General features: G+C 45.1%; 1 protein-coding gene across 1 annotated transcript; it reads left to right on the top strand.

Annotated features, from left to right (window-relative positions):
* The first annotated feature begins 27862 nt into the window (after nucleotides 1-27862).
* Nucleotides 27863-99458, top strand: FUOM (fucose mutarotase). Its single transcript, XM_086922010.1, has 6 exons — nucleotides 27863-28065; nucleotides 61590-61658; nucleotides 62490-62560; nucleotides 84436-84534; nucleotides 87242-87315; nucleotides 98773-99458. The coding sequence occupies exons 1-6, from the start codon at nucleotides 27981-27983 to the stop codon at nucleotides 98837-98839; spliced, it is 465 nt and encodes a 154-aa protein (XP_086778136.1). The 5' UTR covers nucleotides 27863-27980; the 3' UTR covers nucleotides 98840-99458.
* The last annotated feature ends 44721 nt before the right edge of the window (nucleotides 99459-144179 follow it).

The raw sequence follows: 144179 nt of genomic DNA, 5'->3' as shown, positions 1-144179 counted from the left end.
GTGCCAGCTAAAAAAATATTCTGTGACACATGAATCAGCCCCAAATTAATTCAGGTCACTTGAGGCAGGGAAGGTGTGCTTTGCCGAAAATAATGTACACTGGACAACCAGAGGGTGTGGTGATGAAACAGAGGGTGGCATGGGTGGGCCAGAGGGTGGCATGAGTAGTCAGAGAGTGGCAGTGGTGACAGAGAGTGGCAGTGATGAAGAAGAGTGTCCCAAACAGGCTGGACACGTAGAAACAACAAGTTCGCGAAACTTGCGACCCGACAGGTAAGTTCGCAATTTGCGAAAGTGTACAAAACCCTCGCGAACTGGCAGAAACACGGGCGAACACAAAAAAAAAAAATCCGCAAATTCGCGGGAATTCGCGGATTTTGCGGATTGCGAATCCGCAAATCCGCAAAATTCGCGAACGCGAGATCCGCAAAATTCGCTCATGCTTAATGTGTACACTTATATAGTATTGTTGTCTTTTAAATGAATTTCCTATGATGTATAGTCCTCGTTAAATAGGCCTCAAAATGGATGTTTCCTTTGTCTTTTCCCCTGCACATTTCACTGTTTGTTATTTCTACAGCACACAGTCATGGAAAGTCATATTTATTTACTTTCATTGTCATTGTTGTGAGAAGTTGGCCTGATATGTGATGTCCACTATTCTAGTGGGCACCCTGTATCAGTCCAAACAACCCTTTTGGTGATGGTTGTAAATTCAACCTTATAGACCAGCTATCCTAGTGGTAGCATGGACAAAGCAGTCTTAGGTTAATACTTCAGTGAGCATGTGAAGCCAATTGTTTTACCAATAATAGCCCCTTGAATACCAAATGAAAGGACACCACACAAGGTATATATCAAATATATATGTATTTATTACTAACACAACCCCTCTGCACTCTTTATGAGGTCAGAGTTCGAGATACAGCACAAGTTACTCAATAAGCATACTATAAGTTGAACAAATACAATTTTGCCCTAGGGGCCTCACGAACCATATACTAAGTAAGTGGTATAAGAACCACTTCAGAACAGGTAAATAGGCCTAGGGCCTAGGGAATCGCTGGGACTACACTGAACAACCACAGGTTAGGAAGTAGGAGTCTCACGCATCCGCAGTGTCTAAACACACACGCGAGTTCTCATAGACTTGCAATGGGAACGTAAAAGTTAAAAAATAGTTGATTTCGGACAGTCCGGGTGGACTTACGGGGAAACCCAGTTAAAACAGGACACTTGGATAGTTATTACCCACGGGAGCACCGGAGTAGTCGAGTTACCTCACCCAGGGAAGCCGGGTGCATAGGTGTGAAATCGTGTGGGGTTTCGTCGTCGATTCCTATCGAGACCTGCAAAAAGATGCTGCAGGCGACCAGGAGGAAGATGTCCAGATGGATCTAAGGGTGGATCGAAGAAGTGAAGAACCTGAAAGCAGAGGGGACAGAGTCTGGGTCACTAGCCAGTGACCAGGAAGGAACCAGGCCATGTCGAGCTGCAAACAGGTGAAGAAGTGAAGCTTGTCTCACAGCCACGTGGACCAGGAGGCGTCGACGATGACCAGGATCTGGATTCGGACTGTCCCACGAAGGCTCTTGCTGTTGGCGGTGTCGGCTTCTGAATTGGATTCAACAAGCCTTGGCAAAGGCAACCCACGCAGGAAGTGAAGATCGGCTTCTTGTACAGACCAGCAAGGTCTGTGGAGCTTCCCCTATACAGAAAAGCAATGGCAAGCCCAGAGCAACCAGGCAAACAGGATTATTTAAAAATGGAGTCTTCAAGATGGCCACTAGCCAGCGGGCTAGCAACCGCAAAGACGCATAAAGAGGAAATGCAAGAGCAGGCCCCACGCGGCACTCGTGGAGTGTAGAGGGCTGAGCTTCGGTGCACTTACGACTCGGGGTCGGGGCTTCTCAAGTCCCAATGCACAACTTCGAGGATGCCTCAGAAGCTGCACAATTTAGTAAAGAACAAAATGGCCAGGTGTCCGGTCCCACGTCTCTCGTGTCCGCCACGGGACTCAGCTTTGCTGGAGGTGTGGGTCGGGGTCAGAGAAGTCTGGAAGTCCAGTCCTGTGAAGCAGAGTCGTCAGGATGCTTTGAAGGACCAGGTTTTAGAACCTAGCGGCGTCAGGGAAAACGCCCGATGCCTTCGAGTTCCCCTGCCTTGTCAAACAGAGACACGGGACGCTTCTTGATGACGTCAAAGACCAAAGTTTATTGGCTGCAACCAGGAACAGAGATCTACGAAGCACAACACGGGTGGTTCGCTAGAGACTGCACAAATTCAATGAGCGGAGCATGGTCTTTTATGCCAAAAATCAGGCCTCAGGCAACATTCCAGACTAGCATTAGTTAAAAACAAACTGGCCAATCACGGAGTGACATTTCAAATGACGACAATCCCATTTTCCGTTGTCCAGCCCACCAGAAATGACAAAGCACATTCCAATTTCTTGTTCGATCAGGCCGGACAAACCCATCATAAAACCCTCAACCCAAATCAGTAATTATGTTGTAAAGGAAGGAGCAGAAACAGATTGGAAGCAAGATAAAAAGGTGGGTGCAGTGTACTGTAAACTCCGGCATGTCCTGCTCGTTGATCTTTATCTGGCCAGCTGCTTAACAAGGAACTGGCTCAACGAGGTCAGCCTCGGGCAAGGAGTCAGTTCAGCCAGGTCATTCAGAAGTCAGCTAAGGTGTACGTGGCTCAAGGACTTGCTCGTCCGTAATCATCGGCCTATGTGAGGGCAACCACACAAAATGGCTGCCGCACACAAAATTGAACCCGAGGGTTCAAACGAAATCCATGAATACATAGTGTTCTCATTGATCGATTAATGCGAAAACACTCGTACACACCGCACTCGTGATTTGCGGTCCGCTGACACCAGAATCGTCTATTTCCGACGATCTTTCATGAACAGGTTCGGAACCACCAAACCAGACCCTCGAACTACGGAACTACACCTTTGGGAGCGTCGACAAGCAAACCGGCAATTCGCTAGGTGGTGCCTGTTTGCACAGGGTGGTCACTCCTGGACCACAAGGGAGATTCTTCAGTCTTCTAGTTGCAGTAAAATGTCGAAGGTCCAGAGTTTAATTTCAGAGTTTCAGATCAGGATAATCTAAAGTCTCTAGACTCAGCTCCTAGCTTTATACGAATTAAAGGGGCTGGATTACCTGCTAGGTCCCTCCTGTGGGTGGAACCTGGGATGGGGGTGGTTACACCCCTTTCGCTTTGTTCAGTTTCGCACCAGAGCTGGGGCTGGAGTGCCCCAGCAACTGTTTTGAACCGGGCTATGCATGGAGTACCTTGTGTGCCCCAGGCAGTGTCTCTATTCATTTAACCCTCCCTCCCCCAATACACTATAGCCTGTCTGGGGAGGTGCTAGCACCTCCTAAGGAAGGAAACCTATTATCAGACTTGTGTCTGTGGCAGCAGCATCCATTTTGTGATGCTGAGGCTCTATTTAACTTTAATCTGGTAAAGCTACAACTACATGTCATCTCCCTCTAGAAGGGTCGAATGCTACCCCTGCTGCCTGGACTGGCGGGGGAGGGTAGTATTCCAAAGCGTATGACACCTTACACGACATGTTTTGATAAAGCCAAACCAAAGTTAGCATTAACCGTGAGGATTATAATGCACTTAAGAGTATATGGAATGGCTATATCATAGAACAGCTATAAGGACATGGTTCCGAAAGCTGCAGACAGGCTCAGCTCATGCTAGAGCACCATCTCACATAAAACCAAGCACTCTGCCTTCAGGATTGCCAAGGCATGCCATAGGAGAGACTTATAGGTATATATGTGTCTATATGTAATGGTAGGTATAGGGATACTATAACTAAGCAAGGGGTGATTACACGACCTCGCCCCAGCTGAGTGATCAGCCAGTTGTGTCAGTTTGGATGGCCAGCCAGGGGTGGCATAATACATGCTGCAGCCCCTTGTAGGCCTTGTATGCACCTATGCCCTGGGTACCTATGGTACACTATACAGGGGCTCACAAAGGTGACCCAATACCCAATTAGATATGTACCTAAAGTACATGGTATGAATTTAGAGAGAGAACAGCTGGGCTGTGGGTCTGATTAGCAGGCGCACAACCACACTAAAGTCGAGAAACAAGTATATCAGAGCAAAGAGTGGGGGTGACCATAGGAAGCAGACCCTACTCTCCTACAATTGTTTATACTGTTCTCCATTAATCTTCCCTGGACCATTCACAAAAATATTATTGTTCCAAGGTCTTCTGCTACCTCACTGTCTCATATTCATTCATAATACATTGGGATTATTCATGTACCTAGTTTATTCTACCATTTCCTGATGGCATTAGCATGTAGTGTGCAGAATCAGTATTCATGTAGTGGGATAGTGTTTAGGTGATTAGGCAATATGATACTTAAAAAAACAATGCTCTGGTTTGCTGAGTATGTACAGCATTTGATCATACCCCGCTGATTCTGTAGTTTTGGTGATTTTATATGTGAAAATAATGTATAAAATCCTATCATTTTGAGGTTGAGCCTGAAGACTTCCTGAAGATGTACATGTTACTAGGAATACTGCCCGTTTCTCTCTTGATTTTGCTGCCTACTTGGGATTTTAAATATTTTTGATTATGAACTTCTCTGAAGTGTCCTATTTGCTGAAAGCTTTCATAGCATAGAGTCTGTTCTGCCTTACGGAATGATTCTGGTGATTGAGAATGTTTTGGTGTGTTATTGAGGTGTTGATTCTTGTGCTGCATGATGGAGTGTTAAGCTTCATGTGAGGGTTTTGTAACACTTTTCTGATTCTGGGTTCAATTGGTAATTTGATCACTGTTATTTTGTTGCACAAGTCTTATTTGTGATTTGCAGCAAATTAATTTTTGGTTTAATTATCAGTTGTGTTGGTTCTCAGATTCTTTGAAATCTAAGATTTTGAGATATTGTTGTTGAACTTTTCTGCATAAAGGTAATGTGTTTTGCGAGGCACCATATACACACAAATACCTAAGTAAATAATATTTTTATTTGTGTGATTAATTACAATTATTGCAATACACACAAATAAGGATTCTGAACTAAAACCTATTCTCTGTAAGGGGTTTGCATGTTTTATCTAATTGGTGTTATTCTGTTCCTCAGTGCCCTGGAGTAAATAAACTAGCCAGAAGTGGATTGCGGCTGGACGGGAGTCTGAATTGAGGTTGACTAGTGTAATGTTTGCATTGAGCTGTGGCACTAGGACCTCCTCGGCAGAGGAGGGGGGATGAGGGAGGGTCAAGGGAAGAGGAGGGGCATGCCCAGAAATGGGCAGTGAAAATCAGGGACCAGAGGAAGGAAGACGTAACATAAAAAGAAGATAGTAACTCACTCACCTGAGTCTGTGTCCTCTGTAGCCAGGACACTACAACTGGGGACGAGGGTGGCCGTGACTCATGCGGTGTGGATATCTGACCCTGTGAGCGCTGGAAGCACTGCGCAAATGCATGGAGCGCTTAGCATGGATCTGCTTGCCGCGGTTCGGGAGCCTACCCTGCCTGCGCTCCCTGTGGTGCATCGCGATCCAGGGGCCCACCCCGGTCGCATCTGGTCCGCCGTGGTGTGAGGGGTATTGTGTGCCCCCCCCGGCGTTGATGCGGCGAGAAATGAGTGTGGGGCGCTTGTAAAACCCTACCCCCGACGTCGAGGCATCGTGGTGGTCCCGCGTTGCTGCATGCGCGAGAGCAATCTGGGAGCCCACCCCAGTCACGCGCTACTGAGCCCAATGCCTGTGGGTGAGTGTCCTCTTCTCATTCTTCGGCTGCTGGGGAGGTCCGGTGGCTGGAGGAGCTGCTGCCGGTGTGTATAAGGCCAAATCTCGTGCGGCGTGAGCGTTCGTGGTGGCCATCTTTAAGTCAGGCGCCTGCCCCATCCCCTACGAGGAAGTCCCGGCGGCCATTTTTAAGTCAGGCGGAGTGCCTAACAGCATCAAACATTGGTAAGTGTAACGGAAAAGTCTGTGTTACATCAAGCATTGGCAAATTCAATTGAAACTTCAGAAAATCATCCAGCATTGGCAAATTCAATTGTAACATCAGAAAATCATCAAGCATTAGCAAATTCAGCTGGAAAATTGGAAAATCATCAAGCATTGGCAAAGTCAACTGAAAAACCTGAAATCCATCAAGCATTGATAAATTCAACCAAAATCTGGAAAAGCATCAAGCACTGGTAAAAACAAACCGAGGGGTTTTCAAATACAGCTGGGGTGTGTTCTCTTGTACATTGGTTGAATCAAGCTCTCACAAGTTCAAGTCAGGTACGTCCAGTGGAGGTTTGGAGTGTGTTTCATCCGAAGCAACAGAAGGAGCTGTCGTCTCAGTCGGTGGACAGTCTTGATAGAAGGCCGCCTCATCACCATGTCTAACACACCATCTCCTCAAGCGGGCCCGGCGCAAGCCCATGCTGGACAGATGGGGATGCTTGGAGTGTTGTTTCTGCGTCCACCTGAACCCTTAGTCCTTGAAACAGGAGGAGGTATGGGTCTTCGTTGGAAGGTGTGGCTTGAAGATTTCGAAGATTTCATGAAGGGTTCACACGTGACCGAAGCCGGTCAACAGTGATAGCACTACAGAATCCAATAGGAAAAGATGTTCACCAAATTTTAAAGGAATTACCTGCAGCCGATGCAGCATCCTACACTGATGTGTGTGAAGCGTTGAATCGGAAATTTTTGCACAAAAGAAACATTGATTACGAGAGATACACGTTTAACCTAGCTGCTCAAGAAAAAGAAGAGCCCATGTGCACCTACATCACACATCTCAGACGATTGGCACGGTACTGCGAGTTTGATTCTTTTTCAACTGAGGATGCCCTTCGTCTGAGAGTCATCGAAGGCTGTCAGTCTGAATCACTGCGGCGGAAGTTGCTGAAGAAAAGCTACTCACTGGATAAAATTGAGGAGATGGCACGGGTGCATGATCAGGCTGAAGAACATGCCAAGAAGATGGAAGCCGGGAGAAGTGAAAAGCGTGAACAAGCTTTTAGGCCTTAATCTCGCAACACACGCAGATATTCTCTGGCGAAACTGAGGTCACCCGGGTCCAAAATGCAACAGCAACCTGGGAACCGATGACGTCGCAACTCCAGTCGAAACAACAGACGGCGTGAGCCCCATCTCAAATGCTAGCGCTGTGGCTATGACTTTCCCCACACAGATGGATGCCCCGCCATGGGTCAAAAATGCAGGAAGTGTGGAGCGGAGAACCACTTCGAGAACGTATGTGGAACTTACAGGAAGGACAAACAGAGAGATCAGGAAAGGTCCTCTCGACCATTGAGCACACGTCACCATGTTAAAGCAGTACGTGATCACAGAGACTCGTCAACGGGATCATCCCGCTCCAGCTGCCAGTCTCGCCGGAATTACCGATCCCAACGCACCTCCTCTCAAGAATCAAGGTCACTGTCTCCCATCTCACAGGACAGTGACCAAATTTGTGATGGACTGTGGAGCCTCCCTCAACTACATACCAGTGGCGGAATATCAGAGGATGAAGTCACCACCGCAACTAAGCCCTGCTCATGTGAGGGTTTACACCTTGATGTTCCAATTAGCCAATCCCCTGCTTGGGAAAATTTTCAACGCATCTCACGTATCAAGATCGCACCATTCCTGCCTACATCTATGTCATTAAAGGGCCAGAGGCTGACTGTCTTCTGAGTCTTCCGACTGCTGAGTGGCTGAGACTGGTGGACATTTTGTACAAAGTGGACGACGAACTTGATGTGGTTCAGAAATTTCCAAAGCTATTTGCTGGCCTGGGAAAGATGGCTCACTGTCAGATTCGATTACACATTAATGAACAAATAGGTCCAGTAGCCCAACACCATAGACGGATCCCTTTTCATTTCCAACAAGCAGTCGAACAGGAACTACAGGATCTACTCCAAGCTGACATCATTGAAAGGGCGGATGGACCTACACCCTGGATCTCCCCTGTAGTAGTCGTGCCAAAGAAGGGTGAACCTGACAAAGTCCGTCTGTGTGTTGATATGAGGGCGCCCAACACCGCCATTGAAAGGGAAAGACACCCTGGGCCACATATCAGTGATATGATTGCATCACTTAACGGAGCAAAGATATTCTCCAAACTGGATCTTAATAAAGGTTACCACCAACTAGAGTTACAGAGCAGTCGCGTTACATTACAACCTTCTCAATGCATATTGGTCTCTTCAGGTACAAGAGACTCAGCTTTGGCGTGTCTTCTGCTGCTGAAATTTTTCAAGAAGCCATTCGAAAAACGATTCATCACATACCTAATGCCCTAAATTACAGGGATGATATCCTGGTTTACGGGTCCACAACACAAGAACACGACACCACCCTGGAACGAGTCTGTCATGCATTAATGGAAGCCAACCTCACGTTAAATAAAGCCAAGTGTGAATTCCATAAGTCCATGTTGAAGTTCTTCGGCCATATCTTCTCACAGGCAGGGATGAGACCGGATCCAGACAAAGTGGCTGCTTTGAACGATACTCCCAGTCCTCGTGATGCTGGAGGTGTTCGCTCATTTCTAGGGACGGCCAGCTACTGTGCCCGGTACATCCAGTTTTATGCAACCATCAGTTATCCCCTGAGACAACTCACCAAACAAGGTCACCCGTTCAAATGGTCTGCAGGCTGTGAACAAGCATTCAACGAAATTAAAGCGGCTGTGGAGTCAGCTGACAACATGGCCTACTTCGATCCAAAGAAGATGACAGAGATCACTGTTGACGCCAGTCCCGTGGGGCTGGGAGCTACTCTAGCTCAATATGACTCCGAAAGTGATCAACAATACATAATTGCCTATGCCAGCAGAAGCCTGACTGAGACGGAGAAAGCATATTCACAGCCCGAGAAAGAAAGCCTGGCTGGTGTGTGGGCCTGTGAGCATTTCCACATCTTTACATATGGAAAACACTTCACATTAATAACCGATCATCAGGCCCTCATTAGTATCTTTGGCAACTCTAGAGCTAAGATGCCACCGAGAATAGAACACTGGGGTCTTCGCCTTCAAGAATACACTTATACGATTGTGCACAAGTCGGGAAAAGCGGAAAACCCTGCTGAATACATGTCAAGGCACCCCAAAGAGACAGCCAAGTCTAGACCGTCTGTGGCCGAAGAATATGTATGTTTTGTGGTAGATCGGGCCCGGCCACCAGCCGTCCCACTAGAAGCCATCCTGGAGGCCACTCTTGAAGGTGTCACTCTACAAGACGTAAAGCGTCGCCTACACAACAATGACTGGAGGCACCTAGATGCCAACCCTCCCAACAGTTCAATTGACAGACAGGAGCTAGCCGCTTTCAAGCACGTGAAGGAGGAACTGTTGGTGGCCACCAATGGCCTGCTCTTATGAGACAATCGAATAGTTATTAAAAGACACTTACGGCAAGGCATTATTAATCTGGCACATGAAGGCCACAGAGGCATCGTGGCCACCAAGAGAGCACTGAGGGAACGGGTCTGGTTCCCAGTAGTAGATCAAATGGTGGAGCTCACATTAAAGGACTGTCCCCAATGTCAACTGGTCAGTCGACCTGATCCTTCCGCACCATTGCAAATGTCCCGATTGCCAAAGGGTGTGTGGCAGCATGTTGCTGTAGACTTTTTTGGGCCATTTAAATCTGGACAATATATCCTGGTCATCATGGATGAGTATTCACGTTTTCCTATTGCCCAACTCGTTGCATCTACAAAAGCGTCCAGCACCATACCTGTCTTGGAAGAAGTGTTCGTCGCCTGGGGCATTCCCAAAATAGTGAAAAAGGACAATGGGCCTTCATTCAACAGTCAAGATTTCACGGACTTTGCCAAACATCTCAATTTCAAGCATCGCAAAATTACACCTTTGTGTTCCAGGCGAATGGGATGGTAGAAAGATTTATGTCTACATTAAAGAAAGCCATTCAACAGGCTGAACTGTTACAGAAAGACACCCAAATGGTTTTAAATGAAGTTTTGCGAGCCTACAGGAACACGCCCCATTCCACTACCGGTAAGTGCCCCGTGACCTTAATGCTGTGCCTGCCGGTGCGCACCAACATACCCATGATTGACTGGAATGATGGAGCAGTGTCACAAGACTCTGATCCAGATGACATAGCTGTCACTGACTGACTCAAGAAGGGAAAAATGAAGACTTATGCGGATCGCCGTCGGCGAGCGACATCCTCCCTGATTCAAGAAGGTGACTGGGTACTAGTAAAACAAGAACAGCAAAAGAAAACAGACTGTCGTCATCATGAAACTCCACTAGTAGTCACGAAACAAAAAGGTACTATGATCACTGCTGAATCGGAGGAGAGAAGAATCACCCGGAATGTGGCGCACTTTCAGAAATGCAGCCCTCAAGTTAAAGAACTGCTTACTGGTCCTGTCAATAGAGAAACGAGACCTAGTTAGACTGAAATCAGTGACCAGATGTCGAGAGTGATCTCTGATGGAAGTGAATCTGACGATCCGGATGTCCATACCCGTCCCCGCCAAATCATTAGGAGACCGAGTCGTCTGATTGAAGAACTGTAACTATGTGACATTATTTTTAGTTATTTATTGAAAGAAGTCTGGACTACTTCATTTTGTTAATAACGGTGGAGATGTAATGCTTGCATTGAGCTGTGGCAGTAGGACCTCCTCGGCTGAGGAGGCGGGATGAGGGAGGGTCAAGGGAAGAGGAGGGGCATACCCGGAAAGGGGCAGTGAGAATCGGGGACCAGAGGAAGGAAGACGTAAAAGAAAGAGAAGATAGTAACTCACTCACCTGAGTCTGTGTCCTCTGTAGCCAGGACACTACAACTAGTGCTATTGAAGCCTAACACCTTCAGTAGTGTTGTTGTTGTTGTTTTGTGAGATTTGTTTTATTTAGTGTTGTTTTGCGCAGTTTGTTTTATTCTAACTTGCTGACTTTTAGATTGAGCAGAAAAGATTTATTTTGCTTTATTCAGTGTATGTATATTGAGAAAGTCTATGCAATTGTTTTCACATTTATGGAGATGTCATGTTTTGATTGGTTAGTCAGAGAAGTCTCTCTAAGATTGATGAGACAGCACTGCAGAGTTGCGCTGTCATTGGGTGGTTGCTCTCAAACAGATGCTGTGATTGGTTGCCCTTTGACATAGCCATGCTGGGATTGGCTGTTGTTTGCCAGCTTGTTGTGTGCATTGTATTCATTATTTTGAGTGAAAATAATGGGTGTTGTGTGGAAAAAGTCTAAAGCTTCCAGATTACTTGCTATGGAGATACAAAAAATTCCTACAGATGGTCCATCTGCATAATAAAATTCGACAAACATTGTGTTTTATAAGTGTACTTGCATTCGCGATTGACATGAATACTCCTTTCTGACAAGAACTTTCAGTTTCCTTTAGAAAGCACCTTTAACATTAGAAAGTCAGAGTTCTTTGGGAAAATAATGAATGATAGGAAGTCTTGGCCTAGACCTACACAGGTTGAGGTAGTAAAGAGTTGGGATTGGATAGCTACAGAGAAGAGAGAAAGAAAATGACAAAGCAGGTGAAAGTTTTTACTCAATTAGTCAAAAAAACGATAGACAAAAAGAAAGGATATGAGGAAGACAGAAAGAAGCCGACCCGAGAAAGGGAATCGATGATGAGGATAACTTTTTTAATGATCTTTTGAATTCCAGACCTCTTCTATACAGTGAGGGGATCCAGGGACAGGTACAGAGTCCTGCAGTACCTGATATGGGTGCAGCTAGAATGATACAATTGTACAGGCACTGGGAGTGACTGCATTTGCGGGTGCTTCACTGAATACCCCACCTGAGAGTGTATTGAAAGTGTTGCTAAATAGAAGCAGAGATATTACTGCTGTCTCTCCCGTTTTAAATAACAAGCCTGCTGCTGTTAATTAATGAAAGAGAGATAAATATTGTGCCTTTAAAGATTGAATTTGGAGACGTTTTACAGGGAACTATTAATAAATATTGCTGACATACAATGTGGAGGAAATTAGGAACTTGATCAGAGAAGCAGTGATATGTTTGAATAAAGCACATGATTGGCTTGAGGAACAGCCTGATGAGTGTGAGGTTGACAAAAGTAAAACAAGAAATGTAGAGAGATATTACAAATTGAATTTGACCAATAACGAAATAAATGAGCTTGGGTTAATAACTTCACGAGCCCACATTAAGGTTCAACTTTGAAAGATAAAGAACTGGAGTAACTTGAGGAAATACAGAAAAGGTAGAATAAGAAAGGTGCTACTTTAAAACAAAACTCTAGAGACAAGAAAGAAAACAAAGGGGTCTGTTAGTGATTTTGAGTTAGAGGCAGTTTCAGAATTTCCCCTGAGAGAAGTACATAGAGGAAGCGGTGTGTATATGCCTTGGACAAGGGGTGATCTTTATGCTTTAGTGATAAATGTTCCCAAATTGCAAGAAGAACCTGAGAAATAGTGCAGGGAGGTTCATTGAAGACAATTTAAAAAATACTTTGAATTGATTTCAATGCTCTGTTTGATATTGTTGCTCCTAGTGATTTGTGGTCTGAATGTAAAGTTGCTGTTGCTTGTGCGACTGAGGAACCAGGTAGAGTTGTGCCTATTCATGCTCCATCTGAGGTGAGTGTTGACAAGTCAAAAGCAGTAATAGAGCATTTGAAAAAGAAGGTGCCAGCAAAGGAAAACAATTGAACAAAGATGTTGAGATTGACACAAGAGCAAAAGGGGTCGGTGCATGCCTATTATGGGAGACTTGTGCCGTTTTTTTTTTAAAGAATTTTTATTTCGTTTTTCAAGATAAACTCAACAATCTCCACTAGTAATTGGTTTACAATATTCTGCAAAACATCATCATGATTTTCCACACAGTGCAATACAGTGTATATTTTGCCCCCTTCCACCCCACACTGACCAACTTCTTTGCTGTGCCCCCGTCTCCCCTGGGTAGGTTGTCAGGTAATCATACATAGATCAGTCCTTGTTAGTGTGACCATTATGGGCTGATTTCCGGGCTTGATTCTATATGTGGGGGCTCGCATATGTGTCCTCTGAATTCGTTCCACTGTCCCCAAATCCCTGACCACTTTTTGGGGCAACCTCTGTGTGTATACACCGCCCTTTCGGCCACCATCGCTGCGTCTATATCGTTTCTCCATTGTTGGTATGTGGGTACTATCCCCTAGCTATGATTGTCTATGCGAATGTCATTCCCAATGTTGCCCAGTTCTGCATCCGCAAATTCAAATCTCTGGGTTCCCAAATGTTGAGGAGGCATTGCTTGGGGTCAGGCGAGACGTCTCCCCCCCCCCTCACCCCCCCCACCTGAGAATTGACACTCGTGACTTTTTCCCAGTTTGGTTGGAGTCGCGGGCATTCCCATAATATGTGAAAGAATGTTCCTGGGAGTCTACAGTGTTGCATACACAGTTGGTCAGGCGCGCGCCCTAGCTTAAGCAGTGAAATGCGTGAGTAATACATGCGATGAAGACCCTTGAGCTGTATTAGTTTAAGCTTAGATGAGATCGCTCCTTCACGGGGCGATGACGACGCGTCCTGTCAGTCTGAGTCTTCTATTTCCCCCAAATCTGTCTGCCATCTCTCTCTTAGGGACATCGTTGGATCTGGTAAGTTGTTTATGATCTTACGGAATGTTTGGGAGATGATCTTCTTTTGCATATGTTCAGTGAGGAGTCTATCTTCTAAGGGTGGCGTCTCCGCTAATTGCATCTCTGGGGGAATGGCACTTCAAAGTGCATGCCTGATTTGTGTGTATCTGTAGAGTTCGGTCTCTGCCATGCCGTACATCTCTTGCAGTTTTGCGAAGGGCATGACTTCCACCTTTACCCACAGATCTCCTATTTTGGTGATACCAATGAGGTCCCAGTTATTGAACCCCTTTGTGTTGTATAAGTTGCCTAATTGCTGGGTCTCCCAGAGAGGAGTGGCCTGCGTCAGCACCCTCTCCCATCCCAGTGCCCTCTGAGCCATGTGCCATATTTTGATTGTATGTGCTGTTGGCCTGTGAGTGTAGTTTTCCGCTTGTTAGTGTATAGTACTTTCATTAGTTTGTCAGAGGGTAAGACACATCTATCCATTCTATAAGCCGGTTCTTCCTGCGGGGCATGTATCCATTGATTTATTTCCAAAAGCTGCGAAGCCCAGTCATACAATGTTATGTTGGGCAACGCGATTCCCCCATCATACCAACTGCAAACCAGTTTGTGTTGTGCTATACGTGCCGGCTTCCCATCCCATAGTAGCGTGGATACTTCAGCATCAATGGCTTTGAAATATGTAAGGGGGACCGCAAACTGGATATTGTGGAGGGAATATAAATGCTTGGGCAGAACCATCATCTTAAAGAGAGACACCCTACCCAGTAATGTCAGGGGGAGCGACCTCCAGTGTTTTACATTGTTTCAGAATTTTGTCAGTGACTTCATAAGGTTTTCTTCGATAAAAAGTGCTGTCTGCGGTGTGGCATAGATTCCTAAGTATTTGAACCCCCTAGTCGTGATTTGTAGCTTACAGCCCGGTGGGAGCTTTGGTGGGGGACCATGTAATATGTAAAGAAGCGATTTTAACTAGTTTATAGTATATCCCGACACCTTCCCGTATGCTGTGCAAATGTCCAGTAAGCAACGCAATGATTGTGCCGGGGACGTCAGGTATATCAACACATCATCTACATAAAGCGAGATGCGATCCTCCCATCCCGCCTCCCACCTCATTCCACGGATCATCACGTCCTGTCTGATCCATGCCACAAGTGGCTCTGATATCAGTGCAAAAAGGAGCGGTGACAATGGGCAGCCCTGCCTTGTGCCCCGACCCAATGCAAATTCTCTCGAGATATGCCCATTCGCGACCACCTGTGCTAAGGGTGCTGTGTAGAGTAATTTAATCCATGCGCAGAATTTGGGGCCCATACCCATCTTCTGGAGGACTGCAAACAGAAACGGCCACTCCACGAGGTCAAATGACATTGTTGCATCCAATGAAAGGATAGCTGCGTCCTCTTGTATTGTTGTTATACGAGCTACTACCCCGTGCAAGCGCCGCAGATTGAGGGAGGTATTGCGTCCCGGCATAAAGCCCGACTGGTCTGGATGGATTAGCATCATAAGGTGTGGTAGTAGGCAGAATGCAAGTGTTTTTGTCAATATCTTGGCTTCTGCATTTATTAAGGATATCAGGCAATAGGACAAGCATTTTAATGGTGGTTTGCCAGGTTTGTATATTGCCACTATGGTGGCCAGATGTTGATCTTTGGGCAGAGTCCCCTTCTCTAGACTTTCATTGTACATATTAAGTAAGTGAGGCAAGAGAGATGCACCTGCCCTTTCATATAATTCAACAGGCAAGCCATTAGGCCCCATTACCTTCCCTGTGTGGAGTGCGGACAGTGCCAGTCCCAGTTTATCGGAAGTCAGTGCTGTTTCTAATTCCAGCATTACTTCCTGCGATAGTGTAGGCATTCTAATGTCACGGAGAAAGTCTAGATTCTCGTCTACGGTGGCTGTGGCCTTGGGTGTAAAACCTCCTCTTAGGGAGTTGCTAGCCTTTCCACTATGTGTAGTAGGTCTGTTGTGGTGGCCTTTTCCTCTAGTGTCAGTTGATCAATCAAGCGTCTCGCCCTCTCTCATCTTTCTAACCATGCCAGTAGTCTCCCTGTCTTGTCCCCTAGTTCTTACAGCATGTGTTGTGTGGTAGTGTGTTTGACTTTTATTTCTTCCCATGCAAACGTTCTATATTCCTGGCACGCTAGTGTTAAGGCATGTGTCGTGTCATCGTCAGGGTTTGAAGTGTGGGCCAATTCTGCCTGTTGGACTTCCTCTTCCAGGTTATCTAGTTGCTGTCGGTGTTCTTGTTTGTGACTTGTGATTACTGACATAGCTTGTCCTCGGATCACTGATTTGTATGATTCCCATAAAATGCTCGGTGATTCCACTGATTGCTCATTTTCTCTGAAGTATTGCTTAGTGGTCTTTAGGAGTGTTTTACTAATTTTAGGGATCTTTAGATATCTGGGGTAAAGCGGGAAGACTTGTCTTCTACCTGGGACCTGTGATGCATATGTCAATTGTACCGGTGAGTGGTCAGAAATGCCCCTAGGTAAGTGTGATATTTCTATATTCTTCCCTGGGGTTATGGCTAGTGTAAAGATGTAGTCGATCCTTGAGAGACTATTGTGCACTCCGGAGCGGAAAGTGTACTGTCGCTCAGTGGGGTTTCTAGTGCGCCAAATGTCAAGTAATCGCAGCGCCTCTATGAATTCCTTCATCAGCTCCCCATCAGGGAGGTCAAGCAGAAATTTCCCATGGTCTTGAAATGCTGTCTGGTGGAGTGCGGAGGGGATGTAGACAGAAACCAAATTATATATTCTCCCCTCCCACTGACATGATATTGCTGCAAAGCGGCCTTGGTCGTCTGTCCATGTTCCCTTTATGATCAGGGGCGAGCTTTTAAGGACCAATATTCCCACTCCCCTGGAGCCTGAGGTGAATGCTGAGTGAGCCATTATTTTAAATTCCCAGCGGTCTACAGCCTTGCAGGCCGAACCCACAAGGTGTGTCTCCTGGATCAGCGCCACCGTCGGGGTCCTGTGCTTCAGGTATTGCAGAACCAGCCCCCTCTTAATCTTATTACCCAACCCGTTGACATTCCAGGATATGACAGTCAGGGGGGCCCAGCAACCTCGGTGTCAGTGCTTGGGCGTTCGGGTCGTAAAGTTGCGTTAATGTATGTGTCATGTGTGGGTATTACTATCAATGTGCCTAACGGATAGTGAGTCAAGTATTGTGTCAATACATAGTGGTCATCATTTGCAAACCTTTCGTGGAGGAAAAACCAATACTAATAAACAACAACAAGAACCAAAATCTCTAGTTCTAACCCCTATCTTCTCCCCCCACCTTGCCTCCTTGCCTGGCGGTTCTAGAACTGCCCGACACCCCAACTGAGCAGAGTGCTTTATATCCCTAACTGTCCTCATATCATACGGGGGTGAGTCTACCTGTGACCTGATTGAGTCCATCCCTTCGAATAAGTCACTTGATACAGCACTTAATATATTTCGCCTGCTCATACCTGTAACCCGTCGAATGGTATTGGGTTCGAAACGCGTCGACGTTCTCACCTCCAAGATACCAAATTGCTAGGGCACGCTAGGATTCAACTAAAACACACTCTGGAATTGTTTAACTGTTCCCATGTTTTTCCTAGCCTAAGCACCTGATGTGGTATTTACTGTGTATCTTGTGATGGTTGTAACAAGGAGGTTTCTTTCAAACACAATAGTCCCCTTGTCTATTTCATATCCAGGATTGGAGCCTCTGTAAAGTGATTAACTTGAGGCCTTTCTATAGTTGTCCATGTTATTTATGTATGACAATTTCTTTGTTTACATACTGTGTTTTGATAATTTTCTCTCAGTTCACTGAATTTGTATTTGTATTTTGTTTCGAATGTTGTGTTATATCTTTTGATGCCAAAGAATTTTTTGCACGAAATATTTTATAAAAAAATAAGTCAATCAACACAAATGGTTGTCCAACCCAGTGATTTATTACACTAGGTCTGTGTACTTTGACGCTAATTCAAAACTGCCCGGCCATTGCGTTGTTTTTCTATGTAATAGTGGTCCAGGCCGGTCAGTGACAGGACCCAAGCCTTCCCCAGTTTCCCCTTGCTTTAGAACGGGTCGTTACCCGTACGGCTTTAAGTCACAAGCAAATCACAGTTCACTTTGCATTCATTGCATCCAGGTTTCCTGGTATATAACATGGCAGATAAAGACACACTGTCATTTAGTGAGGAACACATTGACAGGCTCCTCGCAGACTCAACACTTTTTACAACGGTCACGTTGAGCGGCACGGCTAAGCAGCAAAACGTAGCAGACAAACTCTTAAGATTGCAAAAAAAGCACATCAGGACAGAACTACACGGCCAATTTTTACTGGCAAACCTAAGAGCTGGAACCATTCCCTGGGGATTACAAATCAAAAACGTTCCAGTTATTTTCACTGACGACCCTGTCTACAAGAAGGGATTTAGCTGCATCAGCACGAAGTGCAGCAGAGATCTCATGGTACACACAGTGGAAACGGCACACAGAATCTGCCAAAAGGAAATTCAAGAGATAGAAGAACAACTCCAAATTATCAAGGATAGCCATACGGAATCAGAGGCCAAACTTCTCTTAGAGAAAATTGAAAAAGAACTAACAACATTCAAGGACAACACCATAAATTTCAAAACTTCGAAATTTGAAAAAGACAAAAAATCATTTAACCTAGAGACAGTGTATCCGTATCTAAAAGAAGACTTCTATACTCGCTCTGAATCCACTAGATATCTAAACACCTACCAGGGTAGATCCAAGAGAAGATTCCTCACATTCTCTGAAACTTCTTCAGACGCTTCAGCTGAATCAGACCCAGGCGAAGGATCATCCAACAAAAACCAACAAAAGAGGCCTTTTTTAGGACAGGGCCAACAACAACAGAGGACCAAATTCAAACCACCGCAATGGGAAATGAGCACGCGCAAGCGGAACTACAAGTCGTAAAGGATTCCTCCATTATTAACATCTCCAACAAGATTCTGACCAAAGCAGAGGAAGAACTGCTGCAATTGGGCCTTTCGTTCGTACCTGACACCTGCATAGACTTCACCAAAGTGAAACTAGAAGTCATTGAATTCTTCAGAAAAATCCGCCTGAAATGGTTCTTTAGAGAATCGACAAATCAACCACAACCAGAAGTTTCGGGCCTCAGAAACAAGTCCTCCTTCTGTCCCCCAAGTAACAACATGGCAAAAAACATCATTACTTTCGAGCAAAAAGTCCTGTCCTCACTGAATGTGTTGGAGAAGAAGAAACGATTTACACCAGCCAATCTCTCGAAAGATCAAAGACAAGCCATCATGACCCTAAAAAACCAACAGGATGTGGTCATTAGACCAGCAGACAAGGGCGGGGCGGTGGTCCTATGGTCGAAGGAACTTTACAAAGCAGAAGGCAGAAGCCACGTGTATAACCTCAACTGGTACCGCCGCATCACACAGGATCCAACGGCGGAAATAACCTTTGAAATAGCACGACTGGTGAAAGAAGCAAAAGAACAAGGAATCCTGGGTCCAAAGGAAGCAGAATTTTTGGTGAAACGCTATCCCAGAACTCCACACCTATACTTTCTCCCCAAAGTACATAAAGACCCCAAGATGCCACCGGGTCGACCGATAGTATCGGGATGCGATTCAGTGCTGGAGCCCATTTCCAAATTTGTGGACGTGTTCCTGAAAGAATTTGTCACAAAGGTACCATCGTATCTTCGCGACACTATGGACTTCATTAATAAGGTGGAAGGTTTGGATTTCGACCCAAATACTCAACTTCTGGTCACAATGGACGTTTTGTCCTTATACACTCAAATCCCGCAACAAGATGGAGTGGATGTAATCGAAATGTACTTGGACACCAGACCACGTCCTCACAGAGTACCAACTGAGCTGATTGTCAACTTCGCGGCCCTTGCTCTAAAGAAGAACTTCTTCATGTTCGAAGAAGAAATGTTCCTACAAATTAAAGGATCAGCAATGGGGTGTCCGTTTGCACCCGAGATGGCAATACTGTACATGGCCCAGTACGAAGAGAGGTTCGTTTACAACAACAACCCGTACAAAGCCCACATCGGGCAGTGGATGAGGTATATAGACGATGTGTGGTGTATCTGGAATGGTACACCACAATCTCTGGAAGAGTTCCATGACTGGCTGAATAACAGAAGTCTAGATATAAAGTTCAGCCTGGCGTATGACTGCCGAGTGATGCCATTTCTGGATGTGGAGATCAAAGCAACACCTGATGGTCTCAAGTCGACCCTATACCAGAAGAAAACCGATAAGAACAATTCGCTTCACTACAAAAGCTACCATCCCAAGACCCTGAAGAACAACCTCCCCTATGGACAGTTCCTTAGGGTGAGAAGGAATTGTTCAAGAACTGAAGATTTCAACATCCATGGTGAAGCCCTCACGAACAAACTAAGAGAGAGAGGATACCCGGAGAAGCTTGTAAAACACTCCATGAAGAGGGCGAGATGGACACCCCGAGAACATCTGCTTCAGAAAAGGGTCAAACCACAAACAGATCGGATGGTATGCGTGTCTACATTTGGACCCCACACGAATCCGGTACAAAAAATCATCCGGAACAATTGGCACCTCGTGGAGGAAATCATCCCTGAGATTGGCAAGCCCTTGTTCGCATTGAAAAAAAATCGAAGTATAGGACAGCAAATCTCATCCACCAGGGGTGCAATCAAAAAAGAGACACAAAGTACCCTCTTCAATATGGGCCCAGTGAAAGGTCACCACAAATGTGGAACTTGTTCAGTCTGCGGTTTGACGATGGAAGGCACTCATTTCACCAATGGAACAAAACACTGGCGCCATGAGGACTTCACAAACTGTAAAACGAAATACGCAGTGTACGCCATAACCTGTCCCTGCGGCAAAATTTACATAGGGAAGACAACACAAGAAGCGCGCCAGCGGATAATTCAACATAAATCTCGAATCAACAACAAAGTACTCACTGCGCCCCTGGTATCGCACTTTCTGAAAAAGGATCATGCCGCAAACGACCTGAAGTGGACCATCTCGGCGAGCATAAAAAATGTCCCGGGGGCCGGAGGGGACCCTGATGCAAGATTGGCACAGAAAGAGGCGTACCTCATCCTGAAATTCAATACTGCAGTGTCAGGTTTGAATGATCTGAATGAACTCAGCAATCTATAAATGAACTGTCTGTTCGTATTGTTAGTCTGCTTATGCCGTTGCTACCCTCGTGACCGCACTGTACCAAACCTCGGGAATAGTAGATTCACTAATCTACAAATTTCATGTAGACGATAAACCAGTCCCGTGCTGCGCACCCCTTGCTGGAGCTCAAAAAACTAAAAATCCCACAATGCATCGAGACCACAGGCCGTTTAAATATAGGGAGACACGCCCCCTTTTTCAAGAAGCTGTCTCTCAGAAGTCACTGTGTGCCGGACCGTTGCAGCTCGTATTCTCTGCCGAGAAGTAAGTCACCCGGTTGGGATATGTATCCCCTTTTTAAACCACGACCATCCTAATGTCAGTCTAAATGTGTGCCCCCCTCTCTTTAACAGCACGCCAGCCAGTGCGGCGGCCGCCGCCTCCCACGCGCTCAATTTGAATAAATCGCCACGTCAAAAAAGGTAGGATTTCCTTCACTCAATCCGTGTCTTACCAGTGCATCATCTTGGCAATGAGAGTTACACTAAGTCCCAACCCTCTCTCCAGATTTTAGATCTACACACCGAACAACTGATCACGGCCGGCACCGCGTCCTTGTTCAGCGGCAACTTCGCCCTCTGTCAAGGTACGCCTTGATTTTACGTAACAACCTGTGTGCAGCACATCTACAACATAGGTAGACTGTATCTAATGTAAATCTCGCATTTCATTCTTCACGCAGGGAGTGACCCTTCCACCTCACAAATAAGGTACTTTTTTAATTTCGAAGTGGGTGAGTCCATGCGATGAGCCTATTGAAATGCCCCCTCACTTACACCGTGTCTTAATTGTTTCACAGTGACAACAACCCCCCAGTCCATGTCCTGGGGAGAACCCGTCGAATGGTATTGGGTTCGAAACGCGTCGACGTTCTCACCTCCAAGATACCAAATTGCTAGGGCACGCTAGGATTCAACTAAAACACACTCTGGAATTGTTTAACTGTTCCCATGTTTTTCCTAGCCTAAGCACCTGATGTGGTATTTACTGTGTATCTTGTGATGGTTGTAACAAGGAGGTTTCTTTCAAACACAATAGTCCCCTTGTCTATTTCATATCCAGGATTGGAGCCTCTGTAAAGTGATTAACTTGAGGCCTTTCTATAGTTGTCCATGTTATTTATGTATGACAATTTCTTTGTTTACATACTGTGTTTTGATAATTTTCTCTCAGTTCACTGAATTTGTATTTGTATTTTGTTTCGAATGTTGTGTTATATCTTTTGATGCCAAAAGAATTTTTTGCACGAAATATTTTATAAAAAAATAAGTCAATCAACACAAATGGTTGTCCAACCCAGTGATTTATTACACTAGGTCTGTGTACTTTGACGCTAATTCAAAACTGCCCGGCCATTGCGTTGTTTTTCTATGTAATAGTGGTCCAGGCCGGTCAGTGACAGGACCCAAGCCTTCCCCAGTTTCCCCATACCTGTAAAGGGCACGTGCCCACCCCTCAGCGTTCAGCATAGTTCAGTGCTTAGTCTTAACATTCGTGTTGCAAATCATATTGCTGCTTTGTGACTCAAGTCCTCGTCTACAGTCTCTTATTGCCATCCGGCTACCATGTGAGGGTCTCCAGTTTCAGAGCACCATGTTGTTCTTCTGCTGTGTTCAGGTTTTAGATGCATTTTGCCTTCTTGTCTTGAATCCATGGTCTCTCGTTATTTAGTGTGATGGGAATTTTCCCGTGCCTTGGATCCCTTAGCCGGGCGCCATCCCTCCAGCCAGTCCTGTACTTCCGTCGGTGTTTCAAAGAACCATGTCTTCCCCTCGGCCTCTACGGGCAATTTTGCCGGGAAAATCATTGAGTACTTTAGTTCTCTAGCGCGCATTTCTTTTTTGCATCTCAGTCGCAAAAGTTGAAGATGTGTGCCAAAATTGGTCTCGGAGGTGCCCCCGGAAGGGGTTTGCCTCCCAGGACCCCATGTGCTCTTTCCACCGAGAAATAATTGGACAGCCCTCAAGGTTGTAGCTGGTTTTGGATTAGGTCTTCCACAAAGAGATCTATGGCTGGTCCACCTGCTTTCTCTGGTACACCAACTATGCGCACATTGTTGCGCCGAGAGCGGCCTTCCTGACCATCCAGCTTAGCCTCGATGAGCTTGTTGTCGGCTTCCAGGCACATCACTTGCTCCTGCAGGGCCGCTGTATCAGTAGAGAGCCCCGTCGTCATTTTCTCAACTTCCGCCAGCCTGTCTGACATTTTCGCGAAGTCTGCTCGCATTAGGGAAATGTCTGTGGCGATCGAGCCAATTGAGGACTGTACTGTTCGTAGAGCAGCCATCACGTCTGTAAGGGTTACTTCTTCTACCTTGTCAGTTTTTCCAGCTGTTCTGGCGGTTGCCTGCGCTTCATCCCTGTGCGGGGGCTCCAATAAGTCCTTAGTATATGCAAATGTATCCAGTCTGGGAGCAGTCTGCACCCTGGGGCCTCTCCCCCTCATTGTGCTCCCTTATTAAGGGCGTATCTGGTGCAGGCAGTAGCCTCCGTTGTCTGCAGTGTAGTTTGCCTGCACACGAGGCCTCCCGATTTTCCTGCCCACTCTCAGCTTCTGTAGGTGGGAATTTATGCCCGTGCCCCACGGTGATCTGGGCTTATATCTTCTGTGCTAGGTGAATGTCCGGTGGACCGTGTCTGCCCGACTCACTCTGCCCAGCACTGATAGATGATCGGAGGAGGGGGGTCCCGCTGTGCTACGTGGGACCGTATAAGGGCCGGGGGGAGGAGACGTCCCAGGCAGGAAATCTCCTTTAGCCCCGTCTCAAGCACCGTAGCTGTTTTTTTGTGTTAATCTCAATACTCTTGGTTTTAACCTGCAGCCCTCCACAGCAGTTGTTCCCATGCCATTTGGGGCCCTCTGTTCTTTTGGATCCCGCTCCTGCCATTTCCACCAGGCTCACATCTGCACCTACCACCACCGGGCGCCTTTCAAACTCCAGCTATTGCCTTGTCCTGCTCTTACTTGCGTGTTAAGGGGGCTTGGTGCAGCCGCCTTTCCTATTGCCCCGGTGCTCAGTCCTCTGGGTGTTAATGCGCCCCACAGTGCGAGTCAAGGGCTGATACTACTGCAGTGTCAATGGGGAGAGATATGCTACTGGAGCCATTCATCCTTGTTTATCTGTCCTCAACAAGTCTTTTATTGACACCTTGCAAGTCGTTTCAAGCTAGAGGTAGACCCCAAGGGCACAAGAAGCAGATAAAAAACAAAGCCTCCTCTACCTTTGAATGTCCTGTGAAGTGCTAGAGTCCAGCACAGGAGGGGGTGGGGCAGAGAATCTGAAGCCCTTTGAGTGAAATGGGCGCTGCCTGCTTGGATTCGCGAAACGTGGCATGCTCAATTTGTCAGCAGCCCATTTAAATGCCATTCGTTTTTCAGTCCCTGACTCCCATGCTTTTTGGGTTGAGCCTGAGCCAGTGCGCATGCGCTGCTATGCGAGACTTGTTATGGTGGAGTAGCGAATAGAAGCCCGCCCACTCTCCACCCATATTGGTGACTGGCCATTTTACTTCAGTTGTTACATGGTATGTGTTATTCAGATTGTGAGCACTATTTTCTATATTTGGTTTCTCTTACTGCAGCATGACGTGCTTTTGTGCCTTCTCCCCCCCCCCGTTGTCCTGCCTTGTTTACCCTAGCCCTCCCTCCCATTGTCCGTGCCTTCTCCCTCCTGTCCCCCGCTATCCGTGTTGTCTCCCGCCCGCCCGTTGTCAGTGATGCCTTGCATTTGCAATGCAATAGGTCTTGCATTTAAGCGAGTTTGAGCTATTGGCAGTGCTTTAAATGGGCCGTTACTCACCGGTACTGAGTACCGGCACTTCTTAAATTTATCACTCTGAGAATCAGCACTCCCCAACTGCCGAGGAGAGTACTGGTACTCATGAAAAGGTAGGCTCATTGGCTGAGAGTGCTAATGAGCAGGAGTGGAACTTGTCTGGCAGCCAAGGCGCCAGCTTCTGGAGCCCCGATTTGAGCCCCAGCTGAGCTATTCAGCAGGGCTTGTTTGCATAATGTCCGGTGCTCACCATCACGCTGTTTGACAGAGCAGGGTCCGATCAGGCCCTGTGCTGTCAATCACATTCACACTATCCTGTGCATTTGTGCAAACACAGGAATCTTGGCAGTCCCCTGGCAGTGGCAATTCCAAAAGCCATGGTGAGGAGTATAAAATGGCTTTTAACTACCAGAGTCTTTTGTGTGTCTGCTTAAGTGTGTGTGTTTGCCTGCATTTGTATGCCTGTTTTTTGTAAGAAAAAAGAGAGAGAGAGAATTAGGGCTAGGGCGGTCGACCTCAAATCTGGGTCCGAGTCTCGGCAATGACGCTGTGTGAGAAAATGCAGGAGGAGCTCACCGGTGTGCCGCCATGGGAGGACTTTTCCCTTAGAGCACGTACTCCTTTCAACGCTCAGGATGTGCAGGACTACGAAGGACTACAAAATCCATTCCCCTATCCTGTCTCTCCACAGCGAGACGTCGACCCGGAAATGGGCGGGTATAACCCCGGAAGTTCTTGCCAAAGCCCATTGGAAGGAGGAGGAAACGAACATGAGGCGTCTCAGACCGGTGGCGCGAAGGCAGCAGGAACAGTGTCGGGAGAACAGAAGGAAGAAGACAGACCCTGCAAACGGACGACCGAAGGAGATCCAAGGAACAAGGACGTCCTGGGAAAAGGAGACGCGGAATCGGACGAGCGGTGGTGCGAAGAGTGGTGGTGTCCGCCGGAGGATGCTGGAGAGAGGCCGCAACTCAGGAGAGTTGCGGCGGAGCCGGTGAGTGATAGCGTCTCAAGGGACCAAGGGGTAGGTGCGAGGGAAGCGGGTGGCGAACACTGGGAAGGATACGGGTAGGGAACTGGGGGTCTCGCCTTGAAAGTACTCGTGTGTTGTAAGCCCACATATTTTTGGTTCCCTAAACAGGTGGCACTTTATTTAAACTAGCGTAATAGATAATGCCTCACTTCTCATTTTCAATTCTTTTTCATAGCACACTAATAGGTCCCATACGCACTATATAAATACTCTTCCCCCCCAAACCAGCACATAAGGAGAAGCCCTGTGAGCACTTCCAGGTGTGGTGACGGGTATATAATACAAAATGACCTTAAAATCTGTGTCTGACGGCTCCCTCTTTACCTCTCTTATGAGCCACCCGGGAGACGACCTTGACAACGAGAGGAGGAGCCGGGAACATTGACCTCTGAATCCCCAACCAGCTCAGCCAAGATCACATCGGAAGAGGAATAAGAAGAAAAATATCTTGAACAACATACCACTTCTACTATTGATAATAAAAATCGTCCTTTTGGCAAATACATATAGCCTCCTCGCCTGTTTATTAAACCTGCCCTTCCACACGCTGAACATCCTGTGATTCTGGGCAAATCAATTAACCTCCCCGTGCCTAACAAAAATGAATGTGTCCTCATGTAATGCAACTGATGCTATGTAAAGCGCTCTGATACCCAATTCGAGTCAAGTTTGCGCTATATAAAAACCCCGTAAAATTAAAATAAATAAATAAATAAGACACTCTCAGGAGATATTTTAAAGAAAATGGGTGGCAATTTGTGTGTACATGTCTGCTCGGTGACAAAGGTTCATAAATAACGTTGTAGGGAGGGTTGGTGGGTGAGTGAGTGAGTGGATGGATGAGCAAGCAAGAGTGGATGTAAGGATGGATGAATGGATGAGTGAATGGATGGATGGATGAGTGAATGGGTGGATGGATAGATGAGTGAATGGATGCATGGGTGAAAGAGGGTGGATGATTGGATAAAAGGTTGGATGATGGATGGATAAGTGAAAGATTGGATGATGATTGAAAGGCAGGGAGGATGTATGAAAGGGTGGATGATGGATGAGTGAAAGGAGGGATTGAGAGAAAGGGTGGTTGGAATGAAAGGGTGGATGGTATAAAGGAATGAAAAGATTGATGGGTGAGTGAAAAGGTGAATAAAGAGATGGATGAGTGAAAGGATGAATATATAGGTTTATCGATGGATGGATGGATGGATGGGTGGATGATTAGGTTTGGATATGAAGGGTGGGCAGACAAAATGGTGAAAAACTGAATGATGGATGAAAAACTGAATAGACAACAGAATGTAAAGGGTAAATGGTGGACATCAGCAGGTAAATGGTAGGATGAAAGGATGAATGGATAGATCGATGGAAAAGACAAAAGATATCTTCTGGGGAGGGTCATGATGATCTGCTTCATTTAATTGGTGCCATAAGAGCTTTGGTCCGAAGTGTAGGCATTTTTCGTTTTCTTCCTACTCGTGTGCTCAAAAATATATAGTATTGTGCCAAACAACAGCAATTAACAGTATGGCATTAAGAAGGTGCAACAACTATTGCAACAAAAGAAAATGTTGCCATATTATCGCATTTCTCTTTGATTTTGTGTAATGAGTTAACCTGCTTTGTTTATATAAACACATTTATCATGTATTTTGCTGTGTGCTGCAACTATTATAGAAGTCATTCAGTTTCATCATGTCTTGCCCTTAGCCCCGCCCACTCACTACACCTCTAGCTCATTTTAATGAGTACCTGCACTTATTTCTTTCCCATTTAAAGCACTGGCTATTGGCATTGTAAATGACAAGGCCTTTTATTTATGTTATGGTTTTTAAAACATAAATAAAACGCATTGTCATTTATAATGCCAATAGCTTAAACTCGCGTAAATGCGAGACCTATTGCGTTGCAAATACTTCTTTTAGAGTGAAGTTTAAACAGGAACGGTGTATCTTTAAACTTCAGGATTATTCGTTCCCCTCGTCCCCCACCCTTGTCCTCTGTGTTCCACACCTCCAAAATATGGGGAGGGGGGTATAAATCCCCCGCGCCCCCACAGTTCCTACGTCCATGCTTGCGTTAGCAAGAACATGTCGCCGCTTGTATAGCTGATGCGAAGTTTCTCTACCCTTAAATTGTGTCTGGATGCATGCATGTATCCGTCATGCGTGCTCTGCTGGCCGGAAGGACACGCAGCCTGCTCAGCTCCTCCCTGGGGGCGCGGTACTTACAAGGAGGCGTGATAGGACGCGGAAAAGCACGGCGCGATGCCGTGTTAGTTCCGTGCTGAATGTTGTTGTAATCTAAGTGACTGGTTTGTGTGATCCTGGGTTTGCGGTGTTTTGCCATGGTTGTGCTGAAGGGGATACCGGCCGTGCTGTCCCCGGAGCTGCTCTTCGCCTTGGCCGGGATGGGGCACGGCGATGAGATCGGTAAGAGACGGTTTACAGGTGTAAACAGAAGTGCTCGTGGCTGCTCTCGGGATTGCTCTGAGCGAGTCCTTTGTATCGGAAACAGCGAAAAGTGCCTGGTACCGTATGCGACACAGCAGGCCACAAATACATGCAGGCTGCAGCACCACCCAGCGAACAGCCTCGAAAGACGTTACAATCTTGTCATTTCTCTTTCGCTCCATTTAATCATGTAGTTAGAAGTTGCTAGCACTCGAAAGTTGTCTTTTTGCCTGTATTACAGGTTTTTTTCGTTTAATTTTATTGTCATGTCAGTACCCAAATATTTTTAAGAACACACCTTGGCATCGACTTAATTAAAACTGGGCCTAATGCAGGAGAGGGGCTTTCAGCTAAAGGTGACTTTTTAGCCACATTCACTTTGAATGTTGGCAGTTTAGGCCCATGCTTCTCGTACCAGCGAAAATACTGCTACCCTTATTCAAAGTGTGGTTGGCAAAAGGAATTCAAGTTGGGCATTACATGACACTCGTAATAACATGGGCAAGTTTGGAGCTATGCACGAGGTGCCACTGGGGCCCCATCTGAGATGCATTGATCAGGACGATGTCCATCTTGGATTGGGACCCAGACGGGCAGCAAGGAGTGTGTCCTGTACCTACTACTGTTGCTCTGCATGAGTTAAGTGTCAGGAGCTTCCACAAGCTGGCATAGCTCAGGTGCCATCCCTAGATAAGGATATTGAGGGCCTTGTCAATCTCATGGCTTGGGTCCTTTGCTCACCATGAATGAGCATTACATATCACTGCATTCTGGGAGTTGTAGTAGTCTTGGTTCCTTTTAATTGAGCCAGTAGGACCGGCACACCTAATAACAATGATGTGTAAAAGCAAAGTCCAGGAATGGAAAAGAGGCGTGTACGTAACGTCAGCCATCTGGTCACTAATCTTACCATATAGTCACTGTGCTAGATACCACACTGCTATGTGTACAGACTTAGAACTACTAGAGGAACTGGAAATACCCAATCTTTACAACTCTGAGCATCTTCTAACAAATGAAGCGCATGGGTGTCACCTAAACCTTAAAATCAAAGTATTGTTCAATCAGCAAACACCAGAATCAGTAACAGTTCAGAGAGGGGCACAGCTTCCTCCTTTATATGGCAAGTCGCCAGAAATATTGCTACTGATTCCTCCATCTGGAGGTACTTGGTGAGCTGGCTGACATGAAACGCAGTGTGGAGACTCGGACGTGCTTGAAGTCAACTAAGTGTATGACCTGACAGACCTTTCTAAAGACAGTGTTCCACCCACTGGTAACCCTTAGTACAAACTAGGTTCGGGAACTTCCACTAACCTGATAAAAAGCATAGGTTGCCTTCTGGTTTTTCTATTATTTCTAGAGTTAGTTCTTGACAGTACCTGAAATTGTTTGTCTTGTGCATCAATTAGGCCATCTACCTCTTAAGGCACAGCACCCAGTTCAGTATATCACGAGTAGTGTACGTCAAGTTATTGTCTCAATCCTCCTTTACCATATTAAGATGGCCATAGATAAGCTTACCGTACAGACGTTCAAATTGGTTAAAAATCCACTACCTTCTGTGGCACTGTTCAATGAGTGAACTTCAAACATGGCATGAGAATCCCCTTCTCCCATTATTTTTTGCAACCGTAGTTCCTGAACTTTTTAGAACCATAGCCAACTTTTTTAGAACAGCAAACATTTGTGACCCACCTACCTGTAATGGACATGAGGAGAGGCGAGTTTTGAATGTGATAAAGGTTTGCGTGGTAGCATACTGTCATTTACAGAAAGCACATTCTCAATTAAAATGGCTACCAACTTCGCAAAGACACACAATTATATTTTTTAAACTATGTAGTATACAACACTGTGGAAATGAGGTTTCTGTGAATATTTATAAGTTGGGCATCATTAATTAAAGTGGCTTTATTTGTTTCAATCCTGTTAAAATCTGTTTCCAGCGCACCTTAGAAATAGAAAAATGGTCCTTCCTTTTTGCTTTCCTAACTTCTGAATGCATGCAGTTAATTTACAGGCATTTACAGTATGTTGCAAAAAACCGACATCCTAAGATTGATACATAACTCACTTTAAAAACTCATCTCGCTTTGCAGAGAAAGAAAAGTAAACACTAAACCTATGTTAAATTAATAAGCCTCAACTTTTCAGAAGACATAGCCTGTCATTTGACTATGTTGTTGTTGAAGCACTTTAAATGTGACTAGGTAAAACAGTTTAAAGGTATTTTTGTTTATTGGTCAAACTTTCCCTTCTCACCAAAAATTGTCTCGTGATCCAAAGTTTGGTAAACACTGCTTTGCAATGATAAACCAATTCAGCGGCCTTGTGGTGGGATGAGATGGAGAAATGGGAATTTACTCACACAACCTACATAGCTGTCGTGCAGCGTGACTTGAAGATATTTCCCAACCTACGGTACTTAAAAGAGAAGAATCCATGTAGAGCGATTCAGAGAAATGGCCAGGTAAATATTAGAATGCACATTTGAGTCATAAGTGAGTCCAAAGGACAATCAGTTGAGAAACACAATCCCCCACCCTTTCAGAGGAAACTCCAACCTCTGGAAACAGTATTCAGTGACTTTTTAGCCCTCCTGTTTTCACCCCACTCATTCAGCAGGTTGGGTAGGCCCTGAAAACATATCTGTATGTATGTTCATACCCGACATATATTACAAGAGATACAACCTTCCCCTTGTTTGCCTGGCTTCATGGTACAGCAGCATCCTAAGTACCGTTAGAGCACCTGGGTTCCAGTGAGGAACCCGACTTTAGGATCAGAGGACTCCTTCAACAGAAGTCAATCTTCTATAAAACCTTGTAGCACTGAACAGCTTAGTATTTGGGCTGCACATCTGCTATCAGTTGCAGTCCCACCAGCGTAGTCAGTAAAAAGTGTAAAACAAAATTGGAAAAAACTAACCACCCACAAAATATTACGTTTTAATGAAAAATAAGAATATCAAATATTAAAAATGTTAGCTGTTTTTAGTTGTAACATGCTAGGTTTATGGTAAAAGAACTGAGTGTTTCCAAGATTCAGGTTAGATGGAGATGTGTAAGGGCCGAACGGCTCAACCTTACGGCAGTATCCAGCAGGAAACAACTCTTGTAGCTCTGGTAGGCTCCTGCACTTAAGTGCCTGCTATCCTGCAGGGAGCTTATTCTCCATTCAAGCAGGAACAGGTAGTCACTATCACTGCCAAAAGGAAAGTACTCTGGACCGCTTTCTCATGGCACATGTTGTCAATACCGGGAATTAGATTGGAGATCCACTCGCGTCATTCCTTTCTTATGTGGTGGCCCTTTTTGACACGCCCAAAGCAATAGTCACTGTTCATGAACTTGGCATCTTGGCACGCATTGATTAGCTGGCCCTGATGGGAAGTCGTATTCTCCCTAGCTTTCTTTCCCTACTGGGAGGTCAAAGAATTTTAGTGGACTTCTCTTCTGACTTCTATATAAGAATGTGGGATGCATTGGTCCTCTTTAGAATAAATCCACTGTGCTGTTGATACGAGAGACTATTATGAATGCTAATCTCGAGTATAGCTCTGTCTCTCTAGCCTCCTTGCTCTGCAATCCTGTTGACTTGCACTTCACCCAATTGCTCCACCTTTTTGACATGTCATCCCTTCACCTACAAGCGTGTATCATGCTTCACCACTTAGAAGCAGTTTTGCTGCAGAAGTAATCATTTTTATTAGAATGTAGGAAATGGCAAGGGTCACTCCAGCTACATGGAGCATTCCTTATGGAAGAACAGTCAAAGAAGGGGGTATTATGGCAGAATAGAGCCTAAAAGGCCACAAGAGGAACCTAAAACTGGGGTGGACATTAGTTAAGCAGCTGCAGGGCATAACATGTGGAGAAGAGTGTAATGGAAGATAAGGAAATGAATATGATGCGGTTGCATCAGGGGAGGGTTTGTCTTGCAGATCCGTGTAGGTGGTCTGTTGTGCTTTGATGAAAAGTCTAGTTAAGAGATTGATTGATTGGTGACTTTAAATGTGAGAAGGAAGTTAAGTATTTTAGCAGCAATATGGTGAACATAATTCAGAGGGGCTAATGAAATACTTAAAAAGTGAGGATTAAGTATGTGTCAGTGAAAGTTGTGGCCAGGTTTGGGAAATTTTGCTGTGGTTGGCAGAAGAAATACTTTGATTCTGGGGCAAGGAAGGAAGTGCTTTGATGTAAGGTACAAGGTAAGTGGAACTGAGTATTTGAGACTTATCCAAATTTAATATTCTTGAGACTGATGGTTTGATGCTCTTCTGGTACTATTTTTGATGACCGTAGCTTGGTTAGCTAGTTTTGTTTGACATGTTTCGGTTCACAAGGTACATTGAAGAGGCAACTGACTCCGGAATATGGGGATCACGGTTCGACAACCGGCGGCAGGTCAGTCCAGCACCATGTGACTCTGGGCAATAGCTTGCTTAATCTTCCCGACGGCCCCCAGCGCCTAGAGACCCTAACGGGTGATTGTGCGCTTTACAAATGAGGCTATTATTATATTATTATTATTCTCCAAATCGGTCTTGTGTGACTAGAGGGGGAGATGCCATTTGCACTGGCCTTGAACGAAAACAAGCACTAGAAAATCTAATAGGTCATAGCTGATTTAGGTTTATGTTTTGTAACAGCTGTAATTGGTAATACATTAGTAGCAGGGGAACTGTGGTGTGTTTTGCAGTGGGGTGCACAGACTATTAGATAGGTATGGGATTGAGCGGAAGTTGGGCAGACAGCTAAAACAGACGGACTGCATTTGACTGGGATGTTGGGAACAGAGGTGTACTGTAACGAACACATCCAGTGATGGGAACTGGTGTTCCGTGACTATCCCCTGCCCTCCAGCTACTGTGCTAGTGATTGGTAGGGAGAAACGTCTCTCCCCGGCTGTAGGGAGAAACCTCTCTCCCCGGCTGCTGTCTATCCCCACACGGACATGAAGCGTATAATAGGCCTGGGAAAATTCAGGATGGCACTCCAACTGCTGGTTTGAACTGCATAGCATGAATTCACAAACATGCATACATACACATGTGAAGGGGGTCATCCAAAAACACATGTATTGTGCATTATTTTATTCATTGCATGAGCTTGGAGAGACAGCTAAAGCTGTCTTTTGCACAGACTTCTTAAAAAGCCATGATTCTTGAATCACCAAATAACAAATAATAATCGGGAGACTTGTGCCAAATAAGCACGTTTTATAACCAGTTATGAGATCACCCAGATCAAAAAAGACTTAAAAAATGAAAGCAAAGAGACCTCTAGCTCACTTCAAACGAGTAAGAGGGAAGCTGCAGCCCCACACAATGAGTTATAGAGTTAGTCAGAGCCGTCCACAAGAAAGGAGATCCATCTGCCTTCAGCAAGGAATGGCACCCAGACTCTAACAAGAGCTAGCAGCTTACACAGAACATGGGAGACCCACTTGTAAAGAAAAGTAAAAACAACATGCCGCAGACAGTAGTATACAGCTTTCCTATGTCCCAGAGCAACAAATGTCTCATGCCGCCCAAAAACGATTCACACACAAAACAGGACAGATCAGTCAAACTACTGCAGTGCCTGTGTCTTGATTTTTCAGATAAAACGTCACATAAATGTGATATCATGAAAGGGCCCAAATATACTTAGGAGCCCTTTGCTGCCATATGCCAGGGTGGCCACATACCAAGGATGCCTCATCCTGATTAACCTCACACCTCTAAATTCCAACACCCCACACTTCCCGTGTCTTTGTCTCTTGCAGTTTTATTTATTTTCATAACTTTCACCCTCCTCTGGGTCAAATTCAGATAATGAAAATAAGTCCCGGTCTCCAAAAATCAGTGCAAGAAACCACCACCTGCAACCACCGGCACAAATTAAGGCCTCGTGCTTTTGTGTACGATACCTTGCTATCATAAATATGGCAGTAAATGTTCTAAGAAGCCTACCAACATCATCCATGCAATGAGTTTACAACATTCGAAGTACACGCTGCTCAAGTCAAATTACAGTGTAGTACACTTGAAGAGTATCAAAACACAATGACAAAACTCTGTATCTTCTTTCATGCTTTTTATTCCATCCACTTCTTGTAGCTGTAGCCAATGGGTTTCGTTGCTTGGGCGTGTCAGCCCTACGTCTTCCTCAGGGCTTTAAGTCTCAAATACGTTCGGATATTGAAACCTCCTAAAATCGCAAATTGATTAGGAGGTCATTCATCCAACTTTCTTTCTAAGTAGCCGTATGCCGTAGATATATCAACATCCAATGATTGAAATTTGAATAATACTCTCCACCCGTAAGCAGTAAGCTTTGTCCAATAGAATAGAAATGAAGAGAATTATCTCTTCGGAAGTCCGTTAGGCTCCCGTTTTTTAAACAGGTCCCAGAAATTGGGGAAACCTGGCGTCATGTTTTTCATTGCCCAGGTGCAGAGGATCGGGCCCGGAGCGGTGAAAGGTAAGTGCACATTACCTCCTCGTCCGTCTTCCTCGCCACAGGAATTACTAATGAGCATTCTTCTCACCCAGAAACTCCAAGAAAAAGTTATCATACTAGTCTCCCTATCCCCCCAATATGGCCCCCAGTGGCAACCACCAATCACATAAAAGGATACAAGATCCACATCACAACCTGTTTTTTTTGTTTCTGCACTACTCCAAGTGCTGTTCATGTTCCTGTTTGTTCAGGTGAGTTGGGGGCAGCGGTCCTGCTTTAGTGGACTCTTGGGCCCCGTTACATAAGGGGGGATGGTTGTAGTGGCAACCACCAATCACATAAAAGGATACAAGATCCACACCACAACCTGTTTTTTTGTTTCTGCACTACTCCGAGTGCTGTTCATGTTCCTGTTTGTTCAGGTGAGTTGGGGGCGGCGGTCCTGCTTTAGTAGACTCTTGGACCCCGTCACATAAGGGGGGGATGGTTGTTTCCACATGTGTGTGCTCCATGTTTTTCCCCCCCTTATTGACCACTTGGGGCATTCTCCTTTGTCCTGCTATAGCAGACTTCCTGAGTTGCCGTGCCTTTCAGTTATGCATTTCCCTTCCTTTTGAGGGGTGATGTATCCAAGGTTACTGTGGTAGGGGTCCCGCTGAGTCCTGCTTGGTGGACTCCGCGTGTCTGCCTTCTTTTTGCCTCCCGCGAGTCCTGCCATAGCGGACCTTGCCCGGTTGGTGGTTCCCTCGTTGGGTTTTGCCGAGTCTTACCTTGGTGGACTCGGTGTTGCTTATTTTGGGGTTGACTCTGGGGCTGATGCGGCGCTGGTGAGCTCCCTCCTCCTTCATAGGGTCCGCTTGCGCGTTCCTTCAGCTGGGCTGATGGGGTCCGCATTCATCGGTTGAAAAAGGGGGGGGGTGTGGCCTATTCCGTATGCTTACATTTCGGCTCATGGTTCACTACGCTGTTTATAGGGGACTCCTGGCAGTGACATCGTGTTTGTGGGCTTGCCGATGGCCATCCTATGGACTTTATTTTGATTTCCATGGAGATCAAACCCTGCTAAAGCTGTTAAAGTGTCCCGAGGAGGAAAATGTTTGGACCCTTCTTTATTTGTCGCTTTTTGGGTGCTCCTTATTACATGCTGGGGTTCCTCTGGCTCTCTGGTCACTGTTCCTTCCTTCGCTTTGTTTCTGCAGACGCTTGTTACGGAGGTGGCTGCTGCTTTACGTGTTGCAGTCTCTGTTCCTCCTTCTAGGAGACCCTGATGTGTGCCTGGTCCTTCCTGTGAGTCAGGTGGGGTCGGAGATGTGGTACTTGCAGGTCTTTTTCTGCATGGTTCTGCTCTTTTGAAGGTTCTGCAGCACATTCATTCATTCTGGTATGATCCCGTGTCTGAAGTGACTGTGTAGGATGCTGTTTGCTTTCTCAGTTTCGTCGGATAGACCCTGAGCCGTTGCCCGTCCGCTCCTCTGTCTTCATGGTTTTGGATGGGGAATAGGAGGGTGTGGATGGCTTCCCCGGTTTCTGACCTGTTGTTGTCCTTTGCAAGACTTTGCGGTTTGGTTTTTCGACCACTGTGTAGGGGGGTTCTTTTGTTGGCTGGCATCTCCTCTCAGGGTACTGTGAATTTGGGGGGTGCCTCTCCGGCTGGTCTGGTTGGTGGGAAGGTAGATGTGGCGGTGATGCGCTCTTTTTACGCTGCTGTTGTTTTTGTTGGGGCTGCTGCCTTTTCCTCCTATGCCATTCTTGCCTTGCTGATCGATTTTTAGTCCTTGGCGGAGTTGTTGGTCGAGGGCGATGACGTTTCACCCTAGGTCGCTCAGATGGTGCAGCAGTTACGTCTGCTTTCTGACATCTCCTTTGTTTTTTTGGGGTCAGCGGCTTCTACTGCGGGGTCTTCTGTGGCTGCTCGTCGCTGGTTGTGGCTCCGCTCTTTGAAAGGCTGCTGATGCGCATTGCTCGTGATGGTCCCATTTTCAGGATTTGCATATAGTTGTACTCTCTGCGAAAGGTCATACACTGCTGGCGCCATGAAGTGCTGGGCGTTCATGCCTTTTCATGGTTCGTAGGGCCTTTGGTCCTGCCCGTCGGTGCTGGGCTCATTAGCCCTTTCGAGGCCCGGGTGATCCTTCATTTGAGTCCCGGTTCCCTGCCTCCTCTTCCTCCTCTTCTGCACCCTCCGTGTCTTGACTGGATGGCTCCTTTTGGGGGTACTGTGGGTACTCGCCTGTCTTTCTTTGTGGTCGACTGATTGCGGACTGTGTCAGCTGCTTATTTTCTTCCTGTGGATCGGTCGGTTTGTGCGTGGGGTCGTCCAGCCTCCCCCGGAAGATTTTCGGGTCACTCCTTCCCCTTTGGACGCGCTGCTGTATGTGGCTCTGTTGGTTGGCGTCTGTTGCCTTTGGGTATGGGGCACTGTTGTGCCATTGCCCGGGGTTTTGTGGGGCCTGGATGTGTTCTGTATTCTCTGCTGGGTGTAGAGGCGTGCAACCGAGGAGCTGTGGCTCAGTGGTTAGTCTTGTGCCTCTGTTGGCACAGTCTCACGGGATCCTCTGGCCGTTATTGGTCCTGATATAGTTGGATTGGTTAGTTCCCCCTGTCTCATTCAGGGTGGGGTCTTTGCAGGTATTCCTGCCTCCGATCTTTCGGAGATTTTCTGGTTTCACTCGGCTGTCAGGTGGATTTTATCCTTGTTCCTGTACGTCTGGTCTCTCGCTTGTTATCCGCTTCTGTGTTCTGGGCGGTCTTTTGCACTATTGGGTGTTACCCTTTGACCTGTGTTCCTCCCCTATTGTCTTTGCTAAGGTTCTAGCCCCTCCGCTTGGGCGTTTCCATGTGATGGGGGCTGTGTTCTTCCTTACCTGGATGTTTTGTTGATTTCTGCTTATTCTTTCTCTTAAGCAGGGTTCCAAGTCGGGGAGGTTTGCACGGTCCTGGTGGGTCACTGTGTTCTAGTGTTTGGTTGTAGCCCTGCCTGGTTCCTTCTCGGGATCTCACGTGCATTGTGGCTCCCTTCCAGACTCTGTTGAAGTTTGTGCTCTTGCCTCCTGCCTGGATATTGACTCTGGTGTCGGTGCTTCGGTCTCTGTTATCGGGGACTTGCCCTCCTGTGTTCCCTGGGTGTTACCTGGTTGACTTGGGGGTCATGTGACTGCTGTCCTTTTCTTTGGTGGTTCTTTGGTCTCGTCTCCATATGTCTTTCAGTCAGGGTGTTCCAGTGTCGGCCGGGGTGAGGGTGTCTCTGTTTTGGTGCTTGGACGACGATCCTCTGTCCAGGGTTATCCATTTCTGTTTGTTCCCTCTCTGGTGGTCACTTTGTGTGCCCGTCTGCGGGACTAGGGGTGCTACTATGGACACCGCTTTTGTGCAGGGCTAGTGGTTGCTGGCTCTGTTGTCCTGCTCCTCCTTTGCAGGGAGCTATGGCCCGTTCAACTGGGTCTCTTGGTGTTTGCTGCATTGCTGGTGTGTCACCTTGTTTGTGTCTGGACGGTCAGCGGAGTTGTCATGTCCTTCATCTGTCATCAGGGGGGATGTCGTGTTCGTTCCCTCAGTTGTCTAAGTCGCCTCCTTTGTTATTGAGTGGGGTCGACGTTGGCCTCCCTGACTGCAGTTTCCCTCCCGGGCTGGGAGCTTGTTGTGGCTGTCTGTCTGGGCTCGGTCTTCCCTCCCTGGGTTCTTGTCTCTGACCAGCTTGATGTTCCGGTCATTGCTGAGGTGTTTTGGTTGTCCGGTGGTGGTATTGTTTGAGTCTCCGTACGTTACTGTGGTCCGTTGTTTCTGCACATTTGTGCCTTATCAGATAGCTTGGAGGGTGGATGCGCTGTCCTTCCTATGGCCCATGGACCTGTTGTCTGTCTTCCCTCCGGTTCCCCTGCTTCCGGCGGTCTTGCAGGCACCGCCGCCTGTAGTTTACTCTGTTGTTGGAGTTAGCGGTACATTCGGGTTGGACGTTGCTATGCCCCTTGTTGGGCGCTCTGGTTCCTCTTCTGGTCCATGGGTCTTTGGCCTTGGCTCTTGGACCGTGTTCCCTGGTCCACTGTGGTTGTTGTTCCTTGACGATTGCGGTTCATCTCCTGCTGTCCTGCCGCCACTCTCCTTTGTAGTCTTACGCTACGTATTGGGTCACCTTTGCTTGTGGTGTTCTGCGACCTGTTTGGTCTGTTGGGGGTTTGGATCCTGCTCGTGTCCTGGATTTTTTAGTAGGCGTTTTTGTTTTGGGCTTAGCCTTTTCTCCCCTCCGTGTTCGGTGGGCGGCCGTTCCAATTTTTCTTGTTCTCCCTTGTGTGTCTGTGGAGCCCTTGGTAGTTCATCTTTTTGAGTCTCTGGCCTTTCATCGTCCGCGTCCTGTCTCGTCTCATCATCCGTGGGGCCTTCCTTTGGTATTGTGGTCATTGCGGGGTGTTCCCTTTGGACCATTTGGATTCGGTGGCCTTGTTGTTTTTGATGTTGACGTTGGTGTTTTTTGGTGACTGTTGCCTCTGCCTGTCGTGTTGAAGTGTTTTCTGCAAGCTTCCCCCTTCTTGAGGATTTTGGAGGATGGAGCGCTCTTGCGGGCTCTTCCTACTTTGGTGCCTAAGGTGGATTCTTTCATCAGTCGGCTGTGATGGTCCTCCCTATCTTCTTCCTGTTCCTTCGTAGGTGGGAGACTCTCCTTTGCTCCTTTTTGGATGTGATGAGTGCTTTGTTGCCTTGCTTGTCCCACATGGCTTCTTTTGAGTGTTCCCCTGCTGGGCCAGCGGCCGTCTCTTTCCACGCTTATGTCGGTGGCTTCGGGAGACTGTCCTATTGGCATAGGTTGTCCGGTCTGTGGTTCCCTCTCGTCCTCTTCTGGGGAATTCTACTCGTTCTGTTGCTGTTTCGTGGGCCACCTTTTGGATGTTTCCAAGGGGGGTTTTGCAGGGCGGCCGCTTGGTCTTCCCCCTCATTCCTTCATGTTTCCTTCCCGGATTGAGGTTGGAGTTGGTGCTTCTGTTGCCTTTGTCTCTTCGATTCTGGGCTCAATGGTTTCTTGAGATGTGTGTGTCTCTCCGTTGTTGTCACTGGTATTCTTGTTGTTGTGCCTTCCGTGTGTGGGCTGTGATTCTTATCCATGAAGCTGATATTGCCTAGTCTTCCTCGCCACAGTATAGTTTCCCTTCCCTCCCGGCCCTCTGTTGTGGCTTCATGTATCTGCTTTGGTTTACAGGTCGTGGTGTGGATGTTGTATCATTTTATGTGATTGGTGGTTGCCACTGGGGGCCATATTGGAGAGATAGTGAGACTAGTATGATAACTTTTGCTTGGAGTTTCTGTAGGAGCAGAATGCTCACTAGTAATTACTGTGGCGAGGAAGACTAGGACTCGGAGTAATGAAGATTACTGGTAAGTAACCGGGGCATTACTGTGAATTATTTTTCCAACGCGCTGATCCTCCCACCGCGCCATGTCAGATTGGAAGCAGCCTCTGCTGCTGTCATTATGTAATGTACAAAGCCACGTGAATATCTGCACACAGTTCATATACAATGTGCTACAGTGTTTCTGCAGTGCAGGCAGCATGTATGTTACAGCATGACTTAACTAGTACTTGATTCAGAACACATATTATCCCTATAATGAACCATGTATGAAGCAGCACATAAACACTCCTGGCAGAACAGAGCCTGTGCTTGAAACAGCACACACAGGACCCATTCAGAATAGAGGGTCTAAACAAAATACAACACCGATCCCCTGAACGGTGAAGTTCAAAGAGCTCTTCTCACGCCAGAGTCCAGCCCGTCTGCGCCAGTCCGTGCTGAGGACGGGCTGGACAGCTGGACGCTTGGTATTGATACCTCTGACTCCCCACATTTTAGATATACCCTTCAGACTCTGCTCGAGTTTAAACCCACGAGGCGCACATGTTCACATACCTGCTCTCCTGACGATCTTTTACGCCCTCTATTATGTGGTTGCTGGACATCAAACACGGTAAGCTCCACCTCCCTACCATCCAGGCATAGGCCTAAACAACTCACCTTTCCTGGAGTTAGGGCAGGGAAGGAAGACTGTATTCTCCTTAATGCCCGCTCGCTCATTAAAAATAACATTTTGTTTAGGGAATTTATATCAGATAGGAAGCCTTCCCTGGTCTTTGTTACGGAAACCTGGGCAAAGGACTCTTCCGGTCCAGATCTCGTTGAAGCAATCCCGGAAGGATATTGCTTGGCTCTGCAAGATAGCCTGGCCGGGTGGGAGGAGGGCTAGCAATTCTTTATAGGGATCATTTCCACTGCCACACTGTTGCTATTTCTGACCCAAAGGACAGCTTTCAAGCACTTTCCTTTTCCATAAAAAGTGGCCATAGAGCCCTCCTTAATGGAATCCTGGCATACCGCCCTCCTGGCCCACGAACTGATTTTGGGCAACGGCTGCTCCACGTCCTAGAGAGATTTCAATTTCCATTTAGAGAGGCACGACATCAAGGATACCATCTCCTTGTTGGATGTCATGTCAGCTTGTGGCTTTGACCAGCTGGTTAAAGGGGCTACTCATCGAGCTGGGCACACGCTCGATGGAATTTTTTCCAATGACGAGAGGTTGACGATCAAGGACTCTATTCCTCTGTCATGGTCTGATCATCTGGCCGTTCCATTTGAGCTAATCTGTCCGCTCATCTATGCGCCCATAAATACACCCAGCAAACAAGAACTTCGTAGGAACTTCAAGGATATCTCAAACAGCTCCTTCTCCCCGTGGGCACCCAATTTGTGTTTACCTCAAGAAGAAAGTGTTTCTACAGCTGTCATGCAGTTTGAAAGAACCATGACTGACGCACTAGATGAATTAGCCCCGTTCCAACCCGGCCGCCGTGCCAGAAAAAGGCCCTCAGCCCCCTGGCTTTCGGAACACCTTAGACTCCTGAGACAGGAGGTAAGGAGGCGGGAGCGCCTCTGGCACTCTGGATGGGACCTAAAAGATAAGGAAGCTCATAAGACTTTGTTGAGGAAGTATAAGGCTGAAATCATAAAGGCCAAACCAGAGCTTTTTACGGCCTTGACAACTTCATTGTCCTCCCCAAGAGAGCTCTTTAGGGTTGTAGATTCACCTATAACCCTCCAAACCCCAGATCCTGCAGTAGCATCCCAAGAGCTTTGTAACAGCATTGCCTCTTTCTTCCAGGCAAAAATATTAGATATCTACTCTGCCTTGAAGCTGCAAAAATCTCTTATGAGTGGGCCCCCTGCTTTAGGGGCTATGGACCACGCCCCGGCTGAAAAACTTCCTTTGGAAATTTTAGATTCCTTCCCCCCACTTTCTTTAGGGGATCTGGATAGCCTCCTTAATAAAACTAAATCGGGCTCTCCTCTGGATGTGTGCCCCCTCAGGATCCTTAAACAGTGCAGGGAAACTCTCCTGCCTCCTCTGGTTGATATCATGAACAGAGCCATGAGAGAGGGCCTCTTCCCCACCCAATGGAAAAGTGCGGTGGTAAAACCTCTTTTAATAAATGCCTACCTGGATCCGTCGGTTTAAAAAAACTTCCGGCCCATTTCACTACTTCCAGCTCCAGCAAAGATGTTAGAAGCGCATCTTAACACGCATCTTGCTGCTTTTGTAGAGAGCTCGGCCTGTCTTGACTCCTCTCAACATGGTTTCAGGAGGGAACACAGCTCTGAGTCGGCCCTCACCATAGCGTTGGATAATATCCGCACACGCGTTGATGAGGGCCAGACCACCCTTCTGATCCTTCTGGATCTGACGGCGGCCTTTGATACCCTTTCTCCCTCGGTATTAACATCTCGGCTGAGGGAGATTGGGGCGCAAGGTGCAGCTCTAGATCTACTCACTTCTTTCCTCAATCATCGAGTGCAAAGAGTGAAGTTGGGGGAGTACCTATCTCCATCCCTTCCGGTGCAATGTGGGGTCCCCCAGGGGTCGGCTCTTAGTCCGACCCTATTTAACATCTATGTGACCGCACTTGCCAGGCTTATTAGATTCTTTGGTATGGAGATAGTTTCCTATGCGGAAGACACCCAGATCCTTGTCTCTCTCTCCCAGTCTAGCGTCCCGACTGCCTCCAATTTTAGATCTTGTATGGAGGCAGTCGGTCAATGGATGATCCTTAATTCGCTGAAACTAAATGGAGAGAAGACTGAGGTAATGGTGTTTGGAGGGAAAGATGACGTATGGTCATCCTGCTGGTGGCCAGACTCATTAGGAGCCTGTCCCACCCCTACCTCCTCTGCAAAAAATCTCGGGGTTATGATTGATCCTGCCCTTAACATGGGTAAACAGATCAGCAGAACCATCTCCACCTGCTGGGGCATTATTCATGTCTTGAGGAGGATCAGGCATTACCTATCCCTACAGGCAAGGAAACAGCTTGCTGTTGCCCTCATTGGCTCCCGGCTGGACTACTGCAATGCGCTGTATGCAGGAATGAATAAGCGTCTACTGCAGCACTTGCAGGTAGTCCAGAATGCCGCTGCCAGGTTTGTCCTGGATCTTCCTAAACGCACCTCAGCCACAGCGGCCAGAAAGCTGTTGCATTGGCTTCCTGTTGAGGACTGCATTCACTTTAAGACCCTATGTATGACATACAGGGCTTTAGCTAAAAACAGTCCCACTGGTGTTGGATCCATCCTGTCCCGCTACACTCCCTCTAGGGATCTGCGTTCCTCTGGCAGACTTCTCCTATCTACCCCCCGTTTCAGGAGAGCGAAATGGGGTGGCAGGGCCTTCTCCACCTTGGCGCCCAAGTGGTGGAATGCCCTCCCGCTGGAAATAAGATCCCTACCCACTCTTCAGGCATTCAGAAGTGCTCTGAAAACACATCTCTTTGTGCAGGCGTATCTGTAGTGGTGTAGTGCTTACATTTATGATTTGTTTTGTTAGGCGCCTTGATGCCTTCGGGTTATTGTTTGCGCGGTATAAATTTTATTCAATCAATCAATTATTCAATCAATTCCCTCAAAATCCACATTATACTTAATGCACAATCCAGCACTTCACAGAGCCTCCCAAGAGTACAGAGCCCATGTACGAACGTTCACACAAAAGCTTCCTGCTTTTTAGATAGCTCATGTATGCATGAGGCAACACTCAATCTTGCTGAGGCACCCGGACCTCATGTATGAACCACCATGTATGTCCTGGCTGCAGTACAGAGACCTCATGCATTATGCCGACCCATCGCTTCCTCTCCTCCCTAGTCACCTCCACAGGTATAACCCTTGGAAGTCAGTATCTCAGTGTCAGCCAGGATAAAGCAAAATTAATTTCTCAGGCCTGATTGGCCACGGGGCTTATGCCTCGTAAAGTTATAAGTGTGGAGTTTCCGCACTTGTGGCGGAATCTCCACACTGCAGTGCTCCGTGTGGAGATTCCGCACTCGTATCTTAGCGAGTCGTAAGTCCCTTTGTGAATCGGGGTTAAACTCCTATAGGTCAGAAGTAAAGAGTTTCCCTCCTCAACAAGGTGGCAAGGGCTCCTGAAGCAGCAATGGGCAGAGGTTCAGGAACAGAAGCATGTAGGGATGCCACGGCTGCTGGACTCTTCTCCTTGAGTTGTAGGGGGCGGGGCAGCTAAAGCTGATTTGAGTAGGGGTCCTGAGGCCTCATTCGGCATCATTCGTGTGGTAGCTGCACTCTGGGTCCCAGGTGCTGCAGTGGCGATGCATATTATGCCTTTAGTGGGCTGAGCTTTGGAGTTGAGAAGTCGTCCCAAGGCATCAGGAATTCTGGATCTGCGTTCTCTATTGTGGTCATAGGTCGGATAGAAGGGCCAGCTTTTTTTCAGTATTGCAGTCCCTGGTTTTCAAGTTTCAGAGATGTGTCTGCAGACAGTTGAGTCTTAGGAAAATGACCTGGGTCTGCTTTAGGGTGTTAGAAGGAGGAGCTGACCTCAAGATGGGAGGCATGAGGTGGAAAAGTAGGAAACCCAATGAAAAGAGAAAGACCTGCTCTATAATGCATCATATACTATTCATGCCTGATTCCAAAATGGCTGCCACTACTCCTGGACCAGTGCATGGAAGGCAGTTGTTTGTTGATTGCTCTTTCTATAACTGTATTGGCATCGGTTAGTTTCGTCTCTAGTCGGGTGCACTGGCTGTCTCTGGTGCTCAATCTTTCATTGTACTGCCTCTAATGAAATGGGGCCCTAAACATTTTATGGACATTGAGCAGACGATTGGCTTGGGCAACTTCATTGTGGCACTTAATGTACTTTCCTCATCAGCAAAACATAAGACGTGCCTGCATGCCACAGCTAAGCCCTGCCCCTTGGCTGGTACCCATTACAGGTACATGGGTATACATACCACTGACTCTGCTGATTCACAGTCAACCCTGTAGTGCGGTCTCTTCCAAAATGTGAAAGACATTTCCGAACAGGCTATGGCTGAAGAGTACTGAACCTGTCTTTTTTTGTTGTTGTTGTTTTTTTTTTGTTGTGCATTGTTTATTTTGTTGGGTTTGGAAAAGCTCTGGGAACTGCTTCTAGTCTAGACATTTAAACAATTTTTATAATAGCTGTAAATGTGCCAGGGAGCTCCGCTTCCAGAATCCAGCTGACCTTTCGAGCACTGGTGTTGTGTAGGCACATTAATTCTCCCAACCCTCCTCGAATTGCTCAGATATCAGCACGTTTTACGAATAACAAATGATGTGGGATTATACCACAGACCTGTCGGCGGGAAACAGCCATTTTACATACTCATTCTCAATGAGCCGATGGCAGGTTCTCTCTTCTCGCGATTTCTGATCCACTGTCCTCAGTACGACTGCAAGGGGCAGCTTTTCCGAGTGGCGTCTGAGGTAACACGATGCTGTAGAATCCGCCGTGGAGAGACAGTGTCTATTCTTCCTCTTCCTTGTTTTCGTCAGTGTAGTGTTTCTCTTTCATTTCGTGCTGGTACGATAGTGGGCCTCTCGGGAGACCTCATCCAAGTGGTCGGAAACGTCCCCAACAGTCATGCTGCCTGCAGCCAACAGCTTTCGAGGCCTCCCGTGTCTCCGCTGTGAACAGTGACACCAAATGAGGGGACTCCTTAACAAGTGTTTGCGATGCTCTCGAAAACGTTACTTAGGTCGGCAGTATCATAACCAGCCCTGGGTGTGGACCTTAGTGAAGAACAACAACGCAAAACGCGTGTCACTGCTAGGCATTTTGCATTGAAACATCACAAGGGATGGCTTGGCAGTCAGGCTGGACAAGTAACCTTCCTCTGCCTTTGCCCTGGTACTAGAGACCCTTTACACTAACTGGGGTCGCAGCTCATCTCGGTTTTAGCATTGGCGCAAGGGGCTATTGCAGTGTTTGCTTTTGTAAATGAACGTGTTGGCATGTTGTAACGTGGGCCCCCACACAACTCATGTACAAATGATTTTTTGAGAGGTATCCAGAACTATAGCCAAGCAGTTGAGCACTTACTGCTTTACGGGCCTGGTGAATGAAACAGAAATGTGGCTAAATGGGATCCCGATACAAAACGGTAAAAGCTTTCGAATTCAGCCTCCAAAATACATTGACACAACTAAAATTGCTGCGTCATTTTACCCTCTAGTAAGAGCTAACACTAAGCATTGTACCATTGACCCTATCGCTGTTTGTAAGGGAGGAAGCCATGTTTTCATTGAAAGAGTTATTGCGGATGCTAAGGAAGACAGATGATAAAATATAACAAAAGTCAGGAAGCCTCAAAAAGCATTCGAAATATTTAGAAAATCATAGATATTCCGAAAACTATAAATATGGAACATAGCTATGTTTGGAATTGTGAAAACATTGAAATAAAATAAGCATTTGGTGCCACCTGTGACATACCTGCTTCTATACATTAGTGAATTTTGATAAACGCTTTAATTGTAGAAAAGCTAGACCGACTACTTTGTCATTGCTTGTTTTCCCATGTCAGAAGTCAGAGAAGTGCATTTGTGGACTGTTGAGGAAAAAGCTAGGGGGCTCCTATGTTGCTTTGTACCTGGCACCCTATGTTTAAAGTCCAGAACACAATTTCAACAAACAACTGTGATGTGGAATTGGAGATCAATTAACTAAATTGATGTAAACCAGACAGACACCAGTTGCCAGATTGCGTTTGTTCTGTAAAACTCCGATTACATATAGCTGTCAGTTGCTAACATGTAGGGGAAGATGTTTCATTGATATCAAGGAGGTGTGGGGGATTCCCACACTAAATCCTGTAGGTGCTCCTATAGAGGTACAACAAACCTCTAGGTTCTCCAAAAATATTCGGGTTCAAAGATCCATGTATTTTATCAGAATTTTATTCCAAAAGTCTTATATTGCGATCATATAGACTCAAATAAAGTTGTTAACATTTTATCCATCACATCCGTTTTCAAAATGCAAAAAATCTCTATGCATTTCGGAACGAAAGTCCCTTCATCAGGGGATCAACTTTATCTGTAAAGGAAACAAACACTGTTTCAGGAAGGGGACTGGACCCTCAAAGTAAATGTAATATAGCTGAAAGATAGAATCCAAGTGTGGTCGGTGACACCGAAGCAAACTAAAGTAAGGGCGGTTGCTAGGAAATCGTGGACACCAAAACTAAATAAATAAATAAATCAGTCGAAAACGCTAAAAGAAATGGTTAAGTCAAGACGAAAGTCCAAACTGCAGGTAATTAGAATCTATGTGGAGATTGTGCCTGCAAGCATATTTAGGTGAAGGAACGTTTAAAATGCGAATGAAAATCCCAAGTGAAACACCCGACTTGTGCGCATAATGTAAGTAGCAAGAAACGGATCAAAACCAGGACACGGGTATACTGAATCTTACCCAAACGTACAAGTTGCCGCGTTCGGTAGCGGGTATCAGCAGGAAGCGTTGAGTGTAAGGGGGAGTGTGTTAATAGAGTGGGTCATGCGACGTGAAAAGCGGACCGCGAGTCGGCAATCTACATAGAAAACAGACTGTGGTGTAAACAAGGAATGGCGTGTGAGAAGTTAGAAACGTGAAAAAGGCATCAGAAAACCCAAGACTCCATGGAAAATAGCAAATATAAAATGTCAAAGTAAATTAAAATCCGAAGTATACAAAAATAAACAGCAGTGGTAAATGGACGTGGTAATCGGTGAAACACAACAAGTGTCGGCCATCTTGGATAGGGAAAATTTTTGAAAAAGGAAAAGCAAAACATTGAGTTTAAGAATAATGACTCGAAATTCAAAGGGGAACAATACAATTGTCATGTATGATGTATAAAAGAAATTAAAAGAGAAAACAGCGGGTTTGGTTTAAAAATAATGGAAAAGAATAAAAAGAATATGAAAGACAGAGTCAGAAGAGTGAGTTCAAGAAAAAGTGGAAAGCATTAAAATGAAGGGTAAAAAAGGGGACAGGCATTAAGGGGAAAGATCATCATCCCAAAATAGAAGAAGTAAGGTGAAAAAGAATATAATGAAATGTATTAGCTAAGCATAGCGAGTCAAATCAAGAGTTATCAAGAAGCATGTTCAAAGGAAGCAACTATATTCGATACGTTCATTGAGTCCTTTCGGTTGGCACGAGTCGAACAATTTAATCCAGAAAAGTTTTCGTTGTAGTAATTTTTTCCGATTATCAACGCCAGGTCTCATCGGGACAACCTCCAGTACAAGGAACCTCAACTGGCTGATGTTATGCTGGGATGAAATGAAGTGAGCCGCTAAGGAAGATTTCAGATTCTTGTTCCTTATGGTGCTTTTGTGCTCCGTCAGACGGACTTTAAGCTTTCTCTCGGTTTTCCCAACATAGGGTAAGCCGCAAGGGCATTTCAGTAGGTACACCAAATTCATTGAGTCACAAGTGGCATTGGTCCTTAGTTTGATTTGTTTGCCAGATGAAGGATGGTTGGTGTAGTTGCCTCTGATTATGTTATTGCAGTGAGTGCAGTTGTGGCATGGTTTAGTACCAGCAAAGACAGTTAGAAATCGCTATTTCGGAATTGCAAATTGGGATGTATGTAGAAATTCGCTATTTTTTAGCGATTTTCTTAAAATTCCTTAATTGCGATTAGCAAATTGCTAATCGCAATTAAAGAATAATTACCCATTCATTTCTATGGTCCAGGAGGCCCATAGGAATGAATGGGAAGTTATTCTCAATTTGCGATTCGCAATTTGCTAATCGCAAATTGAGAATAATTTCAAGGGTGCAGGGGTGTCCAAAGGACACCCTGTTGCACCCATTAAATATGCATGGGTGCACATATGGCGCACATACATGCCCTAAGGGCATGTATGTGCGTCACATGGCACTTTGAAAAATGCAAACATTTGCATTTTTCAAGGAATTCGCAATTTACCACCAACTAGAAGTTGGTGGTAATTTGCGATTCCTTAAGGGCATATTGCTAATTTGTTTTGCTACATACATTGCATTTAAGGAATCGCAAATTTTGCGATTCCTTATTTTGCACCAGATTTTGCTTCATACATTCCATTTAGAAAATTTGCATTCGCAAAGGCCGAAATTCTGCAAATTTTGGCCTTTGCGAATGCGAATTTGCTTGATACATCAGGCCCTACATGAGGTAAAAAGAACAAGTGATGGACGGAACGCTGAACAAATCAAGCATTCAACCCCAGTGACAGATCTGGGTTTAATCCCTTGTTTTTTTTGCTAACCACGTCACCCCAGTTTGCCCCCAGCCATATGTAAATCAGTCTTGACCATGCTCCCCATGGAAACAGTCCAGCCCGAAGTGCCCGGTCCCCCTGAATGGATTAAACCTAGATCTGTGACTGGGGCGAATGTTTGATTTGTTCAGCATTCCGACCATCATTTGTTCTCTTTGCTTTTTTGCCCTAATTAGAAAGAGTATGACCTGATGTGAGCCCCTTGCTAAAAAATGATGGCTTTAGGCCCACCCTGTCGGTCCTGTATTCCCATCCAACACCACAAAGGCCAATTTTTATAATGTAGAAAGTGGTGCTACAAATCACTGCAAACTTACTGTTGTGGACGGACAAAATATTATTGCCTGAAAAAACCATCCAGGCAAACGCTCAGTTAACAGCAATTAAAACATGGTATCATTCGTTTTCCCTGAATATGCATGTACTTTCATGGTGATGTAGCTTAATGGTGCCCTGCTTGAAGTAGGGTTGAAGTAAGTGCATGATGACCCGAGTAAAAATTATCACCTTCTTGCCAACCATCATCCAGCATCTTTAGAGGGGTGCACTTGCTTAACCACAGTTGGGTGGCCCTGGGGTAGTTTGTGGAGTCATTCTGGACTTAAAGGGGCCATCCAGTGAATTATGTCACAGGACCCCCCAAAACCCCACTTGACAGTATCAAACAATGCAACATTCTGTAATGTTTACTATTGGTAATGATTATGAGAAATGCAGGACTGGGAGAAGAAAACTGTTTTTTTTTTCCTCTGCACTGGATGCTGCTTTGAGAGATGCAGTGGTAAATATTCAGAGCTTACTATGATGTTCAAACAGACAACCTCATGCAGGTGGAGACAAATAACTTGCCTGAGGTCTGCCTATTTTGAACCAGCTGCAGTTGCAGCACATCTCGGTCCATGCTGATTCATTTGAACACTCAGTTTATAACAAATTCCAATTCAAGTCCAGTTAATCATTCAGAAATCTGCAAGATCATTCTGTGGTTGAATACTTGTTCTGAAAATTGATTGGTATTTTTCAGATACTGATTTATCATTCTTTTTTTTTTAACTCTTTTTATTGAAAATAGAACAATAACAAACAAGGCATTAATAGTCCTACAGCTGGGTACGTGTTCAAGTAGGGGAGAAAACGCATCACAATGTAATACAGAACATCAGTATGAGAAATAAGGGGGGGGAGGGGAGCAGGGGGGAAACGAAGCCACTTTACGTTAGGACTAGATAGCATTAGGAATGTCGGGTCCGGGGGAGAGAGGAGCATCCAGAACTTCGGTGACCGGAGGTGTACACATGTCGCCCCGGTACGCATTCCACTGACCCCAAATTTTACCCCACTTCCTCGGTCTACCACGTGCCACATACACTGTTTTCTCATGAAACATACACCAGTCCATGTTCTCCTTCCATGCCGAAACCGTGGGCGGCCTCTGGGAGCCCCACAACTGTGCTATATCTCTCTTGGCAACCATATTCCCCAGGGTCGCCCACTGAGTCTGCGCCACATTATAATCAGTCGGTTCCCATACATTCAGCAAGCAACGCCTGGCTTCGGGTAATGGTGCAACACCCGTGACCTCTGTCATCAGTGCATGCACTCGATTCCAAAACACTGCTATCTCCGGGCATTCCCAAATTATGTGGAGGAAAGTACCAGTTAAGCCGCACCCACGCTTGTACAATCCATCAACAGTATAACCCATTCGAATCAAGCGAGGGCCAGTCACGTAGATCCGGTGCAGGATCTTAAGCTGCACGAATCGGAGACAGGCTGGAATCGCGACCTCCTTGGGCGATGATATCGCAGATTGCCAGTCCTCATCATCTAATTCTAAACCGTCATTGGTCCAAACCTCTCTAAGGTGTACCAACAGGTCAGCACGGTCGTTAATCAATTTTTTATATATCAGAGAAATAGTGCTGTCTGGAACGTATCCGTCAAGCACTCGATCTTCGAAAAACCCAATTCAACGCGCGGCGGACCTGTATATAACGGAAAAACTCCTTGTCATTAAGTTCGTATTCAACCTTCAGCTCCTCGAAGGTCTTAATCCTATCTTTGGCCCAGAGGTCGCTTACTTTGCTAATACCAATCCTATCACAGTTCGCAAAGCCTTTCGTCCTCCACAAGCTACCCAATTTATCAGACGCATAAAGCGGAGTAGCCCGGGTCAATCGGTCTGTCCATCCCATTGCCGCGTTCGCACACTTCCACACTCGCACTGCTATATTAGTGGGTCCGACAGTTTTCCTCCTGCAGATTTGGAGTAAAGCTCCCTGTTATAATCTCCACCCAGTAGCTGCCACTTATCCATCTCGAACGCAGGGTTCAAAACCGGACCGTACATTCCATGGTTGATCGCTCCCAGCTGGGAGGCCCAGTAGTATCGCTTGATATCCGGAAGTGCGATACCGCTGTCATACCAGGGAAGCGTCAATTTGGCGAGGGCGATACGCGGACGTCCGCCCCATATCAACTGCCTCTGCAGACTCTCAACCTCACGGAAATAACCCGCCGGAATTACATCGAACGTGTTCTGAAGGACATCATTTTGAACAGAGCTGCACGCCCCAGGGGGGACAATGGCAGTCTACACCAGGCCGCCACATCAGATTTTAACCGTTGGAGTGGAGGAAGCAGATTACGTTCATAACGGACAACGGGGTCCAGTGTAATAAAGTCCCCCAGATACTTAAATCCCGACTGGGCCACCTGTATAGGACAGCCGCGCGGTAAAGAGGGAGTGTCACCCGAAAGCACGTAAACACAGGACTTAGTCTAATTAATCACAAGGCCGGAGTTCCTCCCGAACGAGTTCAGCACATCAATCAGTACTATCAAGGACTTTCGAGGGGACGAGAGATACAACAGGATGTCATCTGCATATAATGATATTCGATCCTCAAATTCTGGGGTCCACTGAATACCCTTCATTGATGGTTCCCACCGTAGCCAAGCCGCCAGAGGTTCCAAGGCGAGGGCGAAAAGAAGTGGGGACAACGGGCACCCCTGTCGCGTGCCCCTCCCCAGAACAAAGGACTTGGAAACCCGACCATTTACCACAACCTGATCTAATGGTTCCTCGTATAGAAGTTTTACCCAGCCGATGAAACCAGAACCGAGACCAAACTTTGCAAGAGCAGCCCAGAGATATGGCCATTCCACAGTATCAAAGGCCATCGTAGCATCCAAAGAAACCAAGATGGCCGGCTCACGCAGCGAAGTTGCTCTTGCCAGGAAGCCATGCAGGCATCGCAGGTTCAGAGCTGTGTTGCGATGTGGAATGAAACCAGATTGATCCGGATGGATCAGGTCACCGATCACCTTTATCAAGCGGTTTGCCAATAATTTTGCTAGGATCTTGGGCTCCGCGCTAAGGAGCGATATAGGCCTATAGGATGCGCAGCGATCTTGCGGTTTCCCCTCCTTATGAATCACTACGATGGTCGCAAGTCGCTGATCACGGGGAAGGGAGCCGATGTCTCGCGATTCCAAGAACATTGCACAAAGATGCTGCACCATCTTGTCGGGACGCAGCTTGTAAAGCTCAATGGGGAGACCGTTAGGGCCCATAGCTTTCCCCGAGCGTACGGATCGGATAGCAGCCGCCACCTCATCAACCGAAAATGCTGCGTCCATCAAATCCCTATCTGAGTCCGATAGGCGCGGCAACGCAATGTCCCTTAACAGTAGATGGGAGTCTTCCTCTGGTCTATCGGAGACTGGGGAGTATACATTTCGAAAATGTTCCGCAAAACACTCCACAATCTCAACCGGGTCAGTCACACGCACTCCATCAGCTCTCTCAACCACAGGAACTACACGACTCGCCCTTTCCTTTTTGTCTAACCAAGCAATCAGCTTCCCAGCCTTGTCTCCCACATCGTACAGCCGTCCCTGCTGCTCTCTACTAGCAATTCTAGCAGCGCCCGTTACCAGGGCTCTATAATCAAGTTGTTTGAGACCAAGGACATGAACCTTCTCCTGACTGATATCCACCTCTAAATCCCCTTCCAACTCAGCTATTTCGGCCTCTAGGCGGACCACTGCCTCATTTTTGCTTTTTTTAGCAGCAGCGATTAGCGATAGCGCCTGTCCACGGATAACAGTCTTAAAAGCCTCCCACAATGAAACAGAAGAGGATACAGACCCCACATTCTCAGTGAAATAATGATCCAAAGACTGAACCAACTCAGCCCTGGTTTTGGGGTTACGGAGATACCAAGGGTTAATCGGAGCCACTCGACCCTCTGCACCCATCATTATGTCCATCAAAAGCCACAGTGGGGAGTGGTCTGAAATACCCCTGGCTAGATGTCTAACTTCCCTAACCAAGGAGGCCTGCGCCGCTGACATCAAGATATAATCAAGCCTAGAGAGGCTACTGTGAGCGCCAGAGTGAAAGGTGAATAGCGCCTGTCCCGGATGCAATAGCCTCCAATAATCTACCAGCCCCAGCATCTGCAAAAATTCACCTAACCAAGACTGTGATTTTGTGAGGTCCCGGAAGGGGGGGGGGGGGCTGCGGTCCTCCCTACCGGAAACAACAGAGTTGAAATCTCCACCCATAATCAGAGTGCCCTCAGGGAGCCCTAAAACCACCCTCCTCAGTTCAGCGAAGGTCGTGGTCTGCAGCCCAGGTGGAACGTATACAGAGAGCAGTGAGATGGTCTTCCCCTCCCACCTACCAGTGAGCACAGCATAGCGTTCCCTATCATCAAGGATTATGTTGTCTACCTCCAGGGGGAGGGAACTCCTAACTAGGATACCCACCCCTCTAGATCCAGTGGTGAATCCAGAATGTGCAATTAGACGATATCCTCGCCGATTCATAGCATGGCATGTGTTGCCAATCAAATGTGTCTCTTGCAGTAAAACTACATCAGGGGAGAGGCGTCTCAATAGTTGTGACACAACTCCACGTTTTATCCTGTCCCCCCCAACCCATTGACATTCCAACACAATAACTTCAACCCCCTACCCCCCATCCCAAGAGCAAGTGCCGAATCCACCCCATAGCGAACAGAACACCCAGATCAAGATGTAAGACGATGTGTTGCCTTGAAACAAAATAAAACAAACCCAAAGCTCTCCCCCCACCCCCCAACAAAGCCCGAAAATACACCCCTCCACTCTGCACCCCTGCGATAGACTCAAAAGCCACCCCAACTTGCAGTGTACCTGTCGCCCAATTATGAAACTAATCTACAAAAAGAAACCCGGTTGAGGAAGAGTCCCATTCTCCCTCGCCACCTCTGGGTACAGTACCATAAGTATCGCAAAAGTCATGAAACCACAGCTGCCAGTTCTGTACACTGTCTGAAAACCAGCTACCACTTCTCATTCTTGTTCCGACGGGCCAACCTCGGCTCCTTCCGTGTCACCAGAATGTTCCGAGTGATCACGCTGTGCAGGCAACGTGTCAAGCCAGTCACTCACGTTCTCGGGGCGATCAAAGAAGAACGTCCGTTCATTGTGTTCAACACGTAGCCGAGTTGGAAAAAGCATCGCATATTTCATGCCCATGTCTCGCAGTCGCTGCTTCACTCCCAGGAATCCCATCCTTTGTTTCTGAACGAACTGGGTAAAATCAGGGTAGAAGCTCACCGTAGTGTTTTCAAACTTCGTGGGGCCGCCCACTCGTGATGCCTGCAGGATAGCGTCTCTATCTCTGAAATTGAAGATTCTGGCAATTATGGGCCGCGGCGGGGCACCCAGTTTCGGCTTCCCACCCGGCACTCTGTGTGCACGTTCCACCGCAAAGAAGTTGCTCAGGCCTTTGGGGGCGAGATGGTTTAAGATGAGATCCTCCACGAGGAGATCCGTGGCGAACTCTTCTGATTTTTCAGGGACCCAATGATACGTATGTTATTGCGTCTGGCCCGACTTTCAAAATCCTCCAGCCGACGGGCAAAGAGATCATTGGAGGATGGTAGGTTGCGAACCTCCATCTGTAAATTGGAGACATCAGTCGTAAGGCTGGAGGTCTTCAAATCCAAGGATTTTATCTTTTCGTTGGTTTTTGATAGGTCAGTCCTGATCAGGTTGACATCAATTGCCACGGTGTCAAGCTTTAGAGCCAGAGCCTCATATTGTTGACCAATGGAGGTCTCCATACTAGCAATGGCGCCCATGACATCACGCAGGGTCAAATCATCCACCGCAGTTGAGGAGTCGCCGGCGTCCTCCAGGGACCTACTCGCACCACCGGGGGACCCATTAGGATGGGTATAGCGATCCATTATGTTCATTTGAATAGTGCCCCCACGGTGAATGGTCTTGGTCTTTCGTTTCTCGCTATCAGGCTTGCCCGCCATGTTGGGTGCTGCGCCCCGAAGGGGCCTTTGGGACCTGGTAAAAATGAGTCCTCACAGTTCATCCACGGGGATCGCCGGATGCGAGTCCCGGCGGGATATCCCACGACCAGGGACACCCTGCAGTTGGCACACGGTGCAGTTGCGGGGTCTGGCTCCCGGGCTGGCAGGGCAATGCAGAAATAGGAGGAGGCAAAGGAACCAAAAACGAAACCGAAAGTTAACTCTGGGATCGTAAGCGGGACCCCGTTGACCGTTGTTGTTCAACTACCACCTGGGTACCATGATGACTCGAGCCCCAGGCAGTTCCATGGAGCAGGCCACAAAAGTTCAGAGTATCGTAGTTGCGGTTCCCGGAGTCCAAATCAATTTCTGGAAACAGCTATTAGATCAGCTGGGTTACGTTGTCAATAACCCGTTGTCGTAGTCAGGATAAAATTCAGGATAGATGCAGGAGGTGGCGAGGGTCTCGGGAGCCCTGTGCTCACGCGACCATCTTGGTTGCTCGCGAAGCTCCTCCCTGATTTATCATTCTTGTTTCTGATTGATCATTTGGGAGTCTTATTCACTGTTTATCTTATTTTTCAATTAAGGTCTGATTAGTCGTTCAGCAGTCTAATTTATTATTCAAGGGCCTCACTGATTGATTAGGATTTAGATGAGACTTGAGATTGTTACTGGTCATTCAGATATCATCTTGATCATTTGGGAGAATGATCATTCAAGAGTGAATGGTCACTCAGGAATCTGGTTGAGAATTTCATAACATCATTAATTACACCTGCGACTTCATGGTCATTTACTTGGTCCTTTGGGAATAAAATGGGCTATCCTGGAGTCTAAATGTGTCAGTCAGTTGATTGGGCCTCCTGAAGTCTGATAAATAATTTAAGTTTAGTTGTTCATTTGGCAGTCTGGTTGGTCATAGGATTCCCAGGCCAGATCTGCTCTCAGTTCTTTCACAAGCTTTACAACTGCCTGGTGCTTTCTCCAACAGGTATCCTATCATTGAGTGTGCAAGCCTTATGGAACATTTTGACACACAACAACCTTTCTCGGTCCTCCTTGTATGCCCTGAAATAAAAACTAACATTGGATAAGTGCTGTGACACAAAACGATGGGCTTCATGCAAAAATGTGAAGGGCTCCTGTGATTCCAGCATCTCATATATATGTGAGCTTTAAGTTTAACTTTGGCCTCTAGAAGGATTAAGGTATGACTGCTCTGCCAAGGGCATTCATTAAGCCCTTGAATGAAAAGTTTTGGTTTGACTACAGAGGAGACCATGCTGACTTCGGCTAGGTTCACGCTATTCAGCTACCACACACACACGTAAGCTAAACTCGGAGTATGCTGCCACATTTAAGGACAAGCAGGAATCCAAGTACCAGCACATGTGGGCTCCTGATAGCTCGCAACAGCCTTCAAACTAGTAGAGTCCTTCACAGAGGTTATTAAAGCAACTGTTACCGGTATCCAGACTTATGCTAGAAATGCAGACTGACTGGCACAGTCTGATAAAGAAACCTAGAAATGTCCAGGTCTTGCCAAGACTGTGACTTGGGATAAGTGGATGCCCAAAGAGAGATTCCCAAATACTACCCTTCATGGAAGGACCTTTGTAAAAAGAAAGATAAAAAAATCAAAGTTGTGAATTAAATCGAGCCATTAATGTGCCTCAATATTTAGGAAATAAATTGTTTTTAATTTTTATTATCAACAGACCGGAAACAGCCCAAAAATAACATGACTAAAAAACTGCCAAAAGGTTATGCACGAAACTATTGTCTGTTCAGTAATGTTATGCACTGTATTTCATTTGGTTATTAATATGCCATTAACGTATTTTATATTATGTTGTGATGGTCCCACAAACGAGTAGCAAGAAAAAATTAATACCCCCACTTGGACCTACATCCAGAATGTCTGAGAACGAGCAAGTCCATTTTCTCTACGTCTATTTTTCATCCTTTCATCCAACCTATAGCTTTCCTCTATTCTCTCACACCTTCCACCTCTCCCTTGTCTAATCTAGCCTCTCTCTCTCTCCTCCAATTGCCCTCTTCTTCCTACTCTTTTTGCCTTTCTCTTCATCTGTCCTCACCTCTCTCGTCTCCTTACTTCTTCTTCCCTTTTCCTACTTCCCCTCCCTCTTCTCTTGTCTCCCTGGATCCTTGTTTTTTCTTTCTCCTCCAATTACACATTTGATTATTGTTTCTATCACGGCATGTCTCATCCCTCTCTTTATTCCATTTTTCTCTCCCTCACTTTTGCACTTCTAACTCTCCTGCCAATTTGTCATTTACCTCCCTCTCACCTCTCCTAATGTCCCTGTCCTTCCCTCTCTCTCCTTACCTTTTTTCCTCCCTTCCTCTCTCTCCTCCCCTTTCTTGCTTGCTTTCTCACTCCTGGACAGTTGCTGTGAGAAGTTGGCCTGGTATATGATGTCCACTATTCTAGTGGGCACCTTGCACCAGTCCAAACGACCCTTACTGATAGTAGGTTCAAGACAGCATTTATAGAATCTATCCTAGTGATAGCTGTGGAGCGCAGCCTTCAGGCTAAGTCTTGAAGGAATGTAAAGCAGCTTGTTTTACCAGTCTATAATCTCTTGAATGATCAAATGAAAGAGCACCACACCAGGTATATAAAATGTATGTATTTATTCTAAAACACACCCCTCTAGTCTCTTTATGAGGCGAGAGGCAAAAGTACAATAAAAGAACTTAAATAGCACACAGTAAATTAGCACAGTTTACGTTTTGCCCTAGGGGCCTCACAAACCATTTACTAAGACAGTGGTATAAGAACCACATGAGGGATAGAAGCTAGGCCTAGGGCCTGTAGAACCGCTGAGCAACCAGGAACCACCCAAGGTAGGGACGCAGGAGACCCACAGGGGATGCGTGCAGTGTCTAAACACAGCCGCAAATCACCATTGACTTCTATGGCGAAAGTTAAAGTTCCAAAGTTAAAGATTAGGGACACTTAGGAGTGGACTACGGTGGAACCCCTTCAGAACTGAACACTTTGAGAGAAGACCCACGGGAGCACTGAAGTACTCGTGTTACCTCACCCAGGGAAGCCGGGTGCATAGGTGTCTTTTCGTGTCGGGTTTCGTTGTCGTTTTCAATGGAGAGCTGCAAAGAAGTGCTGCAGGCGACCAGAGGAAAAGTGTCCTGATGGATCCAAGGATGGATCAGAGATCTGAAGAACCTGAAAGAAGAGGGGACAGAGTATTGGTCACTAGCCAGTGACCAGGATGGCGATAAGAAGAGGCCAGACTATGTTGGGTGCTTTAAGGTGATGTAGGTGAAGCTTGACTATTCAGCCACGAGGACCAGAAGGCGTCGACAACAACCAGGAGCTGGATTGGAGCTATCCCACGTTGGATGTCGAGTGCTGCAGCATCGGTATCCGGATTGGACCCAACAAGCCTTGGCAACAGCAACCCACACAAGATGACAAGATTGGCTTCGGAGGCAGACCAGCAAGGTCTGAGGGACTCACCCTTTGGAGGGGAGTCAGGGCACGTCTAGAGCAACCAGGAAAGCCCAAGAAATAAGATTTTCCTTTGTGGGGACCCACCAGTCCACGGACCAGGGATCGCAAAGGGGCCTCAAGTAGAAATGCTAGAAGCGGGCCCAAGGAACACTTGTGGAGTGTAGGCCCACAATCTTCGGTGCCGATGGTGCTTAGGGCTTGGACTACAAGTAGCCTAATGCACAACTTCGGGAAAGCTCGGGAAGTCGATGCACTAGCAAATGTGCAGGATGTTCAGGAGTTCCGGTCCCACGTCTCTCGTGATAGCTACAGGTTTCAGCTTTGCTGGGGACTTGTGTCAGCCTCGGAGATGTCTGGAAGTCCGTGTCGTGTTGCAGATTCTTACGGGATCCGGCGGGAGCCTTGAAAATGCGACTGGCAAGATGCTTCTTTGGTGCCTGTTTGAACAGGGGAGTCACTGCTTGACCCCAAGGGAGATTTCTTCCGTCTTCCAGTCGATATGGAATGTAGAAGGTCCAAGATTTATGTTTCAGAGTTTCGTCCAGGGTAATCTAAAGTCCTAGGGCCTGGGTTCCTATACTTATACCAAGTTTCGGATTTGGACTAACTCTAGGTTCCCACCTATGGGAAGACCTGGGGAGTGGGTGGTTACAACCCTTCCCCTTTGTCCAGTTTAGCTCCAGAGCTGGGGCTGAGTGCCCCAGCAACCGGTTTGAATTGGGAAATGCACGGGGATACTTGGGTGCTCCAGGCAGTGTCTGAAAAGCAGTCACTGAATGCAACCCACCCTGCCCCAATACTCTAAAGCCTGTCTGGGGAGGTGCTGGCACCTCCCTGGACAGGAAACCTATTGTCCAGGCCTCCCCTGCCGGAGTTTCAACCAGCAGCAGGAGGTCAGACTTGTGTCTGTGGCAGCAGCATCCATTTTGTGATGCTGAGGCTCTTTAAAACTATTACCGGGAAAGTAAGTGTGTACATGTCTTCTCCCTCTAGAAGGGTGGAATGCTACCCCCGCCGCCAGAACTGGTGAGGAGGGGGGGGGGGGGTAGTATTCCAAAGTGTTTGACACCAAACATGTCATGTTTTGATAGCCAAACCAAAGTTAACATTCACCGCGAGGATTATAATGCACTTAAGAGTATATGGTATGGCCATATCACAGAACAGCTATAGGGAAGGGATTCCGAAAACTGCAGAAGGGCTCAGCTCATTCTAGGGCACCCTCTCACACAAAACCAAACACTCTGCCTTCAGGATTGTCGAGGCCTGCCATAGGAGTGACTTATAGGTTGATGTGTGCCTGTTTTTAAATGGTGGAGATAGGTATACAATATCCCAGTGAGGGGTGCTTACACCACCTTACCCAGGCTGCAAGTGCAGACCTGTGGTGCCATTTTGGAAGGCTTCCCAGGGGTGGCACAATACATGCTCCAGCCCCTGGTAGGCCTCTGGGGTACCTATGCCCTTGGTTACCTAAGGTACCATATACTAGAGACTTACAAGGGTAACCCAGTAACCAATCTGGAGTGTACCTAAGGTACAGGGTATCCATTTTAGAGAGAAAGCCGATAGACTGGGGCCCTGAATAGCAGGATCCCAGTCCAACTAAGCCGAAAACCATCAAAACACAGGGAAAAAAGTGGCGGTAACCATATATTAAGATTCCACCTTCCTACAGTTGCTACAACAAGAACAAACTGGTTTTAGTGAGCATTAGTTTGGACAAAGAAAATCAATAATTTGTGTCACTATTACCCAGATGTGTGCCAATAATATTACACAAATGAAACGAAAATTAAAACATGTAACAAAATATAACTATCAGTCAAAAGCGACATGTTTGGTATTTTTCATTCACAAATGTCAAGTTTAATATAAAGAGACGAGGTTTAAAAATTCGTTTTTACGATTGAAAATGATGTTCTAACACTCTGCAAGGAGCGAAATACATTCTGGTTTATTAAAAAAACACAATTGAGTTGCTTCCTTCAGTCTTAAAAGTCTGTTATGGAATGTAATTTTTGGTTCTTATTGTTAGGCTTTATTTTTGAATTACGGCAGTGATCCTTTTATTTTGAAGAGAGATGTTGTGAGTTTACAGAAAACACGGGCGAAACACTCCAGCAGAAGCATCTCGTTAAAGGACAGTAGGGAAGGAAAGCCAGCGGCATGCTTCCTCTCCCGTTAGACTCGGCTTCCATCCAGAGGCGTTTTCGCGGGGAGCAACCGGGCTGGGGCTGCCTGTCACACTGGCAAGCTCTACTCGGTTGCTTTTCTTGATGCCTTGGGGCCTCTTCGAAGCCTTTAGTCCGTCTCAAGCTAGTGGAGCAGGGGGTTGATAACGCCACCGCGGACCCATGTTTCACTACACCTCCAACTAACTAACTAAGTTCACATATCTAAGGAGGCTTAATAATGAGTCTGTATCCGATCCTGGTGGGATCATGGTTGCCAGGGGTCTTGGTTATGGTGTGGTTTGATGGTAACAGTGACTGGTAGATAGTTGACTGTGAGTTGTCTCTATCCTGGTTATTCTGATGTGAGGGTGTGCTTTGGCTGATGTTAAGTTCTCTCCTTTTGCACATTTCTTCATATAATAAAAAGATTTCTTTTTCAGTTCTTGCAGATGCAAATTTTCCAGCTGTCTCGGTCAGTCGCTGCGGACCAGTCCTCATCCGAGCCGATGGTACGTTTTGACTTAAATATTTTTTTCCTTCCTTGACCAAAAATGTTATTATTTCCAGCAGAATGCTTTAACCAGCAACTGGTTTATAGAACTTGTGGAAGGAAAAATTGAGCACGATCATACAGGACCAATATTAAATATTTAATTTTTTTTTGTTTTAATTGCAAGTTTTGAAGTCTAAAATCTGTCCCATAATCCGGAAGGTCTTCCATATTCTCCTTATGGTAGATGTATTCTTTTAAAAAAGCTTATTGGCCAGATCCCTTATTTTCAGATCCTGTGGTTGCGCCACAGTTGTGGAAATGATTCATATTTCTTAACCTATTTTGGGATTTTTATGGCGTTCACTTCACCTTTCAACAATTCCCAGCACTGAATACACCGTAAGCTTCTTTCAGCAGGGTAATCTGCGTCATAGATGGTCTAGGTTCGGTCCTTTACCATAGGGTCTTTGGTTAAGGCGGGTCCAGTGTCTGGTGATGACAAATGGGGTCGATCCATCTTTGACAAATTCATTTGGGAAATTATTGTTTGAAAAAAAACAGGCTCAGTTTCTTGAAGGCAGCCAAACAAGTTGAAACTGTTAGTTTTGGGTCCTTTATCTTCCATAGAGCAATCCCTTGCACGACGATAGATTTTCAGTATTTAATTTCCCATTTAAGAATGTTTCTTGTGAAGAACATTTTTCTATGATATTCAGCACGACCTTCCTGCAAAAGTAATATAGGGTCTTTAACATAATTTTGTAAAAATTGTTTTAGCTATTAAGAATACATGTTTTAAAATTGAATAATGTTGCTGAATATTTTGTTATGTTTTTTGTTTTTGAAGGCTTGGCCATCCCTCAGCTATTGGAAGCCATTTTGAAGCTCCTCCCGCTGGATACCTACGTTAAGTGTCCGGTAAATCTTTGATGTAGGATATTCATGTTTGTCAGAAGTGTGTTTTTTAATGGTCCTTGTCTGGTGTTCCACGATCCTTGTCCAGTGTAGAGCAGACTTGATTTGCTCAATTCACATCCCGCTCTGACCACGCGCCCAGGTTCTGAACTGCAGTGCTCTTGTGCATGTGGATTTTCATGAAGAGTATTTTATCCAGGATCAGTGACGAATTGCCTTGTCCCAAATCTTTTGGAAACAGACTTTAAATACAACTTTATCTTGTCATGCCTAGATATTCAGTAAGTGCTATGCAAACAAATGATGGACGGAATGCTGAATAAATCATGCATTCACCCCCAGTCAAGAGATCTGGGTTAAATCCATTGTTCTTTTGCTCACCATGCCACCTCAGTTTAGAGCCAGCCATATGCAAATCAGTCTTGACCCTGTGCCTCATGGGAACAGTCCAGACTGAACTGCCAAGGCAGGTCCCCCCAGACCCAGAAACAAGCATCCTGGGACCGGTTTCTGGGTATTACCCTTCATCAGCCAGGCTAGCTTGAATCCAGTGGCACAGTGAGCAAAAGACCCTCGTCTGGGCATACCCATCCCACTTAGGGTGAAAAGGGCTACGCAAACAAATGATGGACCGAATGCTGAGTAAATCATACATTCACCCCCAGTCAAGAGATCTGGATTAAATCCATTGTTCTTTTGCTCACCATGCAACCCCAATTTAGACCCAGCCATTTGCAAATCAGTCTTGACCCTGTGCCTCATGGGAACAGTCCAGACTGAACTACCAAGCCAGGTCCTCCCTGGACCGGAAACAAGCATCCTAGGATCGGTTTCTGGGTGTTACCCTTCATGAGCCAGGCTTCATCAGCTGGATTCAAGCTATCCTGACTGATGAGGGCTGAAAACCCGAAACCGGTCCTAGGATGCTTGATTCCAGTCCAGGGAGAACTGATCTACATATGGCTGGGTCTAAACTGGAATGGCTTAGTGAGCAAAAAAAATATGGATTTTGGCCCAGATCTCTGTACTGGGGTGAATGTATGACATTGTTCTGCATTCTGTCCATTAATTGTTTTTTTGCATTTGTCACTCCGAGTGGGACGGGTATGCCCAGACGTGGGTCCCGTGCTCTCCATGCCACTGTAGTCAAGCTATCCTGGCTGATGAGGGCTGAAAGCCCAAAACCAGTCCTAGGATGCTTGTTTACTGTCCAGGTGGGACCTGACCTGGCAGTTCGGGCTGGACTGTTCCCAATGGGCGCAGGGTCAAGACTGATTTGCATATGGCTGGGTCCAAACTGGAATGGCATGGTGAGCAAAAAAACAATAGATTTGGGCCCAGATCTCTGTACTGGGGTGAATGTATGACATTGTTCTGCATTCTGTCCATCAATTGTTTTTGCATTAGAAATTCAGTAAAACCTGTCTTAACATTTGAATGATGTTTTCATACAAAAAATAAATTGAACGAAATAAAATAAATAAAAAACGTAAAAAGTAACTTTTATTTTAAAAATATTTGCATCAAAATGTTTTTGTCAATTAATTTCAGCTATTTTCTTTCAAGAAAAGATTCTAGGTCCACCATGATAACCACACTGCTTCCCTTCCCTTCAGAGACGGTAAACTTTCACATTTTAAGCTGTCATCAGAACTCTACCATAAAGACAGACCTTAGCAGATTATAGCTATTCGGAGATGAGTTAAATTAATTATTACATTTAAGGCTAGCTCCTTTGGTAGGCAGTTGATGGTTTCTTCATACAAGCAGCTCCGACTTTTGACACGGGCGAGCTGCGCCCAGGCCCAGGGCGCCAACCTTTAGAAGGGCCCACTGACCTGTCTGTATGAAGGATCGCCATGCAACAGTCTTCCCTCTGACCGGGCTCTGGTTATTCTTCCGAAACTGCTTTTAATCTTTTTGTTTTTTTCTTTTAATATGCTGCATTCACTGTGTTAAGCACCTGTTTACTCCGGCATTCCCCCTGCCATCTCCCTCCCATCCCCTACCATCAGGGGCTGCTTCTCTGTTAAGGTGGAGGAGCATCGCCCCGCAGCTCTTTGAGTAGGAAAAATAAAATTATAATAACCTAGTTATTATCATTTCATTTTTCACAGTTTCAGGGCTGGGTTAGGGCGGGCTGGAGGCACAGGGGGAGGAGTGGTTTTTGCACACATAGGGCACATGACTGCTTGGCCGGTCGCCTGGTACCGGCCATACAGTCTCGCGCACTTAGCATGATCCCCACCAGTTGCATTACATAGACTAGTGGGGAACATGCCCAGGCTCCCAGTCCCCATTTGAGCGCCGATTCTTGGTGCTCAGACCAATCACAGCGCTGCATTGCAGCGGTGTGATTGGTTATGGGGAGTCTAGGTGCTTCCTGGTTCCTGGACTCCGGCAACGTCCGGCAGAAGAGGTAAGTGGCATTTTTTTTGTGGCACCTCTTCTATCCCCCTTCCCCCACCCCTCCACCCTCATTCCCTGCCAGTTGCTATTGCCCACCATCCCACATGTTCACAACCCATCACCCCCCACAGGCACCTTGTCACAAGTATGAAGAAGGAACGATGCGGATAACTAAGGTCGGTTGAGGAAGGCTGGAAAAAGTTTGTGTTTGGAGGCAGTCCCTGTGTGTGATACCAGCCGGTCTGTGAATAGAAACAGGACCCCCTTTTGCTTCTTGCTTTAATGACTAGCAGCAGCCTGGGCACCAAATGTGTGTTCGCCCAGGCGCTATCTGAGCAAAGGATGGCTCTGCATACAAGTGCATTGATTTCTCTTGTAGACATATACATAACATTGAAACCTGTCAAGCGTTCAAGAATGAGTAAATTGTCTAAATAAATGCGAAATATGCTAGTTGCAGCTTCATTTTGTCATGAATCCCAAAGTAAATATTCTCAAACACATATAAAATTAGCACAAAATAATATGGATAAATATGGACTGAAGTGTAAACAAATATATACCATAAATCCTCAAGCCCTGAAATAAAGGAGGCAGCAATGCAGAGAGGCGGCCTCTCCAGACATCTTTAGCGGGAACCTTTAGCCACTCATAGCTATCGGAATTTAACAATAGTTGTACACTGTTTCGAGGAATCAAATACGTGGAGCTGTATCACAAAAGCATTCAAGTCCTGGTGATAAACAGAGCAGCGTTTGGTGCCAATACTTATTGCTGTCACATCGTAACTGTATGTGTCTGTGTGAGTGTGTGTGTGTGTACATATATACATATTAGCACACATATAGCACGACCCTGGGAGAGGTGTGGTGCAGCGGGCAGAGCGGGTGACTCCGTAGCGCAGGGCTCACAGATCGATCGCCGCCAGCAGCTCAGCATCATGTGACTCTTGGCAATAGATCACTTAATCCCCCAGACGACCCCCAACGCCTGGCTACCCCTGGGAGGGATAAGTTTGCACTTTATAAATGTGTAATTATTGTTATAGGAAGCAATGAAGCACTGTACTTCGGAGACAGTCGACAGGATCTCATTAGTCTAGTTTAAGTTTGAAAAGCGTAAAGGTTATTGAAGAAAAAGGGAGGGTAAAGGAACGGGGAAAAAGCAGTAAAACTACATATAGGTGACGAATCCGAAAACCTTAAAAGTACATAAGTAAAAGGTCATATAGTATTATAAAGGGAATAACAAAAAACATAATATTATTCTGGTCAAATACTTAAAAAAGAAAATGTGAGAATACCATAAGCATCTATATAAACAATAGTAAATGCAAGAACATATGGGAATGTTAAGGGGGTTTCAACACCTCTTGGTCGGAGACTTTACGTACAGATATAAACTTAGCATGACAGTCAATAAAGTGTGTAACAGGGGACCACAAAAATGAACGCTTGAGAGCTAAGGAAATTGGGTATACATGAATGGTATCTAACCTGTGGTTATAACATACAGCATACCACCCAGCCTGGAAAAACAAGTCAGACAAGTCTTTCCAATGTTTAGTAATCTTTTGAAATGCTACTCCCAGAAGCAGGTCCAAAATCTTTAAATGTAAAGGACAGCTAGACCAAACTTCAGAAAGAGAGCCCAAAAAAATATTAACCAAGGAAAAAGTAACTGTATGATGAAACATGTGGGTAATTTGTTGCCAGACCTTCCTCCAGAAGTTCTGGACAAAAGGGCAGAAAAAAAGTAAATGTTTTAAATCCGCATTAGTGGATGAGCATGACCAACAAGTGTCGGGGAGTTTAGCGTTGATCTTATGTAAATGTGAAGGGGAAAGGAGTAATCTCTTATATATGAAAAAAGTGTCTGTGTAGTATTGGCTGCCCTGGATGTTTTTCTGAGTTTAAGCCATATGTTATTCCATAGTTGAACAGACCAATCCACTTGAAGATCTTGTTCCCAATCCATTTCCACCTTAGTTTTATCTCTAACACGGGACAGTTTGCGTAGGTAGTTATAAATTGTTGAGGCTTTGGGTCTAGAACTCAAAAAAGTTCGAGAGTTACTGGAATTGGCCCTCGATTGACTATGGGATGGTATAGATTTCTGAACAGCTAAGTTTAAAGCATGTTGTAGCAAAAGATACCTATTAGAAAAGAAAGTAGGAAAATTAAATATAGGTTTAGCCTGAGAAAATGGTATAATTGTATAATTCTGAAATAGTTGATGGACCCAAATGAGGCCTTTGCGTCCCCATGACTTCCGATAAATGGGTTTGTCTTTAATAGTTATACGATGATTATGCCAAACTGAGGATTGAAGCAGTGAATTCATATTAGAGGAGTTATCTAATACAAGTGGATCTAAAAGCTTATGTGTAAGTTTAACAATAGGGGCAGGTAACCTCTGAGGTTTCTGGGTGAAAGAATAAACTCTGTCGAAGTCTTTCTCCGCATCTAATGCTATAGCAGCTAGAGAATCAGGTAGGCGAGAGGACTTCGAGAGAATGTCAAAGAACAAACGTGTATTGTCGGTAAGAAAGCGACCTTTTACAAAGCCTGATTGCTCTTTACCTAGAAGATCTGGAAGGAGGGATTCTAAGCGTAAGGCCGGAGATTTTGAGAACATTTTGTAATCCATGTTCGCCAATGAAATTGGTCTATAATTTTTTGCAAAAACGGGGGTCCTGTTATCCTTAGGAATGAGGCAGATGAGGGCTTCTAAAAAGGAGCCGGAGGCAGTACCAGTTTGTGAGAAAGAGGTCAATAATTTATGTGAGTTAGGGAGGAGAAGTTGGGAAAAATGAGAAAAAAATTAGACAGTGAACCCATCAGGACCTGGTGCCTTATCTTTCTTGAGGGTTCGCAGGGCATTATGTAGTTCATTCGTTGAAACATCCAATTCCAATGATTGAAAATCTTAATACATACAAGGGGGTTTAGTGATGGAGAAAGGTAGTTTACAATGGATACAATAAAGTGAAGATAATATGGGTATAAACATGCTATGAGGAGACAAAAAGAAAAAGTAAAACAGGGAGTGGACTAACAAAAAGAACAAGGGTTAAAGACATACCAAGGATCCAAATGAGGGTGGGGGAGGGATACCACGTGGGAAGAAGGAATATTCAAGCAGGTCGAAAGGGAGGATGAGAGGAGACCACGGCTTACAAGATACGAATGAGAACAAACCGGAAACGAGGAACGAACCTGTAGGGTAAAAAAGAAGTGATTAGTCAAAAGAAAACAACCATGTTATAAAGAAGAATGTAAAGTAACAGTATAACATCACATTAACCAGCAAAACTCTGGAGCAAAAAAGAGAAACATTAAAAGCTAGAGGGAAATAAAAACAATTATGAAGAGGTCAAAAACCAGTACGATTTAAGAGGACAATGGTCCTGAAAAGTCCATTGTTTCTAATTTACAGGAGTTGATGAAGCTTTTCAGTCTATTTGGATCTTCATAGGTGGTGGTTCTGTTTTTGTAGGTGACTTTAAATAGACACGGATGGAAGAGACCAAAGCGAGCACCAAGGGACCTGAGGTCGCAAGTTATGACATGCTTTACGCTTGTCAGCTGTAGTTGTGGCGTAGTCTTGAAAGAAATATAGAGTAGTACCAGACCAGACAACACGTTTGAGCGATCTAGCTGCTGAGAGGACCTTGAGAAAATCAGGGTACTCCAAGAAATATCAAATAACACCTCTAGGACATTGTGAACTGGCAGAAGAAGTTTGCTAACGGCCAAGGTGGTGGGCCCGTTGGATGTTGAGAGAAGTGTCTGGTGGCATATTCAAAATCTTCGGAAGGAAGGACTTGAAAAAAGTAAGCGAGTCACTAGTCTCTGTCCCCTCCGCCAGGCCGTAGATAATAGAAACAAGCGCAATAACCTGCGTACCAAGGGCCTCCACCTGTTTTTGAAGGGATTTGACCTCTGATTGCAAAGAAATAACCTTACTCTCTGTGATTTAAAGCTAGGAAACATTACGTTCCACCTTGGTAAGTCTTTCATTCATTGATGACCAATTCCCTGAGAGAAATTGTGATTTGGCAAAGGTGTCTTCCATGAAAGGTCGTAGCGATCACATTTCTTCCATTAACATGTCCAAAGAGACCGGAGAAGAAGGTTTCTTTGGTGAAGGTGGGTCTTTTTTTAGACGTTTTGTGGACACCTTCCCTGCAACGCCAGGGGTAGGTATCAAGGAAGAAGAACCCTTTGATGCTGAAACTAGGGAATCACCCATTGCTGAATATTTTGAAAATATTTTGGAGTTTTTGATAAAGATTTGTGTGGGACGACCAGAGGAGGAGCACACTCTTCTCAATCATCCCATAAGAAAAAAAAGGGGGTAGAAAGAGAGACAAAAATCACAATACCAATAAGGCATATGCAGCGGTATGCTAATACCTCAATTCTCAGGCATGAAAATAGTCACAAGAGGAGTCGTCCACATAAGCAACAAACTATGGTTGGGGTACAGTGAGATACACCAAATTATTAATATTGCATGAGGCGTAAATGCATAGAATTGAAGAGAAAAAAAGATTTTTTTTTTAAATTGCAGCGAAGATCAAGTATAAAGCTTGAAAAATGCAAAATTAGAAAGCAGCTGGTCTCATAGCCTTGTCAGGCTCTCAAAGTAACGTATAGAGAGCATTTAAAATAGCGGTCCCAAGTGTCTCCGACTCAAAAAAGCAAATCAATTAGCAGGAAACATTGCAAGGTCAAAAGACAAGGAGAGCACTGCCTTGCTTTGAAATGTAAGCAGTATGAGGAGGACATCAGAAGAAGTCTTGCAGCTTAATATGAGTCACATGCTGAGGAATGACTGTTACCTCAGGTGACTCTTGAAGGAAAAGTAAATGGCGGCCGCAACCTTGTCCGATGCAAGGAGACCGCAATGCAGGAAACCGCGGTTAAAAAGTGCTGTGGGAAACACCGGAGAGATCCTCGGGTTCAGGGCAACATCCGACGTTAGAAGAAGTCCTCTGTCAACGAGGAAGGCGGGATGCCATGGGTTCTCGCCGTGTCTCGCCGAGGATCACTACTGGATAGCCGCCATCTTCAACGGCTGTTAAGCCACGCCCCCATATTAATATAATGAACACACTAAATTTCACATTTTTAGATCCAGGAAGAATAAAGGGGTTGCCCCAAATGATATGATATTTAGTCAAGCACTGAGATGGGATTCACACCCGGGATTCAAGATTACAGTCAGTAGTTTTAGATGCTAGGCCACATCTCCTCCTAGCTCATGCCAGTATGAGGCAGCTGTATTACATGACACATTTGTCAGTGCATGTGCTGCAGTCAAAGTGCAAAAAGATTACTATACAGCGACTAAAGACTGCATTGCTATTATTTGGCATATGTAGAGCATCTAGTTGGCTATTAGTATGGATCACATAATTTTCGGTAATGACTGGATGACGTTCCAAATGATTCCCAGTTTTTCATCGCATTTAGGAGTCTGATTAGGTTCGGATAAATATGCTCTGAGAGAGGTGAAGAAATGTGTCTGTGCTGGTAATTGAGTCAAACTTGATGAGTTGTGGACCTGCAGAGTGAGGACTTGCATATACATTGACATATTTCCTTGTTCGGTACATTTGACCATTGTTTGGCTTTTGTGTATGTGTGTATATATCCATATAAGTATTATTGTATGTGTTTGTCCTTTTATGGATTTGTTTTATTTGAATAAAGTATTCAAAATTAAATGAAATGTGTGTGTGTGTGTGTGTGTGTATATATATATATATATATATATATATATATATATATATATATATATATATTCACTAAAATAACACAAGCTAAAGGGACGTTATAATTAGGGGAAAATATCAACCACTGAAATTCACCAGTTATAGTTGTCTCAAGTAACTATAACTTGTGCCGTAAAGTAACTTGCTCCTGCCATGAACAATGTTGTCATCAATGATGTAATTTCAGATGTTGCAGAGGTGTTATCAATGATATCAGAGAACAGTTCAAGGGGTGGGAGCGCACCAGACACGCCCCAACGAAATTACCTCTAGCATGATGGTTCATGAAGTTCATTATTTCTCGCTCAATTCAAAGTGTTCATAGCCAGTGCTGTATTATCATTTCCAGTTCGTATCCCTAGACACGTGTTTCATGATTCCTCAATCGTCAGTAGGGAAAAAGCAAAGTTCATAGGTTGCAGGGCGTGCTGCCTTGTCTCTCAGGACCAGTTCCACTCACAGCATGAAGGTGCAGGCTCCCGAGCTCGTCAGCTCACAAAATTTAGAATCAAACAATTTTTATTCAGCAGACATGTAGCAGTGAACACAGCTAGGCTGCCTACATCCACCGGCCAACAGAGCGTAGAAAAACAGCACAAAAATACAGCCATGAGGTCTACAACCCTTAGGGCTACCCGGCCGAAGGTGGGCTGTCAGCCCAGTGGTGCAACCAAGTAGGGTGTCGATGCTGCTTTTTATAAAACCAGAGAAGAAAAAAACTCCACAAAGGAAACAAAAGCCTACCCCCCCCCACCCATCCGCCCAGGACCCCCCTCCCTCCCTCCCTCCCACCCACCCCCTCCACATCAGCATGGCCCAGACATCTAACTAAGCCCACACTCCCAGGGACCCCGCCACATTCCAAGGGTGAAACTGGGACTCTCATGTGTTCGCCCCTGGCAGTTCTAACGGAATGAGTTGCAATACCTGTAGGAATTTTGGGCAGGTGACCTCTCGTAAGTCTCGAGATAGCAAGTGTATAAAGGGTGCCCAGAGCTTCGCATACGTGTCCCCTTTACCATCCACACACAGGGAGAGCCTCTCCATGCCCAGCAGCAGCCAAAGTCGTCTAATCCAGTCCCTCGGGTCAGGGGCGTCTGGTGAGCGCCACCTTGCAAGGATTACCAGGCGTGCTGCCAGGAGCGCCAGTGCCATCTGTCTACCCCGCGGGGAGCGCAGGGGAACCGCCTTAGGGTGAGGTAGGCCCAACAATACATGCTCTGGTGCTCTGGGAAAGGTGATGCCAAAAGCATTGTCTATGTCGTCTAGAACCTCCCTCCAGTAACGCACTAATTTGGGACAGTGCCAAAGCAGATGTGCCACAACCCCTCCAACAAAGACTCGAGCACTTGGGGTCCCACCCATGGATCCTCGCTGGCGTGTGATACCAGTATGTAACTATTTTAAAGGCCGCCTCGGCTCCGGCCACGTTAGCTGCGGTGTGGTGTGCGCGATAGTGTATCTTGTCCCATTCCTTACGCGTCAACGGGCGGCCCAACTCCGTCTCCCATCGAACCTGCGCCTTGGAGCGCTGCGTGTGTTGGCGCTTCATAATGAAAGCATAGAGTTCAGAGATGAGTTTGCGATCATCCTTCTTAAAGGCTACCCAGCGTTCCAGGGGTGTCATAGGACGTGACATGTCAGCAATATTAGTAGGGAGTGTTACCCAATGCTCAACCTGCGAATAATGGAAGGCGTCTGCTTCGTTCAGCTCGAAGTATTCCCGGCGAAGAGTGGAAAATGGTATCAGTCCCTCCGGTTGAAAGAGGTGACCTACCCTCTTACAGCCTAGCTCCCTCCATCGCTGGAAGACCGGCGAGGCGCATCCCGGGGGGAACTCCGGATTGTCAACTATAGGCGTCAGAGGCGACGGGAAGGTAGTCCAGCAGCGTTTGTACGCCAGTCGGTCCCACACCGCTAGCGTCAGTGAGGTCACCGGCGATGAGTAAAGGCCCTAGGCCCGATGTTTACGCGGGAGCCAGAGTTCACGCCAGATGTTACGTCCCGCCACTGTCTGGTCCATAAAGTGCCAGTGCTTGCTGGACATGGGCCTGTTCCATTCCAGGATGAAGCGTAAGCACGATGCCTGGTAATACGCCTCTACGCACGGGAAGTTCAGGCCATCCTCGTCTCTAGGCGCTGTTATTCGGGCGAGCGCAACGCGGGGGCGTTTATGGTTCCACAGGAACGTGGTCAGCAGTCTCTGTAGTTTCCTCAAGGCCCCGGGGGGGGGGCGCAGGGGTAGCATCTGGAAAAGATAGAGGATACAAGGGAGGATCGTCATCTTTATCGCAGCCAGGCGGTCAAACCAGGCCAGCAGCAGCCGGGACCAGTCCGAGACAGACTTGACCGTTTGGTCCAGGAGGAGCCTGTAGTTGAGGGCATCTGTTTGGGTAATCGTGGCTGCCAACTGGATCCCCAGGTACGGGATGTCCGTCTGGACCCACTGAAACGGGAAGTCCTTCCGGAGATCCCGGACTTCCTCCTCCGGCACCGAGAGATTCAGGATTTGGGATTTCGAGTAGTTGACTTTGAAGCCAGCCACCGTTCCGAACTCCTCCAGTTCCCGGGAAAGATGTCTCCGATAGGAGCGCGGATGAGTGAGGGACAGAATGACGTCGACCGCGTAGAGGCACACTTTGTGCTCCTCCGCACCGAAGCGGATCCCCTGCACAGCTGCGTTGTCCCGAAGACGTTGCACGAACGGCTCCATGTAGAGCGCAAATAGTAGGGGCGAGAGAGGGCAACCCTGCCGTGTCCCGCGCGTGATTGGAAAATATGCAGACCTGCAACCATTCACTCGGACCGTGGCCCGGGGGGAAGCATAGAGGCAGCGGACCCAGTTGACAAAGGTGTCCCCCAGTCCGAACTTCCTCAGGACCGCAAACATATACGACCAATCGACCCGGTCGAATGCCTTCTCGGCATCTATGGAAAGGAAGCACGCCTGCGTACGTGACCGATGCACTAAGTCCATCAGGTGGAGAAGCCTCTTGGTGTTCTCGCCACCCTGTCGCGTTGGCACAAAGCCCACCTGGTCAGGTTCAATGATGCCGTCCATAAACGAGCTAAGGCGGGCTGCTAGGATGCCAGAGTACAAATTCATGTCTATGTTGAGAAGCGAGATGGGGCGGTACGAGCCGCACTCCTTGGCATCCTTGCCCGCTTTGTGGATGACAGTGACCACCGCCTCGGCCATGGACGGAGTCACGTTCCCCGAATCCCTGAAAGAATTAAAGAGACGTGTCAGGAAGGGGGCCAGGACACCACAGAACTTCTTATAGAAGGAGGCTGAAAAGCCATCTGGGCCCGGGGATTTAGCAACCTTCAAGCGCGCTATTGCCGAGATAACCTCTTCGATGCGTATCTCCGCGTCGAGGGACGTTGCCGAGCTCTGGGAGAGGGGTGTAATGTCGCAAGTTGCCAGGTAGGCCTGAACCTGGTCAGGGTCAGGGGGGTCGTACGTATAGAGCGCTCGATAGAAGTGTTGGAAGCTATCTGCGATGCGCGCGTCAGCCGCCTGTTCTACCGCGTGCTCGTCCCTGATAACTGAGACCGTCGCCTGTTGTGTCCGGGCCCTCAAACGATGCGCTAGCATCTTGCCCTCTTTATCGCCGCTAAGATAAAATTTGTGGCGGAGGCGTAAGAGCGGGTACTCAGCCCTATCCAGGTCCAAGTGTTTCAACATGCGCCTCTTTGTCTCCAGCTCCCTCCAAACCCGCTGTGCCCCGGTCCGCTTGTGTATTGCCTCTAGCCCGCGCACATCGCGCTCAAGCTCCTCGCGCTTTTCCTTGCGCAGCCTCGCCAGGGAGGCCGAGATTGCGATACAGTCGCACCGCACGACCAGCTTAAGCGCTTCCCAGACTGAGCTAATGGGCATGTCGTCGACATCGTTGGTGGCAAAGTATTGCGTGATCGTGTCTTGCAAGCGGTCCACCACGGAGGTGGAGTTGAGAAGGGAATCGCGTAGGCGCCAACCCCCGCGGGCCTGTCCGCCGACCCCCCGGACATTATCACAGAAATGAGCGCATGATCAGATAGGGAGCGCGGCGCAATCTCCGCAGAGGAGAGCTGGGGAAGCAGGGAGGTGGAGGCAAGAAAGTGATCTAAGCGCGCATAGGTCTTATGCGCTGCCGAGTAGTAGGTGTAATCGCGCTCTAAGGGGTGTAGGGAGCGCCACACATCATGAAGTCCCCCCTCCTGTAGCCAGAGCAGGCCCCCCTTGGAGAAGGCGCCGGTCGAGTGGGAGCGCGCTTCAGACCTGTCAAGGGCCGGATCCATCACCATGTTCAGATCACCTCCCACCAATTCCCAGGGATCAGGGGAGGCCAGCACGTCTGCAAGTGCCGAGGTTAAAAAGGGTTCTTGCTGCACATTGGGGGCGTAGAGGGAGCCTACAGTGAAGTGAGAGTCGCCCCATTGAATCCTGACCGCTAGAAATCGACCCTTGATATCCACTACCTGGGACAGCACTTTACAATGCTCCTTCGCGCTGATCAATATCGCCACCCCCTGCCTCTTTGTGCCACAGGAAGACCATAACTGGGTGGGAAAGCGCCTGTCTCTCATTCTTTTAGTGTCCTTGGCAAGGAGATGCGTCTCCTGCAGGAGACCAATGTCACCCTCCGCTCCCTCCAGCAGTGATAAGATCGCTGCACGTTTGACAGGGCTGTTGAGACCTCAAACATTCAAACTAACAATTTTCAGATCCTTCCCCATCGTGAGGGTAAGACAGGGACCTCACTAACCGGGACCAGCGGCTGATGCGGAATACCCCCCCACCCCCACCCCTCCTTCCCCAACCCATCCCCCGAACCCCACCCCACCCGGACCCCTCCCCCCAAACAAACCCCACAACAACAACAGTCTGACAAAGCCCCCCCATGAAAAGACATCAGGAGGAAACGAGAGTTCGTCAGTTGAGTCCCAAGGGCTGGGGGCATGGACTTAACCCCACCAGCCACCCAGATCCTGATACAGGACAATATACACGGGGAACGTGACAGTACATTACCCATCAGAGTCCTATGTACGGGTCCCTCCACCGCCAGCCATTAACTTGCAGAAGGGAAGTGTCCGGACACATCGTTCAGGTCCCCTCGGGCGTCTCCGTCACCTTTACCACTGACGCCACAGCCGCATCTCTTTCCTGTAGACTGACGGACAAATCTGGACCCGAAGGCTTTGATGGTTTGCCCACGGTATGCCATTCCGTGGAGCGACAACGAGTCCTCGGAGGGGGGGATGAGGACTCCGCGTTAGGGTCTGCGCTCTCCATTCCCAACAGCTCGCGGGCCACCTCTACAGAACGCACCTGGACCAGCTTCCCCTTCCATCGAAAGACCAGCCGGAAAGGGTGCCCCCAGGAGTAGGGGACACCCTGTTCTCTCAGGAAGGTAGTGACTGGACAGAAGCCTCTCCGTTTGGCCAAGGTGGAGGCTGCCAAGTCCTGGTAGAGCACTGGGCGATGGTCACGAAACACGAGTGGGTTGTGCTCACGGGCTTTTTTCAGGATCCTTTCCTTGAGCTGAAAGTCGTGGACGCACACCAGGATATATGGGGGGGGGGGGGGTGCGTTGGCTCCACGTGGCAGGCCGACCCTGTGGACTCTATCCAGCTGAATCTCGCGGAGATCTTCGTCCTGTAAGATGTGGCGGAAGAGGCCATCGACGTAGTCTCGCAAGTCCGATCCCTCACCCTTCCATGGGACCGCTCGGATACGAATGTTATTGCGCCGGGATCTGTTCTCCAAGTCCTCAGCGTGGGTCTGCAGGTCGAGATTCTGCTCAGTAAGACGGAGGACATCCTGCTGGAGCCGGTGTATGTCCCCGGCTGTCTCCAAGTCGTGGTCCTCGAGGGTCGCCACTCTATCATCAATGGCGTCGACGTCTCTCCTCTCCTCACCTCCCTGAGGTCCGAGGCCCGTTGTGACCGCAGTTCCTGGATGTCCTCCTTTATGGCCGTAAAAAGCTCCCGCATGAAAGCTTTGGTGGCCGGAGCTTCGCTCTCGTCCGGCACCGGGGCCTTGTCCGCCGCCGCCGGTGCTCGCAGCGGCAAGCTTTTCTGTGTGCCCTCCTTCAAGGCCTTCTCCTTGTCCTTCTTCGTCCTGTTGGCCGCCATGATATCGCTGTTCCCCCGCTCACCAGGGCGGAGCACCCCTTCCGACTTCGGAGCCAAGAGGGCTTTGGTCACGGACGGTGTGCACTCCTGCTGCCCACTCACCACAGGGCGTCCACAAGGCACGGGCTGAGCGACCGCGCCGTCCCCACCGAGGCAAGCGCTCACCGCCGCGGGCCCCCGGCCAGGTTCCTCCGGGTGGGTTCCTCATTGGTCGGGAGGCTGGTCAGCAAGGTCCAGATCCGGACACAGGCCCAGGGGGGAGTGACGCCGTCGCCTCCTGTCTCCTGCCTCTCCACGCCGCCTCCGTGCTCTCACCGCTGCAGGCCTGGGCGAGGGGGGGGGCACGATCTCGCCGCGTGGCAGGTCGCCCAGAGCAATACTGGCCAGGCCGAGAGCGCCCCAGAGCACCCCCAGCCGGTCCACAGCGTCACCGCCACTTGTTGCAGTGCCGTTAGAAGGCCTCCCTCGGCAGGCAGCGGGCCACGGGGCCCACCAGGTCTGGCTCCGGCGCAGGCGGACGTTGGCGGCACCTGGGGCAGCGCGGGAGCTGTTTCTGCCGCCACCGTCCTCTCACAGCTGGGCACCTTCCGCTGTGTACCGAGGCTGCACACCTCCCAGTCCTTCTGTGTGCGGCCCGCGGGGGGCGCGACAGCAAGAGCGCTCGGCGCGAAACACCACCAAGCTAGGCCTCCGCGCCGAGGCCCACAGTAATCGCCCGCCGGCGATGCGAACCACACGTTCTGGGCTCAGCTCCCGGTCCCACCGCTGCAAGGCACCGCGCCCGTCCCCGCGGGACCAGGGGCCGGAGACTTCACCGGAGCCTGCTGGACAGTGTCCTGATGGCCCGTGTCCGCCTCCGGTCGCAAGTAGGACCCCCTGCAAGGCTACAACAATGCGATTAAGGAAACGGTGGCGGAGGGACCGAGAAAGACGTCTCACTCCGCCGCCATCTTGGCCACGCCCCAGCTCACAAAATTTAAACAGTTCAAGGGGTGGGAGCGCACCAGACACGCCCCAACGAAATTACCTCTAGCATGATGGTTCATGAAGTTCATTATTTCTCACTCAATTCAAAGTGTTCATAGCCAGTGCTGTATTATCATTTCCAGTTCGTATCCCTAGACACGTGTTTCATGATTCCTCAATCGTCAGTAGGGAAAAAGCAAAGTTCATAGGTTGCAGGGCGTGCTGCCTTGTCTCTCAGGACCAGTTCCATTCACAGCATGAAGGTGCAGGCTCCCGAGCTCGTCAGCTCACAAAATGTAAACAGTTCAAGGGCTGGGGGCGCACCAGACACGCTCCAACGAAATTACCTCTAGCACCTGACATCAGAACAGAACTCCTGCAACACACTGCCCGGGAAACAGGACACGTTTTACAAGCAACCATTTGTGCTTTTTTTTAAATGTAAAATGCTTCAGAAAATGTCGTACTGTCTCTCTCCCAAACGTCAGCGTTTTCAATAGGGCACTCCGCCTCAGCCATAACAATATGATATTACTTGCGACGGCCTCACGTTACGTGCCGTCACGTGACCCTCTATTTTCCAACAGGAAGAGTCACTAGTAGAAAGGCGGCAATTAAACGCGGGCAATAATGTTCCTTGGGCTCACCACTTCAATACTTTGTGCCGCAGTAGTTTTCTGCCCCATCATCACACGGGACCACAGGCAGAGCAGTCAACAGAAGAGGTCGGGCAGTCTTCTGTGCAGAGGGAAGATCTCTGGAAACATGAGTGCCTCCACAATGCCACTCTCGTCCCATCCGCAACTCAGGTCTGACAATTCATGTTGCTTTCTGACATTATGATGTCGATTTGCAACGTTAATAATAATTTAATTAATTTGAGCCTGCAAGTTAAGTAGAACTGCAGCGTGCTGGTGCAGCGGCAGATTGGGCTCAGAGCCGAGCTAAATGACATTGATTAAGATCAACTGAGACCCCGCAGGACCCTGTCATGGGGCCTCTGTAGTTCGTTTCCTTTGCATATTATGTTCCATAGCTTTGTGCCCCGTATTCTCGGTCATCTGCGAGCATATCTTACATGTTTAAATTACTCTGTGTAATATATTCCACTTATTAATGGACCAAGATGGCAAGCTGGGGTGTAGCATAGCAGACACATAGCAGGTGGTTCACACTGAGCTATTCTGGACCGTGAGCCAATAAATGGGCAAGATTACCAGGTGATTCGTAACACATGAGAACATGTACTGTAATCATGCCTTTTAATACATGTATTTATTTGTTTACATTTGTACCAAATTATACAGCTAGTTGATTCATTTTTTTATGTCTTATTTGTATTTCTTGAGTTTGTATTGAGCTCATGCGACCAATGTAAGCTAAAAAGCAGCATTTAGATGGTGAGGCCTGTAGAAGCAAGTTGAAAATTTATTCCCAAGCATGTTGCCGAGTAACCATTACATGGCGTTTTGTTACAAATACACAGGGTTTGCCTGATGCAGCTGCATGTGGTAGATTAAATCTCTTGAATAACATTTAGACCAAAAGTACATCTGGCCTGGGCCAGGCGATCAGTGAATTTATTGTGTATCAGGCCTGCTCCCTGTCTAACAAGAGTTCAAGGAGATGCAGTCTTTGTTCATGGCAATTATTTCAGCTGGGCAAAAGGACCAGATATGGGATGGAGGGAGGAAGAGAAGGAGAGAGGGGTGGAGGGTAGAGAGAGTTTTTACTATAAATTTGAGGCTAGCGACATAAGGGCTGATCTGTAGATTGACAGGCTGTCTGTCAACACACCAAGTCAGTGGAGGACATTGCTTGCTTCACCCCATTGCAGAGTACCACCAGTCATATTTAGATATCAGTGCCTGATGCGCATCGCCGGCTGTGGCAGTTGCATTCTAAGGACAGCAGAATTCTGAAGGCATCATATTTAATTTGGACCATATGAAAAAAAAAACTGCTCCAGAAGACGGAATGAGTTTGGGAAAAGCAAAGAAAGCAATGACCCTGGAGCACAATCCGTTTCTTTGCTTGGCGGACGTGGGCAATAAAAATCAGTGTTGGTGGCTAAGCCCTAAGCAGTGCAGGGCTGCTGCTGACGGGCCACCTCGTCGCTGACTTCTGACAGGAGAGCCAGGTGAAGATCCATCTGCAGTGCTTCTCACTACTGAAAGGGAAGGGCTAATAGCGAGAGGGGTGGGGTGGGGTGGGGTCCCCAGCCAATGTATTGCGGCCTTGCACTATGCTAAACTCTGAATCACCCCTTGTGCCCAGCCAAAAGACAATGTCTTCAGCTCAAAATTTGGAGTGATAGCCAAGCACTGGAGGTCCCAGAGTAAAGGTCCGGAAAGGTGAAAGTGGTGGTGTAGGTAAGGTGAGGGGTTGGCCTAACGGTTAGGGCGTTCAACCTCGAATCTAGGGAACTGGTTTCCAGTCTCGGCAATGGCGCTAAACATCGTGTGATTCTGGGCAAATCACTTAATCTCCCCGGGCCTAACAAAAATGAATGTGGCCTCATGTAATGCAACTGGTGCTATGTAAAGCGCTCTAATACCCAATTCGGGTCAATTTTGCGCTATATAAATCTCTGTAAAATAAAAATATACATTAATCCCCTGGGGTGGCACCTTCCCTGTTGCCAGCAGCTGTTTTTACGGCATGCAGCGCTCACTTTTCTTACTACTTTGGGGGCACAGAAAGGCCTGTCTCCTTAAATGCTGGTTACAGTCCAGCAATTAAAAACGGGAGTTCGATGTTCACAGCACATCTAGTTTAGAAGCTCTGTAGGTTTAGGCCTCGCTCCGTGACGTTTAATTTTAATCCAACAATGCAGACGAGGAGTTTAGAAGAGAACAGGGGCCTGAATGAGCTATGGCTACCAACTACTGGTGAAGAAACATTAAAAAAAAATACTATGAAAAATGCTGACGTTTTTATTGTGGGAATTGCAGCTAATGTAATGTAAATAGCAATGCGCTTAAAAACTGGATCGATTAACACTGGGATACCAACAAATGCAATGCATTTTTGTGTATTATAGAAATTACTAAATTTACTCAATGTCTTTAACTTCAAATACAGAAAGCGATTTCATTTTCACTTGAGTGCTATGGAAAGACCAAAAGTCCTCCCAGTATAGGTTCGATTAATTGTTTTAAATAAAATTAAGATCTTTTTGAGTCGAAGGCTAGTGGTTATGGCAGTGGTGTTTTTGTTTATTTGTTCCTCTGCAGTTTGTTGCTGGGGTGCATGAACCAACCAACGTACTAGCCCGCCACATATTTTAGTGAGCAATACCATCACTGCTGCACAAGTAGACTAAAGGAGTGAGAAAGAAAAGATGTAGGAGGAATCAAGGGAGAGGGGAGAGGACAGAACTAGGTAAGAAAGCATGAGAGAAAGACAGTGAGGATGGAGGAGTGAGAGAGAGAGAAAGTGTGCAACAAAAGTAAGAAGTGAAAGTAAGAAGGTGAACCAATAAAAAGAGGATTTCTAGACCATTACATTGCACACAAAAAAGAGTAATTTCTGTAATTTATCTTGATGCGGGTGAGATAATGCATTTGTTCTTGCAATGAAGTCTCGCTCATAGTGTGACTTATGGCATTGGAATGTCACTCATGAGGACACTGAAAACATTTAAATGTCGCTTATGAGGCAGCATAAAACTTGGCAGCTATGGCTGAGGGCTCTACTTTGCAGCAATCGCACTGTCTTCAGTCTGCACAAAATTGTGTTCAGCTTCATAAGTAAAGTCAGTACAGCAGAGATCTCGTCATTGCAGTGAGTTGCTGTGTGCAGTATGATTAGGTGCTTTGCAAGCCTTTTTAAGATCTTAGAGTTTCTTGTTGCTCAAATGGGTAATATATGTTATTTAAACGTTTCCCCTCGTCTTCATTCCTTGATTTTGCTCACGAGAAAGTGTCACTCATATTCGCTGAATGTCACTCATAATTACACTGGAAAAATGAAAATGTCACACATAAGCAGTCTGAAACCTTGGCAGCTATGGTTGTGGTGAATGTGACGTAACCCGGCATCTGCACAGGTGTCATTCAAAGTGCTGGTTGTTCAGTCTTGCCTCTTTTTTTTGCACACACTGCACTGTAACTAAATGAAAATTAATCCATCATGTCGATTTGCAGAGGGAAAGAAAAGTGTGGTATTATGGGTTTCGGATACATGATACATATCCATGGGTTGCTTTCAGTGTAAGTTAGCTGAGCCATCCGTTTCTAAAGAGCTGGGGGAGGGATTGGGAAAGGCTAAAAAACATAATGAAAAATGAAGATAATATGGACACTTATTGCTGAAGGCCCTTTATGTAATATATGAATTTTTGTGGGTCTAGTTTACATGACTTAGATTGCCAATTCTTTAATTGATCTCTTACTCGGTTTTTATCCATCCAAATGTACTCTTAAATGACGGTGCTACAAAAATACAGACACACACTCTCCACAATATTCATATTAATGAGGCTCCAACACAATCAATCATTCCCAGGACGTATGTAATGATTTGACAATATTTTTAAGGATAAAATCCTAAAAGTGTGGTCCAGTTTTGATTCAACTGCAACTGTTTGTGGAAGCTCAGAGGGTGAAGTTATTTCCTATAAGCCTAGATTATATTTGACGGAATATCCTCCTATAACTACAGACACATCGAGATGCCCAATGAATACTGTTAAATCAGGCTCACCTTCCAACCCTTGCACCTCTGGGGGCCTATTCACAAGCCCCTATCACCACCACAACATCACGTTCAGTGACGTTATGGTGGCGATAGGGTCCTCGCCTTATTCACAAGGCAGAGTTAAACCACTTAACATGGCTTACTGATGCCTTGTGAATAAGGCCCCCTTTCAAGCTGCGTTTAGCGTGAAAGGGGCATGCAGTGGGTGTTGTGGTGGGCGTTCCACCGCAACTCCCATTAATTTTGATGCAGCCGCCTATTCACAAGGGCAGCGTAAATAGGAGGTAGCGCCAAAATTAAGACCAGGAAAACCCTGGTCTTAAGTTGACGAAACGAGGAGAAATGCTTTATTTCTCGTTTTTGCTTTTTTCATGAGTGCTGCCTTGTGCAGTACACATGGAAAAAGCAAAATGCCACGAGTTGTTTATGTACAGGAAGGTGTCCCTTCCTGTACATAAACAAACCTTTTCTAAACATGCCGTTTTGTAACTTACGTGTGTGCTGCATGAAGCAGCACACATGTAGGTAACAAACTGGCATTTTAGGTTTGCTTATGTGCTGGAAGAGACACCTTCCTGCACATTAACAAACCTCCTTGCTTGTAGGCACCCTTGCACTCTGGTGCAAGGGTGCCAGCGTTGGTGCTAAGTTGTGAAACTTAGCACCATTGCAGGGGTAAACGCAAGGCTGCACCATATCCTTGTGAATATGGTGCAGCCTTGTGTTTTCGAAGTAGCAGAGAGAGGCGTTAAGCCAAGAAGGCTAACGCCTCTCTCCGCCACTTCCTTGTGAATATCTCCCTGGTTTTTACATTTTGCTATAGGTCTTGTGACCCCGAAACTCTCGGAAATTTGCAATAAGTCTCTGGCCTCTGCTGAACTTCTGCCAAGATGGAAACATGCTTTTGTTAAAAAATCTATGGATATGACTAGCTTTTCTACTTTCAGACCTATTTCTTTATTAACATTCCAAAATGAACTATTTGAAAAGTTTGTTAACTCTCAGTTAGAGTGACCAACCATCCGTAAATTTCTCGGACCGTCTGTCATTTTGGTGTCCTGTCCGTTAACCATAATCATTCCATTCACGGACGCCTTTTGTCCATAATTTTGGAGATCAATTACAGCGAGCTGAGCTATTACCCTGAGAAGTGCCAGGAGATTAAAAGTTCTTAGGGTCCAGGTCGCACTTCTCTGCTGAACTCCAGAGGTTACAGCAGCCCCTCACTGAGCTCGCACAGACTGTAGACAGGCCCATTGTCATTCTGACTGAGGCTGATTATCCCCTTTCAAATGACAATGCGCCGTCTGCCTTTATCATGTCTTGTGAGTGAGTGCCTTGGAGCCAGTAGATCGTAGTTTGTGATTACAGAGGAGCTTTCCCCAAACAGAGTACTGTGGGGAACTTGCAGTCCTGTGTAATTTGCCAATGTTGCTCACTGAGAGTGAAGGGGCAGGAGCAGTGACTGGGCAAGGGGCAAGAGCTGTGACGGGCCAGGAGAGGTGACAGGGCAGGAGAGGTGAAGGGGCAGGACTTGATAGGTGACGGGCCAGGCGCGTAAGACAGGCCCCCGCGGTGCGGGGTCCACCGAGCTGCAGAGGACCCCCTCAGCACAGTACTCAGGCCTGAGACCTCCGGAAAAAATCCGGAGCGGGGGCCCCTCCGTGTACCTTGCAGGGGGGCCCCCTCAACTTTCGTTACGCCACTGTGATGAATACTGGTTAGAATAATGCTGTTACCTACTATAAAGTGTGGGCGCTTAGCCTTGACAGAAGAGCTCTGAGTAATGCATACTTATTTTCTAGGTGTGCTCTCATTAGTGGCCTGTCTATTATGTGAGTAGTAGTATTACTCCCTGGCAGAGGGTGCGCTCTCACCAACTTTCTTTTTCACTTTCCAGGCTGCAGTGATGGAGCTGGTTGAAGATGATAAGATACGAGGCCTCGAAACTCCAGTGTGGGTTGAGTATAAGCGCCTGCTCTCCAAGGCTGGGTCAGAGGTAAGTCAAACAAGTGGACTGTGAGGGGTGCAATTGTGCAAGGAGAAGAGAGGGATGCACATTTTGTGGAGAAATAACCCGGAAGACAATCTAGGCACTCTAGCGATGGCAGAGGGATAGAGGTGGCTATTTTGAAGGGAAAGGGCAGATGGTCACTGTGGGAAAAGTAGAGCTGTCCACGTGGAAGGACAGGAATTGTTACATCGGGAAGGTGAAATGTGGCATCTGGGGCTGTGCATGATGGGATTTTAGTTGGGGTTATAGTTCGTCTTTGTGGCAAAAGCAGAGATGGACATTGTTAGAAAGTCAGGAGTTGCTGTTTGTTGAAAGGGGAAGGTGCGCTTTTTAGAGCTGGAAGGGGTGACTACTGTTGGAAGAGGAGAGGTGTCTACTCTGTCAAGTGGTTAGATTTTTGCTGTAATTCAGTGTGCACTGTACAGGTTTTAAGACATACTGTGACATCATTCAGCAGATGGCCCCTTAAGCAGGCCTGCATAGCTACTTGTAGGGAAAAGTTGCGAAGGCTTCCCAAAAATCACAATGAAATCCATGTTTTGCTGAGGCTAGTTGGATATTAAACGTTTTGACGTCATGCAAGAAAAACGTAAACAGTTTGTATGAGGGTATATTGAATGTATTCAACCTGCTGCGTAAAAGACGGGGATAAGGAGAAATTAGCAGTGTCAGAGCAGTAGCTAGCCCAGACATGAACTTTCAATGAGTGGTTGCTTAATGGGCGGAGTTGTGTTCCAAAATAAATGTTGCTGCAGGTTAAATATGCCAATCAATAATGATGGTGAATCTTAGGGCCCGCCGTCTTGAACCACTCTGCAGTTGTCACAGGTGGAGCCAGCGGTTACCTTTACGTTGAGCAATGCCTCTGAGGTAACACAAAGAAGTCGGAGCTCATACGTCTTTACAGAAAAGAGTCTAAACTGAGGAAAAACAATGAGCCTAAACAGCTTGAAAAAACTAGGTCCCCTTTGTAAAAAACATTTACGACCCTTTATGTGTGTTTTATTTATTTTAGATTTTTAATCAGATTTTTGCTCTGATAAAGCCAGTAGAGGTTCATTAAGCTGAGATTGCCAGAAAGTCTTTTCTTTGGGCATGAGATGTGTTGACCAGCTGGGCTTTGGATCATGCAGAGGTGATCAAGCCGGTGCTCATGCATCCCTTGTTCAGGGTTTTCTGCATAAAATGGCCGGTTGATGAATCAGGGCTATGTGAGAGTCTTTAAAGAAGAGGAAACTAGTATTTCATGTTAACCCAGAAAAGTCACATAAGTAAGTCCACACTGGAAAATCCACTCAAGACAAGATTTAAGGTACAAACCATACATATTTATTTAGAAATTAAAAATCAATACAGAAGGCAAAGGGCAATGGTTAGTCAATCAATTCAAAAAATTAATATATGCAAATAAATGTAAATGAACATTTGCAGTAGAAGGTAATCCCTAGTCTGGTCAATAGCCAGAACCAAATACGGTTTAGCCCACAGCAAGTAATAGTCAAAGAACATTTGTACTAAGAGCTACTCAGTTTAACACGAGAGGAGGACATGAAAAATATTTTATGATTAGAACAAAGAAAGGCTTGATGTGAAGTCTGCCTCTAATAGGTACCATGAAGGAACTTGGATCGTTTTCCAAATTGTGATTTTTTTATACACGTTTAGGCAGAGAAACTTGGTGCCTTAAGCTCTCCCAAAAAAGCGCACAGCCAGAGTAATTAAACATCGGTTACTCAATACCAAGGCTGCTAGACTTAAATCCACCTTACGTACGCCTCTTGAATCCACTACCAAACAGTGTGTGCAACTTTATCTTCCTATTACATGTTCTTTCATTCTCCCTTTGTGACTGGTTTCCTGTCTTTCTCTTTCTCCGTCTTTATTATTTGTGTGTCTTCCCTCTCATTCTCTCAGGAAAGATCTGATGTGGGAAAATAAGTGCCGGTCCTCAAAAAAAGGTGGCGGTGGCCCCCACAGGCAACTACTGGCTCAATTTAAGCACTGGAGGAACCAAAACCATGCAGTCAGTGTAGTTTGACATAAAGTTGCATATTATTAACCAATATTAAAACAGAAACAAACATTGCATTAGGGTCTCATTAGTATTAATTTAAATGATAAAATAATCTATTGTGGGATTTGCTTCCACAGTGTGTTCTAGTTTTACATTGATGAGTATGTCAGACACTCGAGGAACTATGGGACGCTCATTCTGTGTAAGAAGGTTCCTTTGGTGCTCATGTTCACTTTGAGAATATGCTCTGTCTAGAAACACTTCTAGATGTTTAGTCGAAGTGCAATATTTCAGAGAGTGATGGCGGTGTGTGGATGAAAGTAGCCTGAGAGAGTGATTACGATCTTGGCGGATTGGATACTCCATCACAAATGCGACGGATATCCCGTCTGCCGTATCACAATTCCATCATATCCTATGGAACTTGTAATACAGCGGATGGGATATCCGTCGCCTTTGCGATGGAGTAGGCCATCCGCCAAGATGGTATTTAGGCCCATAGTCTCTTTCCTATTTCATGCCAGTTTCATGAGCTATCTCTACGTTTTCTTTGTCAGCTCCCAAAGCAGCCCTTGTGGCGACCAGCTCTATATCCGTGTACCACTGGCATACGAAACAGAAATAAAATGAATACTTTTTAATCAAAATCACTTATGCTTTTGTTGTTCGTTTTCCCAGGGTGATCTGGAAAAAGTCGAAAGATTTGCTTTTTATGAACGTGCCAAGAAGGCTTTTGCAGTGGTAGCCACAGGGTAAGTGTTACAGTTGTGATTGCTATGTATTCACACTGGAAAGTTTGAAACTATTTAAAAAAATTAAATCCTCGTCCTGCCCCCAGGAAGCCAAAATCTTGTACATAAGTATAGCCAGGGTCATTGGAATTATCCTCCACATTGTGACACATTTTAACACTTTAATGTTGTGAAGTTTTGTCATTTTAACAAACATTAATATTGTCTGGACTAAGGTTACAACTCATTAGTAGCAGCTTAAAACCCGAAAACAGCAACCAGTCACTAAAAGGCAGCAGGTTAATGTTTGCAAAAGGTCTGTCACTGTACGCCCCTTGGTGTGTTGCTTTTTGCAGCCTCACTACCAGCTGTCGGTCTCAGACATCACTCTGTTCAGTACTCCCCAGATTCAACCCTTGCTTATGATCAGATGCCTATCTTATCGATCTGAGTGCCATGCTCTTTATTTGTGTCTCTCCTCTCTATTCTATATCTCCCTTCCCTCGAGCGTACGTCTTTTCCCCTTGCTTTTGATAGACTATGATGTATTTCATTGATTATGGTGTAGTCTTCCTCTTTACTCCTGCTTATCTGTGGACGTCGTGCCTGGTTATAGAATGGTCTATACTCTCTCCGGACGGGCTGATATTATGAGGCCCCCCGCCCCTCAACCTCATCTGGGAGGACCTTCTGGGATTCCGATTTTTGTATTCTTTGGATATCTGGTTCGAGGCGTCAAGCCACACTCTATGTATAGCCATTTTGAAATTACTTAACTGGGTGCCCCCGTTTGGACATCGGTACACCTACTACATACGCCCCACCGCTATTTATAGATAATAGGATTAGCCTCCAAACAATATTCTTCGGGACTGAAGATGTCCTTATGCTTTTATATTTGCGAACCGTTGCAGTCTAAGATGACATTATGACTTTGGAAGCTACTTCAAAATTAAGCCCCATCATATAAAAAAATGTGTATTAGTGGACTGCTGTATTATATTAAAAAAAAAAAACTTTTTTATCAAGAATCCATTCCGATCAAGAATGGTGTCAATTGTGCCCTGATGAAGGAACTGTGGACACATGGTCCTTTTCCGAAACGAGCGTCGGCGCCTTCCTTCTGTTGTTTCGCTATGTATATAACTTTGTGTATGTTTTTGTTTATTGTTCTTTTCATGGTATGGTAGTTGAGTTGTGTCTGAGAGGTTTGATTGAATTTGTTGGCTGTCTGGTATGAATTTGTTTGAATGAACGATTGATCTTGTTGGTGCTATTGTATTTGTGGGGCTTCTTGTGAATAGTGCTGTATAGAATTAAATGTAGTATATATAATGATGATCTTCCTTTGATGAATTTTGCGATGAAAAATGAATAAATAAGAATATGATTTTCTAAATAATTTTTGTGTTGGGACAATGTTGATATAAATGTTGGATATATTACCTGAATATTAAGTGGGTACCGTGGAGCGGTTTTGTTCTTGCTCCTTGTTTTTCCCTGCCTCCCTCTCCCAGTAATTAGTATATCCACGGACCCTCTGTTGTTCTTTGAAAAGAAAAGTAGCCTTCCACTGCTGACCTATAGGAACTAATTTATATGTTTTTTTTTCTTTTTCTAATAATGCAATTTCTTGTTCTTTCACTAAATGGGAATGCACGTCTTGTTTTTCGGAGTGTGCTACTGCTCTTTACTTTCACCCCCCTGGCTCCCCACATTTCTCCCTTCCAAAACTTCAACAGCCATTGTTTCTGGTGTAGTCTCCACCTTCATTTGTCCAGCCACTGCCTAACCAATGTTACCTGCTCTTCACTGCTGCTAGATGTCTTCCCACCTCCTCTTGTCAGTGCCCCCCTGTCAGTACTAAGACCTAAACCCTCCTGCCTGTCTGGTATCACAAGTTACACTGCCTACTCTGACAACTTCCTCTGAGAATTGCAGGAGATTCGGGCCAGTAGATCAAACCATAAAATTCACTTAGAACAATTAGTTTTATTTTGACTTTTCAACTTATATGCAGGGCTTGTATTTGCTACCTCAGATAGGAAGAGTGAGATTTTAAACTACTTTGCATATGCAGATGTCATGTACACAGGCACTGCATGCAATCTGGCTACCCACAGTGCTTCACAAACTCACCCTTGCGTTTTTATCAGTGGTACATACATCAACTGCACTGTGGATTAACAGCTAAACTAAGCAAGGGGATTTATTAAGATATATGTTCCAACGAGGGTCACCAGGTGGCTGGGTCATTCGGAAGGACCGGAGTTGCTGGCGCATCAAGGGAGGATTGTTTTTGCGCAAGTTAGTCAACTTTCCTTCAGCTTTTTCCCAACCAATCACCGTGAGGTGTTTGAGAGGCAGAGCAAAGCATATCTGAAGCCACCGTTCCAGTGCGCACAGATTTAGACTTGCACACCACAGTTGTTCATAAGCTTTGGTACACAAAAGGCATAGGATGCTTAAAATCCAATTTAAAAGCAGCACATCGTTCAGTACGTAGTGTGAAATCTCCTGGAGAGTTTCTATTATTTATTTTTGCTTCAGTGGCGTAACGAAACTTGAGGGGGCCCCCCTGCACAGCACATGGAGCCCCCCCCCCCCTTCCGGCGGCCCGGCCCTCCACCTACAGTATATCGTCTCGACATCTCAGTCCAGCAATTCCTCAGGTTAAACTCACAAGTGGTAGAAGTACTGCGTTTATCACAGATAGATATATATACACATTGCTCCTTGTAGAATGTTCAGAGGCATTTGATAAAGGAAGCTCTAAGTTTTGGAGGGTGAGTGGCAAAACTGCTGGAATGTCTATCAGGAATAACTAATACATGACTGAGACATACGTGAGAAATGATAGCGCAAGAACATTATATCAGCCAATCTTAAAGCCACATTAAATTTTATTTATTTATTTAAAGCATTTATATAGCGCAGCTATCACCTTGCAGGTATCCTGGCGCTGAAGGATAACTCCTAAAATAGATGCACTGGGAGATGACAGTAGGATAGTGAGTAGTTAACATTTAGGAAACAGCCAAGTTTTGACCCGTTTCCTAAAAGGGAGAAGTTCACTTGTTTGACGGACATCCAAAGGCAAGCTGTTCCAAAGTTTAGCTGCTGCAACTTTGAAAGATCTTCCTCCTGTCCTGACCTTTTTAAATCTTGGTACTTTGACAAAACAGGCCGTGGTGGATCGGAGGGCTCTGGTTGTAATGTACCAGTCAAACATAGATTGCAGGGGGCCGGGCCCGACTCCATGTAAAGCTTTAAAAACAAGACAGAGAGATTTAAAAGCAATACGCTGTTTCATAGGGAGCCAGTGAAGCTCGGCCATTGCCGCAGTGGCCGAAGATCTCCTAGGCCAGCCCAGGGCCAGTTTGGCAGCGGCTGTTTGAACTCTTTGGAGTCTATCTAGCAGCACGGACGGGGCCTTGAGCAACAGCGCATTGCAATAGTCAAGGTGACTAAGAATGGTACACCTGACTATTAAGGCCCGGGCCTTTGAGGGAAGGAGTGGCAAGATCTTGCGAAGAGAACGCATGAGGGCCGAGCATGTGGACACTGTTTTCGCAACCTGGGCTTCCATGCTGAGTTTGTTGTCCATCATAACACCCAGATTGCGAACCGTGGTGACCGGCTGTGGCTTTTCCGAGGTTTCAGGGGGCCAAAACTCCGCCGGGAACGGGCGGGCAATCAGACTTCCGGCACAGAATAAAACCTCGGTTTTGGAGGCGTTGAACTGTAAGGAATTATTGTGTAGCCATCCAACCGTGTCTCGTAGACAGACCTGAAACGATTCCAAAGGAATCGATTCCTCACCCTCCCAAGAGAGGATGAGCTGAGTGTCGTCGACGTAATTAATTACTTTTAGCCTGTGGGATTTTATTAATGTGACCGATGGTCCTTAGGGGTGGGACAAGGTGGGTGATTCCTCATGGTCAAGGGCCCATGCTGACGGAGAGCTTACCAGAGGAAATCCAGGACTGGATTCAAAAGCCAAACCCACTGAGGAAACTTGTAGGACTGAGGTGACTGCACACATTTTTAATATAGCTCGCACATGCCATGAAAGATGCTGCAAGACACTTAACATCTGCATGCACTTTGTGAGAAGAGGGAAGTGTTATGCAATGGGGGCCATTTAAATCCCACAAACCCACATGCTACTCGAATAGAGAGGGCTGGCAATAAAAGCTTAATGGGGAACAACTCCATACTATTTCTTTGGTAATTCCAAAGAACTGGTGTAAAAACCACACACTTGCAAACAAAATTGCCCTGGCAACAATCATTAATGGATATGGGTGTGCAACAGCCAGCAAGATCAATATGGCCGCATTATGAGGATGCTCACAATTATGCAGCCTAGGGCGGGAGCATTTTTAATCACATTGTCATTGCTGTGCCAATATCTGACACTTTTGTGTGACCATTTTTGAGTCAAATGCTACACATTTGTCTTTTGTATTTTTATTTACCCCTTAGCCATCCACAAGTCGTAACCCATCCATCCTTACCCATCCAACTAAACCACCCAAATGACCCTTCCACCCTCCCATTTATCCAACCCCATCTATTTATACATCAAACCCTTCATCCATCAAACTAGCAAAACTCATCTATCTATTCACCCACCCAGCCATTCAGCCAACCTAACACATCAATCCAACTGTTCATCCATCCCAACGCATCGAAACACATACCAAACCAAGACCATCTGTCAATATTACTATCCATTAATTCACCCATTTATCCACCCATCTCTCTAGATACAAGCTGTGAGCAAAAGATAAGCCTTTCGCAGGCACAGTAGAAAACCGGGAGATTTTCAGAGCAGCCTAGTTTTTATTCCACCCCATGCCCGATTCTCCACTACACACTCCCACCCTGCTTCTTAGCTCACAGCTGGGATTATTTTTATCCCGATGCCTGATTTTATCACTGCTGCGGTCGTATCCTTCTCTTCCTGCTTCTTTCTCCGTTGTCTGGCTTTCTCTCTATTGCACTATGTCAATCTTTGGAAATGAAAAATAATTCTGGATGCCCAAATATTGAATGCCCGAGTCTACAACATGCATCCACCAGCACAAATTAAGCATGTGTGCCTGAGAAATGACTGACTCGGTCCCGTCCCTCACAAGCTTTCAGAGACACTGATCTTTTCAGAAAATGTCCCAGTTTTGAGTCCGACCGGCCAGCCCGCCGCTGATCTCTGCGTATTTTTAGGCCTAAGTATTACTTTCTTGGACTCTACATCTGCCCCCCCTCCCCCTACTATGTATGGGCCACAATCACAAATTCCTGAAAAACAGGACCTGGTTTTGATGATTTTGTAACACAAATTTCACTTATCAATTGGGAAAATCAGACTATACCACCTGTGTAACTAGGGAAGTGTTTCTTCTTTCAAGGGAAGAGGCAAAGGCTTGAGTAGTGTCCCACTGTCGAAAATCGAAGTGATGTTACGCTACCCATTAGCTGCTACATTTATGCAAAAAAACCCAAAATGAAAACTTTAAAAAAATATTTGATCTGTTAAATGAGCATCTGTCCTTTCATGGCTAGTGTTCTGCAAACCTTCAAGAAGGTGTGACCCCATGAAGTCCTCTTGCTGACATGCCCCGGACTAACCCAACATGTCTTTGTGCCCTCGACTACATCTGTAGGCCCCTGTGTAGCATGTAGGGATAACCCACTTTTTCTATAGGTCACAATGCGACAGGAATTGTCCATTAGCTGATGGATGTTATAGATCCCCAAAGGAAGAACCCCATTGCGGCCAACACTTGCCAACACTGCTTTGGCTACCATACATCCTTCTTTGTGGCCAAGGCTGTCACACTCATCCGCAGCGCTACTGTTACGCACTGTAGAAGTGACACTGATAATCATCCAATGGGACCTGGCAGCACACACGACCATGTTGACGTCATATACACGTCATAGGGAGACCTGACAAACTGATCTACTGAAAAACAAAAAAAACAAAAAATCCTTCATTGTTGGATATAGACACAAAGATTTGACCAATACATCAAAGTCACTCACATAACACTCTGCAAGAACACCATTGATGTTAAAGAAAAGGACATGAAGGCCAACATAAACAATACATTAAAAAAACAAGCCTTACACTACTACCTAGGTGGTCGTAAGGCACTTCTAATTTGTTTAGTATATATATCTAACTGTAGCGCCTTTAATGTTCTTGATTGCTGCACTTCACAACGGGGAACACGCATTAATTTAGTCAGTAGCGGCACTTTACAGATAGAGCTGGCACTTTCATGTAACTACATTGGCACTTCCCTGTTTGGATGGCCAGCAAAATACCCACTGTCCTGAATGTGTTAACGGTGACATGACAACCGCAGCTACAAACTCAGTAACTCACCCAATACACGACGAAGAATAAATCAGCCAAATCACCAGCAATTCACAACCAAAACCTGTAACAGCACCAATGGGACAGTGATAGCAGTACATCACATTTAAAGGGACACCGCCAGCTTCACCCCTTCAAGCACTTTCAATGGCATAGTAGCAGCACTTAGCATCAAGAACGGTGCATTACATTTAAAGGGACAGTGCGCGCTTGACGCTCAGCACACTTTCAACGGGACACCCCAGGAATGTCTCAACATACCTGTAAGGCTTTCCACGGACTGGCAGAAGCCATTTTCTGAAGAATTTGGTTACATTTAGTGGGGCAGAGGCAGAGCCAGCTGTCTCAGCAGGCATCCACCACTGCTGATAGGGCAATACATATGAAGCGGATATCTGAGAGTCTGCTGCATGTGCGGTGGAATAGTGAAAACACAAACCGATCTAAGAGCATCTTCTAGGACATGAAGCAGCACTTCTCAACAGAACTTTATGGGACCGTATCAATACATCCAACCCAACTCCACAGCATTTCGTGGGACAGCATATACAGATCCCATAGCATTTCACGGGACGGTACACAAATGTATCCCAGAACATTCCATAGGCACTACAAAGAGAACCTGGAACATTCCATGGGGCAGTACAAACAGATCCCTTAGCATTCCACTGGGCAGTAGCACCAACAGACCTAAGAGCATTCCAGGGGGCAGTACAAACAGATCCCTGGTCATTCCACTGGGCAGTAGCACCAAAGACCTAAGAGCATTCCATGGTGCATTACAAACATATCCCTGAGCATTCCATAGGGCAGTATAAACAGCTCCCTGAGCATTCCACTGGGCAGTAGCACTAACAGATCTAAAAGCATTCCATGGGGAAGTACAAACATATCCCTGGGCATTCCATGGCGCAATACAAAGAAATCCCTGAGCATCCCATGGGGCAGTACAAACATATCCCTGAACATTCCATGGGGCAGTACAAACAGATCCCTGAGCATTCCGCGGGACAGTAGCACCACCAGACCTAAGAACATTCCACAGCACAGTACAAACAGATCCATGAGAATTCCACTGGGCAGTTGCAATAACAGATCTAAAAGCATCCCATGGGGCAGTACAAACATATCCCCGAGAATTCCATGGGGCAGTACAAACCGATCCCTGAGCATTCCACGGGGCAATAGCACCACCAGACCAAACTGCATTCCACGGAGCAGTACAAAGGGATCCCTGAGCATTCCATGGAGCAGTACAAATGGATCCCTGAGCATTCCACGGAACAGTACAAACAGATCCCTGAGCATTCCACTGGGCAGTAGCACTAACAGATCTAAAAGCATCCCATGGGGCAGTACAAACATATCCCCGAGCATTCCACGGAACAGTACAAACAGATCCCTGAGCATTCCACTGGGCAGAAGCAGTAACAGATGTAACAGCATCCCATGGGGCAGTACAAACATATCCCTGGGCATTCTATGAGGAAGTGCAAACATATCCCTGAGCATTCCACGGGGCAGTAGCACCACCAGACCCAAGAGCATTCGACGGAACAGTACAAACAGATCCCTGAGCATTCCACTGGGCAGTAGCACTATCAGATCTAAAAGCATTCAATGGAGCAGTACAAACATATCCCTGAGCATTCCATGGGGCAGTACAAACAAATCCCAGAACATTTCTTTGGACAGTACCAACAGATTCTAAAGAATTTCATGCAACAGTACAAGTCCCAAATGTTTCAGGGGATAATATAGGCACACCCAATCAGATCTCAGACAATTTCATAGGACAGAACCACATTTCTAAAAAGACATACAGCATTCCAATGCGAAGTGCACACACAAATCGGACAGTACATACATAAATCCGTGCAGACCTCTGACATTTCATAGGAAGTAAATACAGGTCCTAAAGCATTTCATGGACAGTACCCCATAGCGCCTAAAAGGAGAGTGCAGCACTTCTCAAGGGACACCAGAGCGTTAAATGCACAGTACCATCACATTTGGCCAGATCACCACAAGGGGCAGTGCCAGCCACGAGCAATTGACCGTCGCAGCACCATTGCAGGAAAGGGGCAGTACCAGGCCAGCCCTCTTTGAATGGCCGCCATAGGATGAAAAGGGCTGTGTCTGAAACAGTGCCGGCCCAGAGCCTGAAGTCGACAGTGCCGGCACTTCAATCCCGACTGCCTAGCACTTCGCCAAGTGACCTGACACCAAGGGCCCTGCAAACCTCTCCCCCACACTACAGGTAGATTATCCCCCAGCCCTGCCCCCAACCCCGCAGGGTGCACACGGGGTTATTGCCTGCGGGCCCCTTCCACGTGGCCTGTGGTGCAGGAGGCCTCTCACTACCCAACACCAGATTCAGTGGTGATATAATGAACACCACACTTCTCAGAATGCGTAAGCAGTCCTGGTAAATTTTAGGAGTAGAGGAGGCCCCGCAGATGCTCAGAATGCCAGCCGAGGTGAGTCTCTGAGGCCAGGCCGTTGCCCAGGGGGCGAGCATTCCATTTAATTTATTAAGAGGCCGCGCGTGCCCTGCACACCATTTAATTCATGATCAATCTTCCACTGCAAAATAATCCTGTTGCCTCTAAACCCCCCAACCACCACTGCCCCATGCAGAAAGATCACTGGGTTAACACACCTTCTTACAGAGCAGGGACATCTTAAGGATTTGGGGGGCCCTGGGTCAAACGTATTTTAGGGGCCCCTCTTCGGATCAGCTTTGAATTTCTGATCCAGTTTCAGCTCTTTCATGCCCTCTTTGCCCAGGTCACTGACAATGCACAGGCACACTGGTCCACATTCTAAATGTGTTTTCATCTAATATTTAGGGATAGTGATATGTGTTCACTAATATTATTGCAAAACATCTTTAACACCACCCCATTTCTCATATGTGATAAACTGTTGGGCTCTAAAAGACGTTTTTTTTTATGTGTATGTTGCATGAAACATAAACACATTTGCCTGCAAAATGTATGCACTAGACTCTGACACATTAACTACTTGAAAAATAAATTAAAGAAAAATGCTATTTGCAACTATCTGTTTAAGAATTAGTCAAGATCATCAGGGCAAGAAAGACTATCTGCAGAAAAGAGCTGGCTCTTTAAGGGTGCCCCCTCAAAGGCTGGGGCCCTGGGCCAGGGCCCTCTTTGCCCATGCCTTAAAACCCCTCTGATACAGAGATCCCTGTAAATGCTGTACACATCCCAGGCCTGTAACTCTGGGGGGCCCACACCCCCATCCTCGGCCCGCTCTGACTGAAGAGAAACAATGTATGTTGATACTTTGTTTCTCTTCAGTCCTGGGTCACCTGGAGCGGCTCAGTGCAGACAGCAGCTGCTTTAGAGAGAGAGGCTTGCTTTAGAGAAAGCCTCTCTCTCACAGCTCTCACCGAAGAGCTGAGGGGGCCCACTTCAGTCACTGAAGACTAGGGGGGCCCCCCGCACCGCGGGGGCTGCGGGGGTGTTTGTTTCGCCCTGTTCTGTTTCCTAAATAAGCAACCAATCAACAAAGCCCTGCTCACGCTTTGAAACCTGTCATATAAGCAATGAATAAAACTTGTTTGTTCCATTATTTTTGTAAAATTTACTGGTCACTGTTGAATATAAGAATCATGAGTATCTTATTATCATTGTCTCTCCCTCGCATATTCGCTCTCTCGCAGCCCCCCTTCTTGTCGCTCCCTTCTTCCTGAAAATATTGCACTCAGATCTGATTGCTGAATGTCACCAATGCTCCTTCGATTTCCCCATGCCAGCACACGCATGCCCTCTCAAAGCCTGCTCCCCTGTGCTGTAATTTAAAAGGGTGATGTCTTATTTTTTGCATCATGAACTACCAGTAAAGGCTTTGCTTTCTTCTGCTATGCATAGTGTTCCTTTCGAACGCTTTTCTCAAACTTTCTTTTTTCCCCTCCTTCCTTTAGTGACTGTTGCTGCTTGTAATATGAACATACACCTGCCTTGCTTACATTCTATTGTCCATGACATGAACTCCACCCTCTAACTTGACCAGAATAGCAGCATCATGCAAGCTGATGAGCGGAGGACAAAGATCAGGTTAAGATAAAATGAATAGCTTCCACCCCACACCCAATAAATATATATTGGCCATATGTACTAAGGCTTTTTGTGATAACAGAGGGTTCGATTCCCAAAATCGGGACGCTTGCAATTGCAAAAATGGCGTTTTGGTATTTAGCAAGTACGACTTGCAATTCGGTAACCTGTTACTGAATCACAATTTTGGTTTGCAACTACATACTGAATTTGTATTTGGAAGGGGCATGTTTAGGTTATCTCTTTATAATATTGGAATGGGATAAATTAACGTTTTGCGACTGAAGTCTAGTCGAAAAACATTATTATGCTTCCAACTGTACAAAGTTAGTGGTAGCCCATTCACAAACAGGAAGGGGTCCTCAAGGGATACCTTTCCTTTTTTGAATGTTGACAAAAACAAATACATTTTAAAAGTAGTCAGAGGCCCTTTGATCCACTGCCTTCTCTTAAAAAAAGAATTGTTAAAGTCCCCTCCCCCCACCTCCTGCCTCCAAAATGCATACTGTTCTCTGTTGTGGGAAACATTCTGCAAAGAAATATATATTCATTTAAAAGCAATAACATACATGGTGGTTTGCTGACCACAGCAGACTATAATAGGTGATGGCTGCAAATTGTAGTGGGATCTTATTAATATTCATGTGGTAGGTCGAATTGGGACCCACAATTCAGTATTTTGTGAACCGACCTAATCATCTTTAATCCCACAGGCGATATAGACTCTTTGGTTGTGAAACCTCGACTGAGTTATCAGCAGACCCAAAGTTTTGAGGAATTTTCACTGCCATTGTTGTGTAGGGCTTAGACCCACTACACTGTTGGATGAAAATTTCAGCAGCAAAACTCTGAAATAGTTGTGTACATGTTCTTTTAGCCGCACATGAACAGTCCCAGTCTGACTCACAAGGGACACCTTGGCACTGAAGGAAAGGGACATAGTGGGAGGAAAATATCCCTTCTAAAATACTGCACTAACTTTGAGTGTTTATTGTGTCTTTCCAGAGAAACTGCGCTGTACGGGAACCTCATTCTTAAGAAAGGTGTACTATCCCCAGAGGAGCAGACGTAATGTCGAGGGACTTTACTTTCAAGCAGAAAAGTACTACAATCGCTTTCCTGTGCCATACCTGGAGATTGTCCCTTGACTTCATGTTCCAAACGAGAGGCCTCTGGACAACTAATTAGACTACTTTAGCACTTTGGCTTTGGCAGTGTGGAGGAGGTTGTTAAAAGGTACAAATGCATAGAGTGCGCCTAGAATAGTCTTATTTTCGCAGGTTTTCTAAAGCTTACCAAAACAGGTTGAAGCTGTGAACAAAGGCCTCCAGAGCAGCTTTTATGCTTTTGTCCAACCTGTAGTTTAATCAGTGTTTTCAAAATGTGAACTAAAAATCTCCATTAAATAAGATGCACATATTTGCAATAAATACATTGAATATTTAAACTGAATAATATGTTTGCAGGTTAACTTAGTGTTTACATCTGCTGCAAACATAATTGTGAAATCTGGCTATCATCATTTCAGATCCGTGCTGGGCAGATTCCACTTCCGAACCCCCAGGATTATCAGAATGTGTGGTAATGGGTATTAACACTGTGATAATAACACTATTGTTTGTAAAGCGACAATGCACTTTTGTACTGTTCTATATACAAGGTTCATTTTATTAAACAATGATTATAGAGAATTGGCATCTTTCTTTTATTATTGCTTTGTGCTTAACCCAGTTGGAAAATACTGTAAACCAGTGTGGTAATGTCAGCACCTAACAAGCTGCCTTTCTGAATCCAGAAGGGAGATTGATGCACAGATGAATCGAAAGCTGCAAAACTATTTGTACAGACAAATTACTATTTCTCTTGGACGAATATTAAGTCGCCAAATCAAATGCTGCTTGGAACATTGTCAGTTCATTAGAGAATTAATGACTTATCTGATCTGATATGATCTGTTATATGATATATTATGATGCATGGACATAGCTTGTAAAGTAGTTTTGACTTGTGATCCTACTGAGTTCTTTAGGTCAGCGACTATCTTGTTTTGATTATATATGCTTGTAATGTATTTATATTCCCAAAATATTCTAGATCCGTTTTCACTAGGTTAAGAAACCGTTTTGAGCAGAGTAGTGTTAGGGTCAGGTGATGTGATATGTGATAACCTTTTTATTTGCACTGCTTTCGGAAGGTAGAAAAGGCGGGAATGCCGACACTAGGACCCCACTGAAGGCGAGTCTGCTTTTCCAGCCTCTGTTTTTACTGGCTGAAATGTCAGATGTGTTCTCCTTCTTTTCCCGCCCCAATACTTTGTTGATGGTTTGATCTACAGCTGAATTGCTAATATTGATGAATTATGTTGCCAATACAGATTGCTTTTTCTGTGCCTTTCGTTATTCCTGTGCTTCAGAAACAAAAGGCCCTCAAGAGTCCCAGTTCTTACGAAGACCCCCTGTTAGTACCGTCAGACAGGGGCCGAACAACACAGAAGGGGAACACAAAAATGAACTCTAAATGTATTTATGTTTAGCACAGAATACAGCAAGCCCTCTCAGGCATAATGTCTCCAAGTGCTAGATACCTCCAAAACCTTTTCTCGAGTTTTCATTAAAAAATTATATCCTAATTATCAAATGTGTATTCATATACAGTTGTTGATTGCTTATTTAGAAACAATCGTGTTGTAAGTTGGAAAAAGTTGTTGGCTTTCCAGAACTTTGAATACAATATGTTGGGTCGCACTGAAACTAATGCAGTGTTGTAAATACTACAGAGGTGTTTCATTACACAGATATTTGAATAAAATCAATAAGTTGCTTTGGCTTCTTATGTTTTATGGGCTACTTCAGTTCCAATGTGTTAAGCGTGTTCCCAAACAATCAGAACTTCTGTTGTCACACTATGACTTAGTTACAAAGTTCAAATTATTTTTTAATGATTGATTTTTTGGGGATCAGAATTTCAGTATTCCTAGACAAGCGTGCACAGCAAAAGGTAACACAACTGTGGGATCTTTGAACCTTGTAGCTGTGCAATAAATCCTCAACATGCACTCGCATGAGTGGCTTTGTTAACCCTGGACTAAGGCCAAGAGTGACTCTGTTGGTATTGCTGTCCAGTTGACTTGCATGAGAGTTCTGCATGGTGGTCATTAAAGTAATTAAAGCAGGCAGATAGTACTGGGCTTCTTTGGATGATAAGGTGGCATAGTAGTCATTTGTCATGAACAATCCTGGTGTGTTGCTTATGGGGCTGGATTTGTATTATGTTCTTCAGGTCCTTCCTTGTTGACTGCTTGCGATGGTGGGTCTAGAATGTCTCTAGTATTCTATCTCCATTAATTTCAGCTTTTCTACATGCTCACCTTCGTAAGTACCCATAACTGTGTGTCAATCATGCTCACTGTTTTATGTGCTGTCCAGCTTTAGCACACTAGCATTGACTTCCAAGCCTCCTGAAGCTGGTGGACGATGCACGTCACAGACAACTTATATGTCTATGGTACTGCTCAACCCAACCTGTAGTCGCTAAGAGACTAGACCATTAGCAACTTAAATTTTCATAGAATTGTCATAACGCAGCATACGTAGTTAGAAGAAATACAGTGTCACAATTGAATGGAAGGTTAAAATTAATGAAAGCTCACAAGATTGTTATTGAGAGAAGATCAGTGCTTAATTTGAACAGGTGGTTTCCGGTACTCAGCGCAGGCACTTAGTCATCAACACCAGCACTTGTACTTTTTATGAACACCAGTTCAGTACACATTAATTTATGGTAGACACGGGGAGATTAAGTGATTTGCACAGAATCCCAGGATGTTGAGCCAAAGCCGAGACTTGAACCTGGCTCCCCAGCTCTGAAGCCGGTAGCTCTGGCCATTACCCCAGATCCTTTACCCAATTCCATGGTTAGTAGTTGGTTCTGTTTAAGGCGGCATGAAGAAGAGAAATGGGCTGGTGCAAGCTGCCTTCTGACGAGAGCCCCGGCACTTGATTTTTTTTACAAATTAACCACTGGCCCCTTGCCTCGTAAACTACTCCCTCAGCTTTCATGCAACACAATGGTCTTCAAACTTTTTAACCCTGCACCCCGCTTATGCAAAGCTATTTCACCAGGCCCCTCAGAATATATATATATATTTTTTTTACAATTCTATAAGATTGAGAGCTTTAAATATATTTAACAATTGAGATATTGCACTACTGTTCAGGTATCTCTTTTAAAGATGTAATAAAATACTTGTTTGCTAACATGCTATTGTTAGCACGTTCTCCCCGAAGTGTAAAAGTATCCACATTGTGATCCTTTATTAGATATGGGGGCAGAGTCTTTGAAGGTTATTTGAAGCCCCCAACTCCTACCCACAGCCATAAAAGAGGTGAGCTAAGGATTCGGTCAAGTTGGTAGATCTCTTGAGTGATGCGATGGCTCAGAATACTATGCATGTGGCGTTTTTCTGCAAGTTTTATACCTATCACAGGAAACGCTATATTATACCAATTCTAAGAGGTGCCCACTTCACGCAATGTCGACCTGCATATTTATACCTACAATCTCTGCCTTCCTTGGAGATCTGCTGTAGTATGGCATTTTTTCTGTGGGCTGTGCTTTACGCTAGAAAGAACATTTTCTTAGCTCTCCACAGTAAGGAGACATAGTCTGCAATTTCATGGTGTTTTGCTGGGCAGTGATATGGGTCTTAAGTACATATCTATTGTATTTCTATGATCATAAAAATAAAAAGATTTAAGCATGGTTGCTAGGGCAGGTGGGGAATGCATGGCAGACCCATTGTGTGGTTTTTGTCCTCCTTTCCGCTCTCGTTTTGCTGTATTTCAGCCAACTATGCTGTAGGAACTTTGTGCGAATGCGTGGAAACAATTCACCTAGATGTGAATGCTTTTTATCTTCTACTTTTTTTTTAACTATTAACTGTCGCACATCTGTCTTTTTATCACCAATATACTGTGGTATTGTTATTTGATTTTAAATACATTTTTATTTATTTGTTCTTTCTGTACAATTAGGCAGATACTGAGTTGGTGCTATGAATTGCATCTTTTATATTTCTCTACTTGTACTGTTGTATATATTGCTTTTATGAATGGCTAATTGCCTCCAAATTAAGTTATTATTGAATTGACTTTGACGGTTATCTGCAGCCCCTCAACACCTACCCACAGCCAGAAAAGATGTAAGCTAAGGATTTGGTCAAGTTGGTAGATCTCTGTTTGGCTCTCAGATACTTACTTGCAAATGAGCTGCAAGTGTGCACAAAAAAGAAAACCGATGGGTCTCTTGGACCCACATGTGGGCTATTATACAGGACATTTCAGTATGGAGACTCAACAGACCTAGCAGGGACCTTAGCAGATTTATGTTTGGGTGTGGGCCCAAAGTACGACAGAAGACAAGGAACATAGCTATATTATATTTACAAATCTGAACAGTAGGCTAGTGTAAGCAAATATGATATTTAAAGTATCTGCTTAAATCTACAAAAATTAAAATGTAAATGTTCGTTTGTTCAAAATTGTAAATCTCCAAAAGTTATTCACCGATTGCTTTGAAATTTTGACACAAAGTTGGACTCGAATACGCGCGTGTTTGTATATACACAACGTTGGATTCGAATAAGCGCGTGTCGAATACGCGTGTGTTTTTAATCGAAAGCCCGAACAGACACATAAAAATGTAAATGTTCGTTTGTTCAAAATCTTAAATCTCCGTAAGTTCTTCACCGGTTGCTTTGAAATTTTGATACAACGTTGGATTCGATTAAGAGCCTGTTTATATGTTCACAACGTTGGATTTGAATACGCGCGTGTTTTTAATCGAAAGGCCGAACAGACCCTATTGATTTGGTTGCTGCGCAACAACTGCAAGGGACGCATAGAGACAATAGTCTACATATATTAGGATGGACAGTTGGTGTCAGGATGGCTGAACGGGAAGTGGGTGGAGGGAGGGGGGAGTGGTTGGTTTACTTCAGCAACAACAACAACAACGTGTGAACACATTCTCAGAAACATCTGACTCTGAGAATGAAAGTATTGATGGTTACTATGAACCAGATTCCAACTACAATCAAACACAGAATAGAGGGAACCGAAGATAGCCTTTTTTAGGGAACAGAGGGGGGAATCGGGGACGCCCCATAGTCCACTTCCAGGGCCAACCGAGGGGGAATTATCAGCCCCAACATCATCAACCCCAGCATCATCAACACCAGGAAGAGCCACAATTCATCCGCGAAACGCGAAGCAGGCAGTATTGGAAACCAGGAATGTGATTCCAATCTTTAACCTCACCAAAAACAATTTAGATGATCACAGTATCAAACTGCTGTCCAAAGGTCTATCATATGTCCCACATTCTACATCCAATTTATTTGAACTTTATTGTGACATAATTTCTTTTTTCCGTAAAATTCGACTTAAGAAGTTCTTTACATCAAATACGACACCAGATGAAGAACATACCCCGATAAAATCACTTTGCCTACCATCTACCTTCAGCCCATCTCTTGAACAGGTAGGGCCTGAAGTAGCCACCTTTGAGCTAGTAGTCTTAAAGAAACTACACCAAGCCCTTAAATTCATCCCTAAACCCATATATAACCTTGAAAGAGAAGAACATCAAGCATTAATGTCTTTCCTCCAACAAAGACCTTACAATTAAAGGATGTGACAAAGGTGGAGGCATAGTAATCATCGACACATCACAGTATGAAAAGAACATGCTCAGTATGTTAGATGACCCTATGTTCTACAAACCAATCAAATCCTACTCCACTTTAAACCTATCTAAAAGAATTACTTCTCTCACCAAAACTGCCTTAGAAAACGGCCTTATCAATACCAAAGAACATGACTTTTTGAACCATAACCAAGGGAAAACCGCCTGCATATATGGTCTTCCCAAGATACATAAAAATCCAAACAACCCTCCGTACCGTCCCATTGTTTCGACCATTGGCACTGCCACGGAACCATTATCTAAATTTGTTGACAATTACCTGCGTCCATATATACCGAAAATTAAGTCATATATACGCGACACAGGTGATATGATACAAAAAACAGAAGGACTAGCCTTTAATTCTAATACAGATTTATTATTAACAATGGACGTAGAGTCCTTGTATAGCAACATTCCCTTAATAGATGCCATGAGAACCACCGAATGGTTTATCGACCTACATGACATCCCCTGCCCCAAAACATTTCTACTTGAATGTCTAGAAATTGTATTAACTGAAAATATTTTTGAATTTGGTAACAACTTGTATCGCCAAATCAAAGGCGTAAGTATGGGTGCGTCTGTAGCCCCATCAATAGCTAATATCTTCATGGCAGCATTTGAGAATGAATTCGTCCACAATGAGATCGCCCCCTTTTTTGAGTCCATCTCCCATTGGTCCAGATACATTGACGATATTTTCTTTATCTGGACTGATGGGAGACAATCCTTAGACTAATTCATCTTATGGATAAATGAAGCTAACTGTAATCTACACTTCACCTCTAAAATAAGTAATGATAGAGTAGAATTTCTTGACATTGAAATAATAAACAATACTGGCATCTTGAAAGTCGATCTTCACATAAAACCCACGGCAAGAAACACATTAGTACATTATCGCAGTTTCCATCCAACAACACAAAAAGACAGTATTCCTTTCTCTCAGTTCCTGCGAGTAAGAAGAAATTGTACAGATTTAGCAGATTTCGACAAACAAGCCTTATTAATGAGAACAAAATGTATCGAAAGAGGCTACCCTCATAGATTAGTTAGGAGCTCCTATAAACGAGCATGTTACTATGACCGAGACTGTTTACTAAAAACGAAACCTCCTAAAACCAATGACCAACTGGTGTGCATTACGAAACATTCAACAATGAATGCAAAGGTTAAACAAGTTATAAACTCGAATTGGCACATCCTAAATAGTAACTGCTCCACTGAGCAGAAACTAATAAAACCTCTTTTTGCCCACAAAAGAAATAAAAACATCAAAGAATACATTGTCCACTCTAGATTTAAAAGGAGTACAAATGAAGAACATCTGTCTCAGAGATCTATCCTTACAAACAACCCCATTAAAGGGACGTTTCCCTGCTCGTCATGTATCTCATGTAATAACATCATAAGAGGTGAAGAATTCACTCACAATGGTCACAAAACAGCAAAAGAAATGTGGAACTGCCGATCAACCAATGTGATCTACTTTATACAATGCCCATGTCTGTTGGGTTATGTGGGTGAAACCTCACGCATGATCCAGACACGTCTAAGTGAACATCGCTCGGCAATAAGGACCAAAAAGATAGCTTCCCCAATGGTGAAGCACTTCCTAGAGAATGGACATACTGCTGAAGAATTTAAATGGAGAATTCTGGAAAGAATCCATATCCCAGAATCAAAAGGAGGCACAGCCATACGCAAGAAGAGGGAAGTATTCTGGATTTTCGTCTTTAATACTTTCAGCCAAGGCATGAACAGTGAAATCCCTTGGGAGCATGCAATTAATTGAAAACCTTAACAGTCAAAGTTAATTGCATATTTAACAGTAGGAGAAACATATATGTTCACTATGTCCTCCCAATTGTTTTAAAATAAACAAAGAGATATATATGTGCATCTCGACTCCCTTCCCCAGATAAAAAATAATAAGTAAAAAATAGATAGACCTCTAGATGTACCTTAAATATAACTAAAAACTGGATATGACTACCTAAAAGGAACTCAGTAAATACCATACCATCTCCCTACCTTATTCCTAGATATAAAACAAAGTTAATGCCAGTAACATAAGCAAGACAAATTACAGATTATAACCTCAAGCCAGAAGATAACAACAGTTTGACAAAAATAAATGCATCATAAATTTAGCCAAACTAATACAAATGTTTCTTCTTCATACACATTCAAAGACATAGGTTGCTTAATAATCTAATCTTATCATTACATTGTTGCCTTTGATGTTCTATATAGACAACCATAAATATAAATAAAAACCGATCTTCTTTTTGCATTTATTTACTTCATACTAAGGAAAATAAAAAGATTGATGTGGACTCATATCAAAAATTAATTTTGCTTTCTGTCCACTCTCTAGCCAACTAAGTAAGTAACTTTAAAGGAAATACTAATATTTCCATTCTAACGCTCTATATAGACATCTATAAAAATATAAATAATACCGATCTTCCCCTTGCAATTATTTATTTCATACTAAAAGAAATTAAAAGATTTATGAGGACTTATTTCAAAAAATAAGTTTTGTTTATGTTTACTCTCTAATCATCTAAATATTCAACTCTAAAGGAAATACCAATATTTCGTATTTGTAAACATGCAACGTTCAGATGGATCGTCCGTTTTAAGTAAGAACAATCCTTATATGTATAAAGATATGCATTTAGACACAGTTAGGCAGGTATAAACAACAATTGCCCCTCTTCACCTTTATGTAGTTAACGCAAATTGAAAGAGCAGTACCGGCTTTCCGTGTCTGTATTCGAATCAGTTACTACACGTAAACAGTAGTCCTATCTCGATTTTTTCATCATGACGTAGACCGCAGGTGAGAGCGTTCTGAGCCAATTAGCCCTGTTATTTAAACGCGACGGAAACCAATCAGTTTCACACACCAAACCTACGATCGAGTCGCCTTTCTTGACGTCCCGCCGCCGGACATTTGGAGCTCTGCCGAATATCTTCGGGTAAGAAGCGCCCCTGCGTGCGACAAACAGAGTAGACTCCTACCCTTAATTTCTTTTTTCCCTGCCTCCCTTACGTATTAGTTTTTTCTCATACTGGGCACTATCATGTTTTACAGGCAGGGAGACCTTTTAAACAATCAACATAAGCCGAATATTTCGGGTAAGATGTCCCGTTTTTTTGCAAATCTTACAAAATAGATAAGACCTGAATTCCATCTCTCGTTCCATGTTTAATACTTTTCATACTCCCCCTTTTTTGTCACTCCCTACAGGCAGGGAGATCTTTTAAATAATCGCATCACATTCACTGTTTTACGAACCTTGGAGCATCTTCCTTAACTCCTATGGTAAGCTTGTTATTTGCCAAGAATTTCTCTTTCGAAGGTAAATGAATCTGAAGAAATGAAATAAGCAAAATAGCTAGCCTTCTCTCCCATTGACATACAAATGAAGACCTAATAATTACCTACAGCATACTAACCTAGGAGAAAAAACGATTCTCTTACCATCTTGACTATGAAGCCCAAAAGTGGGAACCCATTAAAATATGAGGAGAAATGATAATTAGAATAATGTAACAAGAATACCAAAAAGGAAATGTAATTATCTTTGAGCTACTGATCCAGCTAGCTAGATACAGGTGACAAAAGTTAAAGAGAGTAACTTTAATAGCCAAATTTAAATGGAACAAATAAACAAAGGCTATCAATTCAATTCAAAACTTTATTCGGAGACATGTAAATCATGTCCATAAAAGTACATACATATAATACATGTTGAAAGAAAGAAAATACACTTTACGATCGCAATCCGCAAAAAAAATACAGTATGATACATATAACGAATCAAATAACACATTTTAAAAAGTTTCCGATGGATAAATTATTTTAAAAATTATTTTAAAAATTCATGCTTTTCCTAGAACTAATTGCCTTGAGTAAATAACTAGCCGTATAAAAACAGATGTCAGGGTGATGCAAGTTAAAAAGTAATTTCATTGCCGCTTTGATGGTTCTTGCTCCAAATTTGATAAATAAAGGTTTTAAAAAGAATTTACGATATTCACTATACAGGTTACATATAAGTAGAAAGTGCTCTGTGCTTTGTTCTGAAATGTTGTTGCACCGACATGGACCTATAGGGCGCATCTTAATCTCAGGGAAAGCAACCAATAGGTGGACCGTACCCATCCTCATCCTGGTAAGAACAAACCGATGTTGCCCTTTAGTTACCTGGATGAGGTAAGGGTGTAGGCCCACAAATTCTTTCAATTGGTTGTAACGTATACAGGTGGAAAGTTTAAGATCATCCGTGGCTCGTCTTTCTGCACAGTGATTTAAAAAGATTGATTTCAGACTGTCTTTAGAAAGATCCGAAGCAGAACAGTGATCTAGTGTAACGTTTAACCCAAACACATTAGAAAAGGATTCAATTGTGTATTTAATCCATGGGATTATGAGAAAATAGTCTAGACGTAAACAATCCTCAATGATAGCCTTATTAAATGAGGTTTCGTCTTTCATCCAGACCGAACGCCATAGTATCAAAGGTCTCAACAGTAATAGGTCATTTAGATGATGTAGTCCTAGTTCTTTGTGGACCAAATTATTAGCAGTGGATGTCGGGAGACACAATAATTTTTTCAGAAATTTATTCTCTTCTACCTGTAAAGGTTCTACCCTGGATACCCCCCATACCCCTGCTCCGTAGAGAGCAGCCGAAAGACACCTAGCTTCAAAGATCTTAAGCATTTCTTTGGGCCTCCTACTACCTAATTTGCTTGCAAAGGCAAATATTCCATTGGCGCTCCTGATCATTTTGTCGCGCACCACCTTATGCTCGACATCCCAGCGACCATTTTTGGAAAAGGTAACCCCCAGGTAGCAGAAATTTTCCACACACTGCACCACCTGGCCATCAATAAGGAACCTATAGGGTTTTTTAGTTTTAACATTTCTAGCTCCACACTCCATCACATATGTCTTGCTCTTGTTAATGACCAACTTTCTTTTTTCAATAAAGGCCACAAAATTGTCCATCAAAAGCTGTAGACCCCGAGGAGTCCTAGAAAGCAACACAGCGTCGTCCGCATAGAGTAACACGGGGATGGTACTTGTGTTTACTCTAGGGGCGTCCGCTGGTGTCTTCTTAAGGATCGAGTCTACTTCATTAATAAACAGAGTGAAAAGCAGGGGTGCCAAAACACACCCTTGTCTAATACCTCTCCTGACCCTGAATTTGTCTGTACATTCGCCTGAGGGCCCGTACCGAACACTCGAGCTAAGCCTCTCGTACAAACGGGCCAGAAAATATATAATTTCCCTAGGTGCTCCCATTTCTAGCAAGGTAGTCCATAGTATGGCGTGATCAACCAGGTCAAAAGCGCTGCTCAGATCAGCGAAACAGAGGTAGAGTGAACCATTTTTTGCTCGGGTGTATATCCCTATCAGGAGTTCCAGGTTTAAACACTGTTCAATGCAACCTCTTCCTTTCCTGAACCCATATTGACAGTCTGTCATTATCTGATTAGACTCTGCCCACTCTTCTAGTCGGACGAGGAGTACACGGCTCATAATCTTGACGGACGAATCCAGCAATGAAATTGGCCGGTAGTTTTTAACGTTTCCTCGGTCCCCTTTCTTGTGAATGGGAACTATTATTGATTCAGACCAGGTACACGGGATAGTATAGTGAACAGCAGCATTAAAAACTTTGACTAGTACTGGCCCCCAAGTCTCAGGTGCGAATTTATACACATCGACTGGAACACCGTCGGGTCCCTGGGCCTTTCCGCCCTTACTAGCCCTGATACTACTTAGGACCTCCTGTAAGGTGATATCTAGGCTAAGTACTGGCCAAGAGCAACTTATCGGCAACGTTACCATGTTAGAATTAAAAATGCCGGAGAAATGCTGTACCCATGATTCCTTACCTACGTTTGAGGTTAACACGGGGAATTTATCATCTTTTAAAAAAGGGCTGTTTACTACTGTCCAAAAAAGAGTACAATTTTTCGAGACAGCCGCTAGATCAAATCTCTCCCAAGCTTCCTCTCGTAGTTCAGCTTTCCTTTGCTTAAGAGCTAAGTTATAGTCAGATCTGAGTTTAACTACAACCGTTTTGTCTCTAGGTTTGGTGGATAATGCCTTTTTTAAGGTCTTCAGGGCCACAGTACATGCATTGTTGAACCATCCCCTGGCTTTATTGTTAATATTTCCAGCAGCCCTAGTAAACTTACCACTAATAAAAACATTGATTTTAGTAAAGTGAATAATACAGGCCTCCATATTTGACTTCTCATCAATAATTGATGTAATATCATTTGAGCAGCATGAGATAATGCAATTAGAAGTTACTTCAGCTTTATCCCCAGCCCACCTTATTCTAAATCCATTCGGCCTATGTACATCAATGTTTGTGATAGTGCTACTGTCTGGAATTATGCAACCTTTCCAAAACCTAGTTTCAATAACAAGACAGTTATGATCACTAACCATATAGTCTACAACCTTGACATCAGAACTAAAATGAACTAGTTCGGAAGACATACAAATAAAATCAATTACAGTGTTCGCCCCCCTCCCCACAAAAGTTGGCAAGCTATCACCCTTCCCATCCTGCTCAATCTCTAGAACCTCCATATCATAGTCGAGTAGGAAGGAGTTCAAAGTTTCTCCATATGTATTGTGTGGGAAATGTGTAGCTGGCTCTCCAACACGATTCAAAGTGCCACACAACTTTTGATTAGAGAGAGGGCAAACAGAAATATTAAAATCACCAACATATATGAGCTCAAAAACTGTATTAGAAGCTTTCATCAATTGTTTGATTGCGATGTCTAATTCTAAAATAACCATGTGTCTACTAGCATCAAAAACATTGTTATACATATTAATCAGTAGAATGTTTTTGTCTGCCTCATCAGCTAACCACAGCAGTTGGGAATTATTGCCCACGGTGATATGCTCCTTCACCCTAATTCGCATTTTCGCAGAAATCAGAATTAGCAAGCCACCTTTTGCCCTCCCTGAGGTAGTTGCCACTGCTGGTAGCTCATATGCTACAAAACCATCAAGGCCCTTAAAGTTTAGACGCCAGGTCTCTTGTAGACATAAGATATCGAATGTTCTGATTAGTTCTAGCCACCCTAATACTTCAAATTTAGAGGCTAGTCCTGCTATGTTCCAACTAGCAATATGGCAAGATGTTGATGCCCCCTCTAAGATATTACAAGGTGTACCCACAGACTTAAGCAGTGCACTACCTATAGTATTTGGGGACTAATCACTATCCTTTCCCTTCACTTCCAAAATAGATAAATCAGTTACATAGAAGAAGACGATACCAAACTATCAAAAGCGACTAGCTTAGAACAAGTCTCCGGCTGGCGGGAATTACATTGATAAGCTGCATCGAATCAGGTAAACTAGAAAAGAGCCATATAATCATATTATATATAAATTACTAAAGGCCAAGAACAATGTATAGACTAATCAAAAGAGATGTCATATCCCACCTCTCTCCCTTTTAAGCACCTGCAATATCTCATCAACGTAGAAAATACCCGGGCATCAAACTGATTCACTATCAACTTTCGGTGTATTTTTCATTGTTGCTTGTAAGTATCAATTACCTACAGGACATTTGTTTATTTCTAGAAAATTCATTAAAAATCAGTGCTAAAAAGAGCAGTTAAATACGGTTTCTCCACTCCTAATATATACATACCAAGAGGCCAATATATACCTAGAAGGCCGCTACTTGAATTGTTTTTTGTCATAACTGTTCACTTGTTTTTCATAAAATCCTAGTTGAAAGACGGAGAATTAATTCATGTGTATCAGTTACTCCTAACCTCTTATTCTAATGATAACATCTTAGATAATGCAAGGAAATGAAAAGAAAGAAATATATAAACAACTCTTGATTAGAAATAGGACAACTTGGCTACTGTGTTAGAATGCAGGATATTATGTGTTCTCTTTTAAATGAATCATATAATTAATGTTCCTTTTCATATGTTTATTTTATTTATTTATTTATTTATTTATTTATATTGTTTTGTATAGCGCGAACAAGACCCGTGGGTATCAGAGCGCTTAACAGAATAGAATTGCATATAGACATTATAGTAGCAGTACTAATCACAGAAGAATAATGAGGTAGAAGGCAGTATACTGCATGGATGAAATTAGATAAATATATTCATATAGACTGTGCAATTAGCGTTATATGGCGAGCACGGCTTGACTTGTATCGTGCTAACAAACCATGATCATTGAGGTAGGGTTATAAGGCGTTCCAGTGCATATCAAAGGATAATATGTATAAATAAATCAAGTGAGGTAGAGGTTATATAGAATGACTAAGAGTTATAGTTATAAATTCACACATATATGTATAAATAAATCAAGTGAGGTAGAAGTTATATAGTCTGACCGTGAGACATATTTAAAAGTTCACACGTGTATGAGGTAGTAGTAATGTGTCCGGTCTCGGTTTGAGCCCGGCATCAGCTCCTTCTCAGATACAGATCTTCCAATTTTCCATGGAGAGGACAACCCTCAGTTCGTGAAAGTGATCATCCCAGTGATCCGAAGGTTTCTCTAAGTAGGGTATTTACTCATCAAGTGGCTCTTCAGTTCTCGTTTGAATGTAACTGTATTTTTAATCTTCCTGATGTTAGGAGGTAGTGAGTTCCAGATTCTGGGGGCAGCTCCGGAGAATGCTCGGTTGTAGGTCTTTCTCTTGTGGAAAAAGGCTGGTCGTAGTAATAGATCTTTAGCGCTTCGAGTTGTTCTGTTTCCTCCTGAGAGCTTAAGTTTCTTGGCTAGGTATCTAGGCGTGTTGTAGTGAACCGCTTTGTGCGTAATACAGGCCATCTTCATTTGGATTCTCGCCTCGTAAGGTAGCCAGTTTAGTGCTTTCAGGTGAGGAGATATGTGGTCGAATTTCTTCGTTCCCGTAATGAGTCTCGCCGCTGCGTTGAGGCAGGCTTTTAGTGGTGCTGTGGAGGTTTTCGGTAGGCCCGCTAATGTGGTGCAGCCGTATTCGATCCTCGAGATGACTAGTGATTGGATAGCCAGTTTTAGATCTGTTTCAGAGATAAAGGGTTTCAGTTTTCTTAAGTAATTCAGGTGGAAGCGGGCGCTCTTGGCCATTGAGCTAATATGGTTTTTCATGTCGAGGTTTTTATCTAGTGTAATTCCTAGCGATTTGGCTGAGTTAACTAGCGTCGGGGTGCAGTTTAGCGCTGTCACCAGTTTAATCCATTCTTTAACTTCAGATTGGCTCCTTGTCGGTGAAATTAGCAGGAATTCTGTTTTCTGTGCGTTTAGCTTCAGATGGTTCATTGTTAACCATTGCAAAGCTCTCCTTAGTGTCTTGTTCATTAGGTCAATGTCCTCAAGGGAGGCGATCTTTATGTATAGTTGCGTGTCGTCTGCATACATATGATAGGATACCTGAGATTCTTGAAGGATCTCCGTGAGAGGTTCTACATATAAGTTGAATAGATCTGGAGATAGCGTTGAGCCTTGTGGGACCCCGATTGCGTTGGGGCTCGGGGAAGAGATTGCTTGGTTAACCAGGAAACGCTGAGTCCTGTTTTGTAGGAAAGAGTTAAACCATTTCAGCACGTTTCCAGACAAACCCATCCTGTCTTGTAGTCTGGTCATAAGCACTTCGTGCTTTACCGTGTCAAATGCTGATGATAGGTCTAGTAGGATCAGTAGGCAAGTTTGATTTCGGTCTAGGGCTTGCAGGGCGTCATCCACGATATGCAGGATCGCAGTTTCAGTACTGTGCCCGGTTCTGAATCCTGATTGGCAATCGTCCAGTAGCGAGAATTTAGTGATGTGTTGACTTAGTTGGCCCTGCACGCATTTCTCAATGAGTTTAGCCAGTAGAGGGATGTTGGTCACTGGTCGATAGTTGTTCGGGTCTGATGCATCCGCTGTCGGTTTTTTGAGGATGGGCATCACCTGCCCTGTTTTTAGGCAGTCAGGGAGGGTTCCTTGTGCAAGTGAGGCGTTTATTATCTCGGTCCAGATTGGCACTAGAGTGTGGCTGATTTCTTTTACACACTTTCCTGGTAGAGGGTCTTGAAAGTGGTTGTTCGGTCTAATCTCCGCCAGCGTTCTGGCGATCTTTTCTCGGTCGTATAATTCAAAAGTGTCCCATTTTGCCTTGTTTTTAGTTTGGAGACTCTCTGGTGAGATATTGGTTTCATTTTTAGGTGGAGGCAGTGCCCTAAGGTTAGTTGCTGCAGTTGTGAGTTCAACTTCAAGCAATTTAGATTTTTCCGTGAAAAATGCGGAGAATTCCTCGCAGCTTATGGGGGTTTTTGTATTCTCTAGAACCGTTTTGGCTATTTTATTTGACTGCTGTTTTAACATCTCAAACAGTTTTCGTGGTCTGTTTATGGCACTGTCCAATTCAGCTCTGAAAAATTCTTTCTTGGTGTTGATTATTTTTTTGTTGTATTCTTTTCTTGTTTTCCTGAGTGTTTTCAGCTCCGGTGAGGAGGGATGTTGTCTCCACCTCCTTTCGGCCATTCTCAGTTTGCGCCTGTCATCATTCAATGATTCATTAAACCAAGGATTTTTTGGTTTCTCTGATACTTTTTTCAGTTTTAGGGGCATGGTATCATCGACGATATTGCCGATCGAGGTTATGTAGTGATCAGTCAGCTCATTAACATTTCGCTTATTGTTGGGTAGTTTCAGGTCCTTCTCACACCTTTCAACCAGTAGTTCAGTATTAGCCTCTTTTGTGTCTCGGATCAGTTTCTTGAGCTTGAGTGGTTGCACGGTCCTGCCCTTAGTCATTGTCGGTATCGTGAATGTTATGGTGTGATGGTCAGACCAGTCACATGGGTCTATGGCAAGGATAGATGCCTCATTCTCTCTTGAGATAATCCAGTCTAAGGTCGCTCCTTGTGAGTGCGTGGGTTGGTTGCAAGTTTGTACCAGTTTTAGCTCACTGAGGAAGTCTTTAAGCGAGTTTACCAGTTTATCACTGTCATCATTCCAGTGTAGGTTAAAATCGCCTAGGAATATATTATTGGCGTTCGGGTTAGAGTTGGTCGTTATGATCTCCATCAATTGTTCTGTGAACTTTGCGTTCTCTCCTGGTGGGTGGTAGAATGCATGCAGTTTGCAGCTTTGATTCTTTGGTGTTCTCACATTAATACCAAGGTATTCACAGGATTCTAAGGGGTCAGATTGGAATTGGCAGACCTCGATCTCTGACCGGTGAATGCAAGCTATGCCTCCTCCCGCATTCCTTGGTCTGTCTAGCCTGACGATTTTATATTGTGGAGGTACTAAGAGATCCATGATCGGAGATGAAGAATCATTGAGCCATGTTTCTGTGAGGATGGCTAGGTCAATTTCCTTATTGATGATGAGGGCGGCTATGTCTGCTGCATGTTTATTTGCCGAGCGACAGTTAAGTAGAAGGCAGTTCAGGGGTTTCTGTGATTTAACAAGTTTTCCATTATCCGATTTGGATGCAATTAACTGAATATGTTGTAGATTATGGTGTATTGCTTTCCTATCGTTCTTTCTGGACGTTCTACCAGAGTCGATAGGTACTGTTTTGATATTCTCCTCTTTACTACGGGCAGGTTGTTCATAAGACCTGAGTAAGGCTAGAGTTTCTTCTTTAGACAAGGGCTTGGTCCTATTAGGTCTGTTGGGTCTAAGTACCAGATTCTGGATGTGAGAAACCTTGGTGTGTGTGCTTATCGTCATCTCCCATATTTTTCCCATTGTCTGTGAGGCTTTCATCGACATTTGCACCAGATTACCTACGAGTTTCTGGAGCTCCTTGACTTCTCTCTGTGTTCGGGGTGAATTCTTGTGTGAGGTAGTGCTGGCTGGCTGAGTGTTGCAGTTTGCTCTTCTCAGCGCCTGAATCGATCTCGTTACCACCCATCTTTTCTTGGTACGGGGTGTTTTTGTGGATAGGGATCTGTAGGATTCCGGTCTCGAGTGCGGGGGAGGGTAGGGAAGGTCGGTGTGATCTACCTTGCTCGTTTCATTAGCTTCATAGAGGGATTCGATAGGAGCTGGGGTACATTCTTCTTGTGCAATGACGTTGTGCATTATCGGCCACTGTTCTTTCCTTGGGACCTGATTCTTCTCTTTGTTTCCTAGGTTGGTGGACATTTCAATCCTTTCTCCTTCAGTCTCTGAGGTTACCATCGCGTTTTCGGTTAAATCTGCGGTGTTAGAGGTTTGGTTATTCTGGCCGTCCGATTGATTGGTGTCTCTGGTCCTGGGGTCGATGTTTTCAGGTGTGATATCTGGTAGTGTCAAGTTTTGTTGTAGGATTGGACCTTCTATGTATTCCTTTAAGTTTTGAAAAGTTGACTCAAATTTCTCGAGTTCTCTGTTGGTTGCTTGAATCAGCACTATTCCCGTTTTATATATAGTGATGCATAATTCTGTCTTACTTCTTTTAGTTAAAGTGGTCGTTATCTTAGTGCCATATGGTATGTTTTTTATAGTTTTAGTGAACAGCATTTTTGTAAGGGTGTTGCGCCATTTCGCTATTTTGTCTGTGTAGAATATAAGATCGTTCAACTTGATGCCTTTGACTCTGTCAAAATATGGGTCATAGAACAATATGTTCGGATTTTTTCTCAAAGTATTGTGTTTGAATTTTTTGGCAGCATTTTTGGATAGAGTTGAGGGGTATTCTATGCTCTTTGCACTAGACCCAGTCGATCCTTGGTGTCTTCCATCCATTTTGATTCGTATTAAAGATCTGTTCTGTACTGTTACGATCCCACTTAGTGAACCCTGGAGGATATAGAGATCAAATACCTCCGTACTATGGTTTCAGGTGGAGGTATAGATTCCCTTGTGGAATAGTTGTATTGAGCGTTTGACTTCCAGAGTACTGTATAGATTGGGTTAATTAATCCTCCAGTCAGTAGTGTTACTTAGTTTTAATCAATACTTTGTGATTAATATGGTGCCATCAATAGTCATAGATTAAAAATTATCTATCCCTAGTAGTGAGAGCAAGAGGTCAAGAGATGTGTGACCTGTGCACTTTTTCTTGAAGTTGTTATCCCCTTTATGTTTTCCTAGGTCCTTTTTCTCTTTCCACTTTTCTTGGTCTTTTCTCTCTTTCCCCTTCTAACCTTGTTTTGCCTTTATCAGTTTTCTTTAACCGATTGGGGAGGGTTCTGGGGAGTCTTCTTTCTCTTGAATTTCACTGTTCCTGTTAATTGCTCCTTTCTCTATTTCCGATACACTTATTGTGTATTTGTATAATTTCACTGTTCCTGTTAATTGTTCCTTTCTCTATTTCCGATACACTTATTGTGTATTTGGACCCTTTTCTTGGTAGTTCGTTAGTCCTCTTATAGTGTTTATGTCAGGGCTATTTTTCCTTCTCTGGCTCCCGCCGCTAGTCCTATTTCAGTGTCTATGACTCCTGGTTCTGTTAGGTAGCTTGAGTTTGTTAGTCTTATGCGGCCGCCATTTTAAAGACAGAAGAAGGCGCTGGTTCGCCGAAACGCGCGTAGAGACCAATTCTGCCACTGATAATTTTTCAATCCTTGTTTACATAAAATGTTATGAATGTTTGAATTTTATTGATATTGTATGATATGTGACTAAAATTGTGTTCATTGTCTTTTTTATTACATTTATGCCATTTGTTTTTTTAAATGTTCAAAAATCTATAATAAAACATGTATTTTTATAATATTTTGTAGCCAATTGTCCTTATATATACTATATTGTTAGATGTCTTAAAACACTAGTTGCCTAGGTTGTTTTCTGTCAAAAGTTCTGCTTTCCCTGACCTAGGAACCATTGTATCCAAACTTTCAGGGGGTCCTTGTTGAATACACACCATTACTTTGCAACATTAACAAGGGACGCATAGAGACAATAGTCTACATATATTAAGAAGGACAGTTGGTGTCAGAATGGCAGACCAGGAAGTGGGTGGAGGGAAGGGGGAGGAGCTGGTCCACTTTGCAACATTATTTAAAAGAACACCATTCAACCGTGACCTGTGGTTCTATTACATGTTATATATTAAGCATGCGTCCAACATCTACCATCTGTACTGATTGTTTCTGTTATATCAACTGATGTTATGTGATTTAAATGTGTATCAAATTGATAGCTCAAAAAACTGGATATCAAGCAGTAAATGGAAAAAACCTTGAGTACTTACTATGTTACATGTACTCCTAACTGTGGTTTTCAATACATTTTGTTATAAAAAAATAAAAATAACAAAGCTCAGGGCCAATCTTTAGAATTGTGCATTTTAGATCTAGACATGGATTGCTTCTCACATAGACAATTATATGTTACGTGTTCTAGAGTCGGCAAACCAGACAATCCCTATATCTGCACAGTCAATGGAACAACAAAAACATATTGTATACCCACAAGCATTGTGAAATTAAACATATTAGAAACTTGTGCTTACTCTTTTCTTTCTTTTCCATTTAACCAGTCTGAGCCAGAGCAACGCGTGGCCGGGTACAGCTAGTGAATAATAAAAATTAGAATATAAAGACAACACCTACAATCTTATGAAGGCCTTGCCTTATTTTCTACTTTTGAATGGAAATATACCCTCCCCCAAATACTCTTTCCTTTGTTGCCGTCTGACGCAACCCTGTCGTTTGTTTCATGACTAAGGTTTGATAGAGCTCAAATTGTTCTGGCGATTTTAGTGGTGCATTATAATCATGGGTAGTCTGCACCTGCATAAAATCTTTTATTGTGTTAACATTTGTGCTATTAGGATGTGTACTGTAATAATGTGTAAGGTGAAGTGATAGACCTATTTTCGTATAATGTGGACAAATCCGGGTTTCAATTTCATATGCAGAAGGTGGCAACTAACGCAAACAAAAGGACGCACAAGACAACCACGGAGGCATTCACTAAATAAAGTTAAGGAGAACATCAAAACTAGCAGACGCAAGGGAAAAAGAGAAGGCTAGGTGAAACTAGGAAAGGGGGCAGACAAGCCAAGATTCTCTGAAGCAACTAAAGCTGATTGCGCCCTAAAACATAAAAAAACTCATCGGGAGTGAGGAAGATGGCTCAGGACAAGCAATGAGCTATGCAGCGGCCACAAAAAAGAAAGAAGCGACAATCTTATCCCTTACAGGCACACTCAGGAAGGAAGCCAGGATAGGCGGCTACTACACCAGATGGAAAAAGAGGAGGTGCAGCCAAAAGCATGCAGACACCTCCTTCATAACAACACCGCTTCAATGGGAGAGACAGGACCCGCAGAAATCCTCCTACAACATGAGGCACAGATAGAGGAGGAACTCGAAAATGAAAGACAATGCATTCTTCCAACCATTTATGCCGACACGGAGGTCACTAAGGGCAACAAAGTCTCACACAACATGCTAATCAATTTGACAGCTAGAAAAGGACCAGACACACTTCAAACAACGACAGAGCCGCCAGACTAACCAATCCAGGAACAACAGCACTGCCAATTTTTGCAAAGCATTGTCCAAGCCCAACCTAATAAAAAAATGCAAGGGTAACATGCATCAACATCCCAGGATTTGGACCCAGAGTCATCATACCTCACACCAGAACAATGGGAGGAACTGGTAGCTTCATACTCACATGCCCTTCAAGAAAAATCACAAGGAAAAAACAGGAGCTCTCTAGAATACAACATCAAACAAGACAAACTGCAGGAAAAAGTCCTCTGGACCACACTGCTGCATACAATGCAAATGTCCGTAAATGCTATGCAATACCAATCTGACAAGATGGATATTCAATTGGAGGATCCAATCAGAGACCCAGCTCGCTCAGGGTAGCTGCACCTGCGTAACAATTGTGGACAAATTGGCAACGCTACCAACAGTAATGGACCATCTTCTATTTGACATAAGATAGGCAGTGACAAACAAACCAGCAAAATGTTTAACCTCCTCGAGAAACAAAGAGCAACTAGTGGTGAACTTAACCCCTTCCATGCTTATGACGAGCCCAGCTCGTCATGAAGCACAGTGGAGCTGTACTCATGACGAGCTGGGCTCATCATAAGGGCCGCGGCCCGCCCATGCGCGATTGATTCTCCTGCACAGGCGGGGAATCAATCAGTGGGCGGGGTTGTGACAAGCCCAGCTTGTCATGAGCACAGCTCCACTGTGCCTCATGACGAGCTAGGCTTGTCACAAGCACCGCGGCGCTGTGCTCCCCCGCACCGTGGGGGAATTACCCCCTTGGCGAAGGGGTTAATAACCCAGGAACAGGGCCAGCCAACTCAGTATCTGACATCAGAAGTAAGGCCGCCAAACAAGGCTGCGGACTCAAGAAGAAAAGATCTGAACATGCCCCTGAGCCAAAGAGCCTCAACGTTCCCAAAGAAAAACTGCACTCATAAGTAAACCTCGTCACGAAGTAGACTCTCCACCAAGTGCATAATCCTCCATACAGTGGAGGAACCAGAAGAGAAAGGGTTGAAATCAAAAACCGACCCAAAAATTTCCTCTAATCAGGGGTAAGAGTCATAGCTCTAGAAACCAACCAAAAGAAAAAGAAGACCCACAAAACATATCAATCCCGGTGGGAGAACTGAATGAGCTAAATCATGAGTCAGCAGAGAACTCCACTCAGGAAAGGTGGATTGAGGCAAAAGGAAGCATTTCCCTAAATAAAACAAGCGATGGCACTGACTCCAAGAACGAACCCCGAAAAGGAAGAGGACGCATACAAGGGGACATAATTACAACAATAGCCCCAAGCACAGAGGCAGACCTGGCACGTAAAATGACCCCAAAAGGCCCGGAAACATCAAACAAACTAATGGAGTCAGTGGGCGAACAAATAGCCCAACAGGGCACATTTAGCGAACAAACAGCTCATCAGGACTCTACAATAATTATGTTCCATCCTGAGTACAAATCAAAGGGACTGGTCGACATATTAAATATAGAAACATTTTACACCTTCTAAAGTCTATCAACAGCCTGAAGAATTTAAAATTCAATGACCTGGTGGCAATTGAATTTGTGGAGGCACAAGATCAACTAGGAGTCGCAGCAACCAAAACAGTCTGGACTTCACCAGACCTAGCTGAGAAAGTGCTAAAAGAGCATGCCAAACTCAACACCTGGGGCATCGAGCTACGGCCCTTTACTAAACCAAGATACCCGGAGCCCCTACTAGCCAACATAAAAAATCAAATAGAACCCCATCAGGACCAACCTAACACTCGATCATACTCAGTACTATGAGGAGTCTGCAGTAAAACAAACAAAAGCAAAGAATGCAATCAGCAACAGATCCCCAGGACAAATAAAACTGAAAACATAGCCACACAAGAGTGGGGTTGGCTATCGAGACCATAAACACCAAAAGTCAAAACGTTTGACATACCAGGTCCACAACACCAAATATAAAAGCACTTTGAAACCTTGCTCCTGGAACATTATGGCATGGGTGACAAAACCTTGGACCCGGAATTGCAATCTTACTTTCAAAAATTCATCATTATCTCACTCCAAGAAACATGCTGCGATTCACAAATAACACTGCAAGGATTTAACTCACACCACTTACCAGCCCCCAAAGAATGCTGAATTCGACCACAACAAGGGAGGTCTTGCCACATACAGCTACATAAGGAGCATCTATGCAGTGGAGCCATTGACGCATAATTTAGCGCTCCCAATGCAATGCAAGCACTTAGAATTAAGACACAGATGATATTAGTAAATGTATACAAGCCCCAGGCCTGGATTGGATGTCCATTGACCTATTTAAATATATCATTGATATGTGGGCCCCTCATCATCCCTTATGTTCTAAATATTGCATGCTTTGTGGTTGAATTCCATAATTACTCCAGTATTTATAACAACCATTAAAGAGAGGACCCTGTATGTTAATGTTCAATTTCCTTGATCGATTCCATAATTAAAGTGGCTGGTAGAATCTTCATGACTAAAATCCAAGTCTTGGACCAATCAAAAGAAATCACTGACGAAGCTCAGTTTGGGTTCATAGCTTGGCTCAGCATAAGAGGACAATGTCTATATCTACATCTGCTGTCTAGTAAATGTGTGCTTGCCACAGAAGTCTCTTTATATCTAGCTTTTATATCTCTAACTTCAGTTTTCAACCAAATTGAACTAAACTTTGGTGCATTTTAGAATACCTAAACTCGAATCATTCCTTAATTGAATGAATGAATGAATGAAGTGGAATTTATTCATGCACAACTTAGCCCAATGGGCCTCAAGGCGCCTAACTCAAAAACTAGCTGAAGGTAACAGATAACAGGAGCTTACTGATAGGCCTTAATGAAACACCAGGTTTTAAGAGCTTTCCTAAAGAGATCCAATGAGGGCTGTGATTTGATCTCCAGGGGAAGTGTGTTCCATAATTGGGGTGCCAAGATGGAAAAAGCCTTACTCCCCCATCTAACCTTCCTAGAACGCGGGACTACCAGTTGGTTTAGCTCAAGAGAGCGTAAACATCTACTCTGAACATACCGAGTAAGCAGGGATCCAAGAGCATCGGCAGGGCCAGCCATGAGGGCACTGTAAGTGAGGCAGAGGTGAGGCAGAGGAGTTTAAAAGATACTCTGGAGGTGATAGGGAGCCAATGAAGACTCTTCCTCGCCATGGTCGCAGAGGACAACCAAGGCAGGGCCAGAACAAATCGCGCCGCCGCATTCTGCACCACCTGTAGGCGCTGCAAAAGGCCCTTGTTGGCCCCGGCATAAAGTGAGTTACAATAATTGAGCCTTGAACCAACAAGGGCAATCACAACCTGCTTACGTGCCTGTGGGGAAAGATAGTGAAGGATTCTTTTAAGAGTCCTGATGACACCCCAACATGTGGCCACAGTCCTGTTAACCTGAAGTTCCATGGAGAGCCGGGTGTCGAAGATGACGCCTAGATTCCTGGCAGATTGTGTGGGAGTGGGGCAGATGCCTAAGGATGGAGGCCACCACTCACTTGACCACATGCCCTGGTCTTTGCCAAAGACCAGGACCTCTGTTTTGTCACCGTTCAACTTTAGGGAGTTGAGGATCATCCAGTCTGCAACAAGTTGCATGCCGGACCTAAAGTTGGACGCGGTGACACTCAGAGAGTGGGTCAGGGACACCATAATCTGCGTGTCGTCGGCGTACGACACTACCTCCATCCCCTGAGATCTTACTAGTCTTGCAAGGGGGGCCACGTAGATATTAAACAGGGTCGGACTCAATGCCGACCCCTATGGCACCCCACATTGCAAAGACTTAGCAGGGGAGAGGAAATCTCCAAGCATCACACGCTGCTCTCTCTGCTGTAAGAAAGAGTTCAGGAGACTAAGGGCCGGTCCTGTTACCCCTGCCTCCCTTAACCTAGATGTTAAAGTAAAGGGAGACAGGGTGTCGAAAGCTGCTGTAAGGTCCAGCAGTACTAGCACGGTGGTTTGGCCCAGATCTACTTTCCGGCGGAGGTTATCTGCGACCTTAGTCAGAGCAGACTCCGTGCTGTGGAGCTTTCTGAAGCCATGTTGGGACCCATCCAAGAACCCCGAGGCATCCAGGAAGTTGGAAAGATGACAGTTCAGGTGGGCTTCCAACATCTTAGCAGGGGCCGGCAGAAGAGATATTGGTCTGAAGTTCTTCAGGAGCCCAGGGTCCAGGGTAGGCTTTTTAAGAAGATGTTTTACAATCGCCTTCTTCCATACCATAGGGAAAGTACCCTGCTCCATAGCTCCATTCATTATTTCCAACATAGGAGGAAGAATGATGTCTCTACAGTCCTTTAGTACTTTCAAAGAAGCAGGGTCCAAAGGAGAGGCTGATTTCGTTCTGTCTAAAAGCCGGTTGAGTCCATCCATGGAGAGCGCAGGGAAGTGGTTTAGGACTTGGGGGGAATCAGCATCCCAAGATTCCAAGTGCTTAACTCGAGAGGAGTCCTCTTCACTCAGGGAGTGATTTTTTTACAAAATCAGCATTGTGATCTCTTAGCCAGAGTTAGATAATGACCAGAAGGTGATTGTTCAGAGAGCTTTGACCAAGCCAGAGGTTTTAACAGGGCTGTGTTGTGGCCTCCCTCTTTTTTATTTTGTATATGAATCAGTTGGAGGTATGTTTAGGGGGAAGGGAAAGGACACTGTTAGGATGGGTAGAAAAAACAACCCACATTCAGCGACGGCTCGTGGAGGGAGTTACGGTGGGGCAGGAGGTTGGGGAGGGGGAGGGGCAGGGTGGAGGTTGCTAAAAACCGGCATATGGATAATTGCAGGTAAGTAAACAATTTAATTAATAAAACGAATTTCGTAGTGCGCCTTGCATCGCAAAATGCAATGCAGTGCGAGCTACGAAATTCGTTTTATTAATTAAATTGTTTACTTACCTGCAATTATCCATATGCCGGTTTTTAGCAACCTCCGTCCTGCCCCTCCCCCTCCCCGCCCTCCTGCCCCACCGTAACTCCCTCCACGGGCCGTCGCTGCCCACATTGTTATATTCTTCTGATGTGGTTATTATGTCCAGGACTTTGCCAACAAAGCTGGAAAAAACACATTTATTGCTAGGTACCATTTATGGATTATTTGAAATAGCCGCTAAAGCACTATAAAACATTTATTTTAACTGTGGGCCCCAAAGCCCCTAAAAAAATAAGCATTTATATGAAGTGCCATGTACTAGAACAAGCAGAACAAGTTGTTTACCTTTGTTAAGGCACTTTCTGGTATATATTCTATCTCCTCACAGATTCCTCACATTTTGAATAAACCCAGCACCAGACTTGATCAGGAATTTTTCATGGCAACTGCTCCTGCCTATTAGCAGGTGTTACCATCAGGATGGGCGGCGGCGGCACCCCACCTCAAGAAGTGACAGCACAGAGACGCATTTAGGTACTGCTCCTGCATGCTTACGTTAGTTTACATGGAACAGTTCTGCACACTGAGACACTGACTAACCATTGCAGATTGGAGATAATATTGTGTCAAATCTAGCTTGGGACCTTTTTAGAATTATAGTAATCCACTCCACAGAGTGTGGAGGAGGGAGGGTGGTGAGAAATCTGCTGTTAGCTCGAGTATCCACTGAGAGAGCTGTACCAAAGGTAAGTAGTTGTTCTCATCACCTTTTGCATAAATACAAAAGCAGTAGGAGGATCTAAGGATTCAGCTGCAAAACTGAGTGGGTGACATGGCCCCCAATGCTGAATTGGCTGTCAAAGCAGTAGTGCTGATGAATGTATGCGCGGATATCTTTGTAGCAACCTGGCAGATGTGTAGTACTGTAACACACCTCACCAACACCGTTGTGACTGGCATGGCTTTGCTAGAATGAACCTATTGTCCCCGGGGTGACTCCTCATTGCTATGCATAGCATGTTTTTATGCACAAGATGATGCATCTGGACAGGGTTATTCCTTTACTGCCCTTCCCTTCTTAGCACTGGCAAAGGCTTTAAAAACCTGATTGTCAAATTAGTAATCCGTTGTGCACTCAATGTAACAAATGAGAGCTCTTTGTGGGTCCAGCCTGTGAAGCCTGTATTTCTGAGAGGGATATGGTGGAGAGAAGATAGCAGGAACAATAATGAACTGCCCCAAATGAAAGGGAGACACCATTGTCTGCAGAAATGAAACATTGAGTCCGAAGCACCAATTTGTCTGGGAAGAAGGTGGTGGCAAAATGTATGTGAATCCTTTTAAAATGCCCATCACAAATGGTGGCTTGAATAAGAAAGGTTGTTCAACACAAATGTATAAAGGCCGAAATGACTGACCAATAACAGTTAATGCTACCCCCCCCCCCCCCCCAGATGGAGACTTGCAGTAGAGAGATAGCAAAACAAAACAGCTGATCATTTTAGCTTGTAGCGGATAAACCAGATGGTCTGCACACCAGGCCACAAAATGATCCGACTATATAGATTTGGTTGATGGGCGCCTACCTTCAAGAATATTCACTACTTCAGCAGGTAATTCAAATCCGCTAAGTTGTCACCACTCAATTTCCATGCATGGAGGTGTAGGTTGTGAAAGTTTGGGTGTAGGACCCAGTCTTATTACTGAGACAGGATATACTCTTGGAGAGGCAGACAGATTGGAGGACCAATGCCCAGGCTACATAGAGTGTACCCCACTCTCCATTGCCCAGTCTTAAGCTGTTAGGATGGCCTGTGCCTGGGGTGTCTTTATCTTCGTTTCATAGGGAGCCTTCTAGCTCTAGTTCAGAGTGCTCTTGAAATTTTGTGTTCGTGCTAGTGAAAAGATCCAACCAAGGCATGCCCCTCTGGGTGAAGATGCCTTAGACTATCTCTGGGTGAAGACATTATGTGTAGCCCACCAGTCAATGTCTTCTTGCTCAGCTCATCTGCACTGATGTTGAGTAAACTCACCAAAACATTGGCTACTAGGTACCGGTAGGTCCAGCCATTTCCTAAGGTGCAGCTCCTTCTGACAAGAGGTCCACATCCCCACACTGACTGCTTGTTGCAGTACCACATGGCTGAAGTGTTGCCTGTCAAGACCTGAAATGGTTTTCCTTTGATGGAAGAGATTTAGCCCTTCACGTCCCAACATACAGTGTGTAGCTTTCGGAGGTTGGAATAGAGCATTTGCTCCACTCTGTAGTTTCGTAGTTTGAGGGTCTGAGCTTCGGTGGTTCCGAACCCGTTCAATAAAGGTCGTTGGAAATAGACGATTCTGGTGTCAGCGGACTGCAAATCACGAGTGCGGTGTGTATGAGTGTTTTCGCATTCATCGATCAATGAGAACACTATGTATTTAGGGATTTCGTTTGAACCTTCGGGTTCCATTTTGTGTGTGGCAGCCATTTTGTCTGGTTGCCCTCACATAGGCCGATGACTACGGCCAAGTCCTTGGGACACGTACACCTTAGCTGACTTCTGAATGACCTGGCCGAACTGACTCCCTTGCCCGAGGCTGACCTCGCTGAGCCAGTTCCTTGTTCAGCAGCTGGTCAGATATAGACCAAAGAGCAGGACGTGCCGAAGTTTACAGCACACTGCACCCACCTTTCTATCTTGCTTCCAATCTGTTTCTGCTCCTTCTTTTACGACATAATCACTGATTTGGGTTGAGGGTTTATGATGGGTTTGTCCGGCCTGATCGAACAAGAAATTGGAATGTGCTTGGTCATTTCTGGTGGGCGAGACAACGGAAAGTGGGATTGTCGTTATGCGATATGTTTGAAATGTCACCTTGTGATTGGTTAGTTTGTATGTAACTGATGCCACCTTTGGAATGTGATTTTTGGCATAAAAGACCATGCTCTGCTCATTGAATTTGTGCAGTCTCTAGCGAACCACCCGTGTTGTGCTTCGTAGACCTCTGTTCCTGGTTGCAGCCAATAAACGTTGGTCTTTGACATCATCAAGAAGCGTCCTGTGTCTCTGTTTGCCAAGGCAGGGGAACTCGAAGGCATCGGGCATTTTCCCTGGCGCTGCTAGGTTCTAAAAGCTGGTCCTTCAGTTGGCGCCCAACGGGGGGCGACTTCAGCGGTACCGGTCCAAGCCCGAAGATCGTGGAGAGCTTCGTGTGGAAATTCTGGAGGATGGCCTGCCACTTCATCGACCCCTGTATGTCGTCGTGGTCAGAAAGATTTTGCTGCGAGGTTCCCCGCTTTCCGACGGCTACGAAGGACTGCTGCCCTGACTGTCGCCCTGTTTTGGAGCCTAGACGATTTGTAGAGCGAGACGATTAACGGGTCTTCTGGTGACGCCATCGACATTTCAGTTAAGTATGAGTGGAGCGTCTCCCAGTCCTTAGTTTGTTTTGGTATCCCTTCGTGGATCTCTTTGATTTGGTACCTACAGGCCCCTAAGCAAAGGGACTTGTGTATTCACGAGGCTATCGTTTTTAGATTTCCCTTGAAGTTTGAAGCTAGACTAGTGAGCGAAGAAGCCTGGTCTTAGCAGACTTGGAAAGATATTTGGGTGTGGTTGTTCTAAGGATTCCCGGTTAGAGGATTAGTGTCCGGTTCCTCCTATCGGAACTCCTGCATATGATCTTTATGTGAAGCATGGTGTAGGCCCTATTAGTTATAATGACATCTGGGTAAAATATACGAAGAAAGACGGTGTCCTACAGTGGCCCCGTTACGGTAGTTTCAAAACTGAGATTCTGGATAACCTCGAAGTTAAACTGTTCAAAAAGAAAGCCCGGCCGGCAATGTTTGACTCTTTCCACATCTGGCGCAAAGAAGCCAAACAGAAAGAAATTCAATTAGCGAAGAAGAATAAACGAGAACGAGGTTTGTCAATGGTGCAAGCTGCAATAGCGTATAGGGATAATGAGGAAGAGCAAGAGAGCGAACAGATGCTTAGGGTTAAGAAGTTAGTGGTAGATAAGTGCTACCCAGTTTTGCCACTTAAAGAGCAGGAAGAAAAGAAAGATCTTGCGAAAGATCCTTTAATGTCGCATCTATTGAGTTCGCCACCCCCTTATGCACAGAATGCTACGGCACCACCGCCACCAGTTGCATTTCCACAACCTCCGGTTCTCGTGCCACCTGCAAATCCTCCACAGCCAGCTCCTCTTCCGTTGGCTACTATTCCTTTGGTGCAGCCTTCTCAAGGGCTGCCAACTTTGTCTCCTTCGTCTGCTACTTCTACGCCTATCTATAATACTCCTTCTGTTCCGACTTTGGATTCTTCTACTATTGTTCCGTCTTCTCTTATTCTTTGACCTTCTCCTTCTGCTAGACAGAGAATGACTGCTGCAGTTTCTGGTTTCTTTTCTCCTTTGTTGGGACAATTGGGTATGTCTCCGGTTAGTGAGCGTAGACAATCACGTAGTCAGTTTCCTGATACAGATGAACGTACAGTTTTGGATCATCTGACGTGTAAATGGATTACGTACGCTTCCTAGTATGATCTTGAGGGTGTTATGGATGTCTTCCTTCAATGGGAAGCACCAAAGCAACGGTACGTCTTTGACATGATGTGTGTGTTCCTCCTTGAACAATGGGTTGAAGAAGTAGGTAAAGCTCCTAATGAATTGTACCGAATACGTTCTGAATTTGCGAAAGGGACCATTGTGGGTCCTCATGATGTTGGGAGAGCAGTTGCGACTATATTGTCATTTCGTAGTGACACTCCTTCTGAGCGATTGTTTAAGTCAGTTAGGAGAGCAGCGCGTCAATATCCGATGCGTGAGGATCCTCCAGTTTGGAGACCTAATGACCCAAATGCTCAGCCACCTGTTGTTGCACACTTTCAACGAGTATGGGTACATGTTCCTTGGAAGCGCGTTGAAGTTTTGGCAACTAAGCAGTCTTTGCATGATCCGCGCAAAAATCCGGCGGGATATTATAAAGAGCTCACTCAGACTGTGGGTTCTTGTATCATGAACTTAGCAGACATAGATATGTTGTTTGGAAATTTTGTTCCACAGCCTATTTGGGGTACGATTCGTCACACGGATCATGACCAAGAATTGGGTGATACATGGGTTAACCTTCGTGCTGCGAATGATAGACAAGTAGGCGGTGCTAAGCCTGAAGATATCATTACTCTACTCCCTGGTAGGATTATTAATTATATGAAGACTTTGATGCCTTAAGTGCGGGTTAATTGGGACAAGTTGTCTGCATGTAAGCAGAAGAAAGATGAAACTGTGTCTGACTTTTTCACGCGGTTTGAAGAGACATTTGTAGATCATAGTGGTCAGGATATGGCTACTGAGGGTGGCCAGAGATTGTTAGTCGACAAATTTGTACATAATCTGCTTCCCGAGTTGTGCACTAAGCTGAAAGATTCTGAGAGTGCTTGGGCTGTTTCCACGTCAGCGCATATTTTAGCTACGGCCCAGTACTATGAAAATAGGCACAAAGATGAGGTAGAGAAAGCGGATAAGAAGACTAAGGAATTGAAGACCAAAGTTCTTCTACAACAAGCTTATCCACCCCGTACTAATAATCAACGCGATTATCAGCAGAATCAGCAATATTCAAGAAATTCGCAAAGGAACGAGTCTTCTCAGCAGCGTTTTCCGTATGGGCCTAATCAGTGTGCGTATTGTAAAGAAGAGGGCCACTTCAAGAATAGTTGTCCGGTTTTGTTGCAGCGCACGAATGGTGCTTCTGGTGTGAGAGGTCGAGGTGCCCAACCAGCGCCTAGAGGTAGAGGTTGCGGACAGAATGGGCGTTCTTTGCCTCCACAGAACTCAATGAACAGTTTTGATCAGCAGCAAGGTTTGTCTGGTAGGACAGCTCAGTACTATAATGACGATTACTACGTTGAAGGTGAGGAAGTGGATGGTAACGATTGCTAGGACAGCCATGGACAAAGAGAGGGAGTTGTTTCAGTTCCAGTAGATCAGAGTGGACCTTATGTTGAAGTGATTGCATCAGGTGTGTCAGAGCCTTTTCTGTTAGATACTGGTGCTACAAAGAGTTCTATAATGCACTCTAAACTCCCTGGAGCACCTTTGTCTGACTTTGAGAATGTTTCTGTAGGTTTTTCTGGCGCCCCGGTTACGAATACGATTTCTGCTCCGTTGACTCTCTCTGTTGGACCTCATAGATTTAAAGCGCCCCTCATTTTGACTACAGGTTGTGGTGAGAACTTGTTGGGATTGGATTTATTGAAGAGGTTGTATGCGACGTATTGTTCTCCGTCAGGAGTACATCTTACGTTGGGTGAGAGAGTGATCTCTCTGATGTACATATCGAAAGACAGACTTCCACCTGAATTGTCTTCCTTACCAGATTCATTGTGGGCTACTGGTCTGAACGATGTCGGTCTTTTGGATATTCCTCCATATGTTGTGACACTGAAGGCGAATTCTAAGTTACCGCGCATTCCACAGTATCGTATCTCAAGTGATGACGAACAAGCACTTTTAGCGGATATTTATGATCTGATCGAAAAGGGTGTGATTGAGGAAACAAGAGGTAATGTGTGCAATAGTCCCGTTTTACCTGTTTTGAAGAGAACTGATTCTTCACAGCCTCCTGTCTATAGGTTTGTGATCGATCTTCGCGAAGTGATCAAGATCGTCGTTCCAGTTTCCTGTTGTGCCTGATATTACCGCTTTGTTGACTCTGATTCCGGCTACAGCCACATGGTTTTCGGTGATTGACTTGAAGAATGCTTTCTTCAGCATCCCGATTGCCATGGAGAGTAGAGATATCTTTGGATTCTCTTTAGGAGGACGAAGTTTCCGCTTTAAGCGCGCTCCTCAAGGCTATTACGAGAGTCCATCGATCTATAGCCAAGCTTTGAAAACACAACTTGATCTGTTGGTTTTACCAGATGGTGCTGCCCTTATTCAATATGTTGACGACTTGCTAGTTGCTGCTGACAATGACGAGATTTGTAGCGAAGCTACTTTGTCGTTGTTACGCCACTTATCTGATTTTCATCACCAAGTTTCTCTCTCCAAGTTGCAATATTGTCGACAAGAAGTAGCCTACTTAGGTCACCTCTTATCGAAGGAGGGAAGGAAACTGACCCCAGAAAGAATTCAGCCGATTGTGAAAATGAGTGTGCCTACAACACAGAGAGAAGTACGTGCGTTTTTAGGTATTGCGTCGTACTGTAGACAGTGGATCCCTAATTTTTCTTTGCTAGCGAAAGCTTTGATAGCTCTTACTGTTAAGGATACTCCAAATCCTATTCCTTGGACTGACGAATGTCAGAAGAGCTTTTCTGAATCACGCAATGCGTTGTGTTCGGCTCCTGTGTTAGGTACCCCCGACTACAGTAAGCCTTTCACATTGTATCTCCATGAGAGAGAGGGATGTGCATTGTCATTCTTGACTCAACAGTTTGGCGATAAGCAACGTCCATGTGCGTATTTTTCGTCGACTTTAGATCCGGTAGCTAGAGCATTGCCAAGTTGTTTGAGAGCTGCAGCAGCTGTTTTGATTCGACAGTCTGCTGGTTTGGTTATGGACAACACATTGATCGTAATGGTTCCACATGCAGTGGATACCTTGTTGAACTGTACCAAGACAAAGCACTTAACTAGTGCTCGGTTCTCGGGTTACGAGTTGACCTTGTTAGCGAGTCATGTGCACATTAAACACATTGAATCCAGCCACGTTGTTGCCAATTTCACCTGAGACAGATAATGACACAGAACAGCATGATTGTTTTCTGAGAACTGAGGAAGAAACAAAAGGGAGGATAGACCTTAGGGATACTCCTCTTCCAGAGTGTGATGGTACTTTGTGGGTTGATGGTTTGTGCTTTAAGTTGCTGAATGGTGATACGACTGCGGCATATGCTGTTACGACTTTGCATACGATTGTTGAAGCTGTTCGTATCCCACATAATTCAGCGCAAGCAGCAGAGTTGATTGCATTAACGAGAGCATGTGTGTTGGCGAAAGGAAAACGAGTGAATGTGTACACTGACAGTCAGTATGCGTTTGGTGTGGCTCATAGTTTTGGACGTTTGTGGCGTGAACATGGGTTTTTGACTTCGCATGGAACAAAGATCCAACATGGGCAGTTGGTGAATGAACTTCTTGAATCACTCACTTTGCCGTTGCAAGTAGCGATTGTGAAATGCAGTGCCCATAAGAAAGTTACGGATGATGTTGGTCGCGAAATGCGTTTGCGAATGAAGTTGCGAAAGGAACTGCAAGAAATGTGATGAGCCGAATGTATGTTGCAGGTCCGGTGAGATGGGTTCCAGAGAAAAGTATGTGTGAAGATACGATTGAGAGTGTGAAATCCATCCAAGCTGAAGCTAAAGAGAAAGAGTTGAATGAATGGAGAGAAAGTAAGGGTAGATTGAATTCGAATGGTTGTTGGACTGATTTGTCAGAGCATCAAAGATGGTTGTTGCCTGACGCATATGTGCTTCCAGTGGTTACAATGGCTCATGGGATGGCACATATTAGCGTGAAAGGGATTTGTAAGTTGTTGGCTCCGGTTTGGCAGAATGCAGGAATTCCTTAATGTGCAGAGAATTTGGTTAAGAACTGTATGGTGTGTTTGATGTACAAACCTGGTAAGGGAACTCCAACACCAGCTGGTCATTTTGCTCCTCCTACGTATCCGTTTGAGGCTTTGCAGCTGGATTTCATCCACATGGAAAGGTGCAACAACCTGAAATATATTTTAGTGGTTGTTTGCTCCTTTTCTAGATGGGTGGAAGTGTATCCTTTGAAGGACAATACTGCCTTGTCCACAGCTAAAGCCCTTATCAAAGAATTTTTCCCGAGATTTGGGTTGCCGAGAATTATCTGGAGTGACAATGGGAGTCAATTTGTGGGTCAAGTGATGAAGAGAGTATGCGAGGGATTAGGTATCCGGCAGAAGTTCCACGCTGCAAATCACCCCCAATCAGCTGGTTTAGTTGAGTGCTATAATGGCACTCTGAAATTAAAGTTGGCCAAAATCCAAGCGAGCACTGGTTTACAATGGCCAGATGCTTTGCCTTTAGCGCTTCTGTCCACAAGAATGACTGTGCATTCGCGAATGGGTTTGAGTCCGTATGAGGTTGTGTTTGGTCGCCCGGCGAATATTTGGGGCGTACCAAGACCAACAAAGTTCAGTGACCTCGAGTACCCTGTGTTGCTTGATTACTTGCACGAACTGACGTATAAACTGTGTGTTTTACACCAACAGGTCTATGACAGTTTGCCACAAGCTTCTGAAGATCCAGGCCACGCCATTGAACTCGGCAATTGGATCTTCATTAAAAACTTTCAGCGAAGCAAGAACGATCAGCCCCGTTGGACAGGATCACATCTAGTCCTCCTGTCTACACGTTCTGCAGTTCGAGTGCAAGGCAAGAAACACTGGATCCACGGCGTACACTGCAAACGGGCTCCATTGCCCTTGCCGTACGACCGGTGGGTCCAGGAAGGACTCCCAGACTCTGAAACAGAAACTGTGCCACGATTTTGGCCATTCAGCGATGCCCGTCTAATTGGAACAAACTCTGAGAAAGAAAGTGACGATCTTTTACAAGAAGCTGTGCCTCCTTTGAATCGATTGAACACTACTGAGCCTGAGCTTCTATTCAAGGAACAAACATTACCTGGGAAAAATCGTTATAATTTGCGACCAAGAGTCGTGGGACTAATAAAGAAATAAATGAAGTTTTTTATGATTTTTCTGTTTACAGGTTAACTCTCCACCGAGCATCTACTCATTTTTGTTTTTTCGAACCGCCATCCGGGTTCAGCTGTAGGGTCGCGGTTGATAAGTCTTTGGAGTGCAAGCCTGAGACACTAGGTCGAAGGTTCTGGTTGGCCTAAGGGAGTTGCCCTGGGTTGACAGAGGCATTCCTTAGCATAGAACACCCTACCATCGCGAGCAGCATTTTTAGTTAGGATGGATTTCTTCGAGTTGGAGAGACCTGTAAGGACAATGAATTTCAAGAATAAGATACACAAACTGATCACAGGGAAAAGTTTTTAATACTGTGTTTGTTTTTGCTATTGAGTTAATTATATTTTTAATTGGTTATGTGACATTCTCTTTTAAAGTGACGTTTATTCCTACTGTGCAACCTACACCTTCTCCTACTATTTCTTCTCATTCTTTTCACCCTTTGCCTGAACATGAGGTAGTTAGACGATTGGAATTTGCCAATAATTCCTTTACTCAACTTTTGCACCAACACCAGTTAGTGATGAATACAACGAATTGTTGGATTTGTGGTCTAATGCCCCATACGACCGATAAAGGTATTCCGTACTTGGTTTTGCCCTTCAGCTTAAATGGTTCTATTTGGGCTTACAGAACGATGTTCATTTATGCCCATAGTGTCTATCACCAGCGTTCAGTGAAGGACAATCCGAAGAATAGTGCTCTGGTCAAGGGTATAGTCGATATGATTAGAGGGATTAGTTCATATGAGACTATTCAGAAAGATGAGACACAAGCATACATTGGTTGGAACGTTACTGGATATGGAGTGAGTCTGAGTGTTAACCAGCGAGCGAAAAGTTCTCCACTGATTTGGATAGTGCCCCATCAGGGTCGCTATTGCCTGCAGGGTAATGGCAAGAATCCGAAAGCTCAGCTAGGGAAGAGCGTTTGTACTGACACCTATGTATTTACGTCTCAGACGTCCCCAGCATTTCTAGCCGCTAAGGGTACTTATTTTGTCTGCTACGACAAAGCGTATACATGGTTGCCCCCTGACTTTTCGGGGACATGTTTTGTTTCCTTCCTGTTGCCTCCCACTTTTACAGCTGCGGCAGATTACCATAAGAAGAGAGTTGCTAGCGGTGTCTTCAGTCAGGAGGACACTGCAGGGCAAGAGTTGGGAGATTTCTTTAAGGGTTTTCTGCCGTTCTGGGGACCAATGGCTAACAGCAGGAATATTCGCCAGTTGACGAGAGTGGTTGAGTCCACCATAGTCGAAACTGCTGGTGCCCTTAGTAACTTGACTGCTGAGCTCCAGTCGGCTAGACTTATGACACTTCAGAATGGAGTTGCTCTTAATGTCATACTAGCAGACAGAGGTGGGGGTATGTAAACTGATGCAATCGAGCTGCTGCGTTTTCATTCCAGACAACGCTCCGACAGTCTTCCAGGCCATTTCCAAATTACATAAGATCTCCGATTCTGTCCATATAGACAAAGGAGATTGGTCGTTGATGGGATGGTTCTGGGGATTGATATCCACTTGGGGATGGAAGATTCTGATGGTCATTGGGTTGGTCTTAGCTATCCTTTTCCTGTTCTGTCTCTGTGTACAGTGTGCTCCTGCTATTTGTGGCCTTTGTGCTACTTCGTGTGCAAGGAGACCTGTCCAGCGAGAGGTACTAAGTACTAGGATGATGCTACAACAACATATCGATGATCTCATGATGATAGATCCAGATTCAGATTGACATGGGTTTGTTGCCTATGTAAGGGCAAAAGGAGGTCTGTAGTTCCGTAGTTTGAGGGTCTGATGTTCGGTGGTTCCGAACCCGTTCAATAAAGGTCGTCGGAAACAGACAATTCTGGTGTCAGCGGACCGCAAATCACGAGTGCGGTGTGTACAAGTGTTTTTTCGCATTCATCGATCAATGAGAACACTATGTTGTTTAGGGATTTCGTTTGAACCTTCGGGTTCCATTTTGTGTGTGGCAGCCATTTTGTGTCGTTGCCCTCACATAGGCCGATGACTACGGCCAAGCGAGTTCTTGGGACACGTGCACCTTAGCTGACTTCTGAATGACCTGGCCGAACTGACTCCCTTGCCCGAGGCTGAGCCAGTTCCTTGTCAGATATAGATCAAAGAGCAGGACGTGACGAAGTTTATAGCACACTGCACCCACCTTTCTACCTTGCTTCCAATCTGTTTCTGCTCCTTCCTTTACGACATAATCACCGATTTGGGTTGAAGGTTTATGATGGGTTTGTCCGGCCTGATCGAACAAGAAATTGGAATGTGCTTGGTCATTTCTGGTGGGTTGGACAACGGAAAGTGGGATTGTCGTTATGCGATATGTTTGAAATGTCACCATGTGATTGGTTAGTTTGCATGTAACTGATGCCACCTTTGGAATGTGATTTGTGGCATAAAAGACCATGCTCCGCTCATTGAATTTGTGCAGTCTCTAGCGAACCACCCGTGTTGTACTTCGTAGACCTCTGTTCCTGGTTGCAGCCAATAAACTTTGGTCTTTGACATCATCAAGAAGCGTCCCGTGTCTCTGTTTGCCAAGGCAGGGGAACTTGAAGGCATCGGGCGTTTTCCCTGGCGCCGCTAGGTTCTAAAACCTGGTCCTTCAACTCGAGACCAAAGAACCATTATTTCCACTTCTTCAAATGTCTACTCCAGCCCAGAGATGAAGCTTCCGTTATCACATGAGCTCCGGGTGAGGTAAAGAGATTGGCCTGCCGCAGGATAGGTTGGTGTCCACAGTCCATCACTGAAGGTCCCAGGCTGTTTCCTTTCCTTCAAGATGCAGATGCTGCCTACAGAAATCTCCACCATTGATCCCATTGGAGGTGAAGGTTCCACCGCAAGGGTTGCATGTGCCAGTGGCACTTTGGATTAGTACGATGCATGAGGCCAAGAGTCAAGCCTCAGAACCCTCCGTGCTGAGATCTAGGTGTGAGCCTGGAAATATAGTGATCACTCCCAAAATGTCCTGGCCTGGCTGTGGAGGTGGAAAAGCTTTGAACGTCACAGGGTCCAGGACGACCCCTATGAAGGTGAATCCTCTGAACGGACATCAAATGGTACTTTGGCTTACTGATGGAAAAATCCAGAGTTGACAGAAGGGTTTTAACTCCCCTCACCTTTCTCCACCTCCAGGAACATGTCTATGGACCCTTTGACCAAAAGCAATTGTACTTTCTGACAAAGGATGGCGGCATGAAGTTCATGTAAAACCATACCAAATATATGTGAGGGGGTGGGGGGGGGGGGTAAAGGCTAAGGCGTAACCTCTATCAACAATCTGCAGCATCCAATGGTTTGCTCTACTGGTGCACCAGCCAGGCAGAAAATAAACATTCTTCTCCCTTCTTACTGAGCATTACAAAGAGGAGGAATCAAAGCCGCTTTGTCACAATTGTGGGAGCAAGGTGGAACAAAATAAATTGCAGACTTTTGTGATGATCATGAGCTCTCGTCAGCATAATGTCCTTGTGCTATGGAAGGGTTGTGAGGGCTGGGGCATTGGTTGTGAGGGCTCTCTCTGGTAGTAGGCGGGACCCTCCAAGTTTCCTCTGAACTTCTTACACTGATGATGAAACTGGGGAGCTGGAGAGGGCAGACCCCAGAGTGTGCTGTAGCACGCCTGCCTTTGAAGCATTCCAACACAGAGCCAGCCTTTTCACTGGTAGTCGGGAACCATCAAAAGGCATATGCACAAGGGTTGCCTGCACATTCCTAGAAAGTTCTGTAGTGTGCATTCATTGATGACGCTGAAGCGCTACAGTGATACTGAAGTCTTGTCCGAAATAACTCATCATGTCTAGGTCAACTCTCTTGCTGTAGTTGTCTGCATCTGTTCTTTTTTGGATAGTCAGAGCCAAAGACGTTATGGAATTCATCAAGGATGACCATCAAGATCTTGCTGGCCATGTCCTAGAGCTCATGTGTGTTTTGTCCCAGCAGGCAAACAGCACTGAGAAATCTCCGGGCCAATCTACAGAAGAACTGTGAAACCTCCAGGCCAATCTACAGAAGAAACAAGCTTTTCTAATGCAATAGGTCACGCATTTTCAAAAGTTTGAGCTATTGGCATTGTAAATGACAATACCTTTTCTATATTTGCTTTGAAAACCTGCAAGTGGTGTGTAAACACGCACTTTGTACTTATAGTCCTTGCTTCTGAGAAGCAAGGGTGGCAGTAACGGTGCCTCTTTTACTGCCAGCCTTGCTTCTCGTAAGCAAGGATTATAAGTACAAAGTGTGTGCATATGCACTGCTTGCAGGTTTTCAAAACACAGAAATAAAAGGATTTGCCATTTACAATGAGCTTGTTTGAAGTGCCTGCTCCTTGCACAATACACTACCTGTCCCTCTTTATATGCCACTCATCTCTCTCCGCCTCCACCCGCATCAGCTGCTTGCAGCTCCACACTCTCTAGACGCTGAAGTACAAAGCTTATTCCATACGTCGATAGATGTCTCCTTCTAGATATTCTGGAGTGCGGCATCTTGACTTCCAACGTGTGCGGCTCTGCTTCATTCCAGCCACTGCCCGGGCACGTTTAACTTCTTGCGATATGTCTCTCAGGCCCACTGCTTCTCTACTCTCCAAATGCGCATCTCTGTAATGCCACAAAACGTGCACGGTCTGCGAATTTGTTGTCTTAAAACGTGTATGACTTGCAGATTCAGAGTAGTGGCTGCTTCTCGTAGTCACGCAGTTAAGTGTCACCCTGTTTCTCTGACTTTAACCGTCTCTCTGTATTAGCTGCACTCTACCCCTTGATTTCATTCGGTCTTTCTGTGTCATTATCACTGTTGCCCTAAGGCCTTCCCTGCCCAGGGCCTAAGTACGTTTCACTCATAGCGCCGGCGCTCTGCATTGTGTCACTCGACTCTTTTATCCCATCAACAGTTGCGGTGTCAGTCTGTCTATCCGTGCAACTCTGCCCTTCCCTCGGTGTCACCCTGTCGCTCTGTATTTTCAGGATCACTGAAATAATATCGACTGACAAAATATCGACTTGCCAAAATATCGTGGACAAAATATCGACAGTCAAAATATCGAGTTTGTATCTACAAACAGGTAAGTACAAAAATATCGAGTACAAAATATCGTTAACAAAAATATAGATGTAAAAAATATCGACTTTATTAAAAACAGTGTTAAATTAAATTAATATTAAATTTTAATTACTAAAATATACTTAAAACGACTTAAATTAAATTATAATAATTAAATAATAAATGAAAATAATAAAAATAATTTTTTAAAATCTTATTTGTTGACCCTGAACCCTAAAAATACCCCTTTACCCAAAAACCCAAAACTGACCCTGAACCCTAAAAATACCCCTTTACCCAAAAACCCAAAACTGACCCTGAACCCTAAAAATACCCCTTTACCCAAAAACTGAAAACTGACCCTGAACCCTAAAAATACCCCTTTACCCATGAACTGAAAACTGACCCTGAACCCTAAAAATACCCCTTTACCCATGAACTGAAAACTGACCCTGAACCCTAAAAAAAACCCTTTACCCATGAACTGAAAACTGACCCTGAACCCTAAAAATGCTCCTTTTCCCAAAAATTATCAATATTATTTAATTACCAATTAATTATTAATTAACAATAACAATAAAGTAAATATATTAGAACATTAGGTGTAAATATTTTAATAATTAATATTATTTTTTCAAAATTAATTACTTAAAAATAACACAAAATTATATATATTAAAAATGTACTCTAATTAATGTAATTAACTAATTACAATTAATTAATTAACAATTATTTACTAATACAAAATATATTCAAAATTATATTAATTAACTAATTAATATTAATTAATTATCAATTAATTATTAATTAAAAATATTAACAAACATATATTAATTAATTAATTATTATTAAATTACTTCCCACCCTATTCCCCTATAAACCCACAACCCGCTACAGAATTACATTACGCAATTATTATCAAAACAAAATTCATGTAATAAAATATTTTATAACATTAATACACACTATTCACACATATTATTACATAAAAATACACTATAAAATATTATATATTATTAAAAAATCGATATTTTTGCTATCTATATTTTATACAGTCGATATTACTTCACTTACCTGAAAAACGATATTTTTGTAGTCGATATTATGTCCAGTCGATATTTTGTCCAGTCTATATTTAAAACTCGATATTATGTCCAGTCGATATTTTGGAGTCGATATTTTGTCTCTATACCGTATTTTCACAACCTCTCTCAGTCTCAGGGTGTCTTCAACCTGTCTCTTCCCCGGTTTCCTCTTCCATGTATCTATCTGTCTCTTCCACCCATGTACATGTTTTTCCTTCAGTTGTGACTGTACCTTCTCTCCAGTGACACCCTGTTCCAATAGGCCCCCTCTCTCTTGCACCCAGTGACTCTGCTTATCATTCTCTCCACAACTTTCTATATTCTCCCAGCGTCCCTCTGCCCTCAAGGGGATCTCTCTGTTTGTCTCTTTCTCTGTGTCACTCTTTGTGTGTCTCTTTCTCACTCTTTCAGTGTCTCTTTCTCTCGGAGTCTCTGCTTCTCGTTTTGCCAGCTTCCCTTTCTGTAACCTTACTTCAGCCTCCCCTGAGTAACTCTGCCTCACCGGGTACATTTTTCCCCTTGTCGTCTATTTTTCTCGGTGTCATTTTGTCCTGTTCTCCAAGTGCCACTCTCTATCTTTCTTCCATTGCCACTCTGACCCGTCTCTCCAGGTCACACACTGCCTCTTTCTTGACTTTGTGTCCTCAGTGTGATCCAGTCACACCAAGTCTGCCTGCTTTCCACTTTCTCTCAGCCAGTGTGACTCGCTTGTGTCCCTGTCACCATGGCCCGCTCCTCTGTTTGGTTTAACCATTTTCTCTCTATCTTTCCCTGTCTCCGTGTCAATCTCTGACTCTTTCCTGTCATGCCTCTTAGTCTCATGCAGTCCTCCCCACCTCATATCCCCTGACTTACTCCCTCTCGCAAAAACTCACGCGCGCACGAGCACGCTCGCACTCTTCCGTGAGCAGACACAGGCACGAGGCCTCGCGTGCACTGTCAATGTCTCCGAGGCCTCTGTAGTAAATAATAAGAAGACTCCACATCCAGGGAAGTAGCAGGTAAGCAGTTTATTGCAGCAGATAGAAAAGTAACAGGACCGTTTCCCATCTGGCCAGGAAGTAACTGACACAGAATGGAATCATTAATAGTGACACAGAGAGAACTATGTTAACAGTCTAGAAGGTTGGAGCCAGGACAGGCAGGGAAAGGACAGATAGGAATATGCTATGTACAACACATCTCCCCCCTTTGGATACCAAAAGAAAACAAGAAAAGAAAAGAACAAAAGAACAGTAAAAACTCTTAATGAACATAGTCATTCAAATAAGCAGGAGGATGGCGAGAACGTGGACACCTTGAGCGGACGTTGGAAGAAGGAATAGCAGAGGTAGTAGCAGAGGCAGAACTCCCAAGCACATCATCACACACAGATGAAGAAGCATCGCCACCACCCACCTCCCCCCGTACAGCAGGTAAACCACGCAAATCAGAATCTCTTTGAGCAGACAACATGTAGCCACTGCAACCCGCCTCAGAAGAATTAAGGTTACAATCTGAAACATTTGAGGCCTTTTTTGATATAAAGCGACCCTTCTGTAGTTCCATTTGGCACCATTCTCAAGCAGAACAAACTGGGGAAAGGCTTTCTTAACGCGAAATGGACCGCTGAACTTCGAGAGGCCCTTAGTACAGCGACCTGGCTTGACTTTGACTAAATCACCAGTGGATATGGGAAGAGGGGAAGCATTTGAAGGAGAAGAATGCTTACTATCTTCCCTCAACCAGGCAGGAGTTAGCCTAGAAACAGGGGAACGACCGCGCATTAGTTCAAAAGGGGACTTTTCGGCTTGCCCATGGGGCGTTGAGCGGTATGCCCAAACCAACTCTTGTACACGCTCATCAGAAAAACACCCACTAGCAACTGACATTTGTATCACACCCTTTACCAGTCGATTGACTCTTTCGCACAAACCATTACTTTCAGGATTATAAAGACAGGTGCGGTGATGAGATATACCACATTCACGCATGAAACTCGCCATTTTGTTAGAGGTGAGTTGGGTGCCATTATCCGTAATTAGAACTGAAGGATAACCCTCATTCATAAAAACAGACTTAAGAAAAAGAATTGTGGAGTCAGTCGTAATCTCCCTCATGAAACGTACAGTCAACCACTTGGAAAAGCAATCGACAACAACCACGGCGAAACGTTGATTTAAGGGTAATTCGCACATAGGGCCAATGAAATCCAAGCATATTGTATGCCAGGGCATGTTTTTAAAGGAAATGTTACCGACAGATTGGGAACCAACAATCTTAAGGCGCTTCTCCCCTTCCATGCATAAGGAACACTTGACTAAACAGTCTACGGCATCACTATCGACTGAGGGCCACCAAAAATTTTCTTTTACACGCCGCTGGATAAGAGTTTGGCCCAAATGACCCTCATGAGCTAAACTGAGAATCTTTCCCCTCAAGGAGCTAGGAGGAATATAGCGATCACCTCTCATCAATACATTTTTTCCAAAAACAGACAACTCGTCTACGACTTTAAGAAAGGGTCTGACAGCTGGTTCCAAGGTACTTTCTCTTCTTGCCCCTTTGAGAACAAGATTAACCACGGCTTTTAAGACATGATCTTCATCCATGCCTTTGGACCAATCTTCGGCCGAAAAAGAACTCTCACACAAAAACAAGACATCGTGTAAAGAGGCAACAGCTCTGTCATCACACAGCTCACTCAAAGAATCTCGGGGATTAGAGCAGAGGTCTTCAAACTTTTTGATTGCGAGACCCCCTTGTAGAACCTTTTTAGGCGTAAGGACCCCCTTCCGACAAAAGTTTCTAGAAACTGGTACTCCTCATCATCAACTTTTGACAACCATAAATGCGCCTGTTAGACCTCATCACATCCCTCCATCATTCATCCACCCACACTTTCACACATCCATCCATCCACCCTTTCATCCTTCCATCCATACATCCATCCTCCATACATCCACCCTTCCTTCCATCCACCCATCATTCATCCACCCACCTTTTCACACATCCATCCATCATTCATCCATGCAACCTTTTATCCATTCATACATCCATCCACCCTTTCATCTTCCCATCCATACATCCATCCTTCATCCATCCACTCTTTCACCCTCCCATCCATCATCCATCCACCCTTTCATCATACATCCATCCACCCGCCCTTTCATCCATCCATCTACCCATCATTCATCCCCCCACCTTTTCACACATCCATCCATACATCCTTCATCCGTCCACCCTTTCATCCTTCCATCCATCATTCATCCAGCCACCCTTTCATCCATCCATCCCTCCTTCATCTGTCCACCCTTTCATTCTTCCATCCATACAACTATCCTTCACCAATCTATCCTTCATCCATCCACCCATCATTCATCCATCCACCCTTCATTCATCCATTCACTCATCATTCATCCACCCACCTTTTCACTCATCATTCATCCACCCACCTTTTCACTCATC

Source organism: Lissotriton vulgaris, chromosome 5 (genome assembly GCF_964263255.1).
Source record: "Lissotriton vulgaris chromosome 5, aLisVul1.2, whole genome shotgun sequence".
In the NCBI taxonomy this organism is placed as follows: Eukaryota; Metazoa; Chordata; class Amphibia; order Caudata; family Salamandridae; genus Lissotriton; species Lissotriton vulgaris.
This window is presented reverse-complemented; position numbering and strand designations above follow the sequence as displayed.

Bases quoted from the DNA above. Each gene is read 5' to 3' on its own strand.
- FUOM (XM_086922010.1), top strand. From the start codon at position 27,981: ATGGTTGTGCTGAAGGGGATACCGGCCGTGCTGTCCCCGGAGCTGCTC. The intron at 28,066-61,589 runs GTAAGAGACGGT...TTTCTTTTTCAG, and splicing joins GGGGCACGGCGATGAGATCG to TTCTTGCAGATGCAAATTTT. The intron at 87,316-98,772 runs GTAAGTGTTACA...GTGTCTTTCCAG, and splicing joins TTTGCAGTGGTAGCCACAGG to AGAAACTGCGCTGTACGGGA.